The sequence below is a fragment of the Ruditapes philippinarum genome, unplaced genomic scaffold (genome assembly GCF_026571515.1).
Source record: "Ruditapes philippinarum isolate M1 unplaced genomic scaffold, ASM2657151v2 ctg2659_1_1_1_1, whole genome shotgun sequence".
Taxonomy (NCBI): domain Eukaryota; kingdom Metazoa; phylum Mollusca; class Bivalvia; order Venerida; family Veneridae; genus Ruditapes; species Ruditapes philippinarum.
This window is the reverse complement of record NW_026852469.1, coordinates 169006-300802: the sequence shown is the minus strand read 5'-3', so window position 1 is coordinate 300802 and position 131797 is coordinate 169006. Positions and strand designations below refer to the sequence as shown.

At 32.6% G+C, this 131797-nt stretch overlaps 4 protein-coding genes and 1 long non-coding RNA gene across 17 annotated transcripts; 3 read left to right on the top strand and 2 right to left on the bottom strand.

The window, feature by feature from the left end:
* Window positions 1–25661: 25661 nt before the first annotated feature.
* LOC132714212 (forkhead box protein N3-like) lies at window positions 25662–62743 on the bottom strand. 9 transcript variants are annotated; one of them, XM_060697035.1, is made up of 9 exons: window positions 62634–62743; window positions 56530–56682; window positions 42616–43222; window positions 37751–37902; window positions 34201–34253; window positions 33827–33877; window positions 33090–33143; window positions 32281–32332; window positions 25662–30473 (listed from the first exon to the last, which is right to left on the bottom strand). In XM_060697035.1, exons 2-9 carry the CDS (start codon window positions 56553–56555, stop codon window positions 29930–29932), a joined length of 1539 nt encoding a protein of 512 aa, XP_060553018.1. In that variant the 5' UTR covers window positions 56556–56682; window positions 62634–62743; the 3' UTR covers window positions 25662–29929. The 9 variants fall into 9 exon arrangements, with proteins under 9 accessions (XP_060553018.1, XP_060553014.1, XP_060553035.1 ...); XM_060697031.1 differs by having other exon boundaries at window positions 56530–56685; window positions 62634–62717; XM_060697052.1 differs by lacking the exons at window positions 56530–56682; window positions 62634–62743 and adding an exon at window positions 52751–52846.
* Window positions 62744–67004: 4261 nt separating this feature from the next.
* LOC132714187 (dehydrogenase/reductase SDR family member 7-like) lies at window positions 67005–79129 on the top strand. Of its 4 annotated transcripts, none has more exons than XM_060696995.1 (9): window positions 67005–67080; window positions 70368–70504; window positions 70958–71107; window positions 71966–72072; window positions 72859–73051; window positions 73319–73365; window positions 73719–73838; window positions 76582–76748; window positions 78090–79129. In XM_060696995.1, exons 2-9 carry the CDS (start codon window positions 70381–70383, stop codon window positions 78142–78144), a joined length of 963 nt encoding a protein of 320 aa, XP_060552978.1. In that variant the 5' UTR covers window positions 67005–67080; window positions 70368–70380; the 3' UTR covers window positions 78145–79129. The 4 variants fall into 4 exon arrangements, with proteins under 4 accessions (XP_060552978.1, XP_060552970.1, XP_060552987.1 ...); XM_060696987.1 differs by having other exon boundaries at window positions 67018–67076; window positions 78090–79128; XM_060697004.1 differs by lacking the exon at window positions 67005–67080 and adding an exon at window positions 67181–67329.
* A 10723-nt stretch (window positions 79130–89852) lies between these two features.
* On the bottom strand, window positions 89853–108643 carry LOC132714174 (mucin-2-like). 2 transcript variants are annotated; one of them, XM_060696959.1, is made up of 9 exons: window positions 108565–108643; window positions 104992–106446; window positions 103940–104029; window positions 102548–102696; window positions 101847–102037; window positions 100188–100483; window positions 98785–99015; window positions 91225–91330; window positions 89853–90745 (listed from the first exon to the last, which is right to left on the bottom strand). In XM_060696959.1, exons 2-9 carry the CDS (start codon window positions 106436–106438, stop codon window positions 90628–90630), a joined length of 2628 nt encoding a protein of 875 aa, XP_060552942.1. In that variant the 5' UTR covers window positions 106439–106446; window positions 108565–108643; the 3' UTR covers window positions 89853–90627. The 2 variants fall into 2 exon arrangements, with proteins under 2 accessions (XP_060552942.1, XP_060552951.1); XM_060696968.1 differs by lacking the exon at window positions 108565–108643 and adding an exon at window positions 108320–108406.
* Window positions 96171–97703, top strand: LOC132714166 (uncharacterized). The gene is made up of 3 exons (XR_009623530.1): window positions 96171–96694; window positions 97023–97090; window positions 97372–97703. It is a non-coding gene; the product is annotated as an uncharacterized LOC132714166 (long non-coding RNA).
* A 2290-nt stretch (window positions 108644–110933) lies between the features above and the next one.
* Window positions 110934–116901, top strand: LOC132714157 (uncharacterized). Its single transcript, XM_060696942.1, has 3 exons — window positions 110934–111530; window positions 113828–114053; window positions 115898–116901. Exons 1-3 carry the CDS (start codon window positions 111289–111291, stop codon window positions 116162–116164), a joined length of 735 nt encoding a protein of 244 aa, XP_060552925.1. The 5' UTR covers window positions 110934–111288; the 3' UTR covers window positions 116165–116901.
* The last annotated feature ends 14896 nt before the right edge of the window (window positions 116902–131797 follow it).

Genomic DNA, 131797 nt, shown 5'->3' with positions numbered 1-131797 from the left:
AGAATCCTGAAAGTCAACGGGGTGTCTCAGCTACTTCCCAAACAATCATATATGGTCTCATTGGTGTAAATATGGTCATAATTTGTACTGAAACTAAGATTAAGTCTGTGAGATTCCTTTAGACTGTCGCTGTATGGTGGGAAGAAATTTGAGGGTTCACAGAGGTAAAAGATCACTTCCAGTTGAAGTCTGATACTATGCCGTGCATTGTCACCAAAATTTTTTGAAGGTTTCGAGAACGTAAGACGACTTGATAGCAATACCATTACGACAATGCGACAGTTCTATGAAGACAATACAATGCCGACGATACGATATTGCAACAAGTTAGTACGATGGCGATAATGCAATGGTGGTGAAAAGATATTGGTATCGTGATGTCGACATCACAATATCGATTTATTGCATTGTCGCCCTTGTACTATCGCACTGATATAACCACGATTGTCCTTATGATATTCCGTGTATCACATATTGAAAAATAAACTTGTGACATTTGTGATTCGCCTGTTTAAAAATTCTCAATTTTGCTTGTGACGTTTGTGATTGGCATTTTTACCCGATTTTGGTCAATCACATTCGTCACAAAAGTCATTTGTGACGAATGTGATCACATTCGTCACAAATTCATAAAAACTTGTGACGAATGTGATTTGTGACACATGTGGCCTAACATAGCCCTCCCCGTTTCTCAAATGACCTCATAGAACATTTTCTTATAAACACAGAATAAAGGAGACTAAGTATTCAAGTAATTCAAATAATTCAACTGATTCATAAAAAACACTCCAAATTTGAATTGACTCCTGGTAAACTATCCTGCAAAAAATAATTAAAATGCAAATTAAGGATCAATTTTTACAAACATGTTTTTCATACGAAAGAGAGTCAGTGTTCAGGCAATTAAATTGTCCATATGGAGTTCACAATATACTTTTATTTTAATCAACTATTAACAATCATAAATTTGTATAAAAATAGTGTTGTTTCAACCAGTGGTAGGGTTGCATACTAATCCTAGCTAAATTATATAGGGTGCACAGAATAATTCTATAACATTTCAACGATTTAAAATAATTTGGGAATACCTATTTTGAAACTAACCTGGAAATGGATTTTGATATTTCTATACTTTGCATACAGTCTGCCTGTTAAATTCACCAGGGCGTTGCTGGATTTCAACTGAAATGTTGTCAGAACTTTCTGTACCGTCCTGAGTCTCTAACATTCAAGTCTTTATATCTGAAGAGAAAAATGCTCATAAACAACATACTTCTCATTTATAGAAAAATATATATATTTATGAACCTAGATTATCCAATTACACAAAATGACAGCTAGAGCTAAAAATAGAAAAATCTTGTCCGACCTTTACAGGTCAAACTACTAATGGGATTTCAACCTTAATTACAGGAGTGATCAGTACCATTCCTAGTTGTGCACATCACCGGCATGTTTGGTCCAAACTGCGTTTTGGTCTTGTTATCATTCACCAAGTCTGCCAAAAAAATCATTGTCAACATTGTCACATCTTGTTACCGTACTTTCAGTTTCACTTAATAATTTGTCTAATTCGTCGTGATTTGTCATTGTAGCAGGGGTGTTGCATTCAGTGTTAACAGACTCAATGACCATTTCTTTCCTTTTGCATATTTTGTTGCATTTTCGCAACGTTCAGCACTATATTAGCTTAGATTTCCGTCTGCACCTCTTCCCTTTTCCGGAAAGATTCTTCCATTGCGGAAATCCTTCCCCACAATCCATTGCTGTCTGCGCATGCAGCAATATGCTCCGAGCCTCGTCCTGGAATTTTTCCAGCGACTGGGGATTTCCCCCATTGTTTACAATTTTGGATGAAACACATTGTTCATCATTTAATTGCGTTTCGCAATTAATATTTACTCATATTGAGCTTTCATCCAGATTTCCAAGTGTCTCACTGGCTTTCCCAGCTTTGACTCGCGCTAATTCTTGCGCCCGTTTAATCATTCTTAATTGAGCCGACAATTTGTCCATTTAGGCCATGAAATGTATCCATAGGACATAGTTTCCCTGCCTATAATGTCAACTGACATAGTGATTGTGACTAAAGATATGCTTAAACAACAAAAATACTATCACGATACGTACAAATATTTGTCAAAATTAAAAAGGTAAATATTTTGAACAAAGTTTGAAGTTTATCCCTTAAAGAAATTAAAAAGGAAAAGTTTTTAATAGTACTTTTCATATTAAAGTTTTTAATTTTATTTTATAAAGTTTTTAGTCCCCTACCGGTTTACCGGAGGGGACTTTAGGTTTACCCTCCGTCCGTCTGTCTGTCCGTCCGTCTGTCCATCTGTCTGTCCGTCTGTCAGTCCGTCAGTCCGTCCGTCCACAAAACTGGATCCCGCGATAACTTGAAAAGTACTGAAAATATTTTTATGAAACTTGGTATATGGATAGATGGCAGTATGGAGATTATGCACATCTTTTTCTTTTCTTCCTATGTTGAAAATTCTGGTTGCTATGGCAACAAATAGGCTGAAAATATGGCAAATTTTACACATAAACTGGATCCCGTGATAACTTGAAAAGTACTGAAAATATTTTTATGAAACTTGGTATATGAATAGATGGCAGTATGGAGATTATGCACGTCTTTTTCTTTTCTTCCTATGTTGAAAATTCTGGTTGCTATGGCAACAAATAGGCTGAAAATATGACAAATTTTACACATAAACTGGATCCAGTGATAAAGCAAAAAGTACTGGAAATATTTTTATGAAACTTGACATATGGGTAGATGGCAGTCTTGAGATTATGCACATCTTTTTCTTTTCTTCCTATGTTGAAAATTCTGGTTGCTATGGCAACAAATAGGCTGAAAATATGGCAAATTTTACACATAAACTGGATCCAGTGATAACGCAAAAAGTACTGGAAATATTTTTATGAAACTTGACATATGGGTAGATGGCAGTCTTGAGACTATGCACGTCTTTTTCTTTTCTTCCTATATTGAAAATTCTGGTTGCTATGGCAACAAATAGACTGAAAATATGGCAAATTTTACACATAAACTGAATCCAGTGATAAAGCAAAAAGTACTGGAAATATTTTTATGAAACTTGACATATGGGTAGATGGCAGTCTTGAGATTATGCATGTCTTTTTCTTTTCTTCCTATGTTGAAAATTCTGGTTGCTATGGCAACACATAGACTGAAAATATGGCAAATTTTACACATAAACTGAATCCAGTGATAACTCAAAAAGTACTGGAAATATTTTTATGAAACTTGACATATGGGTAGAGGGCAGTCTTGAGATTATGCATGTCTTATCTGTTCTTCCTATTTTGAAAAAATATCAGTTGCCTTGGCAGCAAATAGGCTTAAAACATGGCCAATATAACAATATTGTGATTAGTCAAAAAGAGCTGAATTTTTTTTTTATGAAATTGCATCTTTAATTCAAGAGTTATCTCCTGTTTAAGAATTTTGCTTTTAAAATGTTATATTTTGGTAACATTGATGTTTCAAATATTAACTTTAGAGTGTCCTTCAGTCCGTCTGTCTGTCTGTTCATAAAAACTGTTTCCTGTGATCACTTTTTAAGAATTTTTCCAACAAATTTACTTGAAATAGAGAACAATTGAAACATTAGTGAAAGGCCCTTCAGAATGTTGATGGGGTTCTAACCGGTAGGGGACTTATGGATTGCTTGCACTACTATGATAATTGCTTGTTTATAATATTTTTTAAAGAAAATTTTTAGTTCTCCATGAGGAGATAATTCTGACAATATTTCATTTAGAGATATGAACCTTATTGTTGATGATAATGAACATTTATTTTAAATTTCAAGTTGATCCTAAGATACAATTGTATATTTTTAATGAACATTCAAAGTTCAAAGGGTAGATTATTCTGACAATATTGCATTAGAGCTATGACCCTTGTCTTGTAAGGTGCAGTTGATGATAATGAACAAATATTTGAAGTTTTAAAGTTATTAACTAAAGTAACATTATGCTCATTTTTGTGCCCCTATATTTCAGAAAAAAACACTGGAAAACATTCACAGTTACATGACTCTTATTCTTTTCCAGGATCCGCTTTTACTGGAATATGGTCCCATTTTACTGGAAGATTGTGAATCATCATGTGCTTGTTTTTTCTTCACAATCCTGTTCCTGAGCTTAATCAGTTCAGAAACTTTCTTTGCTTTTTCAATTCTTAGTTGCTGAATGGACATGCTAAATTTTTTATCACGTTTTGCTCATTCTGTTTCTTTCTTTTTCTTTCAAGTATGTCTGGTAAGTAGAATAGGAACAGATTAAAGGACTTTTTTCATTTGCCTACTGATTTTCATGGATGTACTTTTTACATTTTTTCTTTTCAGCAATGTTTTGATAATGACCACTGCCTTGTAGTTCTTAACTGTGAGTTTTGTCCTGTCCTTCTCAACATATTTGAATATTTTTTCATGACATACAATTAACTGGAACAAAAGGTAAAGAAGCATTAGTATTTTAAAACTTACCTAGCTTTGTAAGACACACTGAACAGATTCTTAAAATTGTTATCAACATCATATGTCATCACGGCCTAATATTCTCAAACAGTCTCTGCAGGAGTCTCAACATTCCAGGCAAAGAAACAGCAGCAGCATTTACCAAGTCAATACCTTAGACTCATTCTTTACTACATTTAATACTTTCATGTTTCCAAACCAGACAAGGGATCACCTTCAGGTTCTGTAATAGTTATTTTATAAGCCTGACGGCTTCTGTACCTGTTCAAGATCTCATTTTCCATTTCTGTCATCAAAGACTTCAGCTTCTTTGGTAGCTGCCAAGACCCCAGAAGCTTCTGTCGTCAAGACCTCAGGTTCTACATCTGTAGTCAGGACCTTACATTCTACAGTGGTAGCTGCTTACATTCTACAGTGGTCTACTTTTGGTGGCTATCAAAAGCTCAGCTTCTGTAGCAGTTAAAACATCAGCTTCTGCTTCTGAAGTTAAGACCTCAGCTGATTTTTCAGAAGACCTCCCTCCTGTAGTTAGGAACATTCAACTTTCTACTTTGTAGCAGTCAATACCCAGCATCTGCTTCTGTAAGCAAGTCCCAACCTTCATCTTTGGTTGTCGGCAAAACCTCAGCTTCTACCTCTGTTGTCAAAAACTTCACCTACAAGTTTAGTAGCAATAAAGACTTCAGCTTCAGCTTTTGTAGAAAAAATCTACTTCTAAAGCCAGATCTTCACCTACTTTGGAAGAATTCAAGACCTCAGCTTCTGCTTCTAAAGTCAATACCTCAGCTTCTGTAGTCAGGACATCATCTTTTACGTTTTTAGCAGAAAATGCCTCAGCTTTACTTATCAAGACCTCAGCTTCTCTGTTGTCAAGTCGTCTTCTGTTGTCAAGATATTAGCCTCTACTTTGGTAGCTGTCAAAAACCTCAGCTTCTGAAGTAAAGCCCTCGGCTTCTACTATGGTAGTGGTCAAGACCTAAGCTTTTGCTTTTGAAGTAAAGGCCTTAGCTTCTGAAGTAAAGTCCTCAGCTTTTACTTTGGTAGCAGTAAAAAAACCTCAGCTTCAGCTTTTGTAGAAAAAAAAATCCAGCATCTACTTCTAAAGCCAGATCTTCACGTACTTTGGAAAAATTCAAGACCTCAGCCTCTGCTTCTAAAGTCAATACCACAGCTTCTGTAGTCAGGACATCATCTTTTACTTTTTTCAGCAGAAAATACCTCAGCTTTACTTATCAAGACCTCAGCTTCTGGTGTCAAGTCATCTTCTTTTGTCAAGATATTTGCCTCTACTTTGGCAGCTGTCAAGACCTCAGCTTCTGAAGTAAAGTCCTCAGCTTCTGAAGTAAAGTCCTCAGCTTCTGAAGTATAGTCCTCAGCTTCTGAAGTATATACCTTAGCTTCTGAAAATATATACCTTAGCTTCTGAAGTATAGACCTTAGCTTCTGAAGTATAGTCCTCAGCTTCTGAAGTATATACCTTAGCTTCTGAAGTATAAGTCCTTAGCATCTGAAGTATATACCTTAGCTTCTGAAGTATAGACCTCAGCTTCTGAAGTAAAGTCCTCAGCTTTTGAAGTTAAGTCCTCAGCTTTTGAAGTTAAGTCCTCAGCTTCTGAAAGTATAGTCCTTAGCTTCTGAAGTATAGACCTTAGCTTCTGAAGTACATACCTTAGCTTTTTGAAGTAAAGTCCTCAGCTTCTGAAGTATAGTCCTCAGCTTCTGAAGTATATACCTTAGGTTCTGAAGTATAGACCTCAGCTTCTGAAGTAAAGTCCTCAGCTTCTGAAAGTAAAGTCCTCGGCTTCTGAAGTATAGTCCTCAGCTTCTGAAGTATATTCACCTTAGCTTCTGAAGTATAGACCTTAGCTTTTTCGAAGTATAGTCCTTAGCTTCTGAAGTTTAGACCTTAGCTTCTGAAAGTATATACCTTAGCTTTTGAAGCAAAGTCCTAAGCTTCTGAAGTAAAGTCCTTAGCATCTGAAGTATATACCTTAGCTTCTGAAGTATAGACCTCAGCTTCTGAAGTAAAGTCCTCAGCTTCTGAAGTAAAGTCCTCAGCTTTTGAAGTTAAGTCCTCAGCTTCTGAAGTAAAGTCCTCAGCTTCTGAAGTATAGTCCTCAGCTTCTGAAGTATATACCTTAGGTTCTGAAGTATAGACCTCAGCTTCTGAAGTAAAGTCCTCAGCTTCTGAAGTAAAGTCCTCGGCTTCTGAAGTATAGTCCTCAGTTTCTGAAGTATATACCTTAGCTTCTGAAGTATAGTCCTTAGCTTCTGAAGTATAGACCTTAGCTTCTGAAGTATAGACCTTAGCTTCTGAAGTATAGTCCTTAAGCATCTGAAGTATATACCTTAGCTTCTGAAGTATAGACCTCAGCTCCTGAAGTAAAGTCCTCAGCTTCTGAAGTAGAGTCGTCAGCTTCTGAAGTATATACCTTAGCTTCTGAAGTATAGACCTTAGCTTCTTAAGTATAGACCTCAGCTTCTGAAGTAAAGTCCTCAGCTTCTGAAGTAAAGTCCTTCAGCTTCTGAAGTATAGTCCTCAGCTTTTGAAGTAAAGTCCTTAGCTTCTGAAGTATATACCTTAGCTTCTGAAGTATAAACCTTAGCTTTTTGAAGTAAAGTCCTCAGCTTCTGAAGTATAGTCCTCAGCTTCTGAAGTATATACCTTAGCTTCTGAAGTATAACTAGACCATAGCTTCTGAAGTATAATCCTTAGCTTCTGAACTATAGACCTTAGCTTCTAAAGTATAGTCCTTAGCTTCTTGAAGTATAGACCTTAGCTTCTGAAGTATATACCTTAGCTTTTGAAGTAAAGTCCTCAGCTTCTGAAGTATAGTCCTTCAGCTTCTGAAGTATATACCTTAGGTTCTGAAGTAATAGACCTCAGCTTCTGAAGTAAAGTCCTCAGCTTTTGAAGTAAAGTCCTTTGCTTCTGAAGTATAGGTCCTCAGCTTTTGAAGTAAAGTCCTTAGCTTCTGAAGTATAGACCTTAGCTTCTGAAATATATACCTTAGCTTCTGAAGTATAGTCCTTAGCATCTGAAGTATATACCTTAGCTTCTGAAGTATAGACCTCAGCTTCTGAAGTAAAGTCCTCAGCTTCTGAAGTAGAGTCGTCAGCTTCTGAAAGTATATACCTTAGCTTCTGAAGTATAGACCTTAGCTTCTTAAGTATAGACCTCATATTCTGAAGTAAAGTCCTCAGCTTCTGAAGTAAAGTCCTCAGCTTCTGAAGTATAGTCCTCAGCTTTTTGAAGTAAAGTCCTTAGCTTCTGAAGTATAGAACTTAGCTTCTGAAGTATATAGACCTCAGCTTCTGAAGTAAAGTCCTCAGCTTCTGAAGTAAAGTCCTCAGCTTCTGAAGTATAGTCCTCAGCTTTTGAAGTAATAGTCCTCAGCTTCTGAAGTATAGTCCTCAGCTTCTGAAGTATATACCTTAGCTTCTGAAGTATGGACCTTAGCTTCTGAAAGTATAGTCCTCAGCTTCTGAAGTAGAGTCCCTCAGCTTTTGAAGTATAGACATTAGCTTCTGAAGTGAAGTCCTTAGCTTCTACTTTGGTAGTAGTCAAAACCTCAGCTTCTACTCCTTTAGTTAAGACCTCAGCTTCTGTTAATGTAGATAAGACCTCAGCCTCTGCTTCTGTAGTTAAGACTTAAGCATTTGCTTTTGTAGTCAAGACCTCAACTTCTGTAGTAAAGTCCTCAGCTTCTTCTTTTGGTAGTAGACAAGACCTCAGCTTCTGCTTCTGTAGTCATAGGCCTCAGCTTCTGCTTCTGGAGTTAAGCCCTCAGCTTCTGCTTCTAGTGTCAAAACTACAGTTTATGCTTCTGTAGTTGATACTTCAGCATTGCTGCTTCTGTTAGCAAGTCCTTAGCTTCTGTTGTCAAAATCCCTCAGCTTCTATTTGGTAGTTCTCAGCTTTAGCTCCTGTATGTTAAGACCTCAGCTTCACCTTCTTTATTTAGACCTCAGCTTCCGCTTCTGTAGTTAGGACCTCAGTGTCTGTTTCTGTAGTTATGAACTTAGTTTTTCCACATTGAAGTCCTCAGCTTTCTACTTTGGTAGTTTGTCAAGACCTCAGCTTTAGCTCCTGTAGTTAAGACCTCAGCTTCACCTTCTTTAGTTAGACCTCAGCTTCTGCTTCTGTAGTTAGGACCTCAGTGTCTGTTTCTGTAGTTATGAACTTAGTTTCTACATTTGAAGTCCTCAGCTTCTACTTTGGTAGTTGTCAAGACCTCAGCTTTAGCTCCTGTAGTTAAGACCACAGCTTCACCTTCTTTAGTTAGATTTTCAGCTTCTGCTTCTGTAGTTAGGACCTCAGTGTCTGTTTCTGTAGTTATGAACTTAGTTTCTACATTGAAAGTCCTCAGCTTCAACTTTGGTGGTGGTTAAGACCTCATCTTCTGCTTCTGTAGTTAAGACAAGATGTATTCACGACAATAGTTGCTGCCTCTGCTGAAGTCAAGACCAGAGATTCTTTTTCAGTAGTAGCACAAGTCTCATCTTCTGCTTCTGTAGAAGTACATACTCTATCTCCTGTATTTGTAGCAGTAAACACATCTTTTGTTTTTGTTAAGATATCAACTTCTGCAGTAGTTACAAACCTCGACATCTGTTTCTGTCACCATAGATAATGAGTAGAACTTGCTTTAAGATTTCTGTATAAATTTCTATGTTTATCTTTTAATTATGTGGTGTGGCTAAAAATTCTGTCCAAGCATCCCATTTCTAGACAGTCCCGTCGAAGATATAAAAACTTATCAAGTTTGAAAAAGATCCAATATGAGAGAAAAACATCAACCAAGGAAAATATGAATTAACAAGTAATACACATCAAATCACCAGAGCAAGTTTACAATATTTTATTTGTGTCTACTAGTTTCGGTCTATACAACCTTCATCAGGACAATTTTAATAAAAAAAATTTGTCTCTTAAGGGTGGTAAAAAACCGGCTACGTTATATATAACGTATGTTACTAAATATAGATATATTGTTACTTAAAATGGAGTCAATATTGGCAATATGCCAATTAATTATTTAAAATGCTGGTCTGTTTTATTTATAGAGTTCTTTAATTGTTAGTGAAAAGTCCATATATTCTATTTACATTGATTATAATTCATTGTGTCGGAGTTAAAACAAAGGTACTCATCATGACAGATGGTTTCAGAGCTTGTGCTTGGGCTTGCCGGTATTGGTGATATAGGGTTTGGGTATGTTTGGTTTAAACATATTTTTATTCTTTCTCACATAAGCATATTTACATACATGATATTTACAATCAAAACAAGAAAAGGATTAGACTGGAAGCAACCTAATGCTTATTGAAGTCTTTTCCCAATATACAATAAATATATGTGCGAAATAAGGCGAAATAGATTGTCCTTTTTGGGGTGAACTTAGAAGGCTGAATGTGTTACAACTTGCATCGAAAATGAATAAAATAAATATAAGATATATCAATTAAATTTAAAGAAAACAAAATAAGACTAATATAAAAAGAAATAGTTTGATAAGTTTCAGGATAGAAAGAAGAAATGAGATAGAAAAAGAAGGAGAAAAAAAAAAAAAACAGAAAAATGACCTGTGATTAAAACCCTTAATGATAGTTGAAAAATTATGGGAGAGTCAAAGCGATTCGATTTTTCAAATAGATATTTATGAACTGCAAAGGAATATTTTCTTCATTATCGTGAGTCTGTAAGTGTCGGTTACAAAACAGGATGGTTTTTTAGTGAAACATGACAGTAATTGTGCTTATAAACAGTTTATCAACTGAGGTTATTTGTTTATAAGAGGACATAGTCCGAGAAAAAAATGACGAGTTTTTTTCCCTTTGTCCACAGACGCAAAGAAGGCGAAGGTATGATATTCTTGAGAAAAAAGGTCTTCATGCCAAAGAGCTAAAAGTTGGTCCTCAGACGTGTGTGGAAAATCTGGAGGTTTTTTTGCCATAGTAAAAAATATTTTCGGTGGCTTTTTTGAATGTTAGGAAAGATATACTCTTTTTAAATGAACGATAATGTTGGAGAGTTGGGCGAACGTCACTTTGAAGACTGTTAAAGGCTCGAGTTGTGGATGGCAAGAAAGGAATTATTAATATAGCGTGGTACGAGCTTCTAGGAAGCCCCTGTAATAGTTTTGGATTTCGTAAGGTTATATGATTGTTCATTTGGGAAATTGAAGCATTTTCAGAAAGATAAGGAGGGGCAAAGATTTTTGGTCATTTTAATAAAAAAAAGAACAAGTTTGTGTTGGTAAACGAGACGAGATTAAAAGGGATTCCCCCCCTACCTCGGACATAAGTTTGGAAATTTGAGACAAATTTGGTTGCACCCGTTAACAATACGACTGCCTCGTTACTGAACCTTTTCGATTGTTTCCTTTCCTTGAGATGTACATTTATCAAAGTTAATAATTCACCTGTATTTCTAAAAGAAGGACGAATGAAAGACCCATAAAATTTTTCCAGTGAATGACGATCAAGGATAAATTTCAACTTTCGCATTACATTGAAGCTTGTAGGCTTCCCTCAATTATTAGTTTATAGAATATTCCATCTGTGAATCAGAAGAGAAAAATCATGCATAGATTTTTATGATGAAGTAACTTTTTGAATAGTCTCAACCATTGTCATTCTCTAAGGGGCGGAATGAAACTTGGTTTGCCATTTTGCGAGTCAAAGATAAAGATTTTTTTTTTTGGGGTTTTAAAACTTACCAACCGGGGTTGGGGGCCCCTTTTGGAGAAAAGTAAAGAGATCAGAATTAAGAAGGGGTTTGCAGCGAGGTGGGAAATCACCCTACAAATTAAAAAAATAAAAACTCGGTCATCGGGAAATGGGGCCGAAATTAGTTTTGAAATATCAAAACAATGTCGTTTAATACTTTAAAAGAAAAAAAGGGAGGCCCAAAATAGACCCTTGAGGTACCCTGCTTTAACATTTGCTCCTTTTAAAATTTTGGGGCGCCAGGTATAAAAAAGGGCTTTTGGCCTGCGGCCAGGAATAGGAGGGAAAACCATAAAAGGGCCAAGTTTCCATTGATGCCCTTTAACAAAAAAGGGTTTAAACAAATGGGCCCTTTTAAAGCCAAAACCCTGTCGAATGTTTTACTAAAATCACAGAAAGGCACGAACTTCCTTTCCTGCGTCAATTGTTCAGTAAAAAATTTTGAAACAGATAATGTTAGCTGGGTTTTGTTGGGAGTCACCAGGTATGAACCTGACCTGCAATAGGTGTTTAGAAATGTTTGTTGGAGTGGAGGTAGTTGAAGGGGTGTTTTTGAAAAACAATTTTCTTTCGAAAAAACGTTTTACCAAAATTGTAAAAAGAAGAGATATAAGGGCGACTATAGTTTCCAGGAAAATAGAACCGTCAACAAACAGTTTTGAATATAGGGAAACAAACGCTTCTTTCCAACATATGGGAAAAACCCGGAAAGAACATAGAAGGTCATTAAACAAATTCAAGGCTAAAGGAGTAAAAAAGCTCATTATACAACCTAACAAGAATTCCTATTATTTAATAACCCGTTGGACCGCTGCTTTAAACCTAATGGTAGGTGTTTGAAGGACAAGGGAAAATTTCATCGGGTTGTTAACAATAATAAAAAGGATTCCATATTTGAATCTGTACAAGGTTTCATTTTGCTGGAAAATCGCAGGCAGTTTCCTCTGGTTCATTTAAAAAGTGTTTGTCAATAAAAAAGGGCGTTCAGGTAATGTTCTGCTTTTGTCTTTTCGTCTTCAGCTAAAATATCAACCCATTTTGGCAAGAGGAGGAATAGAGGAAGAGGAACAGGGTTTTTATAAATGATTTTCAGGCAGGACCACCATGATTTTTGTGTTTTGCTGTGATGTCTTAAAGATTATTTGCAAAGATTTTGTATAATGATTTGCCTTTAGAAATGTTTATTTTTGAATAACAATATTGTTGCGAAGTGTCCTAAAATTGCAACCAATCGTGTTCTGTGTTGGTGCGTTTGCTTTTTGTAAATCTATCTACGTCTTTGGGTCTGAATAAGTATTTTAAAAATTAGGAGGAAACCAGGGTGGGTCATTTGGTCTAATGGTTACGTTTCTTCTGTTAGGAATACTTATTTTTGATATTATCTTTTTATGGCTTCTGGGTGATTTTGTGTGCGTATATAATTATGCTTTTGGTCTTTAAATTGGTGCCAAAATTTGTTTGAAGCTTGCAAGTTCCCCCGTAATTTGTTGATAGTTTGCCTTTGTAAACAGCCATAATGCGCCTTGTATAGGTGCGGAGTATTTGGTTTTTAAAAATTTTATCAGGCCAAAAACAGGACAGGGATAGCCGGACAGGTTGGGCTAGACAAGGCTGTCACCAACACCAAAGTGAATAAGAATTTAAAGGATTTCCGATGTGAGAAAATATCAATTAGTGAGTTGGAGGCTTTCAAAGTAAAAAGTGGGTTGGCTTCTAAAAAATAAGTTTGATAAGATAAGAAAGTTGCTGGACAAGTAAATTAATTTTTCTTAGAAGGCCAAAGTAGAATTAAAGCATGTTAATGTTGAACCTTCCCCGTGATTATGAGTTTGGAAAAACCGGAATCAACAGCAAGATAAAATGGAATCTTCGGGATTAAAGGTGTTTGTAGAGTAGAAGTGTTAGGGGGCGGTATAAGTACAAAGAGAAAGCGTTTTTCTTGCTAAACAATTTCAAACCCAAAATCCTCTCAATTCCTTGAAAATTTCCAAGTCAGACCAACGGGCAAATAACGATAGTTAAGCTTTTTACATACAACAGCCACTCCTCCGTGACTGCCCTTCCCTAACCGATTTTCCTTTCTGGTTCATGAAACGCCTTTCAAAAAGTTAAATCACTGTTTGGGTGTAGAATTTTATGCCATAGTTTCCCAAAGAAAGAAGAGGAAATCAAAGTCCTTAAAATTCGGAAAGAGCGGATCTAGTTTTATGTTTAAATGCTCTGAACCCAAGTTGGGGAAGTGCAATAAAAAGAAAAATAAGAGGAAAAATCTGTCAAGGGCAAGCTGAATTTGGAAAAGGGAAAAACTACTTTGAATTGATCTAGGAAAAGTCTGGTCCCAGGAAATTAGGATGCACATCACCAGAAAAGGCATATCAAACACATAAGAAAATCCAAGAGTGAACAATTGGATGCTTATTGCAGAGACAGATATAACATATGAGAATGTGACATTTCCTGGTGGTGAATTGCAGACAATAGGAAATGTGTGCGTTTGAAATTGAAATGCCACAGTTTAAATTTCGTTCTATAGTGATAAAGAATTGCATTAACTCGACATGGAAGATAAGAAGTTAAGGTTTGGTAGGTATATAAAGAACTATAAAATATTAATAGAAATCGCAAAAATGGTGAGTTAATTTGAAAGAATTTTTAGATGACTGGTTTGGCCAACAAATGGTTTCATCTTCCCATGTTATAGCCTTGCTTTCAAAAACACATACAAGACAACAAACACCAGTCATCAACACAAAAGTTCATTTAATGTAAATAATGGACAGTGAAATAACTTTCGAGAGTAAAGGATAAATCAAGTCGGTCTTTGAGAAGTAAAAAAAGAAAAAGTAAAAAAGGAAAATTGAAATAAGTCATAATGTGTAAGTGTGATTCGTGTGAGATAGAATAATATGACAAAAGAACTAAGAGAATTCATTTTAAAGTTATTAATGTGCAGTTATATTTTAATAATAAATAATTGGAAAGAAAGCGTATATAAAATGTAATGAACAAAAAGATCTCAATAAATTTGTCAAATAATTATTTGTCTTGAAAAAACCATTGAATAATTTAATATGTATGTAATGAACAAAATACGTAGAAAAAAGGAGATCTCAATAAATTGTCAATAATTATTTGCCTTGTAAAAAACCATTAAGTAATTTAAATATGTATGTAATGAACAACATAAGTAGAAAAAAAAGGATATCTCAATAAATTGTCAAATAATTATTTGTCTTGAAAAACCATTGAATAATTTAGTATGTATGTAATGAACAAAATAAGTAGAAAAAAGGAGATCTCAATAAATTGTCAATAATTATTTGCCTTGTAAACCATTAAGTAATTTAATATGTATGTAATGAACAACATAAGTAGAAAAAAGGATATCTCAATAAATTGTCAATAATTATTTGTCTTGAAAACCATTGAATAATTTAGTAATGTATGTAATGAACAAAATAAGTAGAAAAAAGGAGATCTCAATAAATTGTCAATAATTATTTGTCTTGTAAACCATTAAATAATTATGTGTATGTTATGAACAAAATAAATAGAAAAAGGGAGATCTCAATAAATTGTAATTAATTATTTGTCTTGTAAACTATTAAATAATTTAATATGTATGTAATGAACAAAATGAGTAGAAAAAAGGGAGATCTCAATAAATTGTCAATAATTATTTGTCTTGTAAAACCGTTAAATAGTTTAATATGTATGTAATGAACAAAATAAGTAGAAAAAGGGAGATCTCAATAAGCTGTCAATAATTATTTGTCATGTAAAGCATTAAATAATTTGAGATCCGCAACTACATCTTTTGGTGCAAAAATATATAGTGTGAAGTTTAGCCACTGGTCCTGTCACCAGATTTTATTTAAATACATGTACACCAGTATTGATATGCACGCACGTGCAAAGTGTAATGTTTTCCCGTAATTATATTTGTCTGTTACACAAATGATATCAGGCTTTATAACATCAAGTTGAAATGGCATAAATATAAATATTTTTAGTATGCATATACTTACAAAAAAGACACAGCTACAACAAAAAATACGATATTATCAATCATACATTTATGTACACAACACCAGTAAACAGACTTCTCTAAGCCGCGTCAAAGGCGTATAAATAAATATATAACAGTACAAATATAGAAAAGTACGTTTCCACAGCCAGGCCAATTTACACCGAGTCAGCCTCTTGGCCAGTCTGACGATGGGAGAGGTGACGGTTATATTTACATATTTAACTTAGAGCATACTTATAAATACTTGTACATGTATTTTCATAATACACCATCTAATAGCATCAATTAAAGTAACATGTTGTCACACATTACTGACATACAACACTATCAAATATCATTTAATTAAGTAATGTATGATGCTAGCAAAAACAACTCGTATAAGTTTAACTGCAGCAAGAAATAGTAAAATCACGCAAAAAAGTATCAATCAATTAGGTTTCCTATAGCTCAAGTTGTAAATTTTAAATATTTATTTATAATAGGAAGATGAAGTTTACATATCTGCGATAATTTTCGCAGTATTAAACTAAGATACTTATATGAATGTTCAAGTTTAATATACAAGTGTGTTTTTCTTTGATCAGTGAATATTAACAGTGGTGAAAAATATTTTAGTAAACATTCATAACATATACATTGCAAGGTGTTTTAAATTCTGTTAAAGAATTAACATTTACAATCTTGTTTCTCGCATGTTTATAAACAAGGATATATCAACGCATTACCAAAAGTAAAACGGTTTACTAATAATAATAAGTGAATATTGACAGCATAGTACAGTATGAAGCATACAATGATATAATTAGGTGGACACTTTTCTAAAGTGATATGCTTCAATAGTTATCAGGTATGAGAAAGTCACAGTCGGTATATACTAGTTACTACGATATACTACGTATAGTACACTGTTTAACAAAAGTTTGTAACTATCAGTGAAAAGCTGCTAAGTCGTCGCTGGTTTTGATGCGGATAAGTTCAGTACAAGGATTGTCATCACTTGGATTTGCGCCCGATGATAATATCTTGACGAGTATCGTACCGTCCGCTGACCATGTACCTAGGACCTTTCCATTACCTGCTAGTTTTCTGGCTTCAAAAAGCAATTTGGAACGTTTCTGGGTCAGATGCTCGTTAATGTATGTGCCGCGTAATCCATGCTCGGTTTTTTTTAGATCGGTTCGTTTAATGTATAGCTTCTGGCGGGTTCTGTAAGAAATAAATTTTACAAGTATGTCTCGTGATCCGTTTTCTTTAGGTTTACCTACTCTATGGCACCGGTCAATATCATCAAGACTCAGACCAGTCTTAAGGGTGTTACAAATGTTCATCACGAGGGAATCTGGATTTTCTCCTGTACTTTCCTCAACACCAGAAATTCTAAGAAAATTAACATTACTGTACTGGTCGTCGGCATCACGTTGAGTTATGATCGGTTGTCATGCGTGATTTTATTTCTGGTTTTCTGTGTAAACAGCCATCGGTGACAGAAAGCAAACTCAAACGGGAATGGGTCAATGATTAAATGCTGAAATACTTTTGGTTTTTATCGTTTGTAAATCAGAGCTAAATTGGGCGTAACGCTGATTAATCGGTGTTTGATAGCTAGTCATCAGTGGTTAAACACTTTCCGTCAGATATGGCCGGTGATTCATATTTGGTTATCTTTGTCCGATCGGCGATATCGGTGATTAAGAGCTTGCATATCTCGTGATATAGGTTGCCGTCGGTAATTTTTCAAATATTTTCACCGATCGAGAATTTTAAACGTGTTTGAAAATCCCAATCGGTAATTTTTTCGCCGATGAAACTTATCTTTCCCCAATAGCAGTTGATAGGTGGAAAACAGGTGACCAATAGGTGATATCGGTGTTAAATACGTTGTCATCGGTTCACTCCATAATTTGGCTAAAAAAACTACCGATCAATCACCGATTGCTCTGTGTAACTGGGGTGTTAGGGAGTTACCTGTTTGGCCTACATATTGTAGTCCTCATTTTTTGCAGGTTATTAAATATATCTTGCTTATTGTTCTGCAGTTATGGTGTCCATAAATCTTATAAGTTTATTTTGTAGTTGTACTCGTTATGTGTGTTTCGTCTGAGACGTATCTGCACGTTATACAGTTCTGTTTGCAGGGATAACTTCCATTTACTTCATGTTGTGGATTTAAGTCTGTTTTGACAAGATTATTCTTAATGTTTCTAGTTTTTCGGTGAACAGCAATGAGACAAAAAAGTTTAAATTATTTCTTTTATAGAACCATTTGTTCATTGTGTACACGACTGCAAACAGACATTTCCTAATTTAACAAATTATTTTATTAATTAAATTTTCAAATAGCATTTTTTCTTTACAACTTTTGCATCTGTTACTTTCGCTGGCAATTAGAAGCATTTTACATTTTACACAATCTCCATATTATTTGATTTGACTAACCATTTGTTGAAAGAATAGTACAAGTAAAGAACTCAGGGCTCTCCACGAATTTGGTAATTATAGTATAGAAATTGCTTGAAAATGCCTCAGTGGGTATCAATTCTTGCAAATGTTTCTCTGTGTTTCAATTGGAAGACTGTTGAACGGTCACATTGGACACCTGATTCATGTATTTTGCAAAGATTTGTCCAATTAGTGGTGATAAAGCATTTTTTACTTGCAGACATAATATTTTATCAGCTACCAAATATTCCTAAAATAGTAGATACAAAAGTTGAAGCAGATATTTTAAAAATTAATTACATTTTACATCATGTTAATCTTTGCATACCATATTGTCTCTATTTAACACCCCGAGGGCTTGCATTTTTTCAAAAGATGGGCGTTAATTAGAACTATTAAATGTGCTTTAAAATATGTTTATCAAAGATATAATTTCAATTGTAAAAATCATTATTCGTTATTATCATATAATACAAAATAAGGATTATATTATTTCAACGACTTTACATTAACTGCCAGGAGTGTCATTAATTGTTATTTTTGAATAAAAAATTTTGGATTGTTCTTTCATTATGGATTATAAATCTATAAGGTAAGAATTTTTCCCCACAAAATGTGGTGGGGTGGTTATTAGAGAGGGGGCATTAATTGGAAACAATACAATTTATAAACACTAGGAGAAAATCTGTTAATTTGATATATTATTTCATAGAAATGATCTTTAAGATTCTTCTGTTTATCAGATTATATATTTTATTGGTATTTTTCATCATGCAGTATTGTACTAGTGTTAGTGTGTAAAAGAGTTTTCTTTCTTAAAGGTGTGTATATTGTACAGTATTTTTCTATGCTATATTTGTCATGTTTTGTTATTTACAAAAGTAAATTTAGGAAATAGATATCAATTCTGAGTGCATTGTTGTAGAATAATGCACGGTTTGAGTTCAAATGCGTAGTAATTTAATCACGAAGGCCGATAGGCCTGAGTGATTAATTACAAAGCATTTGAACGAAAAACGTGCATTATTATACAATAATGCACGAAGAATTGATATCTATTTCCAATCTTACACGTCAAGAAAAAATAAATTATTATTATAACGTTGGACTTTATGTTTGGTGGTTGAATTTGTTTTCGGCTCAGAGTTTCCAATAGAAACGTTCTTTAAAGGCCGTTCCAGTGGGTTGAAAAAAAAACTGTCGTTAAATCTACCGTGTGTAGAAACATTTTGAAAATAACGAATTTTGAAAACGTTGCTACAACTTTGTTAGTTTATTTATTTCAGTTAATAATTTTCCAAGCGAAATACAAATTATTATAAGTGAAATAAATGTAAAACTAAACTCGTTTGCGACATTAAAATAGCGTACTTGATTTGATTGTTTTGCATGTGCTTTTTGGCGCTACATTGTGACGTCACGTAAACAACACTTTAAACGTCTGTACAGTGTTAACGACTGAATTAAAGATATTGGTGTTCGGATTAATTTTCTTAGTTAGACCATTTTCTTTCATTCTAGATAGTTTTCACAACAAAATTCGACAAAAATTGTTTTAATTTATCAGATTTGTTAAACAAAATGGCGCCTTCAATGTGAAAATACACAGGGAGATAATAAGAACGGCGAGTGCATTGTTGTAGAATAATGCACGCTCCTGGCCTTCTTTGTTTATATAGAAAAAATTCGATAGTGTTAGAATGTATATTTTAAAAACTAGTTAAATTTGTATCTTAATTTCTTGTGTAATAGGTTTTCTTTAAAGTGAGGTTTTTTGATATAACAGGACTAAAAGTATAATTCTGAGATTTGTGTACCATTTAAACAATAACTTATGTGCTGATTTTCAGATAATTCTCTCACCCTGATTTTTCCAGAAAATTTTTATTGTGCAAAATGGCCCCAAAGTGAAAAAACATTGCAGCGCTTTTCACTCAAATCAGGCTAAGAATCACACAAAAAATCTATTTCCTTGTAGTATATTTCATTATTATCTTTAAATTTGTAGATTTGTTTACATTTTAAGTGTGTAAGAATTTCAAATTTGATGTTATGCCTTTGACCTCAGTGGAGCTCCTTTAATAACATATTTTGTTGTTGGTTTGCAAACATTGTCAATTTTTACCTTATACATGTATATATTATTAGTATTTTTATTCCCCAAAATATATGTCTTACAATACATTTTGGATAGACATAAAATGAAAAACAAAGAAGTTTATTTTCACAGAAAAAAAAGAGAGAGAAAAAATAATCATGTGTACCAGAGTAAAGTAGGGGAATATAGATAGTAATTTATAAGTTTAGAACTTTAGTTTATTTTACTGATTTTAGCTCACCTAAGCGCAGAGTGGTGAGAGGTGAGCTATTGCGATAGCATGAGTCTCATGTCTGATGTGTCTGTTGTTATATATATCTAAAATGGTAGATAAGATTTAAGCTTCCTACTCAATCCTGATTGTATTTTATGCATTGTAATTTAGTTGGTAGAAGAAAAAAATGATGTATTGTTAAAAACGAAACCACATGGTAGGTTTTGACCAAGCAGTAATTATCCTTACATGGCCTTGAACTACAATAGTTTTAATAAAAATGGCCCCAGTCTGATGCATGTCAAGTATATAAAAAAGTCTAAAATTAGACTTTAAAGGCCCATTATACCCCAGAAATGCTTTTAATTGTATTTCTAGAAAGCTTTTACTTTTGCTGTGTTGTTAAAGTTTTCAAAAGGTTACTTAGTTGCCAGTTACCTAAACTCTCTTTTGCTCCAGTTGCTGCTTGGTTGATGGAACAGTTTCAGTGATTGAAATCAAATTACTTTTTTTTGCTTTTTTACCACTGTTATTACAAATAATTTCACATGAAGCAAGTATACATCTTACATGCTTTAAAACAATTATTTTAACATTATAAACTTGCGTAATGTGCTTTTAAAAATGAAATCATTTAGCATGTAGTATTTTCTAGGGGACAACTACACATTTTTCAAATACCGGTACTATGCAGCTTGGGGGGAAAATCATTTTTAAATGACAACCCAATATAACCTAATTACTGACTTGCATCAAAGAATTGTGACCTGGTCCAGCAATGTATCTAAGGTTAGCAAATAAGGGTATTCATGGCCCTCTTGTTGAAAAAATATGTTTATAAGATACATTTTACATGACTTGTTTGAAAAGGATGGATCTGAATTATTCTGTCAAAAGTTATTGTCTGCTATTTAGTTTTTAAGTTTTTATCAACTATACAGTTATGTATCTAAAAATACATACAAGTTCTGATGCTGGATGTGCCAGGTAAACCTATTTGATAGAATTCATTGCATTAACATATTGCTTAATTATAATATTTGAATATATATATGATAAGAATATTTTATTTTTGATAACTTTTATAGTAAATTATGCTTTCAATCTTATGTTTTGGATATTATGACATTTTTGTTTTACCTTGTGTTCTTATGCCTTTTGTTGAAATAAATTATCATAAATAAATTGCTGTGTTATGTTGTTTATTCTTTAATGTTAACCCCTAATCATCAGTCTCCTGGTTGTCTGTCCATCTGTTTGCACACCAATGGATTTTTTGGTGGCTGTGGTAGTACATTTCCTTTCCTATTTATTAAGAAAGATTATAAATGTGACTAAAATCTTTGATGTGGCCTAAAACACAATTGGGAGACCAGTAGAGTAACAATGTATATATCAAACAGTTACAATTCTTTGCATCTCTTGAACCAATGGAAGGCAATGGAATTACCGGTACTTTACCATGGGACATTATATTATGAATGGATCATGTAAGGAAGACATGCAGGTAATAGTTTGTCTGTCTTGGCCATCAGTAGAGCATTACCCAATAGCTATAGAAGGTATCAGCTATAAAAGGACAGATTATGTAGAAAAAGTACAAGTTTCATACCAACTTTCTTGTGCATAATTTTTGAGCTATTATGCAAAAATATTTAATTTCTATAGTAGTATAACATAAAGTATAACAAAAACTAACATGAAATGTCATAGATGGATAAATCTTACTGAATAGTTGGTCAAGCATTTCTTTATTTAGCTCCCCTGAGCTGGCTCTAACTATTAGGATCATTGAAAGTCCGTCATTAAGTTTAACACTAGTGGACACATTTTTGCCTCAATTTTCACCAAACTTGGTCAGGATCTCCCAGTCATTGCTCGGACAGGTTCCAACATGGGTCATCTTGAATGGATCAGAGGCTTGGTACATTATGATCAAACTTGGTTGGAATGAGCTTATAATTAGATGTGGTGCATCATAGCCATTTCTTTTGCCCTAGCTGAAACCATTCTTATTATTGCAAAGTACTCAACATTGTTTTTAAAAAATAAATGATACTGAAATATGGCGCGGAGATTGTTGTCGAACGTGGTCATGTCTTTAAGACATCTTGTCCTTTCTTAAGAAAACAGCATATTGTTTGTCTTCTTATGTCCCATAAAAGTGCAATAATTCCAGACTTGCTTTGCACTGCTCATCTAGCTAATGAGATCTGTCTACCTACAAAGTTTCATGTTGATATCTCTTACTGTGTCGTCTTGAAAAAGGCGACATATAGGGGTTACTTTTGTCAGCGGCGTCGGCATCCACATCCCCTTAGGCTTGTCCACGGCATAAGTCAGTCATAATGACTTCAAACTTGGTATGCATGCTTCTTATAATGACCCGAAGTGCAGTGCTTAAGAACTGGTACTCTGCACTTCTTATTTTTTAAGTTATTGCCCTTTGTTAATTTTCATACTTTATTTTTGTCCAGGCCATTTCTCCTAAAGTATAAAAGCTATGAACATGAAACTTGATAGGATGATAGATCTCATTAGAAAGAAGTGCAGTACACAAGAACCCGTACTCTGCATTTCTTATTTTTTGAGTTATTGCCCTTTGTTAATTTTCATACTTTATTTTGTCCAGGCCATTTCTCCTAAAATATAAAAGGTACGGACATGAAACTTCATAGGATGATAGATCTCATTAAGAAGAAGTGCAGTGCACAAGAACCGGTACTTTGCATTTCTTATTTTTTGAGTTACTGCCCTTTGTTAATTTACATACTTTATTTTTGTCCAGGCAATTTCTCATAAATTATAAAAGTTATAGACTAGAAAGTAGGATGATAGATCTTATTGATAAGAAGTGCAGTGCACAGAAACTGCTGCTCTGCACTTCTTATTTTTTGAGTTATTGCCCTTTGTTAATTTTCATATTTCATTTTTGTCCTGGCCATTTCTCCTAACATATAGTTTACAAGGTGACACATCAGACTCGCGGAGTTCTAGTAGTGTCAAAGTTATGTCCTGGACAAAGTTCAAAATGTTAATATGAACTAAGTCAATAACTCCATAATTAGGCAAGGCTGAGTTATGGTTCTTGTGCACTGCACATCTACCTACCTACAAGGTGTCTTGTTCATATCTATTATACTTTCAGAACTATGTCCAGGAAAATCTTCAGTGTAAAAATGGACAAAAGGCAATGACTCCAAAATTAGGCAAGGCAGAGTTATGTTTTTTTGCACTGCACTTCTATCCAATGAGATCTATCTACCTACAAAGTTTCATGTTGATATCTCTTATAGTTGTGTCCCAGACAAAGTTCAAAGGATAAAAATTAACAAAGGGCAATAACTCCAAAATTAGTAAAGACAGAGTTGTGGCTTTTGTGCACAGTAAGATCTATCTACCTACAAAGTTTCATGTTGATACCTCTTGTTGACATTACAGAGTAATGTCCCATACAAGAAAAGCGGACGGACGAACAAAGTGGCGACTCTTCAGGAGGCAAAAAAAATAGTATATCATTCAATCACACATGACCGTGTCATGGCAGAAAAAGCATTCTGTGTCTAATGTCTGCATGATAGCAACTGTGTTTTTGATTAGATTTGAACCAAGTTTGTAAACAACATGTGCCATCATGCATTTCAGCTGCCAAAATAAATACATACATATAGATGATATTAAATTTTGTTTTGTTTTGCATACAAGATCAACATATATTTCACAAAGTGAACTCCAGATGAAATATTTCATGAATGGCAATAAACCATGCGAAAATATTACAGCTGGTGTAAATTAAATTAATTTTAGGTGCAAAACAAATTTTCTGTTTATTCAATGCTTTGTTAGTGACTAAAGTAATTTTGACAGATTTTTAGATGTTATGCACTCTTCTTCATGAGGTCAAGAGAGTCTACAAAAGTACATACTGAAAATTAATTTTTATAATTACAATTTTAACTTGCTGTTTATGTGCTTCCGTAATCAAGTAGTTTGGAAATATTGACAGCAAAAGAAAAATAATTTTTGATTTTATTATTCCTCCACATCTCAAATACAGTTTGGCTACAGTGAAGATTATATGTTGGTAATTTTTTCTATCTGGAGTTATATGTGGTATAGTATGTTGACCTTGGATAACTGAGAATTAGTGGAAGAAGACCTCAGGTCCCCTCTTTCATGCATTATTAGTCCCCTACCGGTTTACCGGAGGGGACTTTAGGTTTACCCTCCGTCCGTCTGTCTGTCAGTCCGTCCGTCCGTCTGTCCGTCCGTCCGTCCGTCAGTCCGTCCACAAAACTGGATCCCGCGATAACGCAAAAAGTACTGAAAATATTTTAATGAAACTTAATATATGGATAGATGGCAGTATGGAGATTATGCACGTCTTTTTCTTTTCTTCCTATGTTAAAAATTCTGGTTGCTATGGCAACAAATAGACTGAAAATATGGCAAATTTTACACATAACCTGGATCCCGCGACAACGCAAAAAGTACTGAAAATATTTTTATGAAACTTGATATATGGATAGATGGCAGTATGGAGATTATGCACGTCTTTTTCTTTCCTTCCTATGTTGAAAATTCTGGTTGCTATGGCAACAAATAGACTGAAAATATGGCAAATTTTACACATAACCTGGATCCAGTGATAACACAAAAAGTACTGAAAATATGTTTATGAAACTTGACATATGGGTAGATGGCGGTATAGAAATTATGCACATTCTTTTCTTATCTTCCTATGTTGAAAATTCTTGTTGCTATGGCAACAAATAGACTGAATTTCAAGATTTCTGATTCTAGTTTTTAAGTTTTTTCACTATAAGTTCTTTATTTCTTAAGGTATTTTCTTCAAACTTTAAATATAAATTGCTTGTCATCAACCACATCATATGTGACAAGGTTTACAACTCTAGCACAAAATTTTTCAGAATTACCTCCCTTGAACTTAAAATTTCATGAAAAAAACATTGTTTTTTTAATAACTTCTTTTTCTGAATGTATCTACTTCAAACTTCATATAAATGTTTCTTATTATCACTCAACATTTGTGAGTGTTCAATACTCTAGCAAGACTATTTCCAGAATTATGCCCCTTTTGAACTTTTTTTGAGAAATTGGTAATTTTTACTCCAACTTCTTCAATCATGATAGGATTTTAAAAATGTTATATTTTGATAACAGGGATGTTTAAAAAATAACTTTAGAGTGTCCTTCAGTCCGTCTGTCTGTACATAAAAACTGTTTCCTGTGATCACTTTTAAAGAACTTTTTCGACAAATTTACTTAAAATAGGAACCTAAGTGAATGGCCAATGGCCCTTCAGAATGTTGCTTGGGCTCTTACCGGTAGGGGACTTATGGATTGCTTGCAATACTATGATAATTGCTTGTTTGATTAGAACCACCAATGTTCCATAAGCTAGCTGGATAACTTCCTCACATGAAAGAATCCAAAGTCCCTGGGAGGATTCAAACCCATAGCAGTAAGGAGCAAGTGGTTTGAAGTCTACAACCTTAACCACATGGCCATGGTTGCCCCTAACACAAATACCATTAAGTTTCTAGACAGTTCAATACTGTGAAAAAATGATATTGATATAAGAAATAAAAAGAAAACAAAATTCTGAAATCTGTTGTAATGTTATTTATTGTAATATTGTACAAGTTTTCTGTATAGTATGTTATCATTATTGCACAATGGAACACAGAAGAAATCCTCAGAAGGAAAATAGAAAATAAACAATGTCCTTCATTACAGGTCATAAGTTACAATCATTTGGAATAAAATAATCTTGCAATAAGCTTGCATTTTAATAAAATGCACTGCATCCTTGTGTTGTAACCTTTCGACCTGTACACAGTCATCTAGGATAGTATAACACTATCAGAATTGATCAATTTTGATTGTGTGTGTACTTTGACTTGATTCTCACAGCATTTTGGCATACAAATTTATAAATCTACATGTAAATTAACTGTGAAAATAGAGGAGGAACATGAAGATAACATATTGATGGCATAGTTCTGAACACAATTTATTCTCAATTAGCAAGAATGCATATTGCACCTTTTTTCTTTATAATGTATTAGTAATAGTTAAACAAGTATGGAGTTGCCAACATGTGTTGTAACATCTGAAAGTGAAGTAGCCCTGCATCAAACAGTCAAATCCTTAAATATTAAACATAGTTTTTATTCTCTTCTCATTCATGTGAATATTTTTGTTACAAAATTTAGAACAAATACATGATATTATAATTCACATGTGTCATTAAATTATTCAAACTTGTATTGGACTTATAACACCAAAAACATACACATGTAATTATCAAAGCTTACTTGCATTACAATGTATTAGAATTCTTTGCTCTGAAAAATCACTGGGGTTAATCTTCAAGAATATAATTTAGAAATTATTTTTTTGACAATATTTTTTTTTCTCAATTACAAAGGAAATGTAAATAATGCAGACTGGAGAGACTAAGTCACAGTTTCAGTGTATTGTCAACAACACATGAGGCATATGATTTACACAGTTCAGACTGCTGTATGCTGAAAATTAATCACTAAATTCTACATAACATTTATGTACAGGAAATAATGGAAGACAATGAACAAAATACCTTATCTGTATAATGAGGATGGAGTGATTGATGAATTTATTGGCTAATCTATGTAAACAATGATGTTGAGTTCAACTTGTATAATAATTGTATTATTAATAATTGTATAATAAAAATTTTGTTTCGTAATCTTCAACAATTTATAAACACAATTATTATTGATTGTTATTTATGAAATTGAGGAGAAATGGAAAATTCTATTGACAATAATTAATGTTAAAATGTTTTGATCATTCAATTAAACCAAATATATTAATATGTAATAAAACAATTAAATATCTTACATTACATAGATTTTCAATTCTCAATTGTTTAACTAAAATGGTTGTCATGAGAAATGGCAGTTTATTTTTCAACATCTTTTAGCATGAAATGTATACACCAAAACAAAATGAAAATCCCTGACCCTGGTTTTGAATGATGAAAATTAGTATAACAATAATGAATGTCCGATGATGATGATGATGAGAAGGTATATAACAACAGTCAATGAAAATGTTCAAATGAAACATGTTCAAATTATCAACAACAGAACAATGTATGGAACATGGAGATATGAAGTATTTCATTTGATCTTCATGTAACAAAAATGGCAACATAACAAAATACGATGCATATTCAACTTAAAAAGAAAATAATGAATGCCCAAATTTGTAAAAGCAGCTTGTAAATATTTCATATTCTAAAATCAAACTAGAAAAGAAGGCATTAGTTTATTAAAATTTTATCAATTGCACAAAGTTACTATATTTTAACTTTGAAATTATATGAAAATACCTGCATTTAATGCAATTCTATCATAATATTTTAATATCCAGTCAACTGAACGTCACCATAGTTACACATTTTTTTATTATAACTTTGTATTGCTGCTTTTATAAACCTTGACATGAAAAAAAAACATCAAATGGTAAAATAATGAAAACAGCACTGAAAACCACTGTCTTTTTAGTATTTACATATTGGAACAAAATGAGTACATCAAAAACAGACACACCTGAGCACTTTTGGAGTTGTCTCCCTTTATGGCCATTCTTGTACAATATTTTCATTCAAAAATCAAATTTTCCTATGATAAAATATAGTGGAATGAATTCATGAAAAATTCCATTGAAAATATCAACTGATTTGTTAAAATCTGCATAAAATTAGAATCCTGTAAAAAATGGAGCAAAACAAATATAGCACTAATAACATCTCCCCATAACGTAGGTTATAAATTGCAGTAGTTAAAACATATATATTGTATTAATAAGAAAAAGAAGTATTTCTTTAACACTTTAAGTAGTCCAAAATCTGTTCATAAACAAACAAAAGAATTAACATTAAAAATGACCAGGAGGTAAAGGTCATTATTTCAACATGACAAAATGCTTTTGTTCTGACATCTTTTATATTCCAAGAACAAATTTAAAGCTCCATCTAATAGAATGAGGATGTTGTCAACAGACAGATTACTTACAGGTAATACAAAATGCACCAACTTATTCAATCGAAAGCATAAAAATTTCCTGTAAATACTGTCAACTTTAACTTCAAGTTCATTAAAATTTTTCAACAATACAAGTGTAATACTATTATTTAATTGAAATGAATTTATTAAGCAATATCAATTATAGTAAAACAGTTGCTAGCTTTTTATAATCATAATACGATGGTCAAACTACGTTGAATTTAAAACAACAATGTCAAAATATGCATTAAAAGGAGAGACCCTTTTAAAAATATAAAAACAATAAACAGCCATGAGGATAATACTATTCTGGAAAAGTTTCATAAAAATTTGTTGTTTTTCTTTCAAACAGTTCATGAACAAATATAAGGGGATAGGATATGTGGATGTAAAATATTCACCTCTAAAATAATAAATTTCATCTAATGGTCTACAATATAAGACAACTTAAAAAGTAAAAAATATCAGACTTCAATATCAGTTAACAAATGAACACTTGATTTGGGGACCCTGTTTGATTAATTTTCTGCCGTTAAAATCACTCTATGAAATAGTGTAAGGACACTAAATTGAAAACAATTAACTACAGCTAAGGGAAAAAATTAAACGAAAATAGGGGCAATCATAAAAACAATTCTTGAACACATAAGGCAGGAAAAATCCCTCATAAAAACAGTAAAATGAAAATTGCACATTTTTGTAATCTAAAATTAACATTTTGTTTATTTTTTTGTTTGTTTAATTTTGTTTTGTTTTTCTATCTTTAACAAGCACCTTAAGACAAACAGATTTCTGTCAACATTTTGCCTCAATTGACTAGTTTTGTTAAAGAAATATTACAAAATTTTACATGAATTTTTTTGCTTGAAATAATGCTAAAAAACTCTTAATAAGGGATTATCTATAGATGGGTACAAATGATGGCCTTAAAATAACACAAAGCAATGATACACAATATATTGTAAGCTTGGCACATGTATGAGCTAAACTGTTACTGCCACAAATATCCTCAGAAATACAGTAACTTATTGATATAAAATTATAACAATTTGCTAAAGAAATCGATAAAAAAAAAATCATATCATTTTGATATCCTTTCCGGTTCACATATTATCTGTAAAGTAAATTTATTTTAAAATCGATTGATAATAACAAATTCAATTCATTAAAAAAAGACAAAAACTAACATATCATACATGCATTTCTGAGGATGTTTGTGCGCGATTTAAAATCACGATTGTTTGAACAAAATCTGATAATCGTTACCTGGCGACATAAATGTCATCACAGATTGAGATCTGGTCATGATTTATCCAGGAAGACATTATTCTGGTTGCTATAACAACCGAGAGCATGAAATATTTCTATCCTACACCAACAATACAGAAATAATGGAAGATTTAAGCAATGTTTTTTTATAAGTGTCTCTTTCACTTAACTTATCAAACACCATCAACTTACCAAGAGTTAATCTTGTCAAATCTGGGCTTATATACACATCAATAATTATCCATCTTTCCCGTCTTACCGAGAAAAATCTCATTTTTTTAAGTCAAGATTAACCTTGGTAAGCTGATATGCTTATTATCACCTTGGCTTAACACACATTTTATATACACAAAAAAACATCAGAAATTTTATACCCAACAAATATGCCATTTCAACAAACATACAAAGAGCTTTCTGTCCCTATCAACAAAAAGTTTTAAATCATAACAATAATTTTCCCTAATTTATAACAATAATTTCAGTTGAATCTGAATCTCATGTGTCGCAATAAGCTGTTTTAAAGACTGAACCATTTATCACATATATCCATCATTAACTAGATGATGAACAATTACTACTATCGTCAATATCTTCAGGATAGTCTTTGGTACCATCAAGTTTTTCTGTAATCATTGCCCGATTAAATGTGTGTTGACGCGACAAACAGATTCCAGCTAAGTTTAATAATGCATCAGCTCCTTCTTCGATCTTTTTCTTCTCTTCCTCACTAGTTTCCTCAAATCGATGACGTTTTGCATGTTCCAACAACCTGGCACGTTTCGGAGTCCGTACATTATTATTGTTATTATTGCTTATGCATCCATCAACTTCATCAACCCCACTTTCTCCTTCACTATCAAGATTATCACCGTTATGCCGACGTTCAACACGATTATTCAACTCATCGTCACTATAATCATCAATATCATCATCGGAACCAAAATCGTATTCATCATCGATGGAAGAACCGGGTGAACCTGGGACATATTCATCCTCGTCGGCTTCAACACGTGTGATACTGTAAGTATGGTCTTCGCTAGGGTTATCTGTACAGATAACTGGTCCTTGTGGAATTTTCTTTGGGCTATTCATTTCACTAAAATAGATAAATACATCTCATTTATTATTAATAATTAATTAATTTTCATTCTCTTTCAATACAGGAATTATAGTAAAAGCTTTCATTTCTCACAAATGATGTTACTTTTCAAACATTGTTTTAATCCTATCCTTCACTCGTTTTACTTTTGAGAGCAATGTTTACTTTTGATAAAGATCTCTATTATAATCCACCTTAAAATAAGAAACGAAAAAAAAACTTCTTTTTTTTCTTTAGCCCACTTCAAATATGTATTTGTGTAATATTAAATATGTTTAAAACTTGAAAATAAACTGGATAAAGAAGCAGGAAAGTAAAACAGTAACGACTGGAACAAAACTATTTATATTTTTACTTTAAACTAAGCCAGTCACATTTTATCATTTTATGTTAATCAAGTGAATTTACTAATGGTGAGGTTCTAACAATATGAAGAAATAACCGAGCACATGTTAAAAATGAATTTATGGTAGTAGAGTTAAAGTGATATATGAACAAATGATCACAAGGTTTCAAAGGTCATTTAGGTCTTTAGTCTATTGAATACAGTTAAGCCTTCAGACACATGTTTATATATGATTATTCTAATGTCAAATTTAGAATACTTATATATTTAATAATTACACTGCTAGCAAAGAATGCATCCAATATAAAAATAATATTAATCCAGCTGGCTGTTATCATTTAAGAATATTTTATTTTTAATGTTGAACTAGTTGGAACTATGGCAATTTGTAGCAGCAAATATAAGCAAATTAACTAATGAGAACAAATAACTGCATGGAAATAACAACTTGGTCTGAATGTTTTGTTTTTATATCAAATGAAAATCATTTTTTATTAGTTTAAAAAAGCTATTGTAGATCTAATATGTATTGATCAAAATATGTTTCTTGAAAATCATTTCTTTTTTTATAGACTATTTTTAAGATGAAAAAGCAATTTTAACATGAATTGACAAATAGCTCAAAATATGTTTCTACAAGGAGAGAACTATGATGGCAGAGACTCTGAATCACACCACACTATACAACAGAGAGAGGAAAATGACTCTATATAGTAATACAGTGTAAAGGTTTACAGTGAATTATATCACTCCACTACAAACTTATGTCAAACTGTTACAAAAATATAGCAACAATATCCGTGTTAAAAAAGGAGGAAAAAAAACAAGAAAAAAATCAACCAGTATTTGTGAAACACAACTGCATATAACTTACATTTATCTATTACATGCTGTAATCTACAAGCCTAAATTGATAAAACAAGCCTGTTAAACATATCATGCGTTCTGTTAATTAATCTTGAGGGTTTTTTTTTTTGTATCACAATACAAACTTTAAGCCCTAATCTCTTAAGCTGTCTTAAAGAATCAATTTAATTTCCTGACAATTTCTTGAAACTACCAGTTAATAATGATTTTAGGAAAAGCTGATTTTTTTGGATAATAACACTTTTTCTTCCCGCTTTTTTAAAGTTGTTCACTCCAAAAATCAATGCTCGGCTGATTTGGCATTTTTCCAAATTTGTTTTTTCATGCAAATGCTAGAGCCATATAGAAGAGCAAAAACATGCATGTTTCTTCTCATCATAAATATTTATACCTAAATTTTAAAATGTAAATATTTAGTTTTCCTTTTAACATTGAACAAGTGTGTATAGAAAAATATTAAACTTAATAGTGCAGTTATTCAGAATTATACTTTTTTATTCGAAAAAAAAAAAAACATTAGTGGAAAATGTAAAATTTAAACAATATAGTTGATATTTCATGCAGTGTTGCTATGACAACTAAACTACCTACCCTAGCTTTCTCTTTAATCCCTGAGCAAAATTAGCATTGTCAGCCTTGGCTTCTGGAAAGAAAAAAATAAAAAGATTTTTGTTATTTTTTAATACCACAAATATCAGAGTGTTAAGAATGCATAAATGTATATAATCAATAAAAATGAATAGTAATTCACAAAATTAAAAAAATATCTTTTCAGATGTATTTAAGGTTATCATCACAATCACATTATCAACTTCCAGCTTTTACTGGTATTGAACAGTCCTAGATTCCACTATGATTATAACTCAAGGTTCCAATAGATATGAACTTTAAAATACAGAAGTAAAAATTCTATTTAGTTGTGTTTTTTTGGTCACCAACACGATCATATGGCAAAATTCCAGCTTAAACTGGAGCACAAACAAACCAAGGATGTCCATTAATTAAGGTATTCCATGAGCTTCTTGTATGAAAGAAATGTACAGCCTTGCTGGTATCTGAACCCACAAAACAAACTTTACTTTCTAACTATATATTTGCTTGTCAATTTAACATCAAAAGTAATATGAGTGGGGTAAAAAATAAAATGAGCCGCGTCACGACAAAACCACCATAATGCGTTTGCGACCAGCATGGATCCAGACCAGCCTGCGTATCCGTGCAGTTTGATCAGGAACTATGCTGTTCGCTATCAGTTTCTCTATTTGTAATAGAGTTTGTAAGCGAACAGCATGGATCCTGATCAGACTGTGCGGACGCACAGGCTGGTCTGGATCCATGCTGGTCGCAAACGCATTATGTTGGTTTTGTCGTGATGCAGCTCAAATCAGTAAAATACTTACTACTCCAACTTTTCAGGGATACCAGGGTTTGTGCCACATCTTTTATATCACTGTCTGAAAAAGTAGAATTTTATTTATGAAAAGAAAATCACAAAGGTAGAAATTAGATATCATTTCCTCAGAGTGAAAAGTTATATAAAATAATTAGTAATTTTAACTTAACCTATTTGATTTCTATCTAATTTCAATTACATGCACAACATAAATTATTAATTTTGAAATTAGAGAAAATTGTTATCTGGATCTGCTTTATTTTATTCTTGAAACTTTCAAAGATGTATTGAAACAATCAGAGATGTACATTGATCTGTAGGGAACAAATAATAAACAATGAACATATTTGTTCAAGGACACAAGGACAGGGAAATTATTACTCATCTTCCAGAAAATTGCACTATTATCTCTAACAGTATCATCTTCTGTCTAAATGATCAATAATAAATATTTTTCAGATCAGTATCATATAACAGCTTGCATGCTTAAAACTGATCTTTGTTATACAGAAGATTGCATCACTTATCTCAAAATGGGAGCCACCTTGAGTCATTATCCAATCAAAGACATATCCTTAATGTATCGGAAGCTCTTTTTAACGATCCCTTTTTAACAGTCTCCGTCCTGTGTTGTTTTTTCAAACTCCAAAATGTATAGTTTTAACATGGGAAAATATACCATCCCTTTGTTTTGTAAACATAAGGATACAACAGGGAAAAGAAATATAAAGTTGCTTTTTTTACCTATGTCTAAATGAGACTGTCCTAATCTTCTACTCAGGAAGGGAAACAAATCTGTAAGGAATAAACACTGTATATAAATAATGTATCAAGAGTTATCCTGACCTTGTAGTTCATGGGATGATTCATAGATAAACTATATCAACAATGATGATAGGGAAATTATACTCATATACTTTCAACATTCTTATGAGGAAAATATTGTCAACATGGAGAAAAACTGAAATTTTATTCTTTCAATGTTATATATTCATTAATAATCATTCAAATAAGGTCAGTGCCTTAAAAAATCCAGTTAAATTCTGAAGAATACTTCCTACGACTTGGTAAGAAACAGCTCGTGAATTTTCAGACATATATAGAAGGATTTCACTTACGAGGTGATATTGAGTTCGGTCCAATTCTTGGTGCTAATGGCTGTGGCTTTAATCTGAAAATACACGATAATAAATATTTGTTTTAAAAAAATACTGACCAATCTTCAACACAACACAACACAACACACCGAAAAAAATATGAATATCTAAAAATTCAAAAGGGATAAAATTAAGTTTTAATTCATGGCAATTAAAATTTCATTTATTAAAATGGTATAAATGGCAGGTGGTATAAGAGGCAGTATAAACAAAGCACGGAAGTTGGGCATGAAAAGTGGTTTTCTATTGAATCATACTATTTATAATATACAGTGTTGCTATAGTTACCAATAAAACACTGTATATTGCCTTTTCATTTCTATGGAAATGAAGCAGCTTGCTGGGAAAATTGCAATAATATTATAACAGCAAACAGCACGTCAACTTGGTTTAAATGACAAATAGGGAGTGAAAAAGATCACACTGAAATATCCACAAATACCTCCCATTTACGAAGTTTCAATTTTTTCTGCATTAAGTATAGTTATTGGATCTCATGCTAGAGAAATCTTCAAATATTTCAAGCAAGAAAATGTTGAGCATCTTTCTGAGATTATAAATTGAGACTAACACTACTGAGAAACACTGAGTATTTTATGGATTTATATTTTCTTAAAATCTTAAGCGATTGCCTTGTCTGATTTTAAAGAAATTCAGAGGGAAAATAAAAAACGTATTAAACAAGTAATCATTGAGATAGGCTTCAAAAAAAAATTTCACGATGTATATAATAATATCACCATGAATATAAATTTCAATTTGTATAAATATGTGTCCTTTAAACACGGATATCCCTAGCTAAATATACTTAAGCGAACAGATAGCATCAAAAATCATAAAATAAACATGATAAATTAGAAAGAACTAGGATGTCCCCACATTATTATTATTACATACCATGGTTTTGTCAGTCTATGGGGGGGGACAGCAGGATGGACAAGGGTAATCTATATGCCCCCTCCCCCTCTTAATAGTTGGGCATAAAAACTGGTGTGATACAGCCTATTTCAGAGTAAATGTATACAATATTTGAATTAACTCTACCCAGAATCTGCTTACTTCACCATAAATTTTATATACAATCAAATAACTTTCACCATTAACTTCCCTGTATGTTATAAAATATATTACAATAGAATTGTCTAGCCATTGTAAATTATTATTTATCATTCACAAAACCATGTCCCTGTCAAAACAAGGCCCTATGTTCATGGTTGTGCATATATTTTTTATATCGTATATAAACTTGTATAAATCTGAACAGTCATTTTTTATTATCACTAGATCCAAAATGTACCACTTAATAATTTCAATGTAAGCTACATTGTACCACTTAAAACTGAAGGAGGCGGTCACATTAATGGAATATCATAGCACATATCATCAACACTCTTTACAGCAAAAAAACTATTTCCTTTAAATTCAAATTATGTCTTAAACCCAATACTTTTTAATGTGTAAAATACTATAAGGGGCAAGAAATGGTTAAAAAGTGTTGGTAAAATAAAATCTCCCAACATACACTAAGTAATCATCAAACTTTAAAATAAGTTTTGCCCAAAACTTCATGTCCATTTTTACTCAATTGTTGTTTCTTTAAAACATTGATGTTTCTCAATGTTTATCTGTTTTTATTTTGAAACAGACACTGGTACTGATAAGTGGATAAAAACTTTATAGATACAAGGCAGGTTTTTCCTCAGTTGTGTTAATGAAGCTAGAGTATCTGGCAAACTGTGCTATATGTATGATATATTACCAGTAATATAGGGTAATATCAAAGCAAATATAAACCTATACTGTGTCTGCATCTGGTTAAATCTTATGACTGTAAAAAAAGTGACCAAATCCTTTGCAAAGTTGCCAAGAATATAATATCTGACATGTTTTGAAAAAGTGAAAACAAAGCACACACATCAATATTTTTTCTTTAAAAAAAGATAGAAGACATTTTGACAATTAAGCAAAGATTACATCTCTTGTATATAAATCACTGTGCTTATTTTAATGTGACAGCGTTTATAGTCTCAAATTAACAAGTCTACTCGCAGAAAACATGTATTCTTATTTGTTTGTTTGTTTTTTTGTTGGGGGGGGGGGGGGAAGAAAAAAAAATCTTCAACTATCTACATGTTTTGTAATGATAATGAAAATATGAAAATGACTGACTTTATTTAACTTAAATAAACTATGCAATATTTATAAGATCTTTAATATATAACAACTGAATTAATTTTATAAATGTAATAATGGTTAAATGTTTAGCCTGGAGGGACAAGACATGTAACTTTCCATACATTACTTTAAATGTTGTACAATAGCCTTCAGCATAAATTAATGCTTGTATCAATTAAAAGCATATACAAACATTTATGACCAATATATTGCAATTAAGCTTTCTTCAGAGATGTCATAAAAACTTATTTTTACATCAAGTTGTTTAGTAAATGAACTAATAGACTGACTTACAAATTCTCTACACCAATACAGCCTTTACCCTTAGAGTGCTTAAGTGTTATAATTAAAACATATTTATAGGACTAGAAAATTGTTGAATAAAATTTGGTAAAATTAAAAGTTGATCTTAAAAGCTTTTTTCTCCTTTAAAAATTTTAAAACATTACATCTAGTATGAAAGGATATGGAGGCCAGGTCAATCTTTAAATTGAAACAGAAGTCTAGAAATTTCAATTTATTTGACACAATTTATCACATCTGCTTGATTTTAGTTTTATGTTATGGTATAAAATAGGAAGTCTTGTTAATCAAACATTAATAATGGGTCTATAAATTACTCTGACACTGCACTTGAGTTATTTTTTGGGATAAAATTAAAACAAAGTGGCATCAAGTGGATTTTATAGTCTGGCGGGAATTTATTCAATTGTCATTTTTGTTTGACTATGTATCTGTTTTTTCATGTTACTTTGTTGCCTAGTTACTAAAACAGTGAATTAATGCATTATTGTAGAATACTATCGTATGCAAATCAGACGAAATAATTGAGCTATTTGATATCACACCAGCCACAACCTCTTCACAAAAGCACAAAAGTTTTTTCAGTCATTTCAAGCTGTTATTCATTGAGAGGGTATTTGATATCAATATAAAGCATGGTCCTGCATATTTCACGGGCTGAATCTCTCAAAATGTTACCATAATAGTGGGGAGCGTGACCATAAGTGGTTGACTTAAGATCAGGTGAAGACTTGAGCAGAGCAGTGTAAACTTTATCTAATATCTTATCACTTCTAGCAGGTGACAGTTCACAAGTTAACTTTTGCCAGCTTGGCACTTTAGAAACAATTGATAGTCAAGTGTCTTTGTTTCAGGAAGTCTGTATTATTTTCAATTGCATTTTCCTCTTTTGTTCATTATATAAATTATTACATTTTATAACAGCCCATAAAATTAAAAGTAACAGTTAAAAGTAACAGTTCTGTATAGGATTTACAGAATATAAATATGCAAGTATATCTGTTAGTATGTAAATAAAGAATTAAGATCATACCCATATAAAGGATAATGACTATGCTGTGATGGCGGAGGGTTGGCAAGCATCTGAAGTTGATGGTACGGGTGGTAAGGGGTTTTCCGGAGAGCCTGTAGCAAGTTCGGTCTGTAGTCTGGATCCACACACCATAATGAACCTTTCCCAATTGTCTGAAATAGAGAGCAATATAGATGTTAAACAAAGTATTATCAGTATTGTGGTATTTCATTATAAATAACTATTTAAAGAACATGTGCTTAACAGTCTTGGTAAAAAATTGTCACATGACAATTGACCTGTCTGTGAGCAAAATTATAATGCCATTAATAACCCAATTATCTCTCCTTATGCCAATTAACTAACTACCTTCTACAATAGCACTAATTAACTGGTAAAAATGAGCAACTGCTTCATAGACAAGTTAAAGTTAATGAAACTCATCAACTATCTACAGTCAGCTGATAAGCTCAAGATTTACTAGACTACCAGGAAATCTATTGTCAAAATAAAAGTCTGCTTTCCTTTTAATTTGGTACTTGGTAATCAACTGCCGGGGAAATAATGGCAATTTACAGACCAAGCTTAGGAAAAGTGGCAAATATCAATGCCTGTCACAATACTGTAAGTTACTATTGATTGTAACTCTTTCTGTTGCTATGGTAACAATTTGGTTTCCTTAGCGTCACCCCCCAAAAATAAGTATCAGAACAAATCATGTCACTTCACTACATTGGCAGTAATCTGAAATATGACATGCTATACCGCATCATGCAAAATAGGCAATGATTAACAAGGCAGAAGATTTTATAGATTATCCGCAATTTTGTAAAACGTATTTTATCAAAGAGAGATCCTAAAGCTGTCAGCCGACAACTTCTGATCTTAGCATGAAGATGATAATGAAGACTATATGCAGTTAGTAGGACCACAGTGATATTCAATTTGTTAAAGTGATGTCAACACTTGGAGTCATCATTTTAATCACAAATTATAGCAGAAATAATGAATCTTGCATCACCAGATAAAAACCAAATCTGCAGTTAAAGCTCCCATAGGAAACTCTAGTGCCTATTCAACTAGAATCTATCTAATGAACTACCAGGGTAGTCTCTGCTAGTTAATCTGAAACTTAATTAAACTGAAAGCATTACCACACATTTCAGACAGTTAAAGGTATGATTTAATTAAAAGTAATGGATATTATAAATAAAAGAATTAAAAATAAAATACAATGCTGTCAAGATTTGCAGTATGACCCAGTGAACAGGTAAAATCCCCTATAAAAAGTTATATGCCTTACGGGCTGCCTGCTTATTTGTAGATATTTTTTTTACATTCCTCTAAAAAGACCTGTTTTTTACTTCTTCTTTAAATTTTACTGAAATGCTTAAGAAGGTTGAAATGCATTTGCATATCTTTATTTTCTGGACTGACAAATTAAGATCTAAAATCCAGAAATGTTCCAACTAACTAAAACAATTGAATGCCATTTTACATTTTTACAATTTATTTATCATCAACCTTGCTTTCTGTTACAGGAAATTAGTGTCAACCATCACACAAGCTAAGGAGAGAACTTAATGCAAACAGGAAACAATAAAATTCAAAGAATTGCTCTAACAACATTTTAACGCAGTGACGAGATTGAAAATGAGAGAGAAACTTGTGGTAAAACAAGTCCAATCGTATGTGACAAGAGCCAGTGTGATGTGACAGTATGTCCGCAGTGACAAGAGGCTGGGTATGGCAGTAATGTCAGTGTAGATATTTTGTTAAGGGTAATTATCCCCGTAGATAATGACAAGTTGTACAGATTAGATTACTAATGCACTAGGGATGCATCAATGTTTATGTCAAACTTGTCTCAACATACAACTGCTATCAGATTTCATTTCGCCATTCTAGACTATCATCACAAATATTTTATCAAATTTTTATCATTTTTCCCCTTAATATTTATCAAATTTATAACAAGAGGTATGTAACTTCAATTAATATTGAGACTACAGGTATGCTGGACCCTGACAAGTTTCATGTTGATCTATGAGCCGTGTCACGACAAAACCTACATAGTGCGTTTGCGACCAGCATGGATCCAGACCAGCCTGCGCATCCGCGCAGTCTGATCAGGATCCATGCTGTTCTCTATCGGTTTTTTTACTTATTATAGAGTTGGTAAGCAAACAGCATGGATCCTGATCAGACTGCGGGGATGCGCAGGTTGGTCTGGATCCATGCTGGTCGCAAACGCACTATGTTGGTTTTGTCGTGATGCGGCTCATATACTGATTGGAACAGTCATACAATGTGATAAGCTGATATTATTTGTTATATTAAAATAGGGTACATCAATTTTTGTTTTTCGTTGGGTTTTATGTTAAAACTGACACTCCTTATAAATGGATGAGCTTTCCCCAGAGATGGAAGACTGTACCCACTGTGTGCATTACTTCTTCAGGCACTAGTGACTGGCACCCACTTGTAGAACCACCTAGCTTAATACAGTAGCTTCCTCACATGAAAGAATCAGAAGTCCCTGGAGGCATTCCAATCGACAAAGATGACATGAGTTATGTTAACAATGTCTGATCATATAGCTCACAATTATAATGTTTAATAGTTGTTTAAGATGCCTTCATGCCCACCATGCATTGACCAGAATATGGGATAATTTCTTAACTTGCACATAATTCAATTCAATACCATAATATTTGTTTGTTTGTTTGTTTCATTTTACGCCTTTTCAAACAGTATATTTCCGCTCACAATAGAGGGTAGTTCCTAACATCCGTGCATAACATTGTAATGTAAAGTATTTACTGTAGATTATATTTGCCAATCATTGTGCTTTAAGGATATTATTTCCGCCTACAAACAGATAATTGTGGTTTAGACTAATAAAACCTCAAATAACATTTAATGTTACATCACCTATTATTCTGTATTTTATTCACATTATTCTGATATCTTTAGTGTTCATGTTCTCAGTTGTTATATATGCTGTTGTCAACAAAAAATGGTCAGCTGTCTTGGATTTTAAAGCTAGTGGAATCTCTTAATATATTTTTGTCCTATAACCATAAATGTTTTAAAGTGTTTCTTTCTTTCATTCATTAATTTTATTTCCAAAAAAATAACATTTTGAAATGGCTTATAAAACTTATTTTTTCGTCAACTTAATTTTCCTTTTCCATTTGCTCAAAGGAAACCTGACTGAGGTGTGCCCAATTTTCTGGATAATAAAGTTACTGTAGAAGCGTAGAGCATCAGTTAAATGTGGTAGTCTTTTACCGTCTCCATGTCCACAATATAAATATTTGGATTATTAATACTTAAAACTTTCACATTTCCTACCATACTCATCAATTTTTCATAAATGTTTCAAGTTAAAATTTGTTACAGAGTCAATAATTCAGTCACAGCTGATATATTAAACTACCTAGAAAAGTTTGAAAGTAGCTAATTATTTAAAGTATACAATAATCATTCTACTTGCTTATTACTAAAAAGTTTTTCTCTGAGACAGTTTGTTTTAAATTTAAGGTGGTCATTTTAAACATACTATGAAGACTTAGTGTTGTCAAAAAGTTTTTGAGGCAGCCCAAAATGCACATGGGAGACATTATAGTGACCACCCTGTAAAGAATCTTCACAAAATAAAACTTTAATCTGATACAATGAATAGGTGAACAGAAATTTCTCTGAGCTATTAGCATGTTTACACACAAACAATCACCTAATTACAGGTTACGATGCTACTAGGTATCAAGTAATAGCTCAATTAGTAACTTAGCTAGCAGACTAGGATGACAAAATTATTCAGGTATTTATTGGAAAGGCAAATAAGGTCAGCAAGTAAATGCAGTTATAAAGAATGGTGTTTTAGGGAAAATAGGCTCTTGATCACATAAAACTTACTTGGCTGATAATTTTTTATGGCTTACTATATTTTGTGATTGTCATGACAACAATTTTATGATTTTAAAGTAAAGTAACATGGAAATTTTTGTGAAAAACAACCATTCAAATGTCCTTGAATAATTATGTTGGTGCATTTGACTTGTTAGTCAGTATGCAACATTCGTATCTCTAAATACTTGTAAACCTGATAAAAATGTTGGGTCAAAATTTCATTTTCATCATTTTTGCTGCATGCAATTCAGGCAATTTCAGCTTATGTCAAGCATTGTAATTTTCAACCACATTACCCAAGCAGTTATTAAAACTGAAGCATATAATTCATCCCATCTGCTCTTGTCAAACTTTGACAACTAAAACATGAATGGGACTTTTCATTTCAAGCTGAGATGTTACCATAGTAACAGAAATAAACAGTGAAATCTGATAGCAGAAAGAATGAAGAAAATTTGTGAAAAAAACCAACCCTGTAAATTTTGATATGCATGGGCAACATTGAAATGAGATAAGAGTTCCCTTTGATATGTATCTATTATGATGTCTAACCAGTTGTGAAATGGTGGGAAAAGGTTGCTATGGTAACGTGTAATCAAGTTCGGCCTCCCAGTTGCAACAATGGTGTCCCTACAGTTACAATTGTACATTTTACTGAATTACATTTATTTAACCTCAGTGTACACTGAACAAGTAGGTCTTTAGTAGCCAGTCTTAAGTAACAAGTTTTATATCTTATTGCAATGGAAGATTTTTTTTTCTCTTTTTTTTTCTTTCATGGTAAAACAATTAGCTTTCTTTATGTTCGCACAGTAGACGCACACATTGCATCAATTTTTTATTTTATCAAAAAAATTTACTTAATTTTGTAAGGTATGACATTTTTAACAATCAGACACCACATAAATTTCATAAACTACGTAGACTATAAAATCATTACTTAAACAATAAGTTACTTAGAAAAAACATACATATCTCACCTGGCCACGATCTTTGTCCACCTTCTTAAAGCACTTATTCAACGACAAATTATGACGAACAGAATTTTTCCACCCAGTAGGAGCATTCTGGAAGTATGGGAAATGATTCAAAATCCACTGATAAATGTCTTTTACTGGAAGCATTTTTGTTGGTGACTCTTCAAGAGCCATGAATATTAAACAACTGAATGAGTATGGCGGTTTACTATTTATATGTTTATGTGGATTATATGGCACATGTGATGGGTGTGTCTGAGCATAGCCGGGTTCAAGTTTAATATCACCATTTTCTTTCATATCTTCATCTTCACCCGCATTAATGTCTTTAAGCAAGTTGCTATCTTGTAACCATGACAGACTTGTAAGTTCATCATCCTCATCGGGTACCTCCTTATCTAACCTTAGCTCAGCAAAACAACTTGAGCTCAATGGATCTTTCATATCCTCATCATCGTTCATACATTGTAGAGCTTTAGAGAGAGCACTGCCAGGAAAACTCTGACTGAGGCTGTTTACCAGACGTTGCCGCATGGAAGCATCACTCTCCTCCAAGTTCCGGCACGGCATGTTTAATTCGAACTGCGACTCAAACCCAAGTCTGAAATTAAAAAATAATATTCATCTCAATAATAGATTCTTATTTTGGCACAAATTAATTATAATGATTTAATATATTGATTTTCTTTTCATAATTTAAAGTAAGGTATAATTATATATATAAAACCTATGGAGTCAGTATTAATCTATTATTTGTTATGTGAGAATCATACCCTTTTTTATACATATCAAGTATGTCCATTTTTTCACTAGTTAAATGAATTAATTCCATAAATTATTAATGAAATCAATTAGCCAACATAACTTGGTGTTATAAAATGAAATATCACATTCTTTAATACCATAAGAATAAATAATTAGGCAATTGATTAAACAAGCATTTCTTGACTAGCATAAAATTTGTATAAAGAAATCAACATCGCTTAATTAAGAGTCACGCCACGATCTCTATCGTGAACACACAATCCCGACCATTTATCGCTTATTCATGCATGAGCACATCTGTCTTTGCTTTCCTTACGCGTTCATTTATCCGCCATTACCTTTTGAAATACAAAGCATCAGTAACCATAGAGACAATCTGAATATCAAAATCCGCTTCAATCATTTCACACACTTGCAAATTGTACTCTGATACCAAATGTACACGATTTTCTGTCCAATCAGATTTTAAATCAACTTGTTAAATTGATATCTGTCATCCGCAACAAGTTTCAAGTTTAAAATTCCTCTTTATTAAAAATGTCACGCCCTTTTCTTTAATCACTGTTAATCTTAAATTTACCAATCTCTAGTTTACATCAACATTTCTTCTCCATCTTCACTTACAAATTTCAGCTCTTTTTACCTTCATCTCATTAATAACCTTCGCTTTTCCATTCAAATCAAACTTTTCAATCTTGCCGTTTATTTCACTATTAATTTGTTCTACTTGTATTTTAATTTGTTTATAATAAAGCCTTGCTCAAATGGTTATTTAATAAAGTTGCGTGCCTTGTAATGAGTCAAGGCAGGAGACAGTCATCACTATATAAAGAATCAATCGAAAAATGAGACAGTCTTAAGTAATCAACTTGTTATTCTATCGGAGAACAAAAACAGGCGAGATTACAGGTATAATGTCTAATGACTAAACCCAAACTCATTAATATTCATAACTTAGTTTGTTTTTTTTAAATATTACAAATTTTCAGCCATCTTGTACAGTAGGTATATAAATCCAATACAAAATGTCAATAGTTGAAAAGTCACATAAATAAAGCAACATGAAGCCTACTGTTGAAGTCGTCAATAACAGCGGTACATCCGTCAGATCTTGTCTTATCACAGCATCATATTTCTAACTACACCAATTAATAACACTGATCACTAATTTATCAATTTTCTGCAATGGCTATTTCATGTCAAAGATTGGATTTTAAGACAAGATTCAAAACACAGAATCCTATAGTTTTATCCTCCATATTTGTTGTAATGTAGCCATGGAAACCTAGCATCACATGACACAAAGAACTATGGCTTCTACTAATGCACATTTTTTTTTTTTCATCACCTCTTAATGCTGGCACTGCAGCGATTTCCTTTCAATTATTTATGTGCAGTTAACAAGTTTCCTATTGGTGTAAAATACAAATATTATAAAAGATTATTAGGGGAGAAAAATGAAATTTGTTTCACATATTGATTATTACTGGGGAACAGAGGATACTCTTATCATTATATATAGAAGTCAAATCGGTCTAGAAGTCAGTACGCATATATAACAGTCATTGCTTAGTATATAGCCTACTTACTTAAAACAATATTAGTTGTATAAATATTTTTAAAACATTTACTTACTGATTTATTCCTATTGTAAATCCCTTATTTCAGTAAGCATTTCTCTTTCAGAAATTAACACCAGTATTTAAGTTTCTTATTTATTTACTTTATAAAATGCACAGTTCTGAATCTATGTCTTATACACTTGCAAGCAAAACAGATTTAGTGTCAACTTTCATCCAACTAAGGTCAAAGTTTGAACCCCCTACTTACTTGTATTAAAGGAGAACCTGTCATCCCCTGAGAAATTGATTGACAGGCAAGTATCACAGTTTGACATTTTAACAATGAATACAATAGGAGGCAATATTGGTCATTAATTGGTGCTGATAATTGGCTATAACTTCCTATGATGTGTAACAGGTGATAATATCATATGGGTTGCAGTTATTGGGTCTGGCCAGGCCAAACAAGTACCAACTGTGAAAACATATTTCTTTAACTAATCTTTTGATGTTTTAACATCAATCAAAACTTAAAGTTGTTTGAGAAACAATTTTATAAAGAAAATTTAAGTTCAAAGTTGATTAACATGTGAAAAATGAAATGGCACACTTCAGATGTCCAAATGGTCAATGCAATTCTTTATACAACATTTGAACAATTACATGTTCATTGCCTTTAACATGATGATTGATTGTCTAAATAGTATACACACATATATTGTATACATCTGTTCTTTAACTTGTGGAATGGCAGGAATGTATTTGAAAGATGATACATCATAAAATGCAATAGCAAATGTAACAATGCTTGTTTCAAAGACAAATATCTTGACCTGTGTACAGAATAAAGCATTTTCTTTTCTAAATATGTTATATATATGGGAGATAGTGATGATATTAATAATGTCTGAATTTCAATATCATGTGTCAATCAAGTCAAACACATAGCCTATCAATTTACTATCATCATATCATCATAATCCCTTAAACAGGGGAGAGGGTTTGTTTAAAGTGGTAAAATCCTTAACAAAACTGTGCAAAGTCCCCAGATAATATCTGTTGATAAAGCTGGTGACACTGAGAAGCTTAAAGAAGGTAAATAAATTGATAAAAAATACAGTGTTAAATGCTGTTTAACCCCTAGCCTGGTAGTGACAGGGTATGTATTAATTTAACAAACAGTCATCACAAATTTCCATTCAAGTTTAACAATGAATTTTTATTAAGCAGAAATTGGAGGTAAAAAATGTCATTTTCAAAGGTTATTAAAAATTAGAAATTTGGCTTATGATACCCTAAACTGAATTTAATAAAATATTGTGTTAAGCCGTAAGTGTTTATGTTACGACAGTAGAAAATATATAAATAATTCATTTACTATAGGAAGTCATACAGATGGCAAAATATCGATGAAGACTTTTAAATGATTTATAATGATTAGTAAATTGATAAATCAGCAATTTAATAAAATAATCATGTGGGAATCAAAAATAATGAAATATTTTCTGTTTATCTTAATGATTCAAACAGACTGCTGTAGTGATAATATCCTATATCAACCTGAAATCAGTAGTTACTTCCTCCAAAAAGGCAGTTAATATATAACAAATCATGAATGTAAAGAAAACTACTATGCCCTGCAGTAAAATGTGGTTGCCAAGGTAAACGTATGGCTGTCATGACAACCTGTATACAACAAGTAAAGCAACTAGATGATTATCACAAGTATTTGACATACTATCAATTTTGACACCAGAATATTATGCAGATGGACTCTTTGCATATGTTTATCAATTACATTCCTTTCCCTTTTTATAATTTTTTTATAAAACTCAAATCCTACTTGGTTAATAATCATTTTGATTAAAACAAAATATTAGTAAGATTGACAAAAGGGAAATTATGAATGTTATGTCTGCATGCCCTAAGTGTTCTTAGAAAAGTCCTACACATTGTGTTTTCTTTGGAAAATCCTTTATTTTCTTAGAAAAGTCCTATATTTTCTCAGAATGGATGTAAATGTTTTATTTTACGTTTTATTCTGTTACACCTAAAAGTTTGACAATTTACAGCGCATTTCATCAAATTTTATTGGTAGTCATAGTACTGCATTTACTATTATCTAAATGACAAAAAGGCCTTCTATTTGCAGTTGAAGATTGACAAAACTTCAGACTTTATGGCTTTATTAGTGCAATACTAGTATTTAAGAGTAAATGTTACCACAATTTTTAAGGTAATAAACATTTTTATGGTTAGGTATATGAGCTACTCTATTGATAAGTCTCGGGTCATAAAGCCAAACTAACATATTTTACTTGTTAAGTTTATTACCAAAGTTTAATCAAAATATTTATGACATAATGGACTTGACACCATGAAAGAAGTGTGATAATGTTGTGTTGCAAAGCATATTCGCAAATATACCTGTTTTAATAAATGATTAAAATAATTCTATATAAATTTAACTTTACATCATGGCTTGAGAACTATTAAATCCCTAAATCTTATCAACAGTGTCAAAGATTACATGGATAAATCATCTCTACAATTCGGACCCAGTGCCATATGTTCTTATGAATGGCCATTTGACACATGTACTTCTGTCCTGCAAAACTTTAATACCTTGAGCTTAAAATGATGGCAATTCAAAATTCATAAAATTGACAAAAAACTACAAAAGTACATTATGTCATGTCAGCCTAGAAAATTATTATAACCTTTACTAAATTTAACATTAACTGTGAGAAAGGGTAGTGCATACCTGGAACTAGTTGTTTTTTTCATTTTTTAACTTGTTCCAATGTTGTCTAGTGTTCCTCTCATATTTGTTACGGTGAGATTTTTTTTTTAAAGAAAAACTGCATTAATTAATAAGAATTACAGGTAAGCCAAATCTTACAGTTTGTTAAACAAAAAGATTTAGAGGAATCTTTCAATGATACTTCAGATCAATGTAATAATCATGTTATCAAACCATTTACTTGTGTCAACAATTTCATGACAGGAAGCCACCTTTTGTTAATCTATCAATAAACAGGTGTTTGAAGAATTCTTTATAGAACAGTCTCAGGTAGAGTTAATACATAACGATATCTCTTTAAAGAAAGATTAATCTTATAAAAAGTGTTTAAAAACCATCAAGAAAAACAAAGTCTCTGATCTTTATCAGGTAATTCAACCTTTTATTGAGCAATTAAACCTCAAGTCTTTTTTCTTTTATATGAAGAGGGTTGAATAACATTCTGAGATTTTTTAAGTCCCAGCAGATTTGTTTAGTCTGATTTTCTCTATAGCGGATCCCCATAAGACAGTTATTAAACATAAATTCAAGTCTTATGATAAGATGGAACTTTCTGTAAAAGTTTTTAACTCTCCCCTCCCAGCTATTCAAAGACATGGATTTTTATTTAATATCAAACTTACTGGAATGGAACAGATGCTAGCAGTCATATTACCTGTCATATTTATTCATGTTTCTCTATCTTCCAAAAACATGTCATCTAAATAATGTATTTTAATATTTACCCTGTTTAGATGTTGGATTCTGCTGAAGTACCTAATTAACCTTTAGCCCGCTGGTGGCTTCACAATCTGCCTAGATGTGACTGTGCAGACCTAAATCAGTCGACATATCATTGATGTCTGAATGATCTGCACTGTTCTGTATTAATACATATTTTGAAATTTACCCCTAAAAATGTCCAGATTGTAAGATGGACATGTGCATTTAAAATATTTAGCGAGGTATGGTTCAATGAAAGCAGAAGGTGATCTGCACTTCAATACTACTGTCTATGATGAGGTTCGTCAAATCTGCAACCTTTTCGTTCCGTACACCGACCCTTTCTTACCGACCTTAGTAAGACAGCTTTATAAGATTCCATTTTTACAATTTTTAGTTTTGTTGAACAAGTGACTGAAATCTTTTGATAATGTAATGGCTTCAAATAACTTTGTGACAACAAGTAAGGCTGTGCTGCACTCTAAAGATAAAATATTTCTTGTCACTATACATGAATACTAATGTGTGTCAGTCATTAACATTATTTAAATTAATGGCTATTTATTTAACCACCATGTTCTTTTTAAGAACAATCATATGGATGTATATATACACAGTGTTGACAACATTACTTAGTACCAGAATTTTAAAATTTTAAGCCTACGATAGCAAAATCTTTGCCACCACTATATTGTCAGGCTAGTCACAACATCAAACCATCAAACGTTTCACTGTTATATCCCTTATATTGTTAACGGACAGCCCGGGCCCACCCCTTCACCCCTTAATTGAACGCGGATTATAATTCATTTTAGTAGATTCTAAATCAGTTAACTCATTACTTAGAGATTAGAGTAACTTAGTATTTACCAAGGCAATGTGGTTTTTACAACTTTTCAACTTTAAAAGAGACATTTTAAAAAGCAAGTGGTGATATTATATCATTGATAAAACTGGATTAATGCCGTCTTTTTAAGTGCCTAAAGACCGTCTTTGTTGACTAAAGGAAACATTTCCTGTCTTTCTATTTGCACAAGCTATTATGCTGATATTTTATACACTTTCACAACCATAACACTGATTGTAATCTAAGATAATAAAATCTTCTAAGCTGTTTGATATTCTATCTTATTAACTACAGTAAAAACCAAGTTTGCTTTATTTAAAAATTTAAATAGAACAGAGATTTGACTTACATTTAAAAGAACATGGAGGCATCCTTATACATCTAAATCTTTCGTTACTTCCTTAAAAAATATCACTCAACAAATTGTGACCTTTCTAGTTAAAACCAAAAAGAGAATATCAATTATGAAGGACATACTAAAGTTGTCATCCCTGAAGTTTTAAAACTTTTTATAACTTATAAATATAAGGAAATGAAATACATATTCTTCCCTCTTAAACGAGCTGTAATCTGAATGTTAAGAAAACAAAAATCTTACCAAAAATATTAGCAATGAAATGATGTCAGCTGGTTTATCCTAAAGAATAACTTTTGTTTTACTTATTTTAAATCCAACAAAAACTTTTCAACTACTTCTCTTAGTTATTTCTGACACTTATTTAATAAGATAAAATCCAGAGACACAAAATGGCTTCCCTAACAATGTACCACATCATCAAACTGAATTGTGGGATACTTTTGTCAAACAGTTTCCTTCCTCCCGAAAAATAATAAACACAACTAAAGTGTGTACTGAAGTGTAACACAGCAGAGATGTGTACTAACTTTGCTATCCCATCAGCCACTGGGGCAATTATGCGTTATGAGATAGAGCATCTTAACAACACAGGCATCATAGCCATGGCAACAGACCACGGTTGTCCTAGCAACAGAATTTAATAAGAATTCAGCTATACAGTCGACAGGATACTGGCCCACAGGGAGATATGTAGCATGCAGATAGAGGGCTGATAAATACAGGACAATAAGAGCTGTCCCAATTTTTATGCAGTAATTATCATCTAGTAGATTAGATTAATGACACAGATAACGGTTAAATTATACACTTCTTGTATATCTAATGAAAAATAGTTCAGATCTATTGGCAGTTATAACAGTGATTATCTAACATTATATATAAATGATAACACTTTTCAGATAGTAGAAGCCAAACATATCAAAGTCTAATAAATATTTCTATCTAGCTCCCACATACTAAATTTAACCTTTGAACAGTTTACAAAGCATTTAAGCTACTGATGAAATGTTAACAATTATTTACTGCCCCAATCTTTCAAGTTTAAAATGTAATAGTTTCTAGGTGAATGTTAAAGTTTGGATTTAAATGTCACCCTCACTGAAACTTGATCTTCATATTTTAGCTCCTGTATCAACATAATTGGCCAATTTCAACCAGCTTGTAAAAAATTTAAGTGTTGGTAATAAATGTGGGGTAATATTTGAAGAATTTTGTCACAATGAATTTTTTTTAAAGTTTTACTCTGGACAGCCATTTGTAGCTGCAAGAAGGATCATTAATTTCTCTTGTATGAAATATGCTGAACATGTAAAATGGATTGATATCTATAATATTTAACTGGCAATGCAATGTGTTCCATCAATTTATTTCACATATTTTCAATCATTAAATTCCATGAATAGTTTAATTAAAAGTAGACTGAATGAAACTAACTAAAGGGGAGTTACTCTCACACCACTCAAAAAGCACATGGTGTCAATTAAAGTCCAGAAATGCCATTAAAATTGTTTTTAAAACGAGCATTATGGATAATAATTCAATGATGGTCGACATTTTATGCAAGGCTTTAATTTTGCCTGATTTAATAAAAATGTTTTCTCAAACTTTGAAACAAGGTGAAGAAGGAATGATATTAGACAGATCATGTCTTAAACCACATTTATGCAGAAGCATGGCCTGCACTATGGACTCTATAAGTTAATGTTTGATGACCAAAATTTAATACTTGTCAGTTTTCTTGGATGGCCCGGCAGCTAGAAGATAATGAGAAGCAAGTTGGCAAAGGCCTCAGCCTTCAAACATATTTCAATCCAATGTGTTGTTCCAGAAAGCTAATTATTTTTACAAAGGTCATGCTTTCAGAACTAATTTTAAGGTAACTTGAATACATTTTACTCTATTGTCTCAGAACATCACCAAATGTTAATGATCTGTTAATATAGTATACCAGTTTGCTGTCAGATCTGGCTGAAAAGTAACTGGAATGGCAAGTAAAATTCACTGATAAGACACTGGCAATAAAAAGTTATATCTACAGCATTAGCCTTCCTAGACCATAAAGCTCCTATCTAACTTGATGCATGACAAAAACTTCTTATTAGAATAACTTCTATGCAGCATAAAAACTTATTTACATAATGGTAGCAAAAATGCACAACTCAAATTTTTAAAGTTAAAGAAATAAAATACTGGTGCAGCAGGCCTCTTCTTTTGTTTTACGGTGCACCAATACAATTGAAGTCATATGGCGCCAGAACAGGAAAGATGACTTTGACTAACCTCAGGTGTTACAAACTTAAAACAACACCATTGGTCAAAACCACCTTACCTGTTGGAGGTAAGAGATGCAGAGACTTCAGTAATTAGGACCTATTTAGTCATCTCTTATGATCACACAGCGATAAACAGTGGCTGCAGTTCTGATGCCTCAACCCTTAGCCACAAGGGGTGAAAATACTTCAGACAAAATATTATAAGATGTACAAACAGTGTTTAGCAAAAGGTTTGAAAACTAGCTAAATCTGATTACATTAAGAACTCAAACGGATTAGTTATTACTCTTTACATTTTATTTCAACCATCTTTTTTTATAACCTGCTGATGCTGAAACATGACAACACAATTATTTTACAGTTACAGACCAAAATGATACTAAACATCTTTGGCATTTTGTGTACATTGATTGCAAAAATTTAGATACAAGAGCTTCATATAAACTTTTATCTCTATTATCTACTTAAGAGTACCAATTTGCTAGGACTAAATCATTTATAAACTAGAGCTGCAGTATGATGATTACTGAAGTAGTAGCCTAAAGAAAATTTCACAGGTCATGTTAAAGTAAAATTCAATTAATGTTAAAATAACAGATGAAAAAGATAATGTTTTAAAACATAACCAGATATATTCTACAAAACAATATAAGTAATGTTATTATGTATAAAATTTAAAATTATTTGCTAAAGAGTATATACACATACTTGACAACTAACTTAGAAGCATATCCTTAGAAATAAAGTATATCAGTTCCACATGAGATGTTTTGACAAAAAAAAATAAAGTACCACGTATATAAAACAAAAATGACATACACGTTTTTCTGTCAATTTTCTAACACAAGTTAGCCCTGGGGCAGAGATAGTTATGCGAAATTTCATCTTAACCAATAGCTGTCAAGTATCCATGGCAACCGTACACAGTGTCATTTGTCAGTGATCGTCAAGCGTGTAACAGCCGGTGTGTGAAATCCTCTCGATTTACATCCCAGCAGTGAAACAAGTTATTTCCCCCATTTAAATGTACATAAATACTGAAAGCGTCACTATGGAAACCAAAATAACAACTCCAGCTGCTGCATGAGGATATTATACAAAGAAAGAATGCTGTCTAAAAATCAATCACTTCCCGATCTCTAACTTTCCAGGATATTGATATGTGGGAGGCTAATAAGATTACAACGCTAAGACAATACTGAAAAATTTACATTCACTTTCCTTATTTTAAGCAGTATTTCAAAAATATTTTTAACTATTTTCAAAGATCTGATATTTCGCAACCCTTTAAAATTTAACATTTAAGATTTTTTTTTTAATATATTGAAGTATAAGTAATCCTTTGATCAAAATTATGCCAAAGAATGAAATAATGGAACTTTTTATGCCATCATGGAAAATAATAATTTATTATTTTCTACATATTTCTAAATTTCATAAAAAAAACTTACCCAAAACTCACAACTTTCATACATCTCATCTCAATACAAGTTTTTTTAAAAATTACGCCATATAAAAGTTTAAACTACAAGCAAATCAGACAAAAATTACAAGACAAAGATAGAATAATTCAAGCAACACCAATTTTAGACTGCCAAGAATTGAAAATGTACACTAAAATGTAATAGAATATAATAAAATGATAAAGATGAATATTTCATTCTCATGTAAAACCAGAGGAATAAAATTTCTACAGAAATTTATTCAATTCTTTCAATTTTCTTCAGTTAAATTTCAAAATTTTTGTTCATTTTTGGAGGGATGTAATTTCAAATCTAGCTTGTCACACATAAGCATTATAATAAACCTTTTAATGGAAGATATAACCTTCTAGAGAATTAATTCATCTTCTTTACAATGTATGTTTATTGTGATTCTGGATTTTTTTCCCCCCATTAATTTTTTTTTTTACCAAATAAAATCGAGAACTTTTGATGCAAGTGCATTCATAGAGAGAACTTTCAAGCCACTGCGGGCTTTCACAAATTCTCCCGAAAATATAAAATATATATTCAGAGCTATCACTGCTGAGCTATATCGAACTAATGCAGTGTTATTTGTATGAGCCATATCAGCGGCACACAAAAATCGAATGGCGGGACATTTCCATGGCAACATTTTGCTTGTGTTGCTCTGTTACTTAGCAACATTTATTTGAGGCTGCTAAATTCAGCTCAATAATGTATGGTTCAGGACAGTTTATCAAGTTAAATCCAGGCATGGAGAAAAAGAATTATCTTGATTGCTATGGTGATAAAAAAAGAGAACTGTTTGCAAAATTTATGTAAAACCAACAAGCTAAACCAGATATTTTACTGAACTTTCAAATTCGAAAGATAATTACTTTTTTCTTTTTTTTTTACATATATGAATAATTTCTGTCTTTGTATGTGGTACTTTAAGAAGAACCGTCTACTTTATGAAAATTTATTTCAGAGATCATTGTGCTTGGTATCTCAATCCACAATCTTACACTCTATGATGGTTTTTACCTTAAAATTTAAGCTTGAGTATAAATAAAACAAGAGCCCAGTTTGAGCCGGGTGATGCTCCCCGAATAGGTTTTGGACACAGGAAAGTACACCTTTTGTAGTTTCAGAGTTATGTCCCTGGAAAAAGTTCAAAGTGCAATAATTCCAAAATTAGGAAAGGCAGAGTTACTGTTCTTTGCACTGCACTTCTAATCACTGTTATCGATCAACTTACAAAGTTTCTTGTTGATATCTCTTATGGTTTCCGAGTTATGTTCCGGACAACTTCAAAAAGTAAAAATAAACAAAGGGCAATAACTCCAGAATTAGGCAAGGCAGAGTTATGATTCTCGTGCACTGCACATCTACCCATTGAGATACATCTACCTACAAAGTTTCATGTTAATATCTCTTATAGTTTTACAGCTATGTCCAGTACAAGATTTTTCTAAAAGGGGAGATAATTCAAAAATGAGGCTTAACAGAGTTATGGTTTTTTTTGCACTGCACTTCTACTCAATGAGATCTATCTACCTAAAATGTTTCATCTTGATATCTCTTATGTTCCGGACAAAGTTCAAAGTGTTGAAATTAACAAAGGGCAATAACTCCAAAATTAGGACAAAAAGAGTTATTGTTCTTATGCACTGCACATCTACCCATTGAGATCTATTCACCTACAAAGTTTCATGTTGATATCTCTTATAGTTTTAGAGTTATCTCCCGGACAAGATTTTTCTATAAGGGGAGATAATTCAAAAACTGGGCAAAATAGAGTTATGGTTCTTTGACACTGCACTCCCCCTCAATGCCCTCTACCACTGTATGAAGTTTAAACAAATTATCTCCAAGGGTTTTCAATTAATGCACCGGACAAGAAAACGGACGGACAGACGGACGTTCTAACAGGAGAGTAATAATGTGGCTACTCTATCAGACTTCCTGAAATACGTCGGTCCGACGGACATGTCCGATAAATTTTGATCAGGTCCGACGATTTTTTATTCCGGATCGGTCCGACTGTCCGGCTTTTATCCAAGCCGCATGTATACAAAATGGCGTCGCTAAAGGTGCCAAACCTGGGAAAAATCGAAAATCTACGTCAAAGGAGCGTGCAGAACAGCAATAAAAGGATGAAAAGAATAGACCTGAGACAAAATTTAATGAAAAATGGAAGCAGGACCATGAATCATTGGTGTATGACAGGGAGGAGTTGAAAATGCGCTGTACGGAATGTGCCGATTTTTACGGCGAAAAAAATTAAAACCAAAAAGTGTCTTAGAAATACCAACACAAGTTTTTCTTTGATTTTGATCAATTTTATTTGGTCTGACAGATTTCGTTTCGGTCCGACAGATTTTCATGGTTTGTCAGACCGAATGTCTGACAGTTTTTTTCAACTTTCAGGAAGTCTGCTCTATTGTTCTCTCTATTGTTCTTTTTAGCCACACAAAAGAAAATAGCCACATAAAAGCATTACGGAATGAATGACATCAAAGAGAAAGAACAGTTACCTATTGTCCCTCTAGCCACATAATTACTGTCCTGTGAGTGTGGACGGACGGACGGACGGACAGACGGACAAGGCGCCGACTATATGCTCCCCCGAAATTTTTCGGGGAGCATAAAAAAATAAAATTCTCAGCCACTCATGCTACAGGACAGGATGGAACAAGTACAGCTGCTTAATTCTACAAAAAGACTACATTTTTCTACTTGCCCTTTACCATGAGCGAATGGATGGAATAATTTTAATTTACCCCTGTAAAATACATGGGTTTAACACTCACTAGTTATCTTAAATATTATTTATTTAAGCTTAATTCTTAAGAAATCTTTACAGGTACAGGATCTAAACCACTTTGCTGAGGCCCACTTGGAAGATCAGGAAACCTCATGATATGAGTAGGGACTGTCTTTCCTCATTTAATAACTCTTTACTTACTTTCTCGAGTCAGCTTCTAGGAACTATTAAACCAGTTTAAACATGGTTGTGACTTGCCCACAATTCCACATAGTACATGTTACATGCAAATTTTATCATTGTTCCAAACACAACAAGTGATACTATCTTGTAATAATAAACAAATTATGATAGTAATAAGAAAAGTAAGAAATAACACTTACTCTGAGCAGGTGGAATCAAATATCATCTTTAATTTTAGTTATAGCTTGAATGTACAAAAGTCACAAAGTCCATCCAACTTTTCTACCAAGTATTGTAAATGTTGTATGTTCTTGCTATATATGGCAGTTCTTGCAGACTCTTCTCTCAAACACCTACTGAAAGAAATAATTGACCAATAATTGAATAAACTAAAGTTAGGAAGGTAAAATAGGTATTGTCGAGACAAGGTGTACTTTGATGTATTGTTATAGTTAATCACAGTTATCAAAACATTGCCAAATTCCACATGAGGGTGAGAATGGTCATCAATTTATATCAAACACCATTTTATTACTAACAAAAATACCACAATCAACCTAAACACTCAATACTTTGTTAATCCCTGTTTTCCTTCTCACTAGTGGGATTATGACAGACCAAGGTATATCATAATTATCTGATAAAAAAAGTTTGAAAAACAACCAATCAACAAATAATTAAAAATTATTAAATAAATCAAGATTTTTTACTAGCCTAACATTTACTAATCAAATAATAGAATGCAAATTAATCATTTTCTAATCACAGTAAGTAATTCAGTCTGTCTGACTAAGTTCCTATTTTGGAATGATTTTAAGTGATTGATTTTAAGTTTCTATAACTTATTTATTATTTAGAATTATCAGGAAGTTAGCTTTCAATCAAGAAGCCATTTTATTAACAAATCAATGTTTATTTCATTTCCTTTTTACTAGTAATGTTCCTTTTTATCAAAATTAGAAATACAGTGAACAATAAATGTATAATAGAAATGCTTGTAGCCTTTTCAAGCCGATCGGTTATCACAATTTATATTAGCACAAAATCTTACTGAAAAAGAAAATGTATTTTAGTATATTTAACTTATAATTATGTTCCATTTACAATTATTAGAATTTTTCCTAGTTAAATATTAGCTGTTAAATATTAACAACGGAATTTCTTTCCTGGAAAATTTATAAAACAGCATCATGTTTCATAATGCACATGAAATTCTTTTAGCATCATGTTTCAAGCCGATTGGTTATCACAATTTATATTAGCATAAAATCTTACTGAAAAAGAAAATGTATGTTATATGTTAGTATATTTAACTTATAATTATGTTCCATTTACAATTATTAGAATTTTTCCTAGTTAAATATTAGCTGTTAAATATTAACAACGGAATTTCTTTCATGGAAAATTTATAAAACAGCATCATGTTTCATAAAACACATGAAATTCTTTTAGCATCATGTTTCATAATACACATGAAATTCTTTTAGCATCATGTTTCATAATACACATGAAATTCTTTTATCATCATGTTTCGTAAAACACATGAAATTCTTTTAGCATCATGTTTCATAAAACACATGAAATTCTTTTAGCATCATGTTTCGTAAAACACATGAAATTCTTTTATCATCATGTTTCGTAAAACACAGGAAATTCTTTAACTAAGAACATGCACTAGCCTCCTTTCTCTCTTTATTTAAAGATCCAGTAACACATTTTTTTTATGGTTTTAAATCATAAATATGATGCTCAAATAAGAATGATCAATATTGTAGGTTCCAAAAAGCATTATTTATAAAGATATTACCTAATTTAACACTTCATGTAAATAAAGGGAGGTAATAAAAACTTTATTTTCTATAAGTTTAAGTCAAACTTTACAAGAAATGAATGCATATATTTTAATGATTACATATAATATGCACAAAATTTTAATATTTGCAGTACATATTTTACATATTCTAAGATGTTTGAAAATTGTTTTATTTGCATAATTGTGTACATATATATAATTTCACTTAGTGTGGTTTACCACTTTGATCACAACATACAGGATCTTTAAATGTATAATATTTCAATCAAATAAATGCAAGCTAATTCAACCTTGGTCCGCGGTTATAAATAAATGTTATGAGCATTATCTCATATCTCAGGTATTTGATTTGTCAGAAACCTAACTGACCAAGGAAAATCTTGAGATTTGAGACAGAACTCAGATGCAAGTTTTATAACCTCAAGGTCAGAATTAGGCATGGTCATTTGCCTGAACAAAAACTTGCTGATCCCTAACTTAAAGCTTAACCCTTTAATACTACAATATTCTTTTCTTTATTATTCTCTATTATTTTCAATTATAATATGTAAAATTCTTAACAGCAAAACTTTATTCATAATTTTAAACAATATAAATAGTTAAGCTAACTAAAGATTTCAGTCAATATAGGCATGGCAGTTCAACAGAGCAAAACTTGTCACTATTTAGTACAGAAAAGGAAATCAAAGCATTTTATAGAAATGTTTGAAAATTAACTTGTTATTAATTCTGAACCCAATTAAGTTCACATTGACACAACTTGAAACAAAATGTTTTTTTCAAATTTTATGTGTGAATTAAATTTTTATATTACAAATATGTTATACAATACTGGCCATGTTATTGAAGACTAACAATAAATAGTATAGGAAAACAGACAAAAGCCAAAAAACATTTACATTTGTACTTTTCCATGATCAATAGCTCTAAAATTTAATAAATAGCCATATTACTCTATCAAATTTCAAAGTTTTTCCCAGATTTACAAGTGCTCATAACCTTTTATCTCCAAGGAAAAACCATGGGTCAAACAGGGTAAAAAAGTGATCTATATAGGTCCTAGCTACTTTGCAGCATGCATCATCTACTGTGCCAAAGGTAACACAAAAATTAAGGGCCAAAAGTGTTAAGGGCCAAAAGTGTTATCAGCTATTCAACCAGAAAGCCTATGTAATATGGGCAGTACTTGAGCTACTGATCAATAATACCCTGACATTTCTTACTTGAGCACCAGCATATATTCTTACTTTTATCTACGTCATGATGCAATTGAAAATGTAAAATCTAAAAGGAACATATATGTTTGTTTACTGTGCAATTGCTTTGTATCAAAAATGCATTTGCAATCAGCATTATATACATGTATATAAACAAATAAAGTATGCTTGTCTATTAGAAATTTTAACAAAAAATTGTTGGTGGCCGACAATGATATGACAACAGAGCTCCAGATAATATTTTTGGCCAAGGGGTTTTTACCGCTCAAAATTTAGAGTGAAGGGTAAAATGCAAATTCTGAAAAACTTAACGGGTAAAATCTGTCAAAAAAGCATTTTGCATTTTTTATAAACAAATTAAACTTATTGTTGTGTTTGTTTGTTTGTTTGTTTATTTTCTTTTTTTTAGAAAAACCTTTACAAATTAAAAACTGATTTAATGTGAAACAATACAAAACATGCCATGTAAAGTCAGACTTCCAGAGTATACTGGAACTCAAGTTTAGGATACACAGCAAAATTATCAGGGCTTCCATTTTCAAAATTTGGAAGTCAAAGACTTCAAAATCTCTGATATTGGAAGTCATATTATATAGGTAAAGAAGGAAATTATTGATTTTCGAGAGTCACAGGCCAAATGAAGGAGTAAATGACTCCCAAACTTCCACTAGTGGAAGCCCTCAAGTTAATTTATTTTCTAGGAGTCAATATTTTTCTTTCTTTATTTTTGTTGGCACGTACCTTATCATGTACTCCAGTTTGAACAATTATAGTTGATATTAGAATTAAAGAAACATAAACAAGATTTTTTTTATATCTTTCCTTAAAAAAAGTATTGGTCTGAGAGAAAATTGTCCGTAACTATAGACTGGGTACGAAAATATTGAGTACAAAACTGCATGTGAAAAACATGTTATTTTGTTCCAAAAACAAAAATTAAAGAAATTAAAATATATTTTTGTTGATATTGAGGCATAAGTATGTCAATAGATGCCTAAACAAACTTCATACTGTGTTAACTCCTACGATGATTATCTGGCACAAATTTCATCAATAATTTCACAGGTTGATAGATCTACGGGAGTTACCTCCCTTCTGTATTTCCTGCTACTTTCGTTTTTAACATGCGTTGTTGACAACAGAATTTTTAGTTTTCAATGCAATAAAATGGAAATTTATTGTATTTTTATGCTCAAAACATTTTCTTTCTACATATCAAATGTTTACACTTCTATTCTTTTACGCATAAATTTTGACATACGAGCGTATTTTCATTTTGTTGTGCGTAACCGTGACGCACGAATTTTGAAAGTGATGCGTATTTTAGATTTTCTATGCGTATTTTACGCTTATACACACGCTATCTGGAGCTCTGTGACAAGAGGTACATACCAACAGCACTGATATATAGGTTACAAGTTTACATTTTTCTATTATGCACTGACAAGCATGGCAATCTCCTGTATAAGATCCCATCATATATCTCAGGAATAAACTTGTATATGCAGGGAACGTTTGGAAAGTCGCCTAGTCTCTACCTATTTCACCTAGTTTGCTTAGAAAAGCGAAAATAACTTTTCTATTTGATAGTTACTTAATAAACTGTTACATATAGCATTGCTTTATTTCATATATATTCAACCTAATGTTTGGTGAATCTAAAACTTTAAATAAATATTAATAACTAAATGAAACATCAACACTCCCAAAAGTGTAGATTGTGTGTGCTCCTTGTTCCTAAAAACTTCTCCCTACTTTCACTGGAAGGATAAGTAACTTCTCCCTTAAATTCAGGGCCAGTGTGATCCCTGGCATGAACTCAAGACATGGTGGTTTTTGTAGTTTATCCTTCAGACATTCTGAAAAGTATTTTGACATTACTGGACATTCGGTCCAGCAATCTTGGAGGAATCACTGAACTGAATCAGTTTTCCCAGGACCGAACTTTCCGCCTTTGAAGGTGTAGACACTTTTGACCTGGCCGAGCGCCTTCAATTAGCCCGTAAAACACTAAACTATTAATTTTCCAACCAGAAGTATTTGTTCACATCCCCTATCGTAATAGGGATATTACAACTAAATTTTTTAATGATTTTAACCAGATAACTTAGTAATGGCAAATTTATTTATGAAAATTATTGATTTGGAATACGTATACTGTGCTCCTCTTAACTCACGGTACTTAACACTTTAAAACAGTAAAGAACACAAACAATAAACTTACACTACAAAAACTGTCATAAAATGTATCATTTACTGATTTAGTCATTTTTTCTGCTATATGACACAAGGAAACAACAATACATTTAATCAAAATTAGTTTTAATTTGTCAGATGTAAACCGTGTGTCGGCCATTTTGAAAACAGTATGTCATCATTTACCTCGCGGTGTTCAGTTTTACGTAAAAATCTATAGATTTAAATTATTTTGCACAAAAACTTTGTTGTTAAGGTGTTTGAATAAAATATGTCAATTCTGACCAATTTTAACACTGGTCACATGAAAATATGCCATTACCGTGAGATAAGTGATGACGCGGAATTAGTGATGTTGAGTATAATACTGATAATTACTGTATTTGTTTTAATTCTAAATATTATCTTGAAGATTGTTATAAATGTAATAGTTGAATGTAAAATCTTAAGATTGATACCGGACAGTCTGACCAGCTTGGACATAATTTTTCCCAGTTCAAACATAATTTTACCGGTCAGGTCCATCGGACCTGCACTTTTCAGAATGTCTGGTAACAATTTTAAGTGACCTGCTCCATACTGAAATCAAACCACGACTCACCAGATTCACGAATGCTGCACATATAAAGCTATCTGAATGGTCAACTAAAGAAAACAGAATAAACTATAGAAATACTCCTGCTTAACCGTGGTCTATTCCAGGATATATCCTATAGATAGGTATCCAAATTTGGGTTCTATTTTTCAGCAAACAAGCAGACCTGTACAAAGGTGATAATGATAATTTACATTCGTCCCGGGATTACTTAGGAGAATATAAGATAAATAAAACCACGCCACTTATAAGATGAATAAAACCACGTCGCATAGAAGAATTCTGCGCAGTTTTTTTCGCGGGAAATGGGATTATTTACCTTTTTCACAATCTGTTTTACATTCTCATCTGCGAATATTGCGGATGTTGTCACTTTACAAGTCAGAATATACATGGAACTTATTTATTTCAATGTAAATAGTTTAAAGAATTTAAAATAATGCAAAAATGAAAGACAATGAGGTAAAGAAAACAAATACGAACCTTTTTTTGTCAACAACGTGGGTTTACTTATATGGGTCATCACGAAAGCGGAAATGGTATATTGGTCACGTGATAACGCTCAGCCTCGATTTAATGTAACTATGTGGTTATGGAAGTGGTCTGTGAAATAGAGAAATACAGAAGCCCTAAAGAAAGCCCAACACAACAAAATTGAAAATGTTGCAGGCTCGGTTTGATTGAGCCTGTTCATGGACGGTAATGGAAAGTGCAAGTTACTAACTTGCGCTCATTACAGTTGCGACTGAGTTCAAACATATTGTTCACCTCTCAAAGATTTTGAAATTCTCTTATTTAAACCAATTAATGAACTATTAGTTTATACAAATTTATTTTAGTTCGATTGTGTTGGAAGCTAAAAGCTTATTGAAACACTCTCGAATCCGTTCCTGGAACCAACCAGTACTAAGCAATGAATGTAAAGTTTCTTGCTCAAGGAAACAACGGCTTGCCCCTGACAGGGTTTGAACCCACGCGGTCAGCAATCCTTAGATTACTAGTCCGACGCGTTAACCACTCGGCCACGCCGCCACTAATGAACTATTATATATATATAAGTTACATTTATACAAAACCTACATGTATGAAAGGCCCCAGTTAGAATACTAGCTGTTCCACGGTTTGGCATCCTTGGCAAAAATAACTGGTTTACAAAATAGAACAAGTTCAAAGGTCAGCTGCCAGAGACTTATAAATACAGCGTCTACAATTACACCAGTAGTGTATCTAAAATGTTAAATGAACTTAATTGGCAAACTCTAAAGCAGAGGCGCAACATCAGCTCTGTTACCGTACAAAAACCAACACAATCTTGTGAGGGTCGACCACGGATCACCATCTTACACCCACTATCTAGAAACCTGAACTACCTAATACGTACCATATATTCAAGGACAAAATACCACTCCTATTCATTTTTTCCCAGAAGTATTCGTCTGTAGAATGGCATACCCGTGTCCTTACAAGCTATATAGTCCCAGTTTAGACCTCTTTACTGGGCAGCTGCATCCTTTTTGCCAGTTCTAATTCAGCTTTGCTTAACACATTTGTTTTTACTAGAAATGTGTCATCATGCCACGGATGCCCCCCGCATGCAGCCAAAATTTCAGATGTTATAATATTTAGTTCCAAATTTGTTTACACAAATTATTTTTTTCATTTTAAGTTCAAAGCCCTTAAAACTTTTCAATGTTAACACAAACCATTTTCATACAATGTTCAAGGCCCTGAAATTATTCAGTCTTAACCTTTTGAAAATAGCATATTGCATATTTGTAGCCAAAATAATGGCTACATACAATGTACATTTGCACAAAAGTATGAGTGCTGAAACTGAAAGTTCAAAACTTTTCCAACATTCAGGAAAAATAAGTTTGTCCAAAATCATTGAACCACGACCAAATTCAAACTTAAACTGCTTATTCCTAAGATGTATCTAGATTATTTTCAAAGTGAAAGGGACATAACTCTGCCAAAAAATCATCGAACCATGACCAAATTCCAACTTGACCTGCCCATTCCTTTGACATATCCATATGTCAGATTTGAGTTGAATATGTAACACTGTTGAACAGAAACTGTAAATTTCATATTATTTTCAATGTGAAAGGGGCATAACTCTGCCAAAAATCATTGAACCATGACCAAATTCGAACTTGCCTGTATTTTCTCAAGTTTGAGTTGAATGTGTTGTACCGTTGGGGAGATAATTGGACTTTTAACCTTGAAGGTCACAAGGCATTATGGATGAAAGGCTCAAGGTTATTGGTGGTTCTACTGAAAGTCTTGTCCAAGTTTGTTTGTGGCCCAAGTAATGAAGAACAATAGCACCAAGAAATAAAAAAGTATGATCCAGGTACAAGTTTTCGGACGGCAACGGCAACGCCGACCTGACTATATATAACAATACCTCTACTTTTTTTTTCAAAAAAAAAGTCGAGCTAAAAATCATCGAACCATGACCAAATTTGAACTTGACCTGCGCATTCCTTTGACGTATCCATATGCCAAAGTTGAGTTGAATGTGTTTTACCGTTGGGGAGATAATGAACGGAAACTGAAAATTTCATATTATTTTAAAGTAAAAGGGGCATAACTCTGCCAAAAATCATCGAACCATGACCAAATTCGAACTTGACCTGTATTTTCTCATGACATATCCATATGTCAAGTTTGAGTTGAATGTGTGCAACCGTTACTAAGATAATGAACGGAAACTGATGGTGACGGAATGACAGAATGACGGAAGGACGGAACAGGGTAACACTATATGCCCCGGCCATTACATGGCGGGGGCATAAAAAGCCATTCCCAGACAACGCGCCTGTTTAGTGTTATCGTTAACGATTTTGAAGCAGTATGATGTAGATGTAGATCTAGAGATAAATATATATAATACTTAAACCTCCAATAGTAAGTATGCCCCCTTCAAAGAAGTGGGATATATTGCTTAAATTTGCATTTGTCTGTCAATCCGTAGACCAAATGGTTTCCGATCAATAACTAAAGAACATAGGAACTTCAAACTTGTTATGAAGATTGTTCATGACCAGAAGATGACCCCTTTAGTTTTGGAGTCTTCAGGTCAAAATCAAAATGGTTTTCAATAAATAACTCAACAACTCATGAGACTGTTGCGTTCATTGAACGCCGCCTTTCCTTGTTGATCTTGTTTTTCATATTTTGACATTCAGACTTCACAGGTGCATTGGTCTTGGCAAGTAGATGCCCCCTATTGATTTTGGTGTCAATGGTCAAGACCATGTTGATCTTGTAGGTAAAAGTGGTTTCCGATCAATGTAGTCTACCTTACTTAATTCCACAAATTTAATCATAATAGAGCTAATTATTTTGATATAATAGTCTAACCCATGTTATGGTATGGTTAACGTCGTTAAACTAACTGTGTGTCCATGGTGAATGGTAGAAAAAATAGAGAGAAATAAGAATCCCTAACGAAAGCCCAACACGGCAAAACTGAAAATGTTGCAGACTCGGTTTGATTGAGCCTATTCATGGACGGTACTTGTAAGTGAAAACTACCGTCCACGCCCGCTAGCACCGGCTTCAGCAGTATTCAACATTTAACATGAACTGGTAAACTTTTGAGTTTTGAATTAGAAAGATCTAATTATTTTCGTGCAAATAATTATTGAAATATGTGAATAAACATGATAAACGTGCGAAAGACATTTCAAAAACTAAAGTGAAAATAAAACATTAAGTTAAATACAAATTTGAAAGACACTGTCTCGGGCTAGCAGTTCGTTAGCAAGATCTTTAACGGGATTAACTTGATTTTACAAAAAGAAAAAAATATTGGAATAGGTAAAAAATGACTGGATTATGACATACCATTTCCATTGACTCTCGTATTCACAGTCGATAAACGAGTGAAGCTCCTATTTTCGGAAGTAAGCCGTATGAACACATCTGCGGATGTATTTTACTATTTCATGTTTAAATGTTGAATTCTGCTTAAGCCGGTGCTAGGGGGCGTGGACGGTAACTTGCACTTTCCAGTACCGTCCATGAACAGGCTCAATCAAACCGAGCCTGCAACAATTTATCTATTTTAAGTTAAAATCATAGACATAGGCTCTCAAGAGATGTCGGACGGTACGTATACATTGAACTGAATAGACTTAATGATTACGTTTATGAAGTGTACATAGTGTTACTGTTGTCAACGCATTGAACTGTTGTCTGTTGATTTTTTTTGGTTTACGAATGGTTATGCATTCTTAGGGTCTTTCAGATAACTTGAAGAATGGTATAGAATTATAGATCAGAATTTGCACATCTTTAGAAGAGTTATAATTATGTTGGTTTGGGACAAAACATATTACTATATACACTGTATGTCCCGAAATAGGTTGAATTTGCAAATTAAATTATTTCAGCCAGTTCTGGCAAGCCCATGTAAGCCGCTTTTTAAACATTTTCTTCGTTCGTCAAACTATATATACGCACATTTTTTTTGTGAAGAAATAATGTCTTATATAATATTTGAAAAATGTACATCATACAATAATTAATATTGAAATCAGAACAAAGAGAATTTGGTATTAAATTTCTCCAGAAACATGTTTCTTCCCATCTGATTTGATATTATAACATACTTTATATTGTATTTGCAGGTTATGACCATATACATGTATAGATCTATTGTTTGTTCATACAAAATGACTAAAATAGACCATTGTCATAACGTGTGAAAGCAATGATAAGAATATCCACAATTAAGACCACCCCACAATTAAGACCACTTTGGTTCAGTCCCGATGGTGGTCTTAATTAAGGCTTTTTACTGTATATTCTTTTGAAATTATAAATTCTACTAACACAGAGCCAGGGCCTCAATCCCACGCTGTGTTAGAGTGACCTCCCTTGTAATCAATCAACCGTAAACTGAAAAACAAATCTGTAGGTACAAAATACACGCTTATACAATATATTTGCACTTTTTAACGAGTTTGTTCATATATATTTTTACGTAAACATCAGCATAATCAACAAATTTAGTAGTGACATTGTGATTTTTCATCCGCGAAATCTTGCGACACTTATCAACATGCATCTATTTCGGACAACACATATATTCGGATTCCGGTGCATGTATCCTGCATGGTTTCCCGTAATACCTTGGGACTAAGGCCTAACCTGGCATAGATGAACTGTTCATAACATTTCTAGATAGTTATTATTTTGCCATCAATACATAAAATATCCCTTTAAGACATAATGAACAAAGAAAACAATATCTGAGCCCTGAGAATTTACTCATGTTTAGCTAAAGAGACTTCAGCGAACAGGTTTTATAGTACTGCTAGACCTGTGACGTCAAAAAAAAAACACATATAAAGTTAGGAACCCAGAATAACCTTGTTAAAAATTTTGTGGTTTTTTGGGTTTTCCGGTAAAGAAATTAATTTTAAAAAAACGCATAAGCTTTAGCCCAAATTTTTCATGCAAATATTTTTAATCGTGGGTTTCTGGAGATACATTTTACCATTTCGCAAGGGAAAAAAAGTGGCAGCCGTACGGGGCCCATAGGGGTACCCAAAGTTTTAGCCGTAGTAAAAGTCACCCGGTAGATTTTACCCAGGACAAAAAACTTTAGGGTCTAGCCGTACGACTTTTTAAAATTTATTGGAAGTCGCCATCATCTTTTTTTTGTGCCTCTGATTATGATTTGTTGTTTTATTTGTATGAAAGGTGAATTTTTTGTTAATTAAGCACATGGATTAGGAGTGGAATAAATAAAAAGAACATTGAAAAAAAAAATGGTGAAAAGCAAAAATAATTGTATTATTTTCAAATACAGTAGATAAATATCGAACATAAAAGCACAATCAATAAATAAGCCTTAAGTAAAGCCTACCCAGGGACTGGCAATAGAATTTTAAAATGTGTTTCACGGAACATGCAAACTTTCCTTAATGATGGACAAACTTCTTTACCATCGGTAATTGCGTCATATCAGACCCCAACAACAATAATTTTTCATTTTAAAGGTGTCAAAAATTTGATGAAACAAAAACGGATTTGATATCATCAAAATTTTGAAAACTATTTTAATTGATGTTATTTAACTGCGACCAAAAGTATTTTTTCTCAATGTCTTGAGATGATTAAGATCGATATTCATACTTTTTAGCTCACCTGAGCTAAAAATAGAAAAACCTTGTGAACACTCTAGTGGTCACATTTTTGACCCAATCATCATCAAACTTTGTCAGGATGCTTATTTAGATAATAGCTGGGATGAGTTCGAATATGGGTCATCTCGGATGAAAAACTAGGTCACCGGAGCTATAAAATTAGAAAAACCTTTTTAACACTCTAGCGGTCACATTTTTGCATCAATCATCATCAAACTTGGTCAGGATGCTTACCTAATTGATAGCTCAGGTGAGTTCGAACATGGGTCATCTCGGATGAAAAAGTAGGTCACCGGAGCTAAAAATAGAAAAACCTTGTTAACACTCTAGCGGTCTAATTTTTGCATCAGTCATCATCAAACTTGGTCAAGATGTTTGTCTAGGTGATAGCTCGGATGAATTTCGAACATGGGTCATCTCGGATGAAAAAGTAGGTCACCGGAGCTAAAAATAAGAAAAAACCTTGTTAACACTCTAGCGGTCACATTTTTGCATCAATCATCATCAAACTTGATCAAGATGCTTGTCTAGGTGATAGCTCGGATGAGTTCGAACATGGGTCATCTCGGATGAAAAACTAGGTCACAGGAGCTAAAAATAGAAAAACCTTGTTAACACTCTAGTGGTCACAATTTTGACTCAATTGTCATCAAACTTGGTCAGGAAACTTGTCTAGGTCATTGCTGCGGAATAAATCGAACATGGGACATCTCGGATGAAAAACTAGGTCACAGGAGCTAAAAATAGAAAAATCTTGTTAACACTCTAGTGGCTACTGTTGTGGTTAATTGGTCTGAAAGTTTGTTTTGATGATTTCTAAGTCAAGATTGAACATGGGTCATCTTGGATGAAAAACTAGGTCACAACGCCCAAATATGGAAAAAACCTTGTTAACATTCTAGTGGTCACATTTTCGACTCAATTTTCATCAAACTTGGTCAGGATGCTTGTTCTAGGTAATTGCTTGGATGAGTTCGAAATCGCATGTGAAACTAGGTCACCAGAGCTAGACAATAGAAAAATCTTGTTAACACTCTAGTTGCTACTGTTTTTGATCCAAGTATCCTGGAAATTGGTTTGAAAGTTTTGTTTTGATGATTTCTAGGTCAAGTTTGAATATGTGTCACTGGGTAAAAAAACTAGGTCGCACTGCTCAAAATATGGATAATCCTTCTTAACACTGTAGTGGTCACATTTTTTGGACTCACCTGTCATGAGACTTGGTCAAAATGCTTGTCTAGGTAATGTTTGGATGAGTTTGATAAGTCAGGTGAGCGATCTAGGGCCATCATGGCCCTCTTGTTTTACTGTAGCCAACAAGGCGATTAATCTCTAAAAAGTAAACATACAAAGACAATTGCTGTTTCTTGGTTAAAATCCTCGCTTTTAGTCATAAAATAACATATGCATTTTCGACTTCTATCTAATTTTGAAAATGCCGTACGGTTAGCCAGTACAGTGTGTCCTTGCTAGTCGTACGCGACTCACATACGGCTAGAAATTTTGGCTAGCCGTACGAGCCCGTACAGCTAGCCACTTCCTTTCTGCAATATATTAAGTTGCGATAGTTTGTGTGTAAGTCTGAAACAGTCATCAATTTGTAAATGGTTTTGTTTGTGTAAAAATAATATCGTTTAAGAAAGGTTAAGTGTGTTGGAATATTAAAAAATACAGCAGTATATCATTAAGAAACACAACAAAACACAATTTACTGCAACTTAACTGATGATGTAATGTTTTAACAATGAATGGTTGACACATTGTCTATGTATGACCCATTAAATGTGCTTTTGAATGAATAATACCCCGGAGCCTGTTCCAGGAGTATAATATACATGAACCACCTTGTTTTCGCTAATGCTATGGATTTTAAAGGAATAAATATTTGTACAATTTTACTTTAATTGCATGTTTGCCTTTCAAACAGCTGTTTAAATGAAGCTAGGGTTAAAAAAAAAAACATTATAATAAATTATATGTTATACTTATTTTTTTAACTATGTCAAAATCGATACTGATTATTAGTTAAGAGTCATGAAATTGTTCTTTGCAGATATACATTTGTGATGGATTGGTGCACAGTTATAGAGATTGTAGTGGTAGCATATATAGCTATACAGATACTAAGATTGATCTTTGCAGATTGTGATCTACAGCTACAATGGGCTGAAAAATTTGGACGATCTACAGGTGAGAAATGATGCATGGTACATCCCAACCTCTCTGATAAAATGCCACCTTTATCCATCCTTCCACTTTTGATTACTGTAAATTTATATATCAGTTCAGTTACTCTTTAGGTAATTATAATACATTGTACTATGGATAAAATTATTCTCTTGTGGGTTGAAGAACAATGAAGGGAGTAAATGGTTGTGAAGTATTGATTTTGTTATTTTGTGAAGGACTTTTACTCCTCTGATGAGTTATATCAGAGGGTTAATGATGGATTTTGTTCAAATTATAATTCACACTCGCAGTAAATCATTTTATCTTTTATATAATTATAGCCCATCTATTTTATTTGGAGGATTTTATTCTTTTTATAATTAATGTTGAATAGGTTTTCATTATGATTGTGTATAAATACATCCCCAAACTTTCACAATTGAAATTTCCCATTTTTTTGGTATGTTGTTTAAGGGTCACTGGCACGTAAGGTGGTATGGATTACTGGAGCATCCAGTGGTATAGGAGAGTACCTCAGTTACGAGTTGGCACAAGCTGGTTGTAGACTAGTTTTGTCAGCTAGAAGAGAAGAAGAACTTCAAAGGGTGAAGAAACAATGTCTTAGTGAGTTGTTTTTGTTTATTTGAGTACTATAGTAATTAGTGTATTCACTCATAGATATCATAAGATTATACACTCTAATGACTCTATCCTTAGCTGTGTTTACCCTTAACCCAAATTTATGAATATGGGAAAATGTTGATAACTAATACTTGAAAAAAATTGAATTACAAGTTTTGTATAAATTCAAATGCCACTGATATCTGATTTGACTTTTAAGTTTTTTTATGGTTCATTAACTCCATTTTATAGTCAATACTTGATAATATTCTCAATGAATAATGGAATCTTTCGTCACAATTGTTGTTCATAATGAAACAGATCTGATGTGTATGAAAAGTTGTTGTATTTTATTTAGTTTTAAGTTTTATAAACATTTTATTACATATATAAACATACATCATTTATATATTAAAGTGTATACAGCTATATATCTGGTTTGGAATTAAAAGAGAATATTTCCAAAGTGCTTGTATGAAATAAAAATAGCAATAAATTGCCTTAAAGCGAGTGGTGCATGCACAAAATTATTGCTAAACGGATAAATCCCTACTTAAAATAGCCAAATATTATTTTGTTCCGGAACATTTTATTCTGTTTACGAACATTATTCATGTGTGTAACAAATTTTTTAGGAATCAACCATATAATAATGGAACCAATATAATTTTACTGTTGATAAATTTTATAGAACTATTTCATAAGACCTGATGTATACAAAGGAATTGGGCCAAAAGTTAAGTAATTTTGTTGAAAAAGTACAAAAAAAGTACAGCATTGCCCCTTCCCTGCAGTGGCTCTTGTTCCATATTTTACATGATATTTTGTTCTTTTATATTTTAGCCTAATGTTGTATTACAGGTTATGGTAACCTAATGGATGATGATGTACTTGTGTTACCTTTAGATATGTTAAAATTTGACCTCCATAAACCAGCTGTAGAAGAGGTGTTATCCAGGTTTAAACAGGTATAACAGTGGTATTTATCTTTAGTTCATTTATAAGTCACACTGACAGTGAAAAGATTTTGTGGTAAATTTCCATATTTTCTGGAGGAGGTAGACCTTAAGCCCTGTCTGCATTGTTTCAGGCTCAAGCAGAGACCTGTGAAGTACCCTTGACCATCGGAAAACAAGCAGCTGGATAGGTTCCTTACATGAAAGAATACATTCAAATTCTTTGGCAGGATTTGAACCCCAAGCAGTTAGGAACCATTAATACAAGTCAGCAACTGTAACCACTTGGACATGGAAACCCCTAAGTACATGTAGTATTTAAAGTCCCCATACATTTACCTTAACCTGCTGAATTTCTTGTCCAGCTTCCATTTTAAAACTGTCCTGTATCTGTTTTGGGGATATCAAGACGGAATCTTTACATTAGTCAGCAAACAATTTAGAAACTTGTCAAATGCACAGATGTACACTTGTGACAAGGCTAGTCATTTTCAGTTTCAGCTGTTGAACTGTTTACATTTGAAGTTAACTAATAAAGAAAACTTGATCCATTTTCTAATATGACATATTCTTCCAGGAACTGTTAAATAGTTTATTTAAAAATTCAGTAATTAAAAAACAGAAATTTTGTACAAGTTTATATTTTACATTAATTTGTTTGGTTATCATCTATATGGCTGCTGGCCTCTTATTGTGATAATATTGTAATGCTATGATTTCTTAATAAATTTCTGTATGAACTTTGCTGTAACATTTCCATTCTTACATGGACATTAGTCTAGATTTAACAAATTTCAGATAGATGTCCTTGTGAATAATGCAGGGAGGGCACAGAGGGCATTATGGGAGAAAACTGATATACAGGTAGACAGGGATATGCTGGAAATAAATGTTCTTTCTGTACTTTCTCTGACAAAACAAGTCCTACCACATATGATAGAGAGAAAACAGGGACATATTGTTAACATGAGTAGTATTGCTGGAAAATTAGGTAAGTTATTACAGTCAAACCAGGTAGTAAGATAAAATAACAGTAAAGACCATCTGTGTATCTTAAGTCATATCATTGACAGATCAATTATTATGCCCATTACTTCCATTTCTTAAAGCAGTTCTTTATGGACAGATAGGCTGTATTTTGTTTGACAGGGGTTGGATACAAGTTAAAGACTCTTACATGACAATTTGCCTGAGAGGTATATTAAGAAATAATGTTAAACTTCTTGAGAAGCATAACATAAAACTTCATGTATTTCAGGTGCACCCATGTCTGGATCCTACACAGGTGCCAAACATGCTTTACAGGTATTGTACATGTATGGTATATATAATAATTAATATTATGAATCAAGTTACTGCTGTATGATACTACAAGATGCTATTGACTATTATGCAGTGAAACGATAAATTATTTTTTTTCAAGAAAAATATCTACCGGTACTTGCTTACTATAAGAAAAAATCCTCTATTTAATGATGACCGACAATGTATTTGTATTAGTTTTTAAAATTGAATTTTATTTTCTGAATATCCAATATTAGTTTAGCAAAAATTTGCATCTTGAGTTTCATTGGATTACATATTTTTAGGTTTAATTCTATATTTACCTTACATTATTTACTCTTCAATATATGAAAGCTTGAACTGTTTTTCTTTAGGGCTGGTTTAGCTGTTTAAGAGTGGAGATGTTTCCGAGAAATATTGCTGTCACTAATATCTGTCCTGGACCTGTGTTCTCTAACCTTCTCAAGACAAGCTTCACTGAAAAATCTGGTGAGGTAGGGCCTTAAATTGACATAAAGATTTTACATCTCTCTGAACCGTCTATGCGAAGTGGCGATGTTGTATATTAGGCCTCTTTACATTACTATTGGATATTTGAATTGGAAATAATTTTTACAATTAATTCTTGTTTGAAAGAAACTTTATTTCTATATTTGATAGCACTAGCCCATAATGGAGAGCATTGTATTTGTAGTTCAAGGTGAAATTTCTCTATGACAAATGTTCTCGAACATCAAGTCTAATGGTCATTTGTCTCTCACGTCTGATTCAGAAATCATGTGGTATTACTGGTACATATAGTAGTCATTTACTTGCAGAAATATCAGTAATTACTGGTAAGTCATCCAGGAAAGCCACTTTGCTCAACTAAACAATGAGATATGGCCAAAAGTTGTCAAAATCCAAGTAAAAATGAGATAATCAGATGTGTGTACAAGAATTGAGCCACGTCACAACAAAACCAACATAGTGCGTTTGCGACCGGTATGGATCCAGACCAGCCTGCGCATCTGCACAGTCTGATCAGGATCCATGCTGTTCACTATCAGTTTCTCTACTTGTAATAGGGTTGGTAAGCGAACAGCATGGATCCTGATCAGACTTCGCGGATGCGCAAGCTGGTCTGGATCAATGCTGGTCGCAAACCCATTATGTTGGTTTTGTCGTGACGTGGCTCAATTATTTATATGAAAAATAGATATAGATAATGTTATTAAAGATGGCTATGAACAGATGCTGTTAATAACAGTTAATTTTGTTGCATTCAATCCATTGCATTGTATAAGTCAACATATTGCATTCTATACCCATATTTATAGCTATGGGACTACAGATTTGTTGGTGGTTAGAGATTAATAAAATTCTGTTCACACCTTATTGTCCCCCGCCTTTTCGAAGAAAAAAGGGGGATATAGAAATAGGCTCCGTCCGTCTGTCCGTCTGTCCGTCCGTCCGAGCCAACATTTGATTATTATGAGCTTCATTCCGTAGTTAAATAAAGAACATAAACTCATAAAATTTAAAATTAAGAGTTTTTTTTTGTTTTTATGAGCTTATTTTGCTTATGGACGTTGGTCCAGGTGGTGTTTATGAGCTCATTTGCCTCATAAACATCAAATTTTGGTACGTCCGTCCGTCTGTCCGTCTGTCACACTTTCGTGTCCGGTCCATAACTTTGTCATTTATGAAAGGAATTTGAAATAACTTGGCACAAATGTTTATTATAATAAGACGATGTGTCATGCGCAACAACCAGACCCCTACCTCCAGGGTCAAGGTCACACTTGCTCATTCAAGGTCAAAATTGCCTATTTGAGGGTATATGTCGTGTCCGGTCCATAACTTTCTTATCTATGAAGGGATTTTGTAAATACTTGCCATAATTGTTCACAATAATCAGACAATGTGTCATGCGCAAAAACCAGTCACCTACCTTCAAGGTCAAGGTCACACTTGGAGGTCAAATATTAACATAGTCTGTTACAGGGTATATTTCGTGTCCGGTCCATAACTTTCTTATCTATGAAGGGATTTTGTAAATACTTGCCATAATTGTTCACAATTATCAGACGATGTGTCATGCGGAAAAAGCAGTCACCTACCTTCAAGGTCAAGGTCACACTTGGAGGTCAAATATTAACATAGTCTGTTACAGGGTATATTTCGTGTCCGGTCCATAACTTTCTTATCTATGAAGGGTTTTTGTAAATACTTGCCATAATTGTTCATAATAATCAGACGATGTGTCATGCGCAAAAACCAGTTGCCTACCTTCAATGTCAAGGTCACACTTGTAGGTCAAATATTAACATAGTCTGTTACAGGGTATATATCGTGTCCGGTCCATAACTTTGTCATTTATCAAAGGAATCTGAGATAACTTGGCACAAATGTTTGTTATAATAAGACGATGTGTCATGCGCAACAACCAGACCCGTACCTTCAGGGTCAAGGTCGTACTTGTTCATTCAAGGTCAACATTGTCTATTTGAGGGTATATGTCGTGTCTAGTCCATAACTTTCTTATCTATGAAGGACTTTTGTAAATACTTGCCATAATTGTTAACAATAATCAGATGATGTGTCATGCGCAAAAACCGGTCACCTACCTCCAAGGTCAAGGTCACACTTGGAGGTCAAATACTTACATAGTCTGTTACAGGGTATATTTTGTGTCAGGTCTATAATTTTTTCATAGATCAAAGGATTGTGAAAATACTTCGCACAAATAGTCACTATAATAAGAGGATGTGTCATGCGCAACACCTGCATCCCTACCTCCAAGGTCAAGGTCACACTTAGAGGTCAAAAATTAACATAGTCTGTTATAGGGTATATTTTGTGTTGAATCTAGAACTTCTTCATAGTTCAAGGGATTTTGAAATAACTTGGCACAAATAGTCACAATAATAAGACGTTATGTCATGCACAACACCTGCTCCCCTACCTCCAAGGTCAAGTTCACACTTAGAGGTCAAAGCTTAACATGATAGATTTTTAAATTCCGTGTTTCATTTTATTTTTTTAACAAATTTATTGTTACATTTGCAGATCTAGCATTGATCATAATTTTGGACTGAATGTCCTGAGATCCATACCTCAATCTTTTGAAATAGCAAAATTTTATGCTTCATATAAAACTCCCGGGGCGGGGGACGTTGGTAACTCTGTTACAAATTCTTGTTGTAATTGGTTTTGAATGATACCTTATATTTGTTTATGTTTTAAAAATTACAGTTACTAGGTGTGGAAATGATGGAGGGTGAAAAGAGAATGAGCACACAGCGTTGTGCACGGTTGTCAGCCGTTGCTATAGCTAACAGGTTGGACGAGGTCTGGATAGCATTGCAACCAATCCTGACTGTTGTTTATCTGTCACAATATATGCCCACTATAACAGGATGGTAAGTTTTGATACTTTTTCATTCTTGAGACAAAAAAATGACCTGTCATTAAATCTTTATATACTTTATTCTACACTTATATAAGCAATGATATGTACATGAAGCATTGAGCAGAAGGCCAAATAGAAAAATCACATTGTAGTAATACCGACTTAAAACCCGTCCTATTCCATGACACCATTATGCTGACTTAAAACAGACTTAAGACTGTCTAGTCGTATTACATTTCTTTAATGCTGAATGTTACTTTGTATAGGAAAGAAGTCATTAACACGCATTTTGTTGCTTGTTTACTATTCTAAGCATTTATTTGGTCTTGTCTGTAATGCTGTCTGTAAGTAGAATATTTTGTGTCGGCGGTAAATTTCAAAAGTTATGGCCCCAATTGCATTCTCAGACTTGTTGTTGTAGTTAATGCTTAATGAGGGTCCATCCGCCCGTAAGGGCATAAAATGCAGCTTTCGCTGTTGACTACAGATCCCGGACATGTCACCAGTCATGCCCTTAAAGATTTAATTTTGAAGCACAAACTGGTGACAATTTACCTCCATGTAATTTCCACGGAGTATAAGCCAAACATATGATTTTTTAGCCAACAGTTGGTCACTGTACGGCGGCCAATGAGAACCTAAATGTACAGTAGCCTGTGACAATATGAAAGGGTAGCCCTGAAAAGGGCTGTTGGTGCCAGCAAAATCCCTGTCTTACAAGCTGTCTATCTGTACTAGGTGCTCACGCACCCTAGCACACCAATACTCGTCATCTCAGCCTACTTTGTAGGGCCACTCCCCTCGGCATTAGTCAAGACACCGGCAGCTGGTCCGCAGCACAAGTTCCTTTTTTCTTTTTTTGCCGTTCCCCAGTCTTCAAATCTTCTGCCCTGTGCCTTCTCAGCGATGTGCACTCTCCGAGGGGAAGTGAGAAGTCTCAGACTTGTGTTGCATGAAACTCCTATTGTATATCTTATACAGCCATGAAACTTTCTAAAAAAAGCATTTTTAGTCTTGTATGGCATTTAACTCGAAATGTATTTCATAATGTTAATTCAAGCATCTTTGTAATTTGTCTCAAATAAATTGGAGATCTGCAGAGTTATAGCCCCTGATTTGTCAAAAATTTGCATATTTGGACATGTTACTCAAAAAAAATAACAGCTTTGTTTTTACACACAGCAAAAAGAAATAACAGCTTTGTTTTTACACACAGTTTATATTCACAGTTTTTTGTGACAATTCAGTGGAATGTGGGTGCATCAATATCCTATGAACACAATTTTAGTTTGAAACAATTTTAATTTTAGTTAACATGTTTTTATATGGAGTTCTTATATTTCTTTTTCAGGGTCACTAAACAAGTTGGTGTGAAGTATATTATGAAATTCAGGGAAGGCAAATAACCATGAAGAGAATAGCTCATGTGTGGTTGGCAAGGTCGCATGATTATATAAGAGATTTAAGTATATTTATTTAAGCAAAGCTAAGTTCATTGAAGTACCAAGTGTTTTTTGACTTCTAAAGCCAGAAATCAGAACTTAAATAAATCAGGTAATTTTTTACTGCTCATTGTAGTTATCAGTATGGATTTTCTTGTTTATATTAAAAAAACTATGATTGTATAGAATTGAATTTTGAATGTATTTATTTTTCAAAAATGTGAACTGTCTTACATAACCTAAGGCTAAGCCTATTTATGGGTAACTTTTGCAAGATATTGTATGTTATACCATGTATACTCAGGTGATCAATTATATGATTATAATTTTTTGTAAGCCCAAAAAAACTTTAGGACGTATTATGGTATGACATTGTCCGTCTGTCAGATAGACTAATGGTTTCTGCAGGATAACTTCTGAAGGACTTCAATGATTATGTTTATATTTTGCATGATTGTAGTTATGATATGTCAAAACAAAGGTCAAGTTTGATTTATGCTGCAATTAATTTTAGAATTATGCCCATTTTTAACCAAAAAAGTTATTGTTCTCCATTGGAAATTTTTTGAAGGATTTTGATGATTGTGTTTATACTTAGCATGTAAGTATGTTATATCAAAACACAGTTAAGTTAGATTCTTGTTATCAATATATAGAAAGAATTATGCCTCTTAACGCAAATTTTCTGCGAAGTGATGGGTACCTCAGGATAACTTTAGAAGGATATCAATAAATGTGTTTATGTTTGGCACAGTTCCATGTTATGTCTAAATTTGGGTCATGTTTGTTTTTTCTCGGCAATCAATTTATTATTGACATAGTTATGCCCCTTTATTTGCAAACAGTTTTCTGCTTATCTACTTTTAGCATTACGCCAAAAATAATTAGGCTTTATATTCTTTTTCTCCATTGGTTGGAAAAAATCCTCATTTGAGCCGCGTCATGACAAAATCAACGTAATGCGTTTGCGAATAGCATGGATCCAGACCAGCCTGTGCCTCCGCGCAGCCTGATCAGGATCCATGCTGTTCGCTTACAAATCTATTACAAGTAGAGAAACTGATAGGGAACAGCATGGATCCTGATCAGACTGAGCGGAGGCGCAGGCTGGTCTGGATCCATGCTGGTCGCAAACCCATTATGTTGGTTTTGTCATGACGCGGCTCATTTGTGCTATTTACAAGAATAAATTTGCTATGATCTTGAAGGTGATGCCTTCTTTTAAGTTTTTCATTTAGAATATGTGGCCTTGGCAGAGCTCTTGTTCTTGTTTTGTTCTTTTGTATTTTGTTAGAATAATGATGGTTAATCACTGTTGAAAGAAAGAAAACTATGAACAAATACAGTCAAACTTTTCTTATGTGACTTTCTATGGGACCATCCTATAAAACTAACATATGAAAGTTATTCATATGCTCATGTTTCATATTGCTATATATACATAATTATATTTTATTAGATTTTCTTTTTGTGTTAAATTTTTTTTAAGAGATATAAGATAATTTCTCTGTACAAAATGTATCCCATTAGAGTTAAATTGTTTTTAAAATAAACATGTTTGCATGTTGTCTGTTAATTGGCTTAGAGTCTGTGACATAATGTGCAATGTTGAAAATTTGTTGTATTCACTGGTTCAATTTTAACAGGGTTCGTACAGTCTTAAAAAGTGCTTAAATTTGAGTTTCTTTCTTAAAAAGTGCTTAAAAATGTAAAAAAGTGCTTAAAAGTCCTTGAATTTGATTACTCTCTTGAAAAGTGCTTAAAAAGTGCTTAAATTTGCTAAAAATGTGCTTGAAAATGTTTGAATCACAGAATGACATAGTTATGATAAAAATCAACAGTTAACAAAATAAAAAAAAAGATCAAATTTAGTATCAAAATCAATGAAATGTTTACTCAATGTAACAGTAAGTGGACAAATTGCAGATGTTTTGAACTAATCTGTACTTGATGCACCCTTAGTTGTTCTTCTATAATGTCAGAAAATGCTTATTTAACAAAAAATGGTGAACAAACTATCCATCATAGGTTGAAGATTGTGTCGGTATATGTGCAACAAATGTGCTTGAAAAATGGGAAAACGTGCTTAAATAGTGCTTAAAAAGTCCTTGAATTTTGGCATTGGATGTCTGTACGAACCCTGTTTAAGTACAGATACTTAGTTGGCTAATTATACTAAAGACTGGTCATTTATTTAATGACAAAGTATAGGTCATTTTGGCATCTGACAGTTCTTAGTTTCTATGTTATTGGTATTTTTCTTTGATTGACCATATGTGACTTAGATTGACCTCAGGGAATCTGTCAGATTATGTTGTCAATTGCAGCTTATTTCTAAATATAAACACAATATTTATGCCCCCCTTTCTAGAAAGTGGGGGTATATTGCTTTGGCCAATGTCAGTTGTTCATAATTCTATCAATAGGTCTGTAGACCAAACCCTTTTTGATCAATAACTTACGAATGCCTGTACCTAGGAAATTCAAACTTGGTGCATTTGATAGGGAGACAATAGTCAAAGTCACAATCAACTGGCCACTTGACTAATTGGCTGGTGTTGGGGATGAGGGTTAAAAAAATTGGTTATCATCAAGCAACACATATGACGACTAATTGGTCTTGTTTATTAGCAATTTAAATCAACACTTCCTGTGAATAAAAACTACAGAATTTCAATTTGTTTATAAGGAAACTTAAGTTATACACCTTTTTGTATATGGAAACCAAAGATAAATTGTGAATTAAGAAACTTCAGAAATACATGCATTAACTGTTTGTCACATTAACTTAATGTTACATTATATGTTAGTTAATCAGGAAAGCAAAAGTGAAAAAATTGTTGTAAAGCATAATTGTGTAATCTTAGTTTTATAACCTTGAAAAGGTCATTTGTCTCTGTGATTCTTTTTTTTACTTGGAAACATTGAATGTTTGTATACAGACTTTTATTAATATGTACCTAATGTATAATAAAATTATTATTCAATATGTTGTTCCTTTTAATTTACTCTTACATGTTTTACAGTACTTCCTTATAAAACAGACTAGGGGGCATCTGTAACCGAGTCATTTAAGTCGTTTACTGTTAACTACTTCTACCTCACAGCTTTTAATCATGGCAGGGACTTTGGATTCTTTCATGTGAGGAAGCTATCCAGCTAGAGTACAGAACATCCATGGTTTGACTGAATTAAAGGACGGAGGGCACCCAATGTCTTCCTCATCAAAAGCCAGGAATGTCATCATATGACTTTGTGACTGGTCCATAACTTCTGCATGCATGATGGGATTTCAAAATCAATCGGTAAAAATGTGCAGCATAAATAGTCAATGCACTCCCTAGGTCAAAGATAAAGGTCACAGCAAGGGATTGAACTTAGTGTGTTTGTCATAGCCTGAGAAATCGTTAGATGCATATTTGGATTTCTAAATAAACTTGTCCACTTGATCTCCATAAGAAGACACTGTGTCCTGTTCAAAACAAGTGTCCCTAGCTCAAAGGTGAAGGTCAGGAATTGAACTTGATGTATTTGTATATGTATACATGTTGTCTGAAGCATTGTTAGAAATCATGTCATAAGTTCAGCATGCATGATGGGATCTCAAAATAAACTGGTACACCCTAATCACCATAAGAAGACAATGGGTTAAGCGTAGGATCCAGGTGGTCAAAGTCACAGCAAGGGACTGCACTTAGCATGTAGTCATAAATAAATAAACAACATGTACTTAAGTGCAGCTTGAGTTTATGTCTGATTCAAAACCCATGCATTATGTGATTTTAAAAACAAAACTGTTCGCAAGATAAGTTGACAATGTATTGTGTGCAAGATGTACATGAGGTCAAGTTAAGGTAGTAGGTCATAGTCAAATCCTGTCTAGCATTACTTGAGATGATGATTTGCATAAAGCACACAATCATATCACCAGCAAAAGGACAAAATTGTGTTTGCCCACTTTTCTTGGCTTGTAATTTGTTCCTTGATGTATTGTCAATACATTAGGCAGAATGTCTACATCAGGTTGAGAGGGTGACCTTGTATCAGGGCAACACCAAGGTCAAGGTTGTCCTTGGAGGTAAAAATGTCATATGGCTGGGGCGTCTGTGTCCTACAGACACATTTCTAGTTTGTGTGTGTGTGTGTGTGTGTGTGTTTTAAAAGGGAAAATGTTTCGAAATTTAAATTTGGGTACATTTTTGTATGATATGGCACAGTTTGATTTATGACCTTTGTGATTATATTTCAGTACATCTGAAAACATTCAGCTTGGATAAACATCAAAATTAATGTGATTTGAATTATTAATCCACATATAGAGAAATTGTGATTGTGTACCTGGAGTACATTTTTTACTTTTACCTCTTGAACAATAGTATATGACGCAGTTGTGTAGTGTGATAAATGAAGGAAATTGTGAAATTGACTGTACACTTACATTTAATACAAACTTTATCTTGTAAGAGGCCAAATTTCAAAGAAAGTTTTAACCTTCTTTAATTTTAAAACTGTCTGTTGTTAATTTAAGGGATAAAAGATACAAAATGTAATTTAAGCAGCCAACATGAGCTTTGATGGTCCATTACAAAATATGCTTGACATTGTTCCAGCCCACAGCAAACCAGGTAAACCTTGAAATGACACCCATTTAATTGGCAGATTTTGATGAATTTCAGCAGAGGTAATGCGTTGTTGGTTCTTAACTTAAATTCGAGACATCATTTTAGCTTGTTGAACATAAACACCAACGTAGAGCTGTCATAAGGACAATGCTTTAGACTACTCTTAGAGATTGATAGTAAAACAAGAGCCTGAATACTGTAGGAATTAACAAAGAGAAAGATGTCATTTGAATTGCATGACATACAATAGTTATGAGTGTAATGGATATTGACCATTGAATTTTCTTAACTCACAAAGGGTTGTATTTCATTAAATATCAATACCACAGTTATAGGTCATGGAAACTTATCTGTTATAAATTCAAAGACATGAATTAAGTTTCAAGTGATTATAATCAGTAGTTTCAAAGATTAACATTGCACACAAAATTCAAATGCCAAAAGGGCCATAAATCAGGCAAGTTGTGTGATAGAGTTATGGACCTTGGACAATGATCTATTAAGATATGAAAGGCTGGTAAAACTATGAAGAAAAATGCAAATATCTTTAGTGGTTGATAAGATATGATGTTCTACAAGAAATTGTAAGTAAAATTTTTACCAAAGGATTGCCATTGACGCCACACCAGGATGGGTAGCATAGCTCTACTTTTCCATGAATTGTTGACCTGAAAATTTGGGCTGATTTTGATGAAACTTGATACTAGTGATGCTAGGAATGCTCTACCACTAGAACACCAATGCTCCTTTATTTCAGACAGATATAAATTTAGCTTTTGTCCTAATGTAATCTTAGCCCTCCAAGATGGTGTTGCTCAAAATATTGGATAGAGTTACAAGTAACCAGTGAATTAATAAGTCATTTTCCATTGCTAAACATCCCTCCTCTTGATAGTGTTGCTTTAAAAGATATAATGTATAAAGTGCATTATCCACAGGTTACCTTTATCCAATTTTTAACTTACCTCCACTTGATAAATATGTTTCCTTAAAAAGTCAAAACATAGTGCATTATCCACAGGCTAACTTTGTCCACTTTGGACTGACTTTGATTCATTGTATAATGAGAATGGGATAAAATAAAATGAATGTACTTTTTTTGTTGCACAAGTCTGCAAGTTCTGATGGCAGTGCTTGTTTACATCAGTGGGAGTCATTTAAAGTCTTGAACTCCACATACAATGTACAATCGTGTATTATTTGGTAACTGGCCTGACTTAAAATTGATTTAACCAAAGGCTGAAATTAGTTGTCCACTTGTTATTTTTAACCAACGTTTTGAGCAACCCAAGTCGTGCAGAGTTGTATCTAATTCATCTTTATACTGCAAAAGACAACTCAAAAATAAATTCCATATAAATTCTTTATTGAAAACAAGAGCAACAATAAGAAATGAGAAGAAAAAGTACCAGAAAAAGCAAAAATATGGAATGTTTTTGAAAATATTTTTATCATACAGTTGCATTGATAAAATTAAAGATTATCATTAAGTCACACAACATATTTTGAAATAGCAAAATCAAATTTTAACAAGTACATTTATAAATGTCAAAATCTTAAAAGTAAAAATGTCAAAATCAAATTTTTAACAAGTAAAAAAAAATTCACAATTTTCAAATTATAAATTACAATGTATAAATACAACACGGAAATGATCTATTATTCATATTTATCTGTAAATTATAAGAAAAAAATACAGGTACATCTACAATATAACAATTATTGACAGCAGTTCAGCATATACCAAAACATTCTGATTGGCCTAAACACTTTAGATCCATTGTTGTATTGAAAAACTTCCTATATACAAAACAAAACAAGTCTATTTGGCAAAAATTAGTGTTCAGGTTAGTTAAATTGCACAACATATTTGTTTCAGTTTAGATGACTAGAAAAAAACAATAACAATACATGAGAATACCTTGTTTACCCTTTACCTGGAATCTAGTAACATTATTAGCAGTTGGCACCAGTATAGAGCCAGGCCAGCCTGCACATCCAGGTAGTCTAACCTGAGGCTCTATACTGTTTGTAACTCAATTTTATGTCCCTTGGTATTAAAATCCCATAAATCTTGCATGGTCTATTCCAAATTCAATAAAGGGCAATTTCACTATACAGATCAAACAACATATTGTATTACTAAATGAAAAAAATAATAACAAAATTAATAACATTTGAATGATATAAGATTAACTACGCGGGAGTGAGGGAAATGGGAAATTAGAGACAAAACAAGATTGCTACCATACAGTAGATAAAATGAGCCGTGTCACGACAAAACCAACATAATGGGTTTGCGACCAGTATGGATCCAGACCAGTCTGCGCATCCGCGCAGTCTGATCAGGATCCATGCTGTTCGCTTACAAACTATAACAAGTAGAGAAACTGATTGCGAACAGCATGGATCCTGATCAGATTGCGCGGATGCGCAGGCTGGTCTGGATCCATGCTGGTCGCAAACCCATTATGTTGGTTTTGTCGTGACGCGGCTCAAATGTTATTGTTTCTAAGAAGTGTTATATTTACTTTGAATCTGTTTACTATTAATATTTCTACTTCTAAGTCTTAATCATGTGAAAACATATATGTAAAATAAAATGTTATCATTTTCAACAATACTCCATAGTGTATATTTAAGGCAAGAATATTTACCTGAGAGCCATTTAAAATTCAACACATTTGAAAAAAAATCATATATTCATTTATATACATGTATTTTTTATACTTATTCAATAACTGAAATTCATCTGTTAAATATATCACATCTTGGGATTTTGTTACTGATTAACTGTAAGGAACAATCAAACAAATCTTGATTTACAGGTGAAGGACAAATGGCTCTACTTACGCTCTTGTGACACACCCACAACCTGAACACGCTAACTCGAAGTTTGTAAAAAAAAACCAAACAAAAAACGAGCATACCAGAATGACTGTACAATATTAAACAAACAAAAAGAGACTGTTAGGAGATTGTCTAACAAACTTTCCACAGTTAGTTCCCTTGAACAATATATTTACAAATTACACAACAGAGTCCAAAAAACACAATCATTAACATTATTCAATAATCATAATTAATTTTCATTCATTTACATATTTATATCAAGGCGAAATAAGCACAAATATTTTCTTGACATAAAAAATGAAGAATAAATGCTCACCTTTTGCAAGATGGGACAATGATGATAAATATTTTTTTTTCAATAATAAACACAGAAACAAGACTTTTACAGCTACACTCTGACTAATCTACATTTATCATTTTTGCTTAACTGTCAATAACTTTGGCACAAGTGTCTGGAAATCAGGTCAAATGGCAAATTTTAGATGTTAATCTAACCAAAATACAGATAAATGCATGATTTCCTATACATTCTATACAATTAAAGGATAATTTCCAGTAGATTATACTTGGTCGAGTGGAGACAAAATAAATTCAACAACATGGAAACATACAAAAACTGTCCAAACTAGAACTGTGTCCAAAGGACACGGATGCCCCCACCGACAACATATATATGGTATATAGTGAAAAAATCAACAAAGGGCCATAATTCTGTTAAATTTGGTCGCAGCAAAAATTCCTTCCTTTACTACCATCTACACATTAAGGTTGTTCATCCCTGGAAGTTTAAGCAAAATCTGCCATCCGGTTTAAGAGAAGTTGCATTCACAAGATTTCGGGACGTACGGACGGACGTTCCAACATTTTGGGTTAAGGGGCTATTTTCTTTGTTTTCTTAAGGGCTACTAGCCCATAAACCCTTTGATCACGGAATGAACCTATTGTTCTCTTTTGTTCTCTTTACTGTTACATAGCCCCTAAACCCAAAATGTTTGCTCGGACGGACGGATGAACGGACATTCCACCATTTTGAGTTTAGGGGCTATTTTCTTTGTTATTTTCTTTGTTTTCTTAAGGGCTACTAGCCCCTAAACCCTTTGATCACGGAATGAACCTATTGTTCTCTTTTGTTCTCTTTACTGTTATATAGCCCCTAAACCCAAAATGTTTGCTCGGATGGATGGACGGACGGACAAGTGCAACGCTATATGCCCCCCACTTTGTTGGGGCATAAAAATGAATGAAATAAGAGGGGGGGGGGGGGAATCTATTTTTTACAGCAAAAATTAATCATGTTTATTTTTTTTGTGTTTTTTTTTTATTATTTAATAATGTACATGTATATCAAAGTTCTATGAAAATATAAGCAAAAACAACAATGTCAAAATGCATTAAACTGTTAAAAAAGCAATTAAAAAAATGACTAGAAAATAAGCACTTAGGTAATTAAAGGAACTCCACTGATGTCCAATAGCCTAAAATAATACATTTTGAAATTCTTTCTTAAATCAACTGGTACATTTAAACTTGAAACCAATCAATAGATGATATATAAATATACATGATATGAAATTGATAATCGATTTTTATGCCATTTTTTTGCCATTTTCTGGGAAACGGAGTGAGTGAATGATCTGAAATTTTGTACATTAGGTATTGGTCTAGACATACATCTAGTTATAAAAAAATCTTGAAAAAATATTTTCGGTCCCTTCACGTCAAAAAACCTCAGTGGAGTCCCTTTAACACTGGCTGCAGAGTAGCAAATCTTGATAATTTTTTTGTATGTATTAACATAATATATAAATTTATATTTCATATGAATACACCTTTCATATCCCTGAAATAGTATCTAGTAAATACTACTAAAATTTATACTATTCTATGATAATTAAGTTATTAATTTCAATAGAATTCAGTTGTTAAATTAAGTAATAACAGTAACAAGTGTCCAAACAATCTTAAAATTAATATTCATATACAAAATAAGATATAAACAAACATGAAGTTATATCAAATTTAAATTAAATTCAAACACAATATCAATATAAATCATACAAAATTATAGTATTAGGGCAAAATGGAATGCAAAATTTAATGTCATGGTGATATTGAGTGAAATGGAAATGAAAGTTAATTAAATATACAGTATCTTTGTCATGGAAAAATAAATACCTTGCATAGTGAATAGTAAAAGAATTCATGTCATGTTATATAATATTTGTCATGGTAAACTTATTCTAACCTTTAAATGAGCTGCGTCATGACAAAACCAACACAAGAGCTGTCGGTAGGACAGCACGCTCGACTATTCTAAGTGCTTGATAGTAAAAGAGCCTTGATAATGTTAAATTTTTTAAGATCACAAAAGGTCTAATTTTTTTTTAATAAATTCATGTTATAGGCCTTAGAGAGAGTCTAATTATACAATATTGGCTTGACTATTCGGAAGGTAATGTCACAAGGTTGTTTTATTGAGTATAATAATACTAATTACCTATGAATACATATATTTGACAGAAAAAGTACATAGGCTTCTAATTAAGATGTTTTATCAAGTAAATCACTGCTTTATTATTATGAATGCATAAAATTGTCCCAAAAAAGGGCACAAACCCTTCAGTAGTAATTGAGATAACAGCTTACAAGCAAAACTTTACCATGAATTTTTAAGTTGAAAAAGGGGAGAAAAATCAGCCTAAATGCAAGATAGAATTATGGATCTTTGTCAGTGACCTACAATTATGACCCTTAATGCAATAGCTACAATAGCTCTCATATTCTTCGAATAGTCGAGCTAATAATGCGTTTGCAACCAGCATGGATCCAGACCAGCCTGCGCATCCGCGCAGTCTGATCAGGATCCATGCTGTTCGCTTACAAACCCTATAACAAGTAGAGAAACAGATAGCGAACAGCATGGATCCTGATCAGACTGCGCGGGCTGGTCTGGATCCATGCTGGTCGCAAACCCATTATGTTGGTTTTGTCGTGACACAGCTCAAATGTCCTTTTACATAACCTTTATTTCATAGTAACAGTATTCTAATTTTAATGTCGTGTTACATTTTTTTTTGTCATGGTAAACTTATTCAACTGTATTGTTATGTTATACATACCTTATTTAATAGTAAACTAATTCAAACTTTAATGTCATGCTGCATAACTTTAATGTCTACGTCCCTGTGACGGGTTTGACATTATTGGAAGGTAGATAGTTTTATGTCATGATAAACTTACTGAAACTGTCATAATGATCATGTTTTTGTTCTCCAAAGTGTGAGAGTAAAGATAAATGATTTACCTTTACCAACACTTAAAAGCATAACAGTTAAACCAAAGGTAACACTACTGCATAGCTTTAATCAAATATAATTATAATTATCAAATTAAACACATTATACAACTTTCACATACATGGCTTATATCCTATTCCTACAACATTTAAATGCTTAATTCTAGCATTTTGTCATTTTAATTAAACACAGAAGTTAAACAACAATTAGCACAACCTATGAAAAATCATTTAAATGCAATATTCAGAATTAGGCCTCATTCAAACATAATAAAAATTCAATTATTCAGTACAAAAGAGCATATTATTAAAGCTTAACTAATGGATCATATATATAAAGTACATGTATATAAAAATCTTCTGATATTTTTTCATTATATCTGGCTGAAAATGTATGATAAATATAGTTGGCATAAATAAAAATAAATTGTGCAAGCCAAAAAAAGAAGAAGAAAAATGTCTGGTGGTTCAATGAAATGTGTGTACAAATTTCACCTATTTTAACAAATTGTTTGGCCAGTAGATCCACTCAACAGGCTTGCCTGGATAACTAACCAGTTATTTCCATTTATCCATAAGTGATTGACTACTAAACAGACATGACTTCTGAGACAAATGACATTAAGACTTTGAGTCCAACACTTTTAAGTGTTGAAAAATCAAGTACTGCTCAAGCCAATGCTAGGGGGCGTGAGGGATGCTGCACTTTTTCTATATCCCTCATGTGCAGACTCAATCAAACCAAGTCTGCAATTTTCAATATAATTTTCCTGTATCTGATGCTTCAGAGGGATCACCTTTTTTTACAGATATTAACCAAGTCTGCAATTTTTATGTAATTTTGCAACTTAAAAAACCAGCAAATCCTTGATTACTAATCCCATACCCCCCCCCCCCCCCCCCCCATAATAAACTAAGTGGGTAAACAACCCGTAACCTGGTTAATTTCATAAATGGACTTGTTAAGCTTACATTTTTTGAACTGTTTTTATCAAATTTTGAGACATCAAAATTAAAGTTTAGGGATAGTCAGCCAACAATATAAAGCCTGGTCAGACTGCATGGATGTGCTGCCTGCCTGCCTGACCTGACTCTATACTGGTGGTAAAGGCTAATATATCATGTGAGTTCCAGGAAGGTAACAGGATGCTATTGAAATAAAAAATTGGTTCATAAAATGAAACTTACATCAAACACTACCACTACTTTTCAAATGCTTTTGTTACTTCTTCAAAATATATGCATTATTGAATTACCAAAATATACATTTTCTTCTATAAAATATTTAGCAATGAAATATGATATATCATTAGTGAGGTATAACCTGTATCACTTACTGTTTATTTGAATACAACTCGCTGTCATAAATAGAAAAAAAATTGCTCCATTTATATTAAATATAAACATGTACAAAAATCCATATACATAACACAGTCTTCAAAAGAAATTTAGAAAAAAACCCTGATTTTTTTTCTTAGATTTGATTGTTGTTCACAACTACGTATTAATATACTTTTTGAATTAAGGTATAACACTAAAAAAGTAAGAAAATATACATTGTATCAAATTATTGTTGATATGTCGTTGGGATGCTAATCATGGATGGATCATTATATATCACAGGATGAATGGTTGTCATGGAAACGTCTCCTGAGCTTTTTGATTGGTTGATATCAGCTACTGATATCGACTATTGATATCAAATGTTGCCTCTTGACCTCCGACAAAATCTTCATGTTCGGGCGTGTCAACTTCAAACTCATCCTCCTCATCTAATCTAGACATGCGGAATTGACTACAAATAAGGAAGTTTTATTGAAAATAAGGAATTTATATTCTGATAAAAAAAGTGTAGCCATGAAACAGTTTAAAGCAGTTGTGGGAGATTTAAATCTAAGATATTTATTTTTTTACAGCCGGGTTTTAAATCATAGCAATATCAAGTAAACATTTCAGCTTTTACTGGCAGAGAAATAACCTCTGATTTTACACCTTTTAATTCAATTTTTTTTTTGCATAGGGAAGACAAAATACCATTTTGTTTACATTTTGATACCTGACAAATTATTTCACATTCACTGCTACCTTCTTCACATGGTAAGTATCTAACATGCTCTAAATCCATTAACGAAATTTAACAAAACACTGCTTTATCCATTCATCAGAGGTGCCTATTCTTTAGCAAAGAAATCATATTAATTTAAGGCCTAATTATTAATTTAAGGCCTAATGTGTATTTAAAAGCAAATAAACTTTTAGAATAAATATACTCACTATACTGCACTCTTTTTCCTCCTCATGTACATGATGACAACAAGAACTATTATCATAAACACAATGAGACAGCTCACTATAACAGCAACAGTCACCTTCACATTCTCTGAAAATCATAATTCACAAAATATAATATCCTAACAGATGTTTGTTTTACATGTTATTAACACAACTTTTGGTCATATCTAAACGGTCCATTCAACTAACTGGCTTATCTTGATAACTAACAAGTTGTTACCAATTTCTCTGAAAGTGATCAATTAGTTATCCTACATGATTTCTGAATCAGCAGCCAGAGAATCTAAAAGAATCCATTGCATATTACACATGGTCAAAATGTTTTGACTATATTTACATCATAGTCATGTTGCAAAATTTATTTTTAATCGTTTTTGTCCTTAATAATAAACAAGAGAATTTTGTGAAACATGTATGCCCTCATAATGGCAACCTATTACCAAAAGCTACCTCATTATGGCAGCCCATTACCAGCATCCATGTGACAAATTTATGCCCTCATGGTAACCCATTACCAGCAACCATGTGACCAATGTATGCCCTCATAATTGCAACCCATTACCAGTAATCATGTGACCAATGTATGCTCCCAAATTGGCAACCTATTAATTACCAAAAGCCATGTGACCAATGTATGTCCTCATAAGAGCAACCCATTACCAGAAACCATTACCAGCAACCATGTGACGAATTTATGCCCTCACAATGGTAACCCATTAACAGCAACTATGTGACGAAAGTATGCCCTCACAATGGTAACACATTAACAGCAACCATGTGACAAATGTATGTCCTCATAATGGCAACCTATTACAAGCAAGCATGTGACCATGTATGCCCTCATTATGGCAACTCATTACCAGCAACCATGTGACCAATTGTACCCTCATAAGAGCAACCCATTACCAGAAACCATTACAAGCAACCATGTGACGAATTTATGCCCTCACAATGGTAACCCATTAACAGCAAGCATGTGACAAATGTATGCTCTCACAATGGTAACCTATTAACAGCAACCATGTGACAAATGTATGCCCTCACAATGGTAACCCATTACCAGCAACCATGTGACGAATGTATGCCCTCATAATGGCAACCCATTACCAGCAACCATGTGACCAATGTATGCCCTCACAATGGTAACCCATTAACAGCAACTATGTGACGCATGTATGCCCTCACAATGGTAACCCATTAACAGCAACTATGTGACGAATGTATGCCCTCACAATGGTAACCCATTAACAGCAACTATGTGACGAATGTATGCCCTAATAATAGCAACCCATTACCAGCAACCATGTGACTGACTTTCCTACAGACATGCACAGTCCAAATAATAGGCTAAAATGTGCAGATATATAGCCCTGCTAATCTGTGAAATGAGGCTAACCTAAATAACGTACAACATAAGACTAGGCAAGAAAATAGCTCAGAAAGTAGAAGAAAAATAGTATTAATATCTCTCATGCAGACACTTCCTATAACTTTAAATGTAATAAAATAGAGAAAGGAGTGTAACATTAATGATTAAACAAATCATGGAAGTTCAGAATCTTACATTCATGTCTTCTTGATACCAGATGATAATTAGTTTTCTATCACCTAGTCTGATATTGAGAAAAATAGAATGTATGAAATAGACCATAATTAAATTTCTTGATTTGTCATTTGTCAACATCTGAGATCTGCTGAAATATTTCCTTCTTGAAGAAATAAATTTATTATTTCCGTCTGAGAATATGGTTGTAAATAATGATGTGGTTGTGACAGATAGAATTAGATATAGGTTAATGTTAGATAGTAGGATTGATTTAATATAATGAAAACTTATATGAGATTTACAGACAAAAATCCGAGGTGGGAGTTGGTAAATTTTACATACAAAGCTGGCAGATAATAAGGTCATAAAGGATCATATTAGAAACAGTATTACCCATACTGGTCGGAGACCATCAACCGGACACTTTTGGAACATTTGCCAGTACAGAGTTCATAATTTTTAACCTAGAGACCAAAAAATTTGACACAGTTCAGCTAGGTTCTTCTCCTAACTAACAAACTAGTTTGTTTATTTCTGATTGTATTGACACTTACATCTGAGGCTCGACAAGGAGGGTATCAAAATTACCTAAATTGTCAACACTACAGTACCATGTGTCCGGACAGCTATGTGCATGATATGATTTAATTCAGATAAAAGCTTGGGTGTTTTGATTTTTGATTTGTAACATGATATACAGTATGTCAGCAACAAATGCTGAACTTTTGGATATTCTATTATTCACTCTGCGAATGATTATAGCTGGTATATGAGGTCAGGCATTGCTTTCTTTACCCCCGAATTTCAACGTCAACATTCTTGAAATATAAATTAAAATATTACCATTTACGGAGGTTGAAATACATTTATTTACTTAATTTTAAAAGAAACATGCACTTATTGTTGATAAAAAGTGACTGACAAACACCGAACAAAGAAAATACTAAATTAAGCATTTTCGGGGCCGTCCGGATTCAGTGGTTGTCCGGTTTTTGTGGTCCCCAACCAGTAGTCTTTTGAATGAAGTAAAACTTTAATGTTACTGTTTTTAGTCTGCTTTCCTTGAATTTCACAAATCTATTAATTTAATTATTATGTGTTTTAAATGTACATAGGTTTAAGCAAGTTTTTTAAGATTTAGTTATTGTTTGTTTTAATCTTGAAAAATTAATGATCAAAGAAAAAAATGCTTGTTTTTTTGTAATTTGGAAAATTGACACAATCATCAAATTTAACAATGACTTTAAGTGACTTATATGTTTCTTATATGCAACTTATACTTGACTTATAAGAGAACTATAAGTAACATATAAGTCACTTATAAATCACCTAAAAACCTGTCTAAGTCAGTTATAGGTATATGCTACATATAAGTCATTTTTGGCCATTTTTCCCAAACATGTAAGTCACATACAAGTCACTTATAAGTGCCTTATACTGGTGAAGTTTGAAGTAACCAGTTTCTATGTTAGATATAAGTGAAAACTTAGAACTTTTGCAAGACTTTTTATTACTGAGCAAAGCTGAAAAAACTACTAAGTACAAAAACATGAGAAAAATTGATAAAATTTATTGAAGTTGATTTGTAAGTCTTTGCTTTAACACAATGGGTATCAAAATACTCAGAATTTAAAATACTATAATCTTAGACCTTAATCACAAACAATTAAGATTTTTTTTTTAAATGTTGCTTATTAATTTTTGAACACAGCTGGTTTTTTTTAAATAAGATAATAGGAAAAATGATTATCAATTAAGTATTTTACCTGTAAAAAATTTTGGCACAGATTCTGTGTGGAATTGGGACAGAAATGGCATTCAATCAGTGATTTCTAGGCTACCATGGACAGAAATGAAATTCTATGTCATTTCTTCTCACAAGGAAAAAATATTTCACATAAAAATCACCCAAGGCAAAATTCTACTCTTGTTTTTTTTCAAACTTGAAACAGACATTGAAATCTATACATTTTTAACTACTGTACTTAATACAGACCTAATTTTGCTGAAGTAAGATATTCTAACAAGAAAAAGAGGTGTATTTTTTTAATATACAAGTGTTATTTTTAAGACATTTAGGCCTAGTGTATTTTAGATATTTAAACAATAAAAACAAGAGGGCCATGATGGCCCTAGATCGCTCACCTGACTTAACAAAACTCATTTAACAATTACTTAGACAAGCATTCTGACCAAGTCTCATGACAGGTGAGTCAAAAATGTGACCACTACAGTGTTAACAAGGATTATCCATATTTGAGCAGTGCGACCTAGTTTTTTACCCAGGTGACACATATTCAAACTTGACCTAGAAATCATCAAAACAAACTTTCAGACCAATTTCCAGGATACTTGGATCAAAACAGTAGCAACTAGAGTGTTAACAAGATTGTTCTATTTTTAGCTCCGGTGACCTAGTTTCACATGCGATTTCGAACTCATCCAAGCAATTACCTAGACAAGCATCCTGACCAAGTTTGATGATAATTAAGTCGAAAATGTGACCACTAGAATGTTAACAAGGTTTTTCCATATTTGGGTGGTGTGACCTAGTTTTTCATCCAAGATGACCCATGTTCGATCTTGACTTAGAAATCATCAAAACAAACTTTCAGACCAATTAACAGAATATTTGGATCACAACAGTAGCCACTAGAGTGTTAACAAGATTTTTCTATTTTTAGCTCCTGTGACCTAGTTTTTCATCCGAGATGTCCCATGTTCGATTTATTCCCAGCAATGACCTAGACAAGTTTCCTGACCAAGTTTGATGACAATTGAGTCAAAATTGTGACCACTAGAGTGTTAACAAGGTTTTTCTATTTTTAGCTCCTGTGACCTAGTTTTTCATCCGAGATGACCCATGTTCGAACTCATCCGAGCTATCACCTAGACAAGCATCTTGATCAAGTTTGATGATGATTGATGCAAAAATGTGACCGCTAGAGTGTTAACAAGGTTTTTCTATTTTTAGCTCCGGTGACCTACTTTTTCATCCGAGATGACCCATGTTCAAACTCATCCGAGCTATCACCTAGACAAACATCCTGACCAAGTTTGATGATGATTGGGTCAAAAATGTGACCTCTAGAGTGTTCACAAGGTTTTTCTATTTTTAGCTCTTGTGACCTAGTTTTTCATCCGAGATGAGCCATGTTCGAACTCATCCGAGCTTTCAACTAGATAAGCATCCTGACCAAGTTTGATGATGATTGAGGCAAAAATGCGACCGCTAGAGTGTTCACAAGCAATTGTGGACGGACGACGGACATTCACCGATCCTAAAAGCTCACCCTGAGCAAGCTCAGGTGAGCTAAAAAACAGTGCTTGAAATAATCTCATTTATATTGCCCTTTTAATCTATATAAAATCAAGGAACCAATATGCCTGATGATTGCATATATTTTCTACATCCACTGATACATCAGAGGTCTGATAAAACTGGCCACCTGCCTTTGCCACATCTGTGCATGACTAATTTTCTGACTGGTCATTCCTACAAATCAGACTGTTCCATGTGATTATTTTGGGGAATGATAACATTTCCTATCCTGAATTTGTAAAAAAGAACATTGCATTTTCTTTTTCAAAAATGTATAATGATTTTTAAAATTTACATATCTATTAGTTATTTGATTTTTTTCACATTCAATGATTGTAAGATAGAAATGATGAGTGCTTTGATTTTTGGATTTACCCTGTTTTACATAATATTGGACCTGCCCAGGTACACAGTTGTAAGTCTAAAACATTTAGGTTAGCAAGCTGGTGGAAATCACAGAGAATCTACTTGATGTTTTAGGAATTTTAGAGATATTGTTTTGTTTAAGATGTTTAAGTATAGTAATGGTAAATAAGAATGACAAGAAGAATCACCTTGGACAAGAAGATATACAACAGGATCAGGTAAATACTTTTGAGTTACATTTATGCAGATACAGGTTATATATTAAACAATCAAAGTAAGATGGCAGCAAACTAAAATTTGTAACTTGAGAGATCAAGGCTGTTTTTATTTCTAAGAGCTTCATACATTAGATTTACTAATAAATGTAATTGATTTAAATCTATATTTAATAGTCAAATTAATTTGTTAGATGATTTGAATTATTAGGACTAAATAGTACAATCAGAAGTTTTATGAGCTGAATAAGACGAGGTCATCATAATCATTTATCATTTTATTGTTGTTTTCAATGGAGAAATCTGATATTACATTTTACATACATTGCAGGCTAGTGGGACCAGTTCTTACTTTGAGATGCCAGGTGAATAATGATATGCAGTATGGAGCCTGAAAAGGTATATTTTTTTAATCTCTATACTAATACTGCTCTAAATCTTTCCCAGAAAAAAATATAATAAATTTTGTTGCAAAAAGTGCAGTTAATCAATTCTTATAAGAGACTGGTGACTTGTGCACTGAAATGAGATACTGTGTAACTTAGTATATTTGTATACGCATAAGCATAAATAGCTAATATAGGTTGATGATATAAAAAATATGAAATATAACTGCATATACAATAGTACACAATTTATTCCACATCTTTTTTAATTAATTATGAATTTTATCTTTAAAGGTGAACACAGCCACATGAAGTTCTCCGAGGAAACAGAATCAGAGGACTGAAACAGACATCAATAAAAGAAATAGTAGTTTAAATAATCAGAAACATTTGAAACAAATTTATGATTTGAAAAGTTCCTCACTGACAGACTTCCAGCAAAATAATTGTAAAAAACAAAGTGTTTGATTCCAAGAAAACGAGTACCTACAAAAACTTGCTGCTAGAAATAAATATTGTTTTTGTTATAGTGAATGTAAGATGATTGAACTGAAGGATATGTATGCTGAATTTTGTATTTTGCTCATTTATATGACTAAGAATATAAATTAATAAACATTTTTGAAATTAAATTACTAAAATTTTATTTTCATTCTAGCATTTTTGACATCAAGCAACATATATGTGACTTACATGTGACTAATATGTTACTTATAAGTGACTTATATTAAGTCACTTATATGTAGGGGTGTGGATCGTCGGATAAGTGGCGATCTGATTCGAACCACGATTCAGCACTTACGATTCACAAATCGAACCACAAATCTTTTGTTATCAAGACACCCATAAAAACATGTACATTAGTTATAAAAACATGTTTATTTAAAAGAAAAAAACAACAACAATAAATGTTTTTATTCTTTGGAGGAGTATTTTTGTTTTGTTTTTTGAAACCAATTACTTCCTAGCTCAGCATCATGGTACATGGTCTTTAACTGGCAAACTGTATTTAGTTAAACTTCATATAATTTAAACTCAAATAGTATTTTTCTCGATTATTAAGAGTTGAGTAACAGTGAATGTATATAAAAAAAAAATTAAATTGCGATCCACGATCTCTGGGCTTACGAATATTCAAACTCGATTTTTCACTTTGATTTGTGATTTCTGAGTACTCGGATACTCGCCCCAGCCCTACTTATATGTAACATATAAGTCACTTATATGTTACTTATAAGTTGAGCATATCTTTGACTTACATGTCACATATTTGTGACTTATATATAACTTATACTTCACTTATATGTCAAAATGCCAAACATATACTGCATTTACATCTAATTTGCATTTAAAATACATATACTTGACTTATAGGTAAATTGACTAAGTGAAGTATAATCTACATATAAAATAGCCTATAAGTGACTTATAAGTGAATTCCGTAAGGGCATAGACCTATACATTAGATAAAAGAAGGTATAACTAGAGTAACTGATATCATCACCTTGATGCAGTAACACATCTTGTTTACCTGCAGTAAATTGTCTAAAAGTTAACTGAATATATGCTTAGTTAAGTGGGAGGGGGGTACTTTAAAAAGGTTTGTTAACCACTGCTGTTAAAGAAAAGCAAATGCAAAACTGAATTAGTGAATTGTGTTTATTAACTGGTTAACAAAACAGACTAAAAAATGAAAATGAAACTTACTTGCAGTGTCATCGACAGTCAGTGGGTGTGGCTTTCTAGGCTGTTTAGGCACATTACAACAATTCTTAGAACAGTTTTTATCAATTGAATATAACTGATTCTGTACAACGACATGAGTTGCTGTACTCAAGAATGACATATAACTATGTTGTAGTTCTAAAAGTTGATCTTTGTTTGGAGCAACAAATTTCATATCCACACTAGCCCCATCACAGCAATGTACATGCGGTTCTGAAAATAAGTTCATCAAGATTGTTAATGAGAATTACTCAAATAGTCACTAACGATTGTACAATTATTCATAAAAAAAGACCAAAAGTTACAAAATTATTAAATTTTACATACATTGTATTATGACATATAAAAAGGTAAAAACAAATTGTCTCCTCATAAACTAAAAATATTTCAATCACAATCAGTATGATTTTATAACTCATATTTCAATAAAAATCTAATTTTCTGCATCTGAACACAGTGAATTAAAAGAAAATTAATTCCCCATTTTGTTGTAAATGTTTGAAGCACATGGTTTTCTCGGGTTGATCTTGAAATTGTGCCAAGTTATTAAGACTTTTTTCTCATATACATGTATGTAAACAATTTGTTTATATGGATATGAATATGTTTATTCTCTAACATTGATTCTAACATGACCCGCATTTTTCACTTTTGAACATAGAAGAACTAAAGGTGTATGTTATTATGCAATAAAATCACAGTTGACATAATCATTATACACGTGACGTAACCACTAAAAATGCAACGCACTGAAAATAAGTATGGAAACAAATCAGGCGCAATTTAGCTTAATATCAGGTACGGCAGCATTCATTTGTTGATGTTGTGTTGGAATCGAAATAATATATCCAAATCGCAGATTTTTTCGCTTGATAAAATCACTGTTTGTCATTCATATGCGTATCATTATATCACGAGAGCTACACCCTCGTGATATAACTCCTCTCATCCGAACTCCTAACAGTGATTTTATTGAGTGATAAAATCACTGTTTAGGATATATTATTTTTTAAATATAACATTTGTACTTTATGTTTATATTTAAAGTAAAGGTATAATGTAATACAGTCAGCATCCAAAGTCACTCACAACAAATTAAACAATTTGAAATATTTATGTTCGTTTCTTTCCTCTGTTATTTATGTTCGTTTCTTTCCTCTGTTTTACTTGGTAATACTTGCTAACATCTTGCATTGATCTAGGGGGATCTTGATTTTCCATTTGCTGAGTTGTTTTAAAATTTTACTGCAAAATAATGCTTTTATCTTCTGCCCACAAATGGCAGCTATAGACATTTGGTTAAAAAAAGTAAACAAATTTACGAATATTTTGCCATCGTCTGTTATAAATACAAAGAATATCACAATGTCAAGTTTGCAGCTTACCAATAATATGCATCCGTGTGACTCCACATTGACACTCAGTATTTATTTTCTTCACCAAATACTGTATCAATTTTTTCACAGTTATCTGGTGTTCTGGAACTGGTTTATCTGTGTCCTCCAGTAGTTTACAATTGATGTCTTTAATCTTGATAGCAAATTCACTGCTTGCTAACAATCTGTCTTCACATTTCTGTTTGTTGTCCACACCAAACGATGGGTTAATCAATGCATACATGTCTGTACTTCTGAGCTGGTCTGACGAACATCGGCTTATCGTCTTCTTCATTCCGTACTTGCTGAAATGTTGTACAATCAGCACACGCTGAATAAAAATTTCCAAAATACTGCTCTATGCCTAAATTTGTCACATATGTTACAGATTTTATTTATTGTGCATATCTTCAATTTATAAACGTGCATCTTTTTTTTTTCTTAGAATAATACAGCTTGTTGTCTGAAAATACTGTATATCAGTCTTATATATACCAAGTATGACCGTATCTGGCCTTGCGAATTATTTTGCATCTTTTTGTTTACCGATAACCAGCTAATTTTATCAAATGGACTTGTCCAGCTTCAATTTTCTGTACCTGTTCCTGTAGGAGGGGTAATTTTCACACAGTTTTTCTATTTAAGGTTAATTTTAGGCCATTTTTTCTGACACGACTACAATAGCAACAATACTTATGAAGCTTATTTAATTTTGAAACAAGAGCTGTCGGTAGGACAGCAACGCTCGACTATTCTTAGTGCTTGATAGTAAAAAAAGCCTTGATTAAAAGGTAAAATTTTCTCAGTAAAGAAAAACGCAAATTTTTTCTTTAAATCCATATTACAGTTATAGGCATTGGAGAGAGTCCTATTATGCTGTCAAAGAAGAGTATAAAATTTCAACATGTTTCAAAGCCTCATGAACTTTGAAAATATTTCAGGTATTACAAAAACTTTAACGTAAATTCTAAGTCGAAAAAGGGGCATAATTCTGTCAAAATACTTGATAGAGTTACCTCCTCCTGTCTACAGGTTGGGATCATGATGGTGAACAAGTGTGCAAAGTTTCAAAGCCATATGTCAATGGACTTTGAAAATATTTCAGGTATTACAAAAACTTTAACGTAAATTCTAAGTCGAAAAAGGGGCATAATTTTGTCAAAATGCTTGATAGAGTTACCTCCTTCTGTCTACATGTTTGGGTCATGATGGTGAACAAGTGTGCAAAGTTTCAAAGCCATATGTCAATGGACTTTGAAAATATTTCAGGTATTACAAAAACTTTAACATAAGTGGTTACGCCGACGCCGACGCTCAGGTGACTACAATAGCGCTACTTATTCTTATCAAATAGTCGAGCTAAAAAAGCAAGTTTCAATACAAAGTTGTAGAGGCTCTTTTGCTTTTGGCAGGTATACTATAATAAGAAGGCAAAATAAAAACTTTTTTTTAATATAATACTTTATGGGGGTAGCGAATGATGCAGAGTTTTGGCACAAAAATTCATGAAATGAGGGCCCTGTCTTTGCATGCTCCTTGATACATGACACACACATTATCCTTATTTCAGGTAAAGTGCTTTAATATTATGGAAGCTGATACTTTAACTAAGTTATTTAAGGTCATTTTGAAATAATTTTTTATAGTGTGTTAATAATATGAACTTACTTTGGGTCAAGAATAAATGGATTAACTCCAGGAGTAAGTATATTAATAAGTTGTGTTGAAACACTGTCATAAGCTTTCCCTATCACAAGAGCATCAACAAGTCCAGTCTTACTGACTGTCCAATCAGCTTTCATTGTTGTTATACTTGTGTCATATATTGCCACTCCAATACCTTTTCCCTTCATACTAGGCTGAAAGAAGATAATGTATAAAGTGATTGTAAGATTTAGTACATTTTAACATCAGATTCAATAAAATTGAATTCATATTAATTAATGAAACAATAAAGACATAATTATTGATAATTATTTTACAAGATTTATATTTCCTTTAACCTTTTAAGCCTGTGGTAGCAACATAATTATGTGACCAGAGCCGACCAAGACCAGCCGGCATACCTATGCTGTCTGATCATGGTCTGCACTGTCAGCCATTCAGTCAGTACTTATTTTGAAATTTTCCCTAAAATATGATGGTTTTTATCAGACTGATGCTGACGCCATTTCAGGAAAAGTTGTCTGCAGATAGACTGGCAAACTGACAAAACAAATTATGATTAGCACATCAACATGAGCATAGCAAGATTTAATTTCAGTACCTTACTTGTTCACACATGTCTTCCAACATGCCAAGGTTTACTGTCAATTATGTTAACAATAAGATAATAAGAATGACTAAATTGATTATACAAATCTACATACTAAAGTTTTTGAAGCATCAAAGGTCATTACAAGGAGAAGACCATTCTTTTCTACAGCCATATCTTTGAGGGATACCCTTTTCATAGTTTGGTATGTCTGACCGTCCACCATCACCAACATGTATTTTGTAACATTAAGCTTCTTTGACACTGAAAAACATCAATACATTAATACAAAATCTTATTGATTTTGTTAAACTGTGCTTATAAATGTATGTGAAGCTTTACAGAGAAAGTGGTTATTGAACAACTGAGAACAAAACTTTTAAAAGTACTTTTGATCTGCTCGACAGCCATGTCAGGCAACATTAGACCATATATGTTACATGGTGCACCTTAGATAACTTTTGGATGAAAAATTTGAATACTTAGATAACTAAAAAAAGATCAAAATACAACGTAATTCTAAATCTGACATAGAAACCATTATTTATTCTGATAAATAGATATGTGAAATATAACAACTACATGTAGATCTACATGATGAATAAAGGGTGCATTCTCCAAGTCGCCAACTTCTTCAGCATGTGTCAGGTGACCATAGATAAATGTGACTGCTTTTAATGAGTAAGGCCGTGTACCTCAGTCCTCTAATGTGGGTTGTGGATGACAATATATTGAATGTGTGCAACCCCTTTCTATGTATGGGTCACCAAAGTTGTTATTCACCACTTTTAATATGTTTGGCAAATATTTACATATCTAATGACCATAGATGTGTTTGCTACCATTGATGTGTAAATGGCAATCATTCAGGAGTTTGGCAACCATTTATGTATTTGGCATCTACTGATTGGTTTGGCTACTCCAGATATGTGTCAAAAGCGTTGCTGTCTTTAGCAATATTTGATGTATTTGGCAATCATTTATATATTTGGCAGCCATACATGTATTTGAAAACTTTTGGTGTGTTTGGTAACCATTGATGGTTTTGCAATGATTAATGTGATTTATGACAAATTATGGTTTTGGCAACAATTGATGTTTAAGTCAACTCTTGATGTTTAGTTAGCAACCATTGATGTGTTTTGGAAGCCATTCAAATGCTTAGCAATCATTCATGTGTTTAAAAACAATTCATGAGTTTTGCAACAACATTAGTACCTGTTGATATCTTTGGTGACCATATATGCAGGTTTTCATTTTTATCTGAGGCAACAGATGTGCCAACTAAAACAACACTGGCCAAGGATCAAAGTGGACATTTTAATTTTCACACTGAAAATTTAAAAAATTTAAACAGCATATAATGGATCTGTTAATAATAAACACTGTTTCTGTCACTTTTAGTGAGCATCCATGTGTTTGACAGCCAGAGTGTTGTGTTGTCAAAGAGCAAAGATATAAAACTCTACAGCAGCATGTATTGAAAATAATTATAAGTCAAACTTACACAGTAACTCCACTTTCTGAAATCCACCTGTCTTATCCAGCATTATCTCATTGATGTACACAAATTCATGCCTTATCGGTAAAACAGAGGCTGAAAAACAGGTTAATCATTATAACCAGAATAATGGCAATCTTCTACAAGCTTTTATAAAAAATTTATACAATTTAATACTTTTGAAAATAAAAACTTTGGATCAGTAAGAGCTCAATCCTTACTCCTCCAAAAGTACTAGAGTTATAGGCCTTGGAAAGTGACCTTTAACTATGATACAGGAGACTTGTATTAAGTTTGAAGCAAACACCATCTGTGGTTTTAAATTGATGTTGCATAAAAAACATTAACCAGTGTTATGCTGATGACAAAGCCGATGCCAACACCCGAGTGAGTAGGATAGCCCTATTATTCTTCAAGCCAGGAGACTAAGAAGAGTTATGCTTTTTTAAAACTGTCCTTCCTCTTACTAGTCTTTATAAATGTGTGAAGTTTCAATGACATATCATTGTAGTTTAGAAGGTTTGACCTAAAGACCTGGTTCACATTTCATGGTGGTAAATATTTGTATCATTTAGTAATATTAAATTCTTTCATGCATGTAGATATACTATTGACTAAATCTGGACTGTATATATTGACCATGAACACTTTTTTACAATCCCACAGTTCAAAGTGGCTCGGTATATACATATCTGACATTTGACCTCTAAGTGTGCCCACGACCACTGACCTTCAGACTATTTGTGTCAAGCAATGCTTGAATACCTGCATGCATGTAGAATATTATCATGCTCCTAAGAAAGCTGTAGGCTGTCTGTAAGCTGCCTGCCACCCACAAGCCACAATCCTATTTTACATCCCATGTTTTTTTTTAAATATAAAACAGGTAAACAAAAATGTCTACACATTCAAGTGAGATTCTGTCTTTTTATTTTCTCAAATATGCTCTATGAACCTGTCATATTATTTATCAAAAAAAAGAAGAGCCAATCAACCACTGATATGAAATTAAGTACACAAGTGGCAAAGTTTTAATAATAACATGCAAAATTTCTTACTTGTTTGTGGTGTCTTGTGTGTTGATGGTGACTGTGTTGCAGGCTTTTCTGTTGATGGTGACTGTGTTACAGGCTTTTCTGTTGATGGTGACTGTGTTACAGGCTTTTCTGTTGATGGTGACTGTGTTACAGGCTTTTCTGTTGATGGTGACTGTGTTACAGGCTTTTCTGTTGATGGTGACTGTGTTGCAGGCTTTTCTGTTGATTGTGACTGTGTTACAGGCTTTTCTGTTGATGGTGACTGTGTTGCAGGCTTTTCTGTTGATGGTGACTGTGTTACAGGCTTTTCTGTTGATAGTGACTGTGTTACAGGCTTTTCTGTTGATGGTGACTGTGTTGCAGGCTTTTCTGTTGATGGTGACTTTGTTGCAGGCTTTCCTGTTGATGGTGGCTGTGTTGCAGGCTTTCCTGTTGATGGTGATTTTGTTGTAGGCTTTTCTGTTGATGGTGATTTTGTTGTAGGCTTTTCTGTTGATGGTGACTGTGTTGCAGGCTTTTCTGTTGATGGTGATTTTGTTGTAGGTTTTTCTGTTGATGGTGATTTTGTTGTAGGCTTTTCTGTTGATGGTGATTTTGTTGTAGGCTTTTCTGTTGATGGTGATTTTGTTGCAGGCTTTTCTGTTGATGGTGACTTCACTGCAGGCTTTTCTGTTGATGGTGACTGTGTTGAAGACTTCGGTGTTGGAGACTGAGTGGATGGTTGGGCAGTTGGCACAAGTGATGTGGTTTTATTTGAATTCAGAGATGCAGATGTTTTTGTCAACTTTGTAGAAGTTGATTTCTGAGTTGTTTTAACACTGTTGCTAGTTTTCTGAGTCATAACAGGTGTGTTATTAGGTTTATCAGTAGAAACAGGTGTGCTGCCAGCTTTCTGAGTTGATGCTGACATGTCAGTGTGATTCTGAGTAGGAAGTACAGAGCCAGTAGGTTTCTGAGTTGGTCTATTACTGCTAGGCTGTTTAGTTGGTGCAGCAGGTGTTGTACTAGGTTTCAATGTAGATAAAGCTGAATCATTAGAAGGTTTAGCTGTAGTGGAAGGGGTTTTATTTTCAGCTGAAGTTACTTTATGTTTAAGAGTTGTTGATGATGAGTTATCACTTGATGGACTAGCAGTGGAAGGCACTGGAGTTGAGCTTGATTTATCAGACTTTGAAGTCTGTGCATTATTTGAATTACTTGGATGTGTTGTAGAAAGGACAGAAGTCTTTTGTGTCACATTTGTGCCAGAAGTTAGATGTGATGGCACTTTTGTTGTAAGACTGTTGCCTGGTACATTGCTGCTTCTGCTTGGGGGAATACCTGGTGATGGTTTCTCTGTTGTTTTGTTATTATCATCACTTGGTACAGATGGTGCTGCTGCTGTTGTTGTTGATGTACTAACAACAAAAGAGACAGAGATCAGCAACAGTCCTGTAAATACTGCAAAACCAACCTTTGAATGACCCATCTCTTAATCTGCAATATAGGCAAACATGAAATTATCATACTATCCAAATATCCATCAATTATCTTTCTCCCTTTCACATTAACATACTGGTTTCCTAGCAGTTTCCAGCCACAAATCACACTTTTTAACAAATAACATAAAAATCAGTCTAGGGAGGGGTACAAAACTTTGACGGGACAAAGTTAGGTACCTGTTCAGCATTGCCATGTGTTTAATGTTGCAGATTCATTTTACTTTTTAATTTGAATATAGGCCTGAAATGTAACACCTTTTATCACTTTTATTCAAAAATTCATAGCAGTTTTCCGGATCTTTTTTATTCTGAATATAATTCAGTACCATAGAGCAATATTAAGATGGTTTTATCAGACAAACAGAACTTCCCAACCTTTTCCGTGTCGTTTGCAAAAATATTTTCCAAAGTATTGATTTACCTAAAATGGGGTCTTAGTTATTGTGCATGGATATTCAATCTAGAATTCCCCTGGTGTTGCTTATTTTTGAAAGTCACAAGCTCTCTTATGTAACTTTAAATAACAGGCAAAACTTCAAAACACTATTTTAAATGCTGTTTAGCATAGAAAACAAATGTCTCTCTGATTGATGAAGTAATATAGATGCCTTACTGGTAAAAATAGACTGTACCGGACGAAAATGATAAACAGCCGGAAAACTGCTAGGGGACGGAAACTGCTAGGAAACCAGTAGAGTAAATAAAACACAGAAAATGATTTCTATTACTAACAACAGGATCTTTCAAATAGAAATTTGAAAGACCCTGCTAACAAATAACTTCAAGAGGTTGTAAGAAGTCTATCTGGAAAGTGTATATTAGTATTCATTTATAATAAATTTATTTTATATTTTGTTTCTGGTTATGTAGAACTATAAAACTTCAAGTGATACATTTATTCATCAATGTTTATATAATATTATATATTAATTTCAAAAGAAGTGATTTGTATTTAACAACAAAAAGTTCCATTTATAAAGCCTTAATTTATTTAAGCTTGGTATTGACATTTCGAAAAAGTTTAAAAACATGATTAAATGTCACTTAGCAATACTTTCTTGTAAGGGCTATAAAAATGGTGTGTACAATATGTGGCTCATAATAAAACTGAAATTATTTGAGATACTGGCCCAAAACAAACAGAAAAATCTTTGGAAGAAGGTAATCAAGTCACACACTTTGACAAAGAATACTGATTTAAATCTGTACTCACAGTAGCTATATAACTGATTTAAAGACTACACAAAACAAAACCCAAAGAAACTCCACTATAAAGGTACAAACGCCTAAATCATAAAATTTCAATTCCTTACAAAAATCAGCTGGAGGTCATACAAAACAGAAAGTTATGTAAAAAACAATAGACATAAAAATTAAAATATCATATTTTTGTGCCATTCTTAGTCGGATTTGTGGGAAAAGCTTTGCAACACTTTTTTTATTTTGGGTGAGGTCATATTTTAGTCAAATAATTATTCTAGAAAAACTGAGTGAGAGACTAATTTCAAATGTTGCGCACAAGTTAATATGATTTAGACCAGCATCCAACGGAACAAAAATCTTTAAAATATTATTTCCAGTCATGTTACATGTATGTCAAAAACCTCAGTATATAATATTAGTGTCCCTTGTACAGGCATGTTGCAAGGAGTTCAACCTTATTGGGAAATAGACAGACAGAATAAACCATTTCAAATTACAACTCTTTATATTATGACAAAGAAAAACAACAGAAATTAAGCTAGTGCTTAATTTTTACTGTATTTAAAATAAAAATTTAACCAACAATGTGAAACTTAACATGTATGAAGAAAACAAAAAAAAAATTAAAAAATAATTTAACTAAACTAGTAAAGTAGTTTTCTTACGTTCCTTCTCTTTACACAATCAACAATGTTGTTAACAACTGGCTAATTATAAACTAATATTAGAATTTCCTCATTATCATTTTAATAACTGTTGAACAGAAATAAAAAGAAAATATATATAACTGGCGTTTCAGCCACAAAACGTTCTCGTCAGATATATCTAATAGCAAAACAATAACCTTTTATCATACATGAAATATTGCGACTTAATAAACTAATAGTACTTGATTTATCAGATAACTTACACATATTTATCACACCTGTTGATTAAAAAGATGTCAACTTCCGGTTACCTGTGACTAATTAGCCTAAAGAAAGTTAACTACAGAAAAGTAAAATAAAATGATAAAAAGTTGTATCTTTACTCGCACTTTTCTAGCAAACAGGAAAGAAAATTTCAGTTACCATTTTATTTAAAGATACATACACACATAATACACGACTGTATATAAGTAAATAATATAAAAAAAACGTCCCAAAAAAAAAATAAAATAATAATAAATGAATAAAAATACACACTGTTCGCTTAATTAAAATTAGTTTGTGCAAAGGTAATTTAGCATTCACATTATTAAACAATTATTTATAGTATTTTTCACATGACTGGGTGGTAAATATTTAACTTCACCCCGATCACACTATTCTCTTCTAAACGTTAATTCCTCTGGATTTATTTGATTCTGATGCTATATATAGCAGTATGAGCATTTTTTTGTGTGTAAATTTCTGTTTACCGAAGGATTTATATATCTTAATTTTTCTGACAGCATATAATTATAATATCATTTTTCTCGCACTGCATTTTGAGAGTCAAAGTCATGGTCTGCAACATTCTAAAAGATGTTTCCATGGTCACGGTACAACTGTGTTATTTGAGTTTTGTAAAACAATTATCCAAGCGGTCATATTCCCAATCTTTTCACAACTTTTTCACGACTTTCTTTATGTGTATAAATTGTGAAAGGTTATTTTCGCCAGTGCATTTTAGTTATTTTCTTACGTTCCACATTTTGGGCGTACTGAGAACGGACCCAATGTTCTAGCTTAACCAGGGATATACATGTGCGCATGTTTTATTATTGCAGACACTTTCAAAAACCCGTGATATGTGATATGCAGCGTGCTTTTTGACTAGCTTTTCCGTAAAAGAAAGAAAGAAAAACAAACAAACACACAAAAACACTTATGTTCTCACTTCCTACTACATTTTTCAAGCGATTTTCAATTTTACAGCAGCAGCAGCATCAAGAGTCTTGGTGCATATTGTCAGTGTTTGGAGAACATTTTTTACAGAGTTATGGCCCTTTGTTTCTTTTACATTTATTATATATAGAGAAATACACTTCTGTGTTATTTTTTTACTTTAGTCTGATTTTTTAATATGCATCTAATTAGTACAATCACCATTCCAAATCTACAGAAACATAAAAGATGCAAATCAATACCTATACATGTATATCATTTATGTAAAAAAATAAAAGGCCATAATTCCTCCAACATATTCGAATTGCAAGATGCTGACAATATGCACCAGGCACTTGATGACGAAGCTTATATGAACGTCGAAACCTTAGTTTCGTCGTTTTCTGCTAATTTGTCATTTGACAGTAATCACTAATGCACAGTTTTCTATGACCACTGTCCGCTCTACAAATCCAGTATTACATGTATTTCATATACCCAAGAGTTTCACATATGGCACACGCGCACGCACAAATTGGTCGGACTCGATTCCGGTGGCAAGGGCTCTTTTTCCTGGTTTAAGGGTAAAGAACTGTAATGGAATGTTAATTTAGTTTTGTCTAAGCTGATGTATATACAGGTGTTGTCAATAGTATTTGCACCTCTTTTTCAAGCAGCAGAAACCGAACTGAAAGAAATTGTTTTTGAGCGTGTGTGCGTGTGTATACAATTCAATATTTACTTTAAGGTTTCTGAATTTATTCAACTAACTGGATTTGATACGTAATCCCTATCATCTAGGAAAGCACTCATAAGTAGGCTAACTTGTATATAACATTTATGATTGTGTTCCAAACCCCGCATGTTTCTTATCAAATTTGCATTTTAGAACTTAAAAATGTTCAATGCAGATTATTCTTTGTTTTCCACATGATTGCGTTAAGTTAAATTGTGTAATATATCAGTGTATGTATTTGTATACAAACGTTCCTGGCTGTATGTAGAGCGATTTATTGCGCTTGTTACATTAAAGCATTGTTCTATATCGGTCTATATACGTCGTTCAATAAACAATGACATTGTGTTGTTCATTTATAACAAATTGTAACAGGAGACACAGGTTTTAGATAATGCATTCATGATAACGTAAATGATTGTTTTTTTTATAAGCTGATTTTAAACTAACATAAATGTTAAGACTATGTTATGTATATTTTTCAAGGACAGCATAGTCTTTTTAGGTAAAGGTATACAAAAAAGTAGTTTTATTTGTTTAAATATCAAACTGCATGGTCAACTAAAATACTCTTAAATCCTTAAACCACTTAAGCCATTTTGTAGACGCTAAGCATTTTCTTTCAAAACAAAATGAAATTTTACGACACAGTGTAAGTAAATCATTACTTATACCACATAGAAGCTAACCTGATATGTTTAATCCACCTTACCCGTGACTGTCAATTTACATTCATTAAATCTCACTTTTGTAATTCTAATATATATTTACTATGACGGGATCAATAGCTATTTAAACCTACCATTTATATACACCGTATATTTATTTAGTTGAAAAGTGCGGAACGGTAAAAGTTTCTAATGTGAAAACCATTTGAAGTTCCATTTTTGGCAGATTTATAGAAAAGTGTGTGTTAAAAAGAGACTTAAAATCATGGATTTTTGGAGAAGATAATATTCTGAAGTGAGATAACTTTTGTAGTAAATGTTTGTGCGTGATCGGATTCAAATTATTGCATTTGTAAAGTTCTTTCAGGGATAACAGATATATAATGGGTGCAATAAAATCAAAGTTCTTCCGTTCTAAATCGGGATCTAGAAAATCAAAGGAAGACAAACCAGTGAAAGAAAAGAAACAAAAGAAAAAAGTTAACTTACCGGAGTCACAGTCGGCCCGGAAAACTGTTGACCCAAGGTTACCGTTTTCGAACTATAGACAGATATTTAGTATACGCAACGCATGGAAGGCAATTCAGAGGTCTATGGAAGAACATGCCACAGAAACATTTATGAGGTAAAAAAGACGGACATTGTTTCTTTTGTTCGGATGTTACAACATTTGAACAGAAGAAATAAATAAAAATAAATAAATAAATAAACAAATAAATAAATAAATAAATAAATAAATAAATAAATAAATAAATAAATAAAAATAAATAAATAAATACATTTTTGTAAATATACATCACAATTTATAGGATTAAAGATAAAACAGTAATTTTTAAGATGGTGTGAATTTTGTAGAGGTTTGTGCATACATCTACATGTATATATTCATGATGCGTGGGGAAAACTGTAATATTTTCGTAAATATTTTTTTCCAGTTTCGTCCGGTCTGTCCGTCTGTAAGGTCACGTTTGTATCTTTTCGAAGCGACAGATTTTTTTTCAGAGATCGATTATCCATCCCTCGAAGATCGATCATCCATCGCTTGATTACAGCAATATTTTCGTTGATTGCATGCCAAGATACTAAATTAATTTGGTGAAAATTTACCGTCAGATTGCTCCAGTTTTATGGGCACTTACGAAACCGAATCTTATACTTCTGTGCATTACTATAATAAGATTAAAGTAAATATTTAATTAGTTTATATAGGTTCGTCCTCAGAGCAAGTCCTTATTATTAATGCGGTTTACATTTAATATGGGCAGTGACTTGATACAACTCCATTAAGAGTGTTTGCAAATTTATACATATACATTATCGATTTAGCTCTGTACGATTTTGTATACAATACGCAATCTCAATCACAAATGAATAGATCTTTGATAAAATTCCCAAAGATTATCGATGATTGAATGCTTTATTAACAGATTTTAAGATTTTGTCCCATTAAGCATGAGATAAAGCTAATATAAGTTCCATCAAATAATAGAAAAGCGAAGTAATCGCGTGAAACCGCATTTACATTTATGCTAAAGAGAATGCTTTTATTTGACTTATCATAAAATCTTGAATTTATAATTATTTAATATAATACAATATAACATGTATGTACATGTCAATATTTGTATACATCCCTAGGTCAGTGTTATAAACAAATACCTAGGTCAGTATTATAAACAACATCCTTACTTACATTCTCCATATAATTATTCAATATGTTTACGTTTTCAGTACATGTATTATAATAATATGTTACTTTCATTTGCGAGACTTTTCATTGTCAATTTTGGGGTTATCAAGATGAAAATTTGAAATAAATATGGCCTGATCAGAATGCTGGCAAGGGCCATCTTTTCCGGTTTTAGAGAAGTGAGTTTATTCTAAAGAAGTGGTGAAATATAAGTATTTGTTTGGTATGATCTATTTTTGCAAACTATTGCCTTAGAAATTAAGTCTTGTATATAAATGTACATGCATCATGGTATATGTTAAGAGATTGTTTAGATTATTATGGTATTGTATTGTATTGTATTGAATGTGTTCCTCTAATGGAGAAAATTAAGATATGATCTATTGTAATCAATGAATAATTTAATTCAATTCTTTGAGATACATTTAGGAGAGATTTGTGTAATTTATAAAATTTTCTAAATGAAAACTACCTCAAATTGACGAATATCATAATGATTGGTATATTTGCAAAAAACGATCTTAATGAATATCTAAACACTACATAAAAAGTTAAAATTGAATTATTAATGTTTTACTAAACAAAACAATCTATGTTAACCCATAACCTGTTGATTAACCATTGTATCTTCAGATCCCTCAAATTATGAATGAACTGTTCCATATTCAAAGCTGCAAATAATATAACTACATATATATTATTATGTTTATTTTGTATTAATTGTGTTTCATTATAAATTTGCTATCATAATATATGCATGTATATAACTAATAATGATATATAGATTTTATACGTAAATGAAAAAAAAAAACATCAACAAATCATCATCATCATCATCATCGTCATCGTCGTCGTCGTCGTCGTCGTCGTCGTCATCGTCATCATCAACAACAACAGCAGCAACAACAACGACAACAACAACAAATCAACAACAACAACAAAAACAACAAATCAACAACAACAAAAATACCATACATTTTGTAACTGTGATATATTTTCTGTTCGGTCATTATAAACGTAAATTATTTTGAATAACAATTAACTTATCTTTATTGTATAACGAAATATGGCCAAATTCATTTAATCCTTTGTACTCTACAAAATTAAAAACACTTGAAAGTTACTGTTGCACTGCTTTTATTTGCGTAAAGTCAACACTTAGTTCATCTTTTATCGCTGTCAAAATTTTCGAAATGTAGAAATTTATAAGTGAACAAATATGTTTTTTCCAGATTTTTAAACAGCCATCCTCATTACAAAGCAAAGTACTCGAGTATTAGTGGAATACAAGATGGAGAGCTCGAAGAATTGAGGAAGAATCAAGATTTTGAAGACAAGTCAATGGATATATATTGTATATTTGACGGGGTCATCGCTAATCTAGAAAACGTCGACAAAGCTATACAAGAGATACAATACGGTGCTGCCGCCACACAATTTTCACATAAAATGGTCAAGGTAATTGTTTCTATGGTGGCACTTAACTTTGACCTTTATATCTAATAATGCCTTGCATTCATAAGCCTATTTCTCAAATGTTCTGCTTCTTTGTGATTATGAAAAACTTCCTTACTTTAAGATACTTATGTTGCGTCTCTATGAAAGATTTGTAACTTGGCATGTAAGTTATTGAAAAATGATGGAGATACATTGTATTTGAAACGTATTAAAAAGGAATAATAAACAATATTAAACCATTTTTAAAAGAAATAGTCTATACAAAAAAATAAATATGTAGTATTAATTGTCTTAAGTATATTGTTTTAAAGAAATGTAATAGGCAGGCAAGATCCAATAGATGACAAGACTGTTTGTTTTAATACAAAATGTTTGTAAACACAGGAGTACGTCATTAGTGATGTTAACTTAAAACATATTCTGATGTCAGCGATTTCCTTAAAAAAAGACGTTACACGTTTGTAGATTGATCTCAGTTATTATAACAATGTAATTACACTTTAGAATGTTTCCTTAATTCTTGTCAGCGCACTTAAGTTTAACTCGGACGACATGTGTACCTTTCCCTAAAACTGAGATAATTTGTATTTAAATAACATAAATGTTTATATGCATATATAATTGAATGGTGCCGAACCTTACGCTTCAGATAAATTTAAATATTTGTACATCTTTATACAGGTCAAGTTAGCTTAAACTTGTTAAAAAACCATTTATAAAACGTGTATTCAATGCTTTTGATTACGTGTTTGACTTGGCAAGCAGTATTTCATTTTTTGATAACGCGCATTTAATGTAAAAATCAAAACCATTTTTTATTTGATTACTATACTCTTTAAATACAGCACATTGTTCCACTTCATTGAAACGAATTGTATTGGCATTCATGCTAGATCTACGTTTTAACAAACTATTTATTCAATTGATGTTATTTATTCATTTTGTGATAGACCTCTGTCAAATGTCAGTTTTATCCCGTAATTCAATTTTGCGCAGTTTATAATAGTTTTTGGACATATTTTGTCTGATGAAATCTTTGAAGAAAACAAAATTAGTTACCTCTGTCATGAAAACAATCTTGACACGCAGACAGTCACTTAACATTCTATTAGTTTCATACCATACAGTACATTCATTTGCCATTTCAGAAAGTTATAACACACCAGGGAATTATCCAATTCCGTTTCGTCTTTCTACTTTATATGATTTTCACATATAGACTGATTGTAATGGTAAAAGTTTCATATTTCTCTTACAAAACAAACGATAAAACTCTCTGCAGACGACCTAATGACATTGACCGTGACATTGACATGTGATGGAAATCACCAGAAAAAAAGCACTTACCTTTGCATGTCAACAATATAATTTTCAATGTTTCCATTTAAAACTACTTATCTTTCTGTTCTTTTTTACTGCTGTGAGGAAAAAGCATTTGCTATTTGATGCTATTTACAAAGGTTAAATAAATTCGTGACATTTAAGCCAAATTACAGAATTTACTTATTTGTCATGAAAATGTTGGGAACAAATTTTAAATTTGCGGAAGAAAATCATAGAGAATTTTGCAGTATCAAAGACTATGCGTATTTAAGATATCTACGATATCTCGTATTTAGTGTATATTATTGATGGTGTATGGTTAACCAGTATCTTATACATGTAGAAAACCCAAATTATTTTCAGTTTGTAAAAGCAATCCAATTTCTAATTGGTGCTTAAGACTACCGCCATTTAGAAGTTTAACTGTTCTTGATAATTTTTTTTGCAAACAATAAGTTTTTTTAATCACTGCATACTGTCCTGTCTAGAATATAGACCAGTCTTTATCTTATCATTTTCAGGACTATCATGATCCGTTTATAGAAAATATCCGACTTGTTCTCGGATCAGACAGGTTTACGGAAACAACTGAAAACAATTACAAACTTCTATACGGGTTCATTCAAGTGGAACTATGTAAACACCTTGAAGAGGAGGACGAACCAACTGTTATAGAAGTATCCAAAGCCGACATTGTTGAAGAACCAACTGAGGAAGTTGTGGATAATACTAAAATTGTTGCCGATACCGAGGTTGAAGTTAATTTATGTGTTGATGATGCATCTTAAAGATAGAAAAATAAATTATAAAGGGATCGGAGCAGTTCTAACAGTGATCAGCTTGTATGAAGATATCTGTACCGTTGTAACCTGCGTATTTTGTCATGCTGACTTTCAGTGTGAGAATTAAAGAGTGAGAAACGAAACTTCTATATATAGAACATATAGAACCAATGGATGTATGATACATAGAAACCTCGATGTATACAATGTATATAGAACATCAATATCTTTATATTATTTAGACAAGGCCACATATATGAAAAATAGAAATGTTCTACAAAACATTCATTTAGCCTATACTTTATAGCATGTATACGAATTGTTTTACATTTGTATAAAATAGACAATAATATTTGCACATACCATTCACCTTTTATTTCACCACAAATAGAAATATACTTTTTTATTTCAAAAGTGTTAAATATTTTTTCTCTTGCAGTATTATACACTTGTCCTCGACATTAAATTATTCAGGTTACTTGAACATCTTATATTTATAGAACGATTGGGACGGAACGTCTTTTTATACTGTCCAAGTCATATTCAACTGTCCAATCATCCGAACACTCCTTGTGGATCACCTTTTCCCCCAGATATTTGTGCGTCACATAAGTGTTGTGTAGCAGCCGTGAAAAGTTACCCATTACTTCACTTCAGTGTTGTTATATTTCTCTGGTCCTTCGGAATAATTGAGTCTACCACTTTTAAGTGTAGATAATTGAGTACCGTTCTAGCCGGTGATAGGGGGCTTGAGGGATGTTGCACTTTTTCATTACCCGTCATGTACAGACTCAATCGAATCGAGTTTGCAATTTTCATGTAATTTTGCTGTTTTAAATGCTTCCGATGGATCACTTTTTATTTGATATTTGTTTTTATACTGTCACTTTGTACGACACAACAAGTCAGTGACACGATGGCTCAGTAGGTTAGACCACTGACTGTCACTCCTGAGGTTCCGGATTCGATCCTGGGTAAACCGTTGGGATTTTTCAGAAACACATTCAGTGTTTCCCACCTACCTAGAGGCTTACTGTTACGAAACCCAGGTAATCCTCGCATGTATCAGTGCTATACACTGGACATGTAAAGAACCAAGGGATCTATTCAATAAGAGCTAGGGACTGGTTCCCGGACTCCCTTGTATCCCATAGCTGTCTCTGGAGTCTGCTGAGGTAAGGATCCTACTGGAAATAAGTGCTTGCACTTTCGTAGGTTATCATTGACCGCCCGGTCTAAAGAAAATCAATCAATCAATCAATCAATCAGTGAAACTGATCAAATGACATAAGATTCATTTCTTTAACTTTAAGAACTGAACAATGGTAATTTCTCAACGATGAGAATTGAGCATGCAAACCTTTCAACATTAAATTTTAGGTCGTGTAGAACTTATGAGTCGTTAGATTTTAATCACATTAGTGTCGTGTTTTTCATTGTTAGTTTTACTTTTACAGATCCATCTTGGAGGTCTATTTGTACATTGTAGTATAGGCATTTGGAAGAAATGAAAACTCTCGTAGGCAACATTTAAATGTCATCACAATATTATAATACAGTCGACATTGTATTAAGAGACCACTCAAGGGACTGCCAAAAAGTGGTCTCTTAATAAAGTGGTCTCTCAATAGAATTCTGGAAAATTCGAGACTTTTTATTACAAGTCATAGATATAATAACATCTTTTTTATTAAAAACAAAAACTATACAATATGATGTATGTTTTACAGTTTTATAATTACATATATATTTATGCCTTTTAAAAAAAAATAATCATCAATATTGTTTGTTTTTGTTTTTTAGTAGAAATTTGTGTTCAAATGTGATCTACGCTCATAATACTGTCAACAGGTCATTTTGACCATGAAACAAAGCATATTGTCTTATATTTTTAATATGTTCATACACATCTCCTGCTGAACATACTTTAGAATCATCAGCCAGAGCTCCAGATATTTTTTTATGCAATGAGTTTTAAACTTCTTAATTTTTTCAACAATTAGTTTCCACACTACCCCGATTTCAAATTCAATAAGATTTTTAAAGATCTAGGATTTTTTTGTCTTTTTTTGTCGAAGGGTCATATTTAATGGATCTACTACATGTATTTTATAAAGCATCAGATGAGCACCTACACCGTCAGCAATGAATGGCTCGGTTCTGTAATGTTTAGTCCACTACGTTTCACGATTTTATTTCGACTACAATCGATGACATTTGCTATTTACTCACACTCAATTCCATGCACGATTTCCTCATACAATTTATCCGGTCTTATTAGTTGTCTGTCTTTTTTTCGATCGATCCGACGTGATTTTCGATAAGGGAGGTCACTCTGAGCACATGACAAAACTATGCAAATGCGGTGTTGTGATACGTTATTGCTCTGACAAAATATGTCACAATAAATATTACGATCGGAAAATCCGATTTTGTAACGATTGCAATTGTTATTTATTTCGTTTTAAAACGACAATTATTTGTGACCGTTGACCATGAAAAATATTTGTTTGTTTGCTTGTACACATCTTACCTACTCGCTAATTACACAGGTGAGAATTCCCGCAGGGACGATTGTTTGTCACGGCCGTTTAATAGATACTTTAACACTTAATTTTGTACATTTGGGCCGACATTCAGTGGCCGCTGGCCGCGATATAAAAATAGTCGTTTAATGGAATTAAATTAAATAGTAAAAATCACCGGGAGGGATTTTATGCGGCCGCTTAATAAAAAAGTCGCTTAATAAAGATGGACGCAAGTACGATGCCGACTGTATTGTATTTTTGAACAAAAAAAGAGATTTTTTTCAGGGGTTTCAGGGTTAACATCGTATTAATTTAGACCATTTTACATTTAAATGTAAACACAGTCTACTTAAGCATGCGCAATTTTCTTTTGGAAATTTCTTTTATTATGTATGAAAACACTTTTATGTCTCCTCGAACCTGTTGCATCCCTCACGCCTTTTTTTTGCTTGAACTGACCAGGGGAAATAACCGCTGAGAGCAGTTTGCTGATACACAGCGATGAAATTAAGTGGTATGTACAACAACCGGTTCAGTACCGCTACACAAACTCATTGATTGAACTATTACCCGACTGTAGAAGATCTTTACCCATTAGCCTGTTGGCAGCAACAGATTCTACTCATGCGACCAGTGTCGTCTGATCATGGCTTGCACTGCTCGCTTTTCAGTCTGTAAATATTTAGAAATGTCCCCATGATTACAAGGACCATTCAATAAGTTACAATAAGTTTTCGTAGTTTTATTGTCATTATGTTTTAAAAGCTTCATTGCACTTAAATATAACGTTTCTTTCATGCCGTTTGCGTTTGAAATGAGCGAGATATTTCAATTCGGAATATATGCAGTCATAAACACTGACATATGTACAATGGACAACAAAACTTAAATTCGAAGTTCCATTAAATGTCACAAAAGGCTTAATACAGCTGCAATGCAGATACATAATGAATGGTGTGGAATATATGGATCTCAGGACATTTCAAAGCGCACGATCTTTTAGTGGGTCAAAGCTTTTAAGATGGGCAATTGTGAAAGATATCTTCCGTTCAGGTAGGCCTATAACCAAGGCTAACATTGCTGCGGATGCAGGATGCAAGATTGTCAGTTAAGGAGATTAGTTAGTTGTACTGGCATATCAGAAGGCAGTATTCATCTAACTCTGACCAAGCGGTCTTAGAAATGTTTGCATTAGTTTTGCTCATCGAGTCGCTAATAAAGAGAGCTTTAAGTGCACCCTAGAACTTATGAACACATACAATGACTGTGACAGTCTGGATATTTCTCACTGCCAGGTGATTAAATTTGAACCTTAAAGAAGGGTCGATAACAAACAGTTGTTGCTAAAAGAAGCAACATCAAAACAATCGAACGTTCATTGGAAATGTTGCATGCAATTTTCTTTAATTCTAGTGCACCAGTCGTTCAAGTGCCTTATCCATCTGGTCACACAGTCACTAGCCAGTTTTACAAGAAATCTTTTAACATTAAGAATCGTCCAAGCAAAGGATGGAGACTAGTCCATCTTTTACGTGACAACGTCTACTTTCACAAAAGCGAGATTGTAAAGTCATTCTTGGCATTTGAAAAGTTGCAAACCACTCTCCTAATTATTCTGAAGTCATTGCTAGGGGGCGTGGACGGTAGCTTGCACTTTCCAGTACTGTCCATGAACAGGCTCAATTAAACCGAGCCTGCAACATTTTCAATTTTGCTGTGTTGGGCTTTCTTTAGGGATTCTGTATTTATCTATTTGGTAAAAATTACACAAGCGCTATCGGGCGTGTGGTTTTTACCTCATGACCATATGAACTATGAATCTATGATTTTCACCTTCCACTGCTCGTGAAGAATCACCCTTTTTTCTAGAGTTGCTTAACATTTAATGACAAGAAATCAAGGTATTGCAAAGACAATTTGATAGTATTTTGCAAATTCAGCAGAAGATCTGTTTAATAAGTCTGAAATATGTGCAATCAAATATAACAAACTGTTAATTGAGCGAAAGTGAAATGTCTCAATATGAATTAACTGCGCACAATGCAGTACCATGCACATGCACTATTTAAAGAAAGCCAAAAGAGGTAACCCTGAAGGGGGCAAATCGAAAATGTTTTCAATTCTCATTTAGACTGAGTCACCTGCACATTGACGGCAGCTGTAAAACATGCTTTTGTATACGCCCCGAGGCACGGGCTGGAGCAAATTTGAAATGTTGTGTTAGAATTTTAATACCATACGCAGAATAAAAGAAAAAAAATCTATTGCGGTGTCGCACATGTCGCGAAATAATAAGAACAGCAGTGCGACTGATTGGCTTGTGACATGTAAACTAGGCCTAGCATTTGTAATCCGATTCAAACAAATATGCATTAACATTCCAACAACGATAATGCAAATATAATTTTACTCTTAATTTAGAAAAGTAAGACCATTTAATTTTATTTCCGGCAAGACATCAAATGATGTCATCATTTTGTTATCATTAAAAATCTGTTTTTACATATTTATTTAAGGTCATGATCAATTTAGCTATTCATTGTATAATATTTATAGAAATGCCACTGAGAAAAAAAGTTAATAATATCTAAGTCTGACATCACATTTACGATAGAAATGGACATACAATCATAAATGTCGTAAGTGTCTGGAGACTGCCGCTTGTATTACCACAGAAACAACAATATATCCGTCTGGAACATTGTTTAGAGATTATTATTGGAAAATAGATTTCATAAAACTACGTCGACAATACATATACACGTTTCAATAAAAAATGTTTTTATGTTTGACCAACGCAAATTTACTTATTCTTTTTTTAAAAAATCTTTATAGTCTAATAGTCTTGTTTTATTCAGATAAAAAATTGATATGCATGTATATGTTGAACCCGCTGACTGGGTTTTTGTATTCATGTTGTACTTACTTTACTTTAATCTTATTCACAAGTAAATATCATTTAGAATGGTGAAAGAATAGAGAAAACGAAATTCTTAAAGAACATCCAAAATGGGAAAATTGAAAATGTTGCAAGCGTTATTTGATTGAGTCCGTTCATGCACGGTTTTGGAAAATGCTAGCTGCCTTCCACGCCCACTAGCATCAGATTAAGCAGAATTCATTATTTTACATGATATGGTATTTTTTTCTAATTTAGAAACATCCGCAGATGTGTTCATCATATAATCCTAGGTGAATAAAAAACAAATTAACAAAACATTACATCACTTTTTGCGAAAGAATGATTATAACAATTCTATTTTTATAAAGTACTCCAAACGTTTTTGTTTTATCAACATACTTGTTTTCTACTTGAAGTTCAGTTCAGTTTATTGGCGATGCCTCAACTTATATACAATGTAAACATCTCATATTTACAAAACATTATATCACAAAGAATCAAATATCTTAGACCAGATTAAACCAAATTATATTTAAAGCAATACAATACAAACTCTAAATAAAATGTCAACCCGCAAGTACTAGTTACGTAAATCAAGTGCTTTAATTATATACCTAGCTAATAAATTATTTTTAGAAAAATTTTTTTTTTGAAGACATCGGTATACATTTACACGGGATCCTAACACTATTAGCGTGTAACATTAACTGTATCTCACTGCATGTTCAAACAATGAAGTTTCGTCCCTATGGTCAACAAATTACTTGACAACATACTATAGCATAAGTACATGTATTCATATTTCGTCTGAATCTGCTCTATGTTAAAACATTGTTTTCAGAACTGGTAAAGATTTATCTCTTATTTTCTACATTGTTTATACTGCTTTTATTAACACACCATAGCAGGAAAGAAAACGTTCTTATTACATATAAAGTTGTTATTAAATCTAAAATCTGCAAAACAAAACATTAATTAATAGATATGCCCAGTCGAGTAATTGCTTTCATACTGATATATGGATAAAATATTTTCATTACCGGGAAAAGCTGTTTCGATGTTAACAAGTCTATTTTGGAGACAGTAAATCGAGCAACATTCGTCACGCCCTCTACTACATGCTTCAGCAATACTCAACCTTCAACACTTAAAAAAATGAAATTACTATTACCTAGATGGACCACAGAAAATGTAAAATCTAACAGGCCACGAAAATTAAAAAAATACTGAGACGAGTATGGGTTGCCGTACAATTGATATTTGCTGTTGTGAGTGCAAAAGTTCTGAAAATGGGAATTATTGAACTTTTGAACAATATGGTCTGAAAACAATTATACCTATACACAAAGCATCATTACATTCGCAGATAACGATTGCGACGGCTTAATGCCAAATGACCTACAACAAATTCTCTGTTAGTAATAATTTTTACAGTAAGCGCATATAAAGGTGAATGTTTTATTCAGATTAAAAGATACATAATGAGAATAAATAAATAAACCAGACAATCAGAGTCTTAAGAAATCCAAATTGCCTTTTTATTCTTGAAAATGTCAACATCGTGACTTATATGAAAAGATATGTGTATCTTACAGAGAAATAAAAGAAGAATAATTTCAAAGGACTACGATACATCTGTATCGCAATTACAAAACAGATCAAAAGATATTAACGTCTCTAGCTATCTATATCTTATGAACATCAATAGTATAATGTTGATCATATCTAATGATTCATTTTCAAGGTGGTGAATCAACTCATGAGTCACATTTCTTGCCCTGTTTCTAGGTAATCATGTCTAGGCATTGCAATTTGCAGCAAAATACTTCAGCAAATGAGGATTTCGCGATCAACATAGCAAGCTTGGGTTTCAAACAAAGGATTCGAAAGTTTTTCTATAAGCTTATAGCTTCCTACACAATCGAACTAAAATAAATTCTGTATAAACCAAACAAAGGAAACTTGTAAAAAATGACAGTTTTGTCCATTTAAAGAAAACTCGACATAAACAGTGTAAATGTCTGTTGAAAGGTTCTTTTCTCTCACAGCAAAAATGAATGAATTTACATGTAAAATAAAAATGGAACGGGATTAAAAAATAAAACAATACTTATGGATGTTTTTGTCATAAGAAGAGTACTTTTTCAACAATACGTTTTTTTATAGTATTTGCATTTTATCGAATCACAATTTTAAAATGTATTACCTAGTCTAAGAAGTGGAAAGTGTTCTACTTGTATCTGAAGTGTGAAAGGTGACCTAAAAGACAAAAGCATTTAAACGCTTTTTTTAAAAATTGGGTTAAGAAATGCACAAACTTCCGATTCTTGATATATTTCTCAGCATAACTTTTTATTATTATTCACATTTCTCCCTTTATAAAGTGCCCAATTTGTTCTATGTATGAAATTCAAATGAAATGTTTTAGGCTTTTGCAACCTTAGTTGAGTTCCTGTGAACGCAAGTTATAGAAAAAATGTCACTGGATACAGGTCGGGTGAAAAAGTTTGATGGTTTTATAACTACCACATCTTATCAAAATTAGTAATGACTTAACCCCGTTAAAATGGTGAGATAATGCAGTGTCATGTATGTGATGGACCATTTGTCATCCTAAGATTGGACTTTTGGATTTCTGGAAATCCTTCATTTCTCCATTACACTGTTCTTGCAGAACATCCGTGTTTCTGTATGACCACATGAACAGCGGCATTGGAAAAAACATATTCACTAGAATTAAATCAACATGCGTATAACATTTTTGAACTTACAGCTCTATTTACAATGTTGGCTTACACTTTATCTTCTTCACTTTCATTGCACATTGTCAGCACTCTTCATCAGCTGCTCAAACATGTGTACCTGTCTTGTTCGTTATTCTTTATCCGACAAAAATGTAAACTTTAACAAACCCTTTTAACTTTGTAACAAAGATCTAAAGGTCTCTTAGTGTAAGATGAATCTACAAAACGGTATCAATAACACACTACGTATAATATTGTGCAGCTACTACACACAGTCTAACTGATGTTTAGCTTCGAGGATGCGAGGAAATCACACAGGAAATTTCAAAGTTTAGGAGATGACGGACAACATATCAGCTAAATTCTTATAGCGCACAAAAATGAGTTCAATGATTTAGCTTGTATGGTTTTGATAGACGTAATTTCTCAAGAAAATAGACCCTTGCCTTCCATGTAAACAGATTATTACTTGTTTTCAGTAAAAGCTATTTTAAGTGAATGAGATAAGCAACTGCCTGCTGACACAATGTGAGGTCTTGCCACTATCCATTAATCATTACTTATGAACTACCATCCATTTTGTTGATTTTCATGTTCAGATGCTTTTGCCTTAGATTATGACTAGGAGCTAGATTGTTATGTACAAACCTTTGATGAACACTTAATGAGAACAATTATAAATAAATTACTTTTAAAATAATTTTTTTTAAATCATTGATGCTTTAAGTTTCGTTTCAAGATGAAATGTGAATCAACACATACATTGTAACTCCTATTTTTACTTTCAAAATGAGGGTTTAATTCATGTGAAATAAATTTAATTCTTAGTTTATATTCTTAGACTCACAAGATGTTCGCAGATCAATGTATCAATGACAGGTTACTTTTAAAACAGGATGTTTAGGCTACTATTATTGTTCATTGATTGAGAAATTTGTGCTCACGAACGCATAAAACTATACATGAGACATTGTGAATAGTTATTAGCAATGTTTTGAGTAATGAATAAAGTTACTTATATAGAAATTAACTGTAAATAATCATTGCGACATTTTTAGAATTCAGTGACTATTCAGTCAGTGTCAGTAATGATATGTCATCAGTTTACTTTTGATACATATCACAATAGTGAACATTGAACTCATAATGAAGGTCGTCCTCCTCATGTGTGGGTTCGAATCTTTGGACTTTTGATTTTTTTCGTGTGAGGAAGCAATCCAGCTAGCTTACGGAATGTTAGTGGTTCTTTTCAGGTGCCCATTCGTGCCTGGAATAATACACAGAGGGGAAACTGAGGTTTTCCTTCATTAGTTTAGCTGAAAAGTCGCCTTATGATATATACTGTTTTGGTTCTATGTAAAACCCAACCAAAACAAATATCAGAATGACAATGACATTGTTCAATATTGCAACTCGCAAAGCTTCCAGCACTTTTGGTCATATTAATTTGCACCACTCACAATGTAAAAGAAAATGACTGAGTCCTAAAAGAACGCTCAAAATGGCAAACAATTGAAAATGTTGCATGCTCGCTTTGCATTGATTGAACCTTTTATAGTATCGGTAACTACAAGTATGCCGTTTTTTTTTTGCTTTTTGTTTTGAAAACAAATATTTGTATACATGTAGTAGTAATCAGTTTAAATGTTATTTTTTATGCTTAGAAGTTGCAAACTTTGAAATCAGGTCCTGCGATGACATGCCTAGGGAATTTGTTACCAGAGTAAACGTCGTTCTTGTAAAATACTTTGTCGCGCAAAATATGTTTTCTATGAATTGAGTTTCAGAATAAGTATATCTATATGTATTTGAAAGTTGCTAAATTACAGGCAATAGAACGTTAATCAGATAAAACTTATCATTACTATGAACATATAAATTTGAAAATATATAAATATACTGTTGATATGTAAATATGTCAATACAGCATGTGATGGACAAATAGAAGAAAATGACAATTTTCGAAACACACTTTAAAGAGCGTGATTAATATTTTATTGCACAGCATAATAATGCAGTCACGTGGGTAGGTTTTTTTAAGAGCTTTTGATGGAGTATTGCTGTGCCGTATTATGATATATACATAATGTATCTGCAAAGTTGATTTGCCGCGTTTTTATCTTGCAATGAGCATTTGATCTTTAGAAAGCCAGGTTATTCAGCACGAGCATGAAATGTGTATTACTGGAATACCTTAAAGTACTATTGATAAACCGAAACGAACAGTTTCTCCTCCGATCCCTTATTGATTTTCCCATAGCTATATTTTTATTATCTTACCAGGTGTCGTAATTATATAAATTCAAAAATAAAAATTCATCCATTTTTGCATTTATCTATATGTTTTTATTCCAGAAATATGAAACAAGGCTTTTGAGTAAATCTGTATTAATTGATTAATTGATGGATATGAAATACCACATGTTGCTCTTTGTTCTGCAACAAATTACCTGTAATGCAGTTTATTTAGATCTTAATAGCGTTCAATTAACTGGATGAATTAAGATATCACGCGATCAGCCTCATGAAAAAGCATACTATTAGATTTGTAATTACAGACATATCTAAACGCAATGACATAGTTCATGTGAAACACGTAACAATTACGTATATAACGTTCTTTGAGACTTGTTATGATGCCAACAAAATTAAAGCTCAGCAAGTTGACAGAAGTTATGTGGTTACAGGTATTGAAGCGGATTCTAGGCGTCTATACTTGAAACTTATCATTTTAACTGTTTTGTGTTTATTAGATTAGTGACCGAACAGTTAGAGCAAATACGACATACTTTGAAAGAATTTTGCTCGTATGTGATTTGCTGAATAATTTTTTGTTGCACTTTTACCTTGCTTTTTCTCTTGAACAGATTCATTGGAACCGAGCATTCAATTTTAAGATATCCATCTTATTTTCGTTGATCTAGAGGGGGAGAGGGGGGGGCAGGGCGGGATATCTCATAAGCCAGTTTTATCCACCTTAATGAACAAAATCGTTGTACATGTATTAGTTTAAACATATTTATTTCCCGAATATTTACATGATATACATAATACAATACAATCAGAATACAAGTATATAATATATTCAAAGAAAAGGATGAGAACGAAAGACTAAGTCTTATAAAATTCTTCTCCTTTTAGTGTAACTTTATAATGAGTCGATTTTATAATATTTTGTACAATTATCAAAAAAGTGGAATGTAAATATTTGTGACCAAGTAAACGTTATATTTATAAGTAATCATCGGGATAAGAATTAGAAATTATAATAACGAAAAAGAAAAAAGGAAAACAAATAATACAATGTTAGGAAAAAAGAAAGAAAGAGAAAAGAAAGATTGCTTCACTGTTTCACTTTAAGTTCAGAGAAATCGCTTTGACTCTGAGATAAAAGTATGAACATGTTTAAAGATATTGGCATTATCAGTATCTGAGATGTCCGGGTTGCCAAAAAGTAGGGTGTTGAGGGTAATATCGAAATTATTTAGAATTCCCAATAATTTTTCTCTACATGTACGAAAGCGATTGCATTCAAAGAAGTAATGAAAGTTAGTTTCCATTTGACCACACTCACATAATGGCGATGGTGATATAAATGATAATTTAGGGAGCTACATTTTGTGCGTAACCTGGTGTGAATAATTTGAAGTTTTCTATCACCAAAATAAAAATATTTTGGTGTAGTTTTCTTATCACGTGATAGATAATTTTTAAACATTGAAAGGGTTGGTAAATTCCTTATGTTAAGGGGCAAGTTGTTCCATTCACGAATTGAAGATGGGAAAAAAGAATTAAAGTATAAAGATGTCCTTGCTGAAATACCAATAGTGTCGTTTGAATTTCTAAGGTTATAACGAGTGTTTGTTTGATACGGTATTGGTTCTGACAAGTATTCTGGTGCAATGCCATGTTTGATTTTATAGAATAATGTTAATCTATGTTTATAACGTCTTTGTTTTAATGTTTCCCAATTTACTTTATTATTTAAGTTTTCAATTGAAACTAGTCTTGTTGCACCAGACACTATTCTAGCACATTCATTTTGTATATTATCTAAGAGGTCAAGTTCATACTGAAATGCGCTTCCCCATACCACATCCGCATATTAAGGATTGGTCGGATAAACGATATATAAATAATTTCAAGAGATTTACGGTCAAACATGAATTTCAGTTTTCTCATTATGTTCACCCGTTTCCATGCTTTTTCATTAATATATTCTATATGTGAATGCCACAGGCAATTGTGAGACAAAAATAATCCTAAGTGTTTATGATCTTTTACTTCAGGTATAGTTTGATTAAGCATTTGTACATGTATTTGCAAGTCTGAAAATAAAAAGTGGTCTGTTTGATTCATATGAGCAAAGCTTCACATTTAAAATGATTAGTTGTTCACTGTTCATTTCTGTTTGTATTTTTGATCGGTCAGCTACATTCAGATTTCAGTTAAATTTACATTGGCAGTACATTATATTTAATCACGTATTTTTATAATGTTCTTGAATATGAACGTTTTGTTTCTGTGGAACGCTGGAAGAAACAATAAAAATCGCTTTCAATATTTATGATAAGAATCTACGCGCTAAAGGATATTTTTTATAGATAATATGGTGATCTTACTTTTACAGGTGATCTTACTTTTACAGATATAAGCCAAAATATTGCAAAATATGTCAGATGTTTTCACAGTTTAATAGGAGAAACATTCAGAGTAGAAAGAATGCAACAGAAACAATTGAAAAGCTGCGCAAAGTGATCATTAGTTGGAAATGTCCATTAACACCACTTTCTCGACATTGACATTTGTCTATGTTGACTTATTTCCAATAAATGTCAGATTACTATTTGTTCTTCAAAATATATTACAGGACAATAGTTAAAGGTCTATTTAATGTCAAACAATCATATTTATTTTTTACCTGGTAATGATAAAGGTTTCTAAATAAAAAATGTTTTAATCGTGCTGAAAGTGCTATTTATGCTCAAATATTTGAACATCCATTAAGTAAGTCTTTGCGATAACTACTGTCGCGACTTTCGGTTTTATATTCTAAGCAATTCAATTTCAGAATGTGAATATATATGTCAAAACTGTCATTCATAGATATGTTAAACAAGAATAAATAAATATCCAACGTTTTCAGATTATAGCTATCAGTGAATGACATAAAATAGTTCAAATGTTCTACAATAATTAACCACTCACCTGATGGGACCTGAAGTGATTAGCCTTTACAAATTTCAGTATAGAGCCAGGTCAGCCTTCACATTCGTGTCGTGTGAACATGCTTTATACTGTCGGCTAACTAACATTTTTCATCTTGATATCCCTTAAATTGATAAAGGACGGTTCCAAAAATGGAAGCTGGACTAATAATATCTGTCATATTTTGCGGTTCGGATCGGAATAGCCGTTCCGAGGTGGCCCGCCCATTGGGTGGTAACGAGGCTTGCCGAGTGACCGCCCATTGGCGGGTGACCGAGGGACGAATATTCCGATTCGAACCGCAAACATATGTCAGATGTTTTTTCTTGCATATTCTACCATATTCCATTATATTTTAAATTCTTTATCTTTATTTTCAATGAAAATTTATATCATAACAACCGTAACTACTTTCTTACAACAGCGTATGAATTACAACTTCATTCATAACGGTAAAATGACGTCATCCTAACCGTACCATTGTACAGCACGCGACTCATCTGGAACCCCCCATGCCAGATGAAATTTCCGGCATGGGTAAAACTCACGGAAACGCCAGTCTGATATGCAAGAAAATTCCATTCAAGAAAGCCTGCAGAGAGAAAGAGAGTGGAATTAAAAAGATAATGTACTAAACACACTTTAAAAACCGTGATTCTAACACGACCTTTTTAAATAAGAATCACATGTAAATTTTGTATAATGAACTCAAGTCAAGTAAATGTGATTACATAACGTGACTAAACTCATCACAGTCTCCAATCTTCAAATTCACAGGAAATTTTGTATATTTTATCTTTTAAGATATCAGAGTCTTATGTCAGGACATTTATGAAAAGGGAACATTTAATAATAAAATAACTTATAAGTATATAATAAATAGAAAAATAATGTATAAGGGTTAAAACAATAAAACACAACAATGACTTTTTAGACTCAACTGTTTTGTTTTCGAAGGCATCTTTGATAGCATGCTGTTCTTTATTGTTTATTACAAATGGAATCTCTTGAAAAACACTTAGTTTAACGATTTAAAATCGTATAAACAATTTTGTCACGCTATCAGCCGCATGTTGTACTCGTACTGTAATCATAATAACACTTGCTGTTATGCACATAACATAAGAAACATTATGATATCGAAAATAATCTAATAAGTCACATGAATATGTTTTTGTAAATTGAACACTGCTTGAACCCACGGGGAGATGTCATTTTTTGTATAGAAAGGGCACAACACATGCAGTCCATTTAGAATGACGATATATGGCAATTCCATACAATCGCCAATATACAGAAAATATTTATACGTCACAAGTACATTTACTTAATTTATGGCCTTAAAAATACATTTAGCATTAATATCAAATGGTCGAATTGTAAGACACGAGTAACAATATAACTAAGGAAACCTTTGTATGATAAGTGCAAAATTGTCCTGAAATGTGTTTAAGTTAACGATATAAAGTCATTGGCTTTACAAAACTCTTGATTCTAAACTGATTTAAATTTGCACGTTCTGGCATTTGAGATCAATGTCTTTATGGTGCTTATCATAACACAATATATACTTTTAGAAATTCACAGAAATAGATTTTTTAATATACTGATAAATTAAATCAGCAATTACTTGATGGCTTTAAATAACTGTTATGATTAAATACGAATATTCTGTCTATGAATTAAGGTACCATTGGTTAATACCACGTGATTGAATTTACTGATAATCTGATACTGATTCTAAAGTACTTTTATTTAAGTTTTAATTAACCTTTCATTTACATTATTAACTTGAAATTGTAAATTTCTGTCCACAATACACTTTTTAATGATATTGATAATCTAGCATTTCTAAGATTATAATTTTAAAACGACTTTTCTGATCTTACACAATTAGGAAATTATCACGCTATAAAGTCTACGAAAAATTAAATAAAATAAAACACTACTATGAAAGACTGGGGACTGATTTATTTATTGGGATGGGTTTGGTTAATTTCTAGCTTCATCAAGCTTGAGATGTAACCATTGGTACCAATTTTCCCTTTGTCAGACACAGGAGAGACTTGCTTTCTTTTCTTCTCCCTTTCTTGGTTAATCATTTTTTTTATGTCGAATAAACCGTAAACCGCAGCAAACTACACTTCGTTTTGGTTTCATATTTCAATTGTTCTGTTAAGAGTGCGGATTATGCATACCTATTCATATTGCATGATTTATTAATAAAAGTAAAACCATTCATAGCCTGTTAGCTTGT

Excerpts from the sequence above, each read along its gene's own strand:
- LOC132714174 (XM_060696959.1), bottom strand. The coding sequence starts at position 106,438 with ATGGGTCATTCAAAGGTTGGTTTTGCAGTATTTACAGGACTGTTGCTG. Across the intron at positions 104,030-104,991 it reads ACACAAGACACCACAAACAA|CCTCTGTTTTACCGATAAGG; the intron begins GTAAGAAATTTT and ends CCTGTTTTTCAG. Across the intron at positions 90,746-91,224 it reads AGGAAAAAGAGTGCAGTATA|TCAATTCCGCATGTCTAGAT; the intron begins GTGAGTATATTT and ends CCTTATTTGTAG.
- LOC132714187 (XM_060696995.1), top strand. The coding sequence starts at position 70,381 with ATGGATTGGTGCACAGTTATAGAGATTGTAGTGGTAGCATATATAGCT. Across the intron at positions 70,505-70,957 it reads AAAATTTGGACGATCTACAG|GGTCACTGGCACGTAAGGTG; the intron begins GTGAGAAATGAT and ends ATGTTGTTTAAG. Across the intron at positions 73,839-76,581 it reads TCACTGAAAAATCTGGTGAG|TTACTAGGTGTGGAAATGAT; the intron begins GTAGGGCCTTAA and ends TAAAAATTACAG.
- LOC132714212 (XM_060697016.1), bottom strand. The coding sequence starts at position 43,789 with ATGATTGAAGCGGATTTTGATATTCAGATTGTCTCTATGGTTACTGAT. Across the intron at positions 37,903-42,615 it reads ATCGTGGCCAGGTGAGATAT|ACAATTGGGAAAGGTTCATT; the intron begins GTATGTTTTTTC and ends TCTCTATTTCAG. Across the intron at positions 30,474-32,280 it reads GGATTAAAGAGAAAGCTAGG|TGAAATGAATAGCCCAAAGA; the intron begins GTAGGTAGTTTA and ends TATCTATTTTAG.
- LOC132714157 (XM_060696942.1), top strand. The coding sequence starts at position 111,289 with ATGGGTGCAATAAAATCAAAGTTCTTCCGTTCTAAATCGGGATCTAGA. Across the intron at positions 111,531-113,827 it reads GCCACAGAAACATTTATGAG|ATTTTTAAACAGCCATCCTC; the intron begins GTAAAAAAGACG and ends TGTTTTTTCCAG. Across the intron at positions 114,054-115,897 it reads TTTCACATAAAATGGTCAAG|GACTATCATGATCCGTTTAT; the intron begins GTAATTGTTTCT and ends TATCATTTTCAG.